The sequence below is a fragment of the Zingiber officinale genome, chromosome 9A, assembly GCF_018446385.1.
Source record: "Zingiber officinale cultivar Zhangliang chromosome 9A, Zo_v1.1, whole genome shotgun sequence".
In the NCBI taxonomy this organism is placed as follows: Eukaryota; Viridiplantae; Streptophyta; class Magnoliopsida; order Zingiberales; family Zingiberaceae; genus Zingiber; species Zingiber officinale.
The window spans coordinates 74,915,064-75,059,242 of record NC_056002.1 but is presented as its reverse complement, the minus strand read 5'-3'; the positions used below and the strand labels follow the sequence as shown (position 1 = coordinate 75,059,242).

The window sequence follows — 144,179 nt, the reverse complement described above, 5'->3', positions numbered from 1 at the left end:
ATAGCCACATGAGAAAGTATATGACACTCATATAACGATCCATGATAATTTCTCATGGCGGGGCATTCAGTATACATTCTCTATTGCATACCCATGTGTCAACTTGATATCTCTATATCCATGACTTGTGAGATCAAGTCATCGAGTTGACCTACATGCTAGTCTTATTGCATTAACATTGTCCCTAAATGTTAATACTCGACTAGGAATGATTAAGAGTAGTGTTCCCTATATCATCTCACTATCGATTCAACCAATCAATTGATATAGGTAAGAACATTCTACTCAAAGACGTTATTATACTTAGTTTATTTGGCACCAATACAAGTAAGTATAATAACCAAAAACTAAATGTCTTTATTTATATAGAATATGATACAACAAGTCCAAAATACAATCATCAAATTATTGGCTCTAGGGCTCTAGCTAACAGTATTCACATATCTAGTTTGTGAAGTTTGAAAACTATTTTCATAAGTAGATAAAAATACTAAACATGCTGCTGATGGGTCCGACAACTATACTTGCTATGCACGCATCCCTGTCTACACCCGAGGTTGCAAGTCCCGAATCTAGTAGGGTTACTAGGTTATCTAAACCAAAGGACGACTATGAGAGCCCAACCTAAGCACAACTGAAGTCCAGTATAGTGCCACTGATAAAGTAAAATACTGATTCATATCTAAGATATCTTAACTTGCTCTTACTAGGTTATCTGAACCTAGAGGCAACTGTGGGAGCCCACCCATTGGACCGTAGTCCTATATAAATGAAGCAAGACTAGCTATGTTATTAAAATACATCTATGGCATTTAACTGTACTATTAAAAATGCCAATTGTGGTATATGAATATACTAGTCATTTTATCGAGCACCTAGTGTGCTCTAATTCTGCATATGGCTACGCTAAGATCATAAAAGTGAACTAGGACCATAAAAGCATGCGAATAGCTACTTATACTGCAGGTGAGGAGTTACTTACTTCCTGCGCTAGATTTCTTACAATTCCGATCGCTAGGTTTCCAGAGTAGAAGATCTTTTCAACAATCTTCTTACGTCTATACTTTCTTCTCGTCGAGGGGAGCATCCTCGTATCGGATTTGTCGCCGGAAGGTGCTCCTACGACCCTAGGGATGGAACCCTAGGTCTCCTTGGGGTTTGTGTGCCGAGAGGTGAGGAAGAGAGGGTTGTCGTTTAGAAAAGAGAGAGTTGTCGTTTAGAAAATAATAACTCCTCCCTTAATTCCCTATTTATATTAAGTGGTACATATGACCCAACTCAATCATAAATATAATTGTTCCCCTCTTCTTTCAGCACACCCCTGCTGGGGCCCCTTGGTTACTAAAGTCATCTATAAATCGTAGGGTTCGGTAGGTCTTGGGTTCAATTCCCGCTTAGACCGTTTCATGTTTTTATTTAATTTTTGCTACTTCTGGTACTCCAAAAATTTTATAAAAATATTCTAAAATTTTAGAAAAATAATAGAATATTTCTAAAATCAATTTGAGAATTTTTCGGGCGTTACAATCCCCCATACCTTATAAAAAGTTTATCCTCGAACTTAGAATAACTCTGGGTACTTCTATCTCATACTAGCTTCTGTCCCCCAAGTTGTCTCTTCTATTGTTTGATTTTGCCAAAAAACTTTTACTAATGGTACCTCCTTATTCCGTAATTTCTTAACTGCTCGGTCTATTATCTGAATAGGCCGACTGTCGTAGCTGAGGTCTTCGCGGACTTGTACCGTCTGAGGCTCAATCACCTGGGTGGCATCTGGGATATGCTTCTTCAGCATAGAGACATGGAATATATTATGGATAGCTGACATCTCCTGGGGTAGCTCTAGCTCATATGCTACCTTGCCAACTCTTCTGGTGATAAGGTATGGTCCCACATATCTGGGACTTAGCTTGCCCTTCTTCCCAAAACGCATTACTCCCTTCATGGGAGCCACTCGGAGAAATACTGTATCCCCAACTGAAAACTCTAAAGGTCGACGCCGTGTATCAGCATAGCTTTTCTAGCGGCTCTGAGCTGTCTCTATCCTCGGGTGGATCTGCTGTATAGCTGCTGTGGTATTTTCTACTAGATCTGTCTGAAGTTCTAGTTGTTTCTGTTCACTACTTTCATACCAACAGATTGGAGATCTACACCTCCACTCGTAGAGAGCCTCGTAGGGTGCCATACCGATAGTGGCCTGATAGCTATTGTTGTATGCAAATTTTGCTAAACACAGATATTTACACCAACTTACCTTGAAGTCTAGGGCACATGCTCGAAGCATATCTTCGAGTACCTGATTTACCCACTCCATCTGACCATCTGTCTGAGGATGGAAAGTTGTGCTAAACTTTAACCTGGTGCCCAATGCTGACTGTACACACTCCCAGAAGTGTGATGTGAATCTACTGTCTCTGTCTAAAATGATGGTCTGTGAGACTCCATGCAGTCTGACAATCTCCTTGAGGTACAACTGAGCTAGCCGCTCCTTGGAGTAGATATCTTGATGGCTAAGAAGTGGGCAGATATAGTCAATCTGTCAACTATTATCCAGATGACGTCAAAACCATTCGTGGTTCTCGGTAGTCCCACTATGAAATCCATAGAAATATCCTCAAACTTCCATTCTGGGATTTGAATGGGCTGCAGAACTCCCCTGGTCTCTAATGTTCTGCCTTGACCCTCTGGCAGGTCAGACAGATACTAACATATCTAGCGATGTCACTTTTCATCCCTGGCCACCAAAAACGTTTCTTTAGGTCTTGATACATCTTGGTGGAGCCAAGATGCATCGCATAAGGAGTCCTGTGAGCCTCATCTAGGATCTTCCTCCGTAGTTCCTCCTAATCTGGAACGCATAGTCTGTCACCACAATACAATACCCCACTATCAGATACTCTAAACTCTTCACCTTCTGATTCTGCTAGCCCTTGCTTGATCTTCTGAATTTCAGGGTCCTGCTCCTGAGCTGTCTGGATGTCACCAAGCAGGGTAGATGCTAATGTCATAATAGACAGTTGCCCAACTATTAGTTCGAGACCGAAATCTATAATCTCCTTTTGTAGGGGTGGTGACATGGCTGCTAGGGATAGTAAGGTAGCACTGGACTTCCTGCTAAGTGCGTATGCCATCTTATTAGCTTTTCCTGGGTGGTAGAGGATATCTATGTCATAGTCTTTGACCAGCTCGAGCCATCTACGCTGTTGCATATTCAGATCCTTCTGAGTGAAGAAGTACTTCAGACTCTGATGATCTGTATACACTCTGCACTGATCTCCATACAAGTAATGTCTTTAAATTTTGAGGGTGAACACAACTGCTGCAAGCTCAAGGTCATGAGTAGGGTAGTTCCTCTCATAATCCTTGAGTTGTCTATAGGCATAGGCGATCACCTTGCCATTTTGCATCAGTACTGCTCCTAGTCCCAATTTAGAGGCATCTCTATAAATATCAAAGCTGTCTGTGTTTTCTGGCAGAGTCAGAATGGGAGCATTGGTCAATCTTCTTTTTAGCTCGATGAAGCTGCTCTCACAGTCCTCTGTCCACTGATATTTCCTGCTCTTCCTGGTGAGAGCTGTCAGTGGGGAGGCTATTCTGGAGAAATCCTCTACAAATTTTCTGTAATAGCTTGCTAGTCCCAAAAAGCTTCTGATTTCACTGGCGTTTTAGGTCTTTCCCAGTTACTCACAGCCTCTATCTTACTGGGGTCTACCATGATACCATCCTTGGAGATGATGTGACCCAGAAAGGATACTTGATCGAGCCAGAATTCACATTTCGTGAACTTAGCGTATAGCTTATTCTGTTGAAGGGTCTACAGTACTATCTTCAGGTGCTCTGCATGTGCTTCTTGAGTTTTGGAAAAAATAAGAATGTCGTCGATAAACACGATAACAAACTTATCTAAGTATTCTCTGAATACTCTGTTCATAAGGTCCATGAAAGTTGCTGGAGCATTTATCACACCAAAGGGCATGACTACAAACTCATAATGTCCGTATCTGTTCCTGAAAGTTGTCTTGGGTTTATCACCTTCTTTAACTTTTACCTGGTGATATCCCAATCTGAGGTCTATTTTAGAGAACATTGCTGCTCCCTTTAGCTGATCGAACAGGTCATCTATCCTGGGAAGAGGATACCGGTTCTTAATTGTAACTTGGTTTAGTGCCGGGTAGTCTATACACAGGCGCATGCTCCCGTCCTTCTTCTTCACGAACAATACAGGTGCTCCCCATGGTGAGTGACTAGAGCGTATGAAGCCATTGTCAAGTAGCTCCTGTAGTTGCTCCTGAAGTTCTTTCAGTTCTGCTGGAGCCATGCGGTAGGGTGCTTTGGAGATGGGATTTGTACCGAGAATCTCAAATTCAATCTCCCTGTCTGGTGTTAGGCCTGGTAACTCCTCAGGGAAGACTATTGGGTAGTCACATATGACTCGGACCTCTTCTAGCTTTTGGTCCTTTTCCTGACTGGTATTGACTACATGTGCTAAGAATCCCGTACATCCTGAATCAAGTAGTTTCTGTGCTTTCAGAGTTGAGAGAAACTTCTTGGCTTTTCTCTTTGGTTCTCCGATGTACCCAAACTGCACTCCTGCTTCAGCTTGGAATACAACTCTCTGTTTATGGCACTCTATGGAGGCACCGTATTTGATCAGAAAGTCCATTCCCAAAATGACATCGTAGTCAGCCATATCTAGCACTATCAGATCACCAAAAAGCTCTCTGTCTGCTATCAGGACTGGCACTGCTCGGAGCCAGTGCGTATGCCATGATTTCTCCTGAAGGTAGTGTTGTCAGAAATTGACCACTGAGTACATTTGGAGATATTACTAACTTTTCGGCGAATGTCCTGGATATATAAGAATGGGTTGCCCCAGTATCGAACAAGACAGTTGCACTTTGCTGTAAAATCCTAATCTGACCTGTAATAACTGTCAAGGCATTCGCTATGTCCTCTCTAGTGAGTGAGTAGATCCTCGCGTTAATTGTGGCTGATGGGGCTTCTAGTCTGCCCTGACTGATATGTGGACCATCTATAGCAGCCTGCATCTGATCTAATAGTGCTGGGTTAGCTCCGTACTGAATCGGCTGTGGTGGATGGAAATTAGTCTTGTTCGGGCATTGCTTAGCCATATGCCCTCTCTGGCCATATTCGAAGCATCCCCGTGTGCCCATGCGACAAACTCCTGGGTGGAATTTCCCACAAGTAGAGCACTTGGGATAACTAGGCTGTTTACTTACTGGTCCTCCTTTTTGGTAACTCTCTGGTTTACGTTTATTGCCGGAGTGCCCTTTCCAGTTAGAGCTGTGGCCCTAGTGTTTTTGAGTACCTGAGCCTCCTTGGCCTTTGGACTCTGAGAAGGCTTGCTTCTGCTGCTTGATGTTGTTTTGGTAATGCTCGGTGGTCAAAGCACTACTTACTAGTTCTTCCGTAGTTTGCGGCCTATGACTGCCGCTGGCCACATTCATTGCTATTTCCGGCCTTAGCATATTGAGCATCAACCGGACTTAATCTCTTTCAGTGTTGACTAGTTCGGGACATAGACGAGCCAGTCTGTTGAATTTCTTCACGGCTTCCTCAACTGAAAGGTTGCCCAGACGAAATTCAGTGAACTTGTCATAGTGGTGGTTTGTGACCCTCATGTGAAAGAACACCTAAAAGAATTCTCTCTCGAAGTCAGCCCATGTCATCTGGTTCACTGGGCGCTTCGCTTTAATCCTCTCCCAACCACATACATGCGTCTCCTGTCAGGCACAATGAGGCGCATTTCACCTTTTCATACTCTGGCCAGTCCAGAAGCTCCATCGTACTTTCCAGTGTTTTGAACTAGGCTTGGGCATCCTATGGTTCACTGGTGCCTGAGAAGTTCTCTGGCTTGATCTTCTGCCACTAGATCAGATAGGCTTCTCTCCTTGCCCCTGCTGCAGGGGCTGCTAGTGCTGTAGGCTGGACTGGTGGAACCTCTATCACTACTGGGGTTGCTAAGTCAGGTTCTGGAGTGATAGTGGAAGTGTTCTGCTGATTAGCCCTTAGGGTGGCTATCTCCTGTCGCTGTTCATCTAGTTGTTTCGGTAACTGAGCCACTATTGCTGTAAGGTCTGGGGGAGGCACTGAGCTGCCTACCTCATGCTGGGGCTCAGTAGCTGGTGTCTTTCTAGCTGAGCATCCTCGTACCATTTTCTAGAGAAATAGAGGACATACATAACTAATACAATCATATGTATCTAACTACTATTATCATGTTAGATGTTATCATATATAACAAGCTTTAGTTATCTTTGAACATGAAAGAAAAAACATAAATAAAGTGAGAGGTATTCTTACTTGGAAGCTGCAGGTTCAATGTTGATGTGTGTGTGGAGGAAGTATGGAACTTGCTCTGATACCACTCTGTAACGACCCGCCTTCTACTAACTAAGCTGTGAGGCCGGGGGTTACATTATGCTAACTATTCTTGTGCAGAAACTGGACTAATTAAAGTTTCATCACCATTTGCTATAAAATCTGAAATTTATATTCAGAGTACACTTCTGAAGTTATACATAAGCTATGAAGGAAACCTAACTCTCAATTCGGTCAAGAAACTGAAAGCAGACACTTCTTAGCTGAAATCAGACTCTCCAATCGATCGGCTGATCGATTGGAGTTGTTTGATCGATCCACTGATTGATTCAACGTGCTACTGTGCACGGAAGTCCCGTCTGGATCGATCGGCTGATCGACCCAGTCTGGCCAATCTATCCAGAGATCGATTCAGAAGGTCTCTGTTTGCAGGAGCAATTTCCCGATCGATCGGCTGATCGATCCATGGCCGATCGATCAGCTGATCAATTCATCAACTTTCTGTAGGCGGCAGATCGCTTCCCAATCGATCGGCTGATCAATTGAGGGCTCCTCAATCGATCAGCTGATCGATCCCATAGTGTTCTGTACGTGGGGACTTCTTCCAATCGATCAGCTGATCGATTGAGGACTGCTCAATCGATCGGCTGATCGATTGGGTTTCTGATTTCTGCAAAAATCAGACTCGACCTGCACAGAACCTTCAGAAATTCAACTTCACCCATAACACTAATACTAGGCATGTCATTACTCATGGTTAGCTATCTAATATCCAGACAACGAGTAATCTAAACATAACTTCCATAATTCAAGACACCCAAATAACTAAAAGTGCGGAAAAGTAACACCATAAAAATAGTAAGTTCTTAAGTTTGCTAGTTCCCCCAAATATCTTCATTCCACGTTCCTTCTCACACAATCTTGTCGCATTGCCCTCTAGCCTCCGCTAATCGATTTTCCCTTTACCTTTATCTGTAGTATAAGGAAAATAAACTATAAGCTTGGGAGCTTAGTAAGAAACCATCTACCTCACAAAACATGCATTCGAAGAAATCATGCTTTCAAAAGATGCTTTTCGAAATACATGCTAATGATCATGCTGAAAAGGCTAAAAACATGGCATATCGACAAATGAATCATGCTAAACAAATACTGAGCAAAAACTTTTCATTGTATCGACAAGCTAACTAAATCAAAGCTAGGTTGTATTCACATATCTAGTTTGTGAAGTTTGAAAACTATTTTCATAAGTAGATAAAAATATTAAACATGCTGCTAATGGGCCCGACAATTGTACTTGCTATGTGCGCATCCCTGACTTGACCCGAGGTTGCAAGTCCTGAATCTAGTAGGGTTACTAGGTTATCTAAACCTAGGGACGAATATGAGAGCCTAACCCAAGGACAACTGAAGTCCAGTACATTGCTACTGATAAAGTAAAATAATGATTCATATCTAAGATATCTTAACTTGCTCTTACTAGGTTATCTGAACCTAGTACTAGGTTATCTGAACCTAGAGGCGACTGTGGGAGCCCACCCATTGGACTGTAGTCCCATATAACTGAAGCTAGACCAGGTATGTTATTAAAATACATCTATGGCATTTAACAGTACTATTAAAAATGCCTACTGTGGTATATGAATATACTAGTCATTTTATCGAGCACCTAGTGTGCTCTAATTCTACATATCGCTACGCTAAGATCATAAAAGCGAACTAGGATCATAAAAGCATGCGAATAGCTACTTATACTGCAGGTGAGGGGTTACTTACTTCCTGCGCTACATTTCTTACAATTCCGATCGCTAGGTTTCCGGAGGAGAAGATCTTTTCAACAATCTTCTTACATCTATACTTTCTTCTCGTGGAGGGGAGCGTCCTCATATCGGAGATGTCGCCGGAAGGTGCTCCTACGACCCTAGGGATGGAACCCTAGATTTCCGCTGTGCTATGTTTCAGCCATGTGGGATGACTATTAATTGCATTGGTTGTGATTATTTCAAGTCGTGTGGGCTACTTATAAACTGTTGGTGCGTTTATATCCAGCCGTGTGGGCTCAAGTATATAGCTGATGAGTATTCTTGTGGATGTATGTATATATACTTCAGATTGTCATTGTTACAGGGGTTGTGCTGTCCGATTTTCGTCGGACTACATTACTCTCGAGGCGTGACAGTTGTATCACATAAGTATTATGCAACTAACTCTACACTTTTCCATATCATTGGGGGTCATCTACCTGAATATATCTACTAAGTTATCCAAACCATGTATATACAGTCCATTGTAAAAGTCCTCATGGAATAAGATACCTCGATCCTCTATTGACTAGTCAAGCTAATGTTGGGTTTTTCGGGCCGCGAAAACCGCTTTTCGCGTCGCGGAAACCCCGAAAGCCCCAGCCACCGGATCTCGTGCAAAGAAAAAATCCATACGAAAATTCGAGTACGTGTTTAAAACTCCGATCTACAGTAGATCTATAAAAAAAAACTTTTTATACCTTCGATGCATGCCCTTTTCGTAATCCCGCAAGTCCAAGGTATGCCGGATCTCGAAGTTGTTAATGTAGACAACTCTCTAATGATATCCACACGAACAAGAAGTGGTCTCTAACACTCAAAGATGGAGAAGAGAGTACCCCAAGTGTGCTAGCACTTTCTAGGGCTCTCGGGTAGGATTTAAAACAGAGAAAAAGAGAAAACAACAAGGAATCTCATACACTCACTAGTAGTATCCTCCTTTGTGACCTTCACTTTCCCTTATTCTCTTGGATGACAACTCACACACCTTCTCCCTCCATGAAACCTCACGGCAACAGCAAGAGAAGGAGAGGAAGAAGCTAGGAAGAAGATGAAGCATTAACACACATCAATTGCCACAAAAACAAAACCTCCTTTTGCCTTAGTGTGGCCGGCCACACCATTGTAACCTCCCCATTTAATGTGGCCGGCCACATTAAATGGAATGGGAGGTGTAACCTCCATGAGGTGGAGATGATGTGGCTGCCATGTAGGATGAGTCATCCTCCATGAAGTGGCAATACATCAAGTCAAACTTGATGCTTCAACTTCCCATTTGGTCAAGTCAAAATTGACCAATTTTTCTTCCTTGTTGAGTTGAATCCAACCTTTGACTCAAGTCAATTTCAATCTAATGAATCTCAGTTCATTAATATAAATTGACTCAATGAATCAAATTTAAATTAAACTCATTCAACAATTGAATCTAATTGAGTCTAACTCAATAAGTCTAATTTAAATCAATCTGAATCCAATTGGTTCATCATATGAACCTAATCTCCATCCACTTGTTCTTTGTGTGTGACCCAATTGTTAGCTAGAGCCCTAGAGCCAATCATTAGATGAATGTATTTTGGACTTATTGTATCATATTCTATATAAATAAAGGCATTTGGATTTTGGTTATTATACTTACTTGTATTTGTGCCAAATAAACTAAGTATAATAATGTCCTTGAGTAGATGGTTCTCACCTATATCAATCGGTTAGTTGAACCGATAGTGTGATGATATAGGGAACACTACTCTTAATCATTCCTAGTCGAGTATTAACATTCAGGGACAATGTTAATGCAATAAGACTAGCATGTAGGTCAACTCGATGACTTGATCTCACAAGTCATGGATATAGAGATATCAAGTTGACACATGGGTATACATTAGGGAATGTATACTGAATGACCCACCATGAGAAAGTATCATGGATCGTTATATGAGTGTCATATACTTTCTCATGTGGCTATTAGTATGACTACTAGTCCTTAGACCTGAAGTCACCATAGATCCCTACATAAGGAGTTATGTACTTTGGTTTCGTCAAACGTCACCCGTAACTGGTGGACTATAAAGGCGATTACTAGATATATAACAAATTATGCAGAGGGATGTGAGTGATGTAGATGGGATCTATCCCTCCTATATGACGGGAGAGACATCGGTATTCTTGATAGAGTGAGACCACGAAGTGCATGGCCATGCCCAAATGAGTCAATATAAGATATTGAGCTCATTTGATTTAGTGAGTCTACTTGGTGTTCAAGATTTAGATTGGTCAGAGGATGACACGGTCTATGCCTCACATTGGCCAATCTAGATGTCTAGGATAGAAGGACACTTGTCATATTTTGTGAGGAGTCACAATTAGTAGTCACAAGGTGATGTTGGATCTCGACATTCTTGTAACTTGGGTAGTAATGATGTGTTGCTAGATACCGCTCATTACTTATGCTCCTAAATGGGTTTAGGGCATTGCTAACGTTACAAGAACCTATAGGGTCACACACTTAGGACAATTAGATGGAGATTAGGTTCATATGATGAACCAAGAGGACTTGATTCATTTGATGGATCCAATTGGATAAAGAGTAATCCAAATTGGGCTAATTGAGTTAGACTCAAGTTGATTCATGTATACAATGAGTCTAATTTAGATTATGACTCATTAGATCAATATAATTTAATGAATTAGATTCATTATATTAAGTTGGCTTGAATCAAATGGTTAGATTAGATCAACCATGGAAGAGATTTGGTCAAGTTTGACTTGATTTGAGAGGAAGATGAAAAGTCAAGTTAGACTTGACTTTATGCCACCTCATTGGTGAGTTGGCATTGAAGTGGACCAATGATGTTACTCCACATCATCATGGGTGCCACCTCATGGAAGTTACAAAGCCATTTTCTTAATAACTTCACATTAATTGCATTTAATGGGGGGGTTACACTATGGGAAGTGGCCGGCCACTTTTGATTTTGAATGGGAATTCAATTTTTCATTCAAGTGTGCATTTTCTTCCTTCTTCCTCTTGGAGCTCTCTTCCTCTCCTTCTCCTCCTCATCTTGGCCGAACCACAAATAGGTGCTAGCACACCTCTTTGTGTGTTTTTCTCCACCTACGTGTTCGTGTGGATACTTCTAGAGGGGTATCTATCTTGATACTCTCGAGATCCGGCGTTTTGGACGAGCGGGATACGTGAAAGGCACGCTTCAAAGGTATAATTCTTCTTCATGTAGATCTAGGAGTAGATCTAAGTTGTAAACTCGTACTCGTATCGTTTTTGAAAAGTCTTCTTCGCACGAGATCTGTTGGCTAAGGTGATTCGGGGTTTCCGCGATGCGAAAAAGCGGTTTTCGCGGCCCGAAAAACCCAACACCAATAGGTTCTTGTAACGTTGGCAAAGTTTCTAAACTCCTTTAATAACATAAGCAATGAGCGGCATCTAGCAATACATCATTGCTACCCAAGTTACAAGAAATGTTGAGATCCAACATCACCTTGTGACTACTAATTGTGACTCCTTACAATATATGACAAGTGTCCTTCTATCCTAGACATCTAGATTGATCAATGTGAGGCATACACCGTGTCATCCTCTGGCCAATCTAAATCTTGAACTCCAAGTAGACTCACTAAATCAAATGAGCTCAATATCCTATATTGACTCATTTGGGCATGATCATGCACTTCGTGGTCTCACTCTATCAAGAATACCGATGTCTCTCCCGTCATATAGGAGGGATAGATCCCATCTACATCACTCACATCCCTCTGCATAATTCGTTACATACCCAGTGATCGCCTTTATAGTCCACCCAGTTACGGGTGACGTTTGACGAAACCAAAGTACATAACTCCTTATGTAGGGAACCATGGTGACTTCAGGTCTAAGGACTAGTAGTCATACTAATAGCCACATGAGAAAGTATATGACACTCATATAATGATCCATTATACTTTCTCATGGCGGGTCATTCAGTATACATTCTCCAATGCATACCCATGTGTCAACTTGATATCTTCATATCCATGACTTGTGAGATCAAGTCATCGAGTTGACCTACATACTAGTCTTATTGCATTAACATTGTCCCTGAATGTTAATACTCGACTAGGAATGATTAAGAGTAGTGTTCCTTATATCATCTCACTATCGATTCAACCAATCGATTGATATAGGTAAGAACCTTCTACTCAAGGACGTTATTATACTTAGTTTATTTGGCACCAATACAAGTAAGTATAATAACCAAACAAATGCCTTTATTAATATAAAAATATGATACAATAAGTCCATAATACAATCATCAAATGATTGACTCTAGGGCTCTAGCTAACAGCTAACAATGGTATATATATAATTCAGTCCTTTCTACGCCTGTACAAGTTATGTTCTCAAGTTTTCCTTCTAGGTTATCTAACTAGTCACAAGCTACTCAAAGGTCAGAAACTCCATGAAATAGGATAAATTGGTCCTCTATTGATCGAGACAACATGAATCAATTGATCCTTTACTAACCAAGCCAATAATTGTATACAACTCTATCTTTCACCTAGATGGTAGTAGCAAGAGTTGGTACCACCGGTAGTAGGGTAGGATTAATTCTCTGAGACTATAATCTCTAATCTCCACTAGGTTGTTGATAGATTCGACCCTCACTTTCCAACTCGATATCAGTCAGTGCTACTAGAGAATCAACATTCTCTTCATCAAGGTAGAGTTTTCAATGTGTCAACTAGTCACTTCCATAGTCAACAATGACCACAATTGAAAATAGAGCTGATTGACTAAGTATCATCATGCTACACCAAATTAATGAATACCTACTAGACAGGTATAGAAATAGATACACAATCCAACTAAATTGGAGAGTTTCTATCCATGACGTATAAAAGGTAGTCAACACAAAAGATAAGATAATCACTAGAAATATAACCTCATTTCCAATATCTTGGAGATGTCCTACAGTTGCCTAGTCCTAGAACTCAAAAGTCACATCGAAAAAAACAAACCATAAAACTAGAAACATGTATAATAGACCTCGTAAACCTATGGCTCTGAAACCACTATCAAGCAATCAAAAATTGGGATCAAGGACTAGAAATCCATGCGGAACATGATCTTGAGAGATAAAGAGTAATTTCTAAAAAAATGGATTCTTTACAAGGAATCTAAGAATCAAAATTCCTATCTTGGAGTATTTAATAGAAGCCATGAAATAAAAGTTTATTTTTAGGTTATGGGTGCGTATGGAGTAAATGGTGAATCTATTCAGGTCAAATTTAAATTTCCCCCCCAAATAATTAACTCTTCTATATAGTATTTTAGAAAAGCAGGCCATGTTGAATTTCAACCAATATCTTTATATTATGGTTGTTGCTTTGCTTTGCAAGGTTATATTTGCATCATCACATAACAAAGTTTTGATACATTATTTATGTCTCACACAAAAAACAGGGCTGAACTTAATATTTGTATTGAGACTCTTAAATTTCAAGTGAGATGGTAATCTAATAAACTAGAATTTATAATTTTTTTATTGAATCAAAAGTATCAAAATAGTAATCATTGATTAGCTCAGGAGAAGTTCAATGTATTGATAGGTTATATTTATATCAAATATCAAAATTTAAAATTTTCTTTTCGTTTGTATTTAAAATTAAAGTTTTTTCTTGTATTGATTCAAAATTAAGGCATTTAATGTTGAATTTAATGAAACTTATAGTCATCTTTCAACTTTGTATCATTTTTGAAAATTTTGATGATGTTCATGTAACTTTGTGATTTTTCAAGAAAACCTTTCTTTGAAACTTTACAATTTTTAGTGATTTGTAAATTTTTTTTCAAGCAACATAGGGTTAAACTTGTGTTTTCTTTTAAATATATATGGATAATAATAAAAATATTTTTTTGATCAATTGTAATTTTGTAAAAAAACTTATATTTTCATTTAAATATTTCGTAGTATTGATAATTTTTTATTTATTATCATCAATATATTTTTTTCATTATATCTAATTATTTAAATTATCAACTAAATTTTAGGATTTTTATAGTCAAAAAGTTGAATAATTACAATTTAAAGCATATTTTATATTAAAATTAATAATTTTAGTAAAAAAAAATTGTGATGCTATTTTTACACTAAATTATATGTAACAAATATTTTTATTATAAAAGGTGATTATGCTCACCCTATGAGCCCCTTACAACCGGTCCCTAAGTTATATAAAGCGAGGTAAATCACGGGTTTAATTTATAGCCTACCGCCAGGTGGTTAGGGGGTGGAAGGGGGTTTTTTTTCAAAAGGATATGCACCCTCGGAGAATTGGTCCTTTGCCCCGTACCTAATCTGCCCCCTTTAGCCAAATGGGAACCTCGTGGGGACTATAGTTACCAAATCTTGACACTTATAAGCATTGCTATAATTTGTTAATTGAATAGTTTCATATTTACTTGTTCATTCCATCTTTTATTATTGCTTTATTTTAGTTAATATTAATATAAACTATAATATAGTTTAGTATATTCTTAAGATTACTTATAAAAATTTCAATAATTTTTTCAAATGATATATTTATTTTTAATTGAAATGCTTTTATAGAATGTATATTCATTTTTGATAGGCTCAATATTTCTATTAATTTTTTAAAAAATAATTTAAAGTAGATATTTTTAAATATGATTCATGCACATACCTCAATTAAATATTTTTAAAATAGTTTATTTAAGATATATTTATTTCTTATAGATATGACTAATCATACTGTCTAGGGGGATCCAAGCAAAGCCAACATTGCATGTTACGATTTCCAATTAATTGATTCCTTGGGAAAAATATGCCTTGTCCTTTTTCTGCAATTTCAGCAAGTTGGTTAACTGCATATTAGTAAAGAGAATGAGTACTCTTAGTATTTGTAATTTGATAATCATACACACAAAAATAAATATTTTGTATAAAAACTTTGAGATTTAAATTTAGGAACAATAAAGATAAGGTGATTATCTAAATATGTAATGTCACTTAGTTTCATAGCATATTTCACTCCGATGCCTTGAGATTTATGCTTTCAAACAATGTATGAAAATAATATTAATAACTTACATAGTAATTCAAAAAAATCAATTCCTGTCGAAGATGGTGTAGGAGCAAGCTCTCTAGATGTTGTCGGAATAATAAAAATGGATAACATAAAGAGGATAGCTAAGTTAATTTTCCTTGTGTCCATTATCATGTCTCTAATATTATGATGGATGTGAAACACAAACTTGATTAGCTTTTAAATTTAATTGAATAATATGTCCATTTGGATCTACTATTTATATGGTTAGAAACATATGTTACTTTTATGTGATAAGAATAACTTAAGATTTTATACTTACAACATAGGAAGTTATTTAAAGTATGTAAAGAAATATTTATTTTGTATTAAGATAAATTGATAATTATAATATTTTTAAGTTACCTAAATGGTCTTAAAAATTATTATGCCAACAAAAAAACATGTAAGAAAATTTCACATTATCATTTAATTTTTTTAAAAATTATCATAACCATATTAGTGATCCATTTCTATCATGAGCGGAAAAATACAAGATCCTCTTATCCAGTGGATCCATGCGAAGGGAAGAAACAATTTTCATGGCAATAATCTATGCTAAGCTACATGATAGGATTATACCTTTGTTGCATGCCCTTCGTAATTCCGACAGCACCCTCGGAGAATTGGTCCTTTTCCCCGTACCTAGTCTGCCCCCCTTTAGCCAAATGGGAACCTCGTGGGGACTATAGTTACCAAATCTTGACACTTATAAGCATTGCTATAATTTGTTAATTGAATAGTTTCATTGTCACACGTTCATTGCAGCTTTAATTACAGCTTCCTTTTAGGTAATAATGAACGAACCATTTCTACACTATATACCTCAAAGGCCTATATACAACACACAACCAGTTTATATACAACATACTCAGCTGATACAATAAAAACTTAACCACGCAGTTATATGTAAATCTAACAGCCCACTCAGTTGTACCAAAACCAAACACAACGGAAAATACAATGGGCAACACATACAATCTAAAAACGAAGACTGCTAGCCGGCTAGGCTTACACAACACAACAAAACAGCACTCCAGAAACAAAACCGGAACACAAAGGTAAATACACAAATTTCATATACCAAAATAAAAGTAAACAAAAGCAGAGACAGGTCTTCTGATGAGACGTGGGGACCGACAGGCAGGATACTACAAGCGACTCCATAAACAACCTGGTACCTGAAAAAGATAGTGTCCACGGGAGGGAGTTCAACAACTCAGTAGGTACCTAGTTGACATGTATAGTAAATTATAACAAATAGTAATAACTATGGGGTACAGTCTCTTGGACAAAAGCTAGAAATGCACAATAGAAAAAGGCTGAAGAGAACTGTACTCACCAAGGCCTCCTATCAGAATAGTCAGGTCCTCTGTGAACTCATGGCTGGAGGAGTTTCGTGTTAGTAATTAGCCCTAAGAGCCAATCATGAGATGATTAGGCCTTTTGATTACTAATTGAGTTAGACTCAAATGAACCCACTCATTGGATTGAGTCCAATCCGAATTAGACAATTTGGATTAATGGGTTAGACTTATTGGGTTATTCGATTAATGGTTAATCCAATATAATAAATCCAACCCATTAAGAGGAATACAAAGAGACAAAAAACCCTTGGTATTCATTAGATGAATATAAATAGGTTTTTGGATTTTATTTTTCATTAGATGAAAAAAAGGTGACTCTTGAGATTCCATCTTTTTCCTCCTCCTTCCATGGTCGATTCTTGATGTTTGACCGAACCATGCTTCTTGCTATCACAAGAAGATGGTTCTTCTCTGAAGGCTTCGTTCGTGCGACGAATGAAGGATATGTTCGTGTGGATACCATAGAGGCATGGACGCTTGAACGCGTTGAGATCTAGATCCAAAGAAAAGGTTGCTGTCAGGATTGTGAAGGGCATGCAACAAAGGTATAATCCTATCATGTAGCTTAGCATAGATTATTGCCATGAAAATTGTTTCTTCCCTTCGCATGGATCCGCTTGATAAGAGGATCTAGTATTTTTCCACTCATGATAGAAATGGATCACTGATGCCAAAAATGTCATAGCAGAAGGAAAAGATGGATTGAAGTAAAAGGATAAGAACTTAGATAAGAACTTTAAAGCACTTACTAAATTACAGACGCTTCTTACTTCAGATAGCTTTGCCTGAGTAAAGCTCAAGTTAAGCTTGAATGCTTTGCAAAGGCTCCTCTCTTCATCTTATATAGACAGGGAAGAAAGCCTCGGGTGCTCAGTGGGGGCCCCATCGACAGGCTATCATCCTTATCTGATAAGAGCGAATAACATGAGGTGTCATGACCTGACTGACCTGACTAAAGAAGGAATATATTCCTTCATACTACACGACACACTTTATAAACATGACACGACATAAAGATGGAATATATTCCCTCTTTTACAGCACATAAAGTTGACATGACTAAAAGAAGGAATATATTTCCTCTGTTACAGCACATAAAGTTGACACGACTTAAAGTTATTCTAAACTTTGAAGTTGGGCATGCGTCGTGTTGCATCACTAAGCAAATACGTCGTTTGCTCCAGTTGTTTATCAATTTGTTTTGTAACAGGTAACCAATCATGCCACCAATTGTCTTTTGTGCTGAGAGCTGGCATTCATGTACTTTAAGCATATGTATTATACGTAATTGCTGCAGTGCATTTTGTGCTTGTACCGCAATTTGTTGCTGTATTTGATGTAATTCTTCTCATTTTCTGTTATCTTCCTCAAGACTGATAGGGTATGTTTTTATCTCGAGTTTTTGCTGGTATTGCTCAACCAGTGAGAGAGGCTGTTGATTACCTCCAAAAGACTCATTTCTGCTTTCGGTGTTGATGCTTGTTGGACTTCTTGGAGAGCCTGGGGGATTAATTCCAGACCATTGAGAATTACTTCTGACCATTCTGAAACAGTAAGGCAAGTAATTAGTCTAGATAAAGAATCTGCGAGTAAATTATCCTTTCCTTCAATGTGTTCAAATTTAATGGGAATGTCGGTGCCCGTTATATAATCCATAAATTCAAGCCATCGGATCCTTGAAGGTTTATTTGTTGTTGCTTTTCCGAAGAAGCTAATGATTGCCTGACAATTTGTTCAGATTACTAGCTCTTTTTTATCAAGATAATAAATCTTTAATGCCTCAAGGGAGTTCATTATGTTGGAACCCCAAGGTTGTTTTGGTGTGATCAACAAGTTAAGTTAGGTCCTGTGTGTTTCTAACCTTGTGTCTAAGTGTGCAGGAGCTTAGTAGCACAGGTAGTCGAGCGGAAGACGCAGCTAGCGAGAAGGACGGTAGTCCGAGGGACGAAGTGCTGTGGAAGAGTACACCGGCGGACGAGAAGGAAGCATGCGGTGGTTTCGAGGGATGAAAGCCGGAGCGGAAGATTGCTTGGGGAGCAAGAGACACAGCTAGCGAGAAGGACGGCACGGGGTGCGTCCGAGGGACGAAGACTGCGGATGAGTACGTCGGCGGACGAGAAGGAAACACGCAATGATTCTGAGGGACGAGAAGCCGGAGGGAAGCCCACTCGAGAAGACCGGAACTTGGGTTCAGGTGAGTTGTATTCCGGATAGCAGAAATCACCCAAGCAAGCGGATCCAGAGTAGAAGACCCGGACCGAGCCAAACCAAACCGGAGCAGTGGTCCCCGGATGAAAAAGTCAACGTTGGTTGACTTTGGGCTCCGAGGCGCCCGGAACAGTCTGGGGCGCCCGGAATAGTCCGGGCGCCCGGAGCAGCCCGGGGTGCCCGGAACCCTTCCGGGCGCCCGGACCTAGTATTTTGTCCAGATCGAGTCAAAACTCGATCTGAACATTGGGGGATAAAATTTATCCCCGCCAGGGCGCCCGGAACCCTTCCAGGCGCCCCGACCAAGGCTATAAATATAACCTTGGTCCAGAAGCTTGAAATCAATTGAGAACTCACACATTTATTTCAAACACTTGTACGCTTTCTATAGTTAGCTTCTGTTGTGCGCTTCAACGGTGTAAGAGGCTTCTCCGCCCGAAGGAGCTTTTATTGCGATCACTTTCCTTCGATTAACAACCTCCCCGGTTGTAACCAAGTCAAACACAGTGCCTCATTTCTTTCTTGTATTTCTTCTTAGCTAATTTTATACATGTGTTAGTTTAAGAGTTCGAGAAGGGTTGTTTTTATTTTTTTTTACAGGGCTATTCAACCCCCCTTCTAGCCGGCCCAACGGTCCTACAAGTGGTATCAGAGCCGAGACGCTTCTGGAGGACTAACCGTCGAACGAAGCAACGAGATGGCCGGATCTAACATCCACCCACCAAAATTTGAGGGGGACTTTGCAAGCTAGAAGAAGCACATGGAGGTATTTTTCGATACCGATTTTGATTTAATACTAACAATGGAACTCGGTTTTGAAGCTCCCGAGGGCAAAGGGAAAAATCAATGGACAAAGAAAGAGCAGGCCGAGTACGTGGCAAACAAGAAAGTAGAATTACATCTGCAAACCGTACTTCCGCCACAAGAAGTCAACCGTGTCGGCACCTACAACTCCGCAAAGGAGCTTTGGGAGAAGTTCCTTGAATTACACGAAGGAACATCCAAAGCCAAGCTTGCGAGACGGGACTTACTTCGCAACTAGCTCACCAACCTCCGTCTTGAAGAAGGTGAAACAATTGCACATCTACACTCGAGGATACAGGAGCTCATCACCGGACTTTCGAATCTCAGAGAAGAGGTAAGTAACCGAGATTCGCTCAGATACGCTTTAAATTCCTTCCCTAGAAATTTAAAATGGGCATCACTAGTAGATGTTTTTTATATTTCGAAGGACTTAGAAAAAATTTCATTAGAAGAATTTTTTTCAACATTTGAAGTGCATGAGTCAAGATGTGTAGGAATGAGGGAGCCAAAGAACAACGTCGCCCTCAATTCTTCGAGAGATGAACCTGAATCGGAATCTTCTCTCGACGACGAGGAAATGGTAATGATGGTAAGACGATTTAAGAAGCTATACAATTCTAGAAAAACTAACCATCCACAGGGTAGAAAGAAAAGAACGATCTGCTGCTACCATTGCGACGAAGAACGGCATGTCAAGGACAACTGCCCCAAGCTGAAGAACAAAGACAAGGAAAAGGGTAAGAAGCCTATCCAAAAACGAAAGGCCTTGAAGGCGACGTGGGACGATACGTCGTCCGAATCGGAAGTTGAAGCATTCTCCGGACTCGCACTGATGGCGAGTCATCAAGACGATGACTGTGATTCAAGCTCTTCCGAAATGAGCATCGAGAGCATTGATGAAGGGGGAGACACGTCGGAAGAAAGCAGCAGCTCAGGGGGAGAAACAGACAACGAGATCGACAAGGTAAGTCTGGTACGATCTCTTCCTCCTGATAAAATGTTTAAGTTTGTTAAATTTTTAACAAAAGATTGCTGCAAATTAGAAAGTGAAAATAAAAATTTAAAAGTAATTCTAGCTAAGTCTTGTCCCTTAGAAGAATTAGATAAATTAAAAATAGCAAATGAAAAATTGAAACTTGAAAATGATGATTTGAAAATTCAAGTAGATAACTTGAAAAACTATGCATGTTCGTCTAAAACCAATTTTAGAAGATTTAATAATTTAAATTGATATTTTAAATATCATCCGGGACAAATTAGGAACATTTCAAGAAAATATGTCCCTAAAAGCTTTTTAATTAATCCAGTAGGGTGGAACCTATATTGGGTTCCTAAATCATGCCTAAACTATATTGTAAAATTAAAATTAGCGCTTTAAGTGAGAAAATTAAACAAAGAATTTCCTTATGAAGCTTTGTCAAGGAAGTGGTTGTTGCTCCAATAACCAAGAAGGCCTAGTGCCTCGCCACGACCTAGAAGCCAAAATATTGAAATAAATGTTTAATTAACTTACTAATAAAGCATTAATACAAGAATTAATTAGTGCTTTAAAAAGGTTATTCAAAACATTTTATTTCAATTTAGAAATTTACTTACTTAGAATGATTTTTTTTAAGTCATTTTTTTTTGGCTTAAAAACTTTCAAAAATTTAAGTTAGGATTTTTTAATTTATTTCAAAAATTTGTTACTTAGGATTTTTCTTACTTAGAAAAATTCTCAAAAATTCCTAAGTTTTTCTCAAAAATTTTCCTTCATTAGGATTTTTAACCCATAGATTGTTTTTTCTTGGAACCCCATTTTTTTGTGATCAAAGGGGGAGAAGGGAAAGTATAAGTCTAGGGGGAGGTAGATAGATTTATTTTTTTTCTATCTTTTTGTACTTAAATTGCAAATTAAGTTAATTTACTCAATTTTATTTAATGTCAATTTTAACTCTAGCTTAACTTGGGTTGATCACACCAAAAAGGGGGAGATTGTTGGAACCCCAAGATTGTTTTGGTGTTATCAACAAGTTAAGTTAGGTCCTGTGTGTTTCTAACCTTGTGTCTAAGTGTGCAGGAGCTTAGGAGCACAGGTAGTCGAGCAGAAGATGCAGCTAGCGAGAAGGACGGCAGTCTGAGGGACGAAGTGCTGCGGAAGAGTACACCGGCAGACGAGAAGGAAGCATGCGGTGGTTCCGAGGGACGAAAGCCGGAGCGGAAGATTGCTCGAGGAGCAAGAGACGCAGCTAGCAAGAAGGACTGCACGCGGTGCGTCCGAGGGATGAAGACTGCGGATGAGTACGCCGGCGGACGAGAAGGAAACACGCAGCGATTCCGAGGGACGAGAAGCCAGAGGGAAGCGCACTCGAGAAGATCGGAACTTGGGTTCGGGTGAGCCCTATTCCGGATAGCAGAAATCACCCAAGCAAGCGAATCCGGAGTAGAAGACCCGGACCGAGCCGAACCAAACCGGAGCAGTGGTTTCCAGATGAAAAAGTCAATGTTGGTTGACTTTGGGCTCCGGGGCGCCCGGAGCAGCCCGGGGCGCCCGGAACCCTTCTGGGCGTCCAGACCCAGTATTTTGACCAGATCGAGTCAAAACTCAATCTGAACGTTGGGGGATAAAATTTATCCCCCCCGGGCCCCCGGAAACCTTCCAAGCGCCCCGACCAAGGCTATAAATATAGCCTTAGTCCAGAAGCTTGAAATCAATTGAGAACTCACGCATTTCTTTCAAACACTTGTACGCTTTCTATAGTTAGCTTCTGTTGTATGCTTCAACGGTGTAAGAAGCTTCTCCGCCCGAAGCAGTTTTTAGTGCGATCACTTTCCTTGGATTAACAACCTCCTAGGTTGTAACCAAGTCAAACACGGTGCGTCGTTTCTTTCTTGTATTTCTACTTAGCTAATTTTATACAAGTGTTAGTTTAAGAGTTCGAGAAGGGTTGCTTTTGTTTTTTTTACAGAGCTATTCAACCCCCCCTTCTAGTTGGCCCAACGGTCCTACACATAACAGCATAGATTTCTGCGTCTATGGTTGATTTTGGAGGTGAAAATTTGCCACTTGCATAAGCACATATCTTTTCAGAGGATTGAGGATCATACTTACAGTGTTTCCATTTACAAACAGCTCCCCAACCATCAGAGCAGCCATTAGTTTCAAGAATAATAAAGCTTTCTTCTGGGGGAATTTCCAGATCAAGAAGATTTTTGACTATATTTTTGATCTGCTGTACTAATAACCAATCATGGGAATTCATGCGTTTATCCCCAGTGGGACTTATTGTAGCATAAAGGGGGCTGAGTAACTTGCTCAGATTGGGAACATAATTTCTTGCGTAATTAAGAATCCCGAGCCATGATCGCATCCCCTTCTTGTTCATCAAGTCCACTTCTTGGAATTTCGTGATTTTTGTAATAATATGAGGCTGAAGTTTTATACGCCGATTTCCTAGTATGACACCTAGGAATTCAATCTCAGGAACTACTATTTTTAATTAGGTAGGACTAAGAATTAGCCTGTTATCTTGGCATATAGAGAGCATAATCTTCAGGTGTTTTGCATGCTCTTGTTCTGATTTTGAGAAATCCAATATGTCTTCAATATAAACCGCAATAAAATCTTCAGTATCTTTAAAACAATCATCCATTTTTCTTTGAAAAACTGCAGGAGCATTTTTCAGGCCAAAAGGCATTACGAGCCACTCAAAAAGCCCATTTGGTACCCAAAAGGTCGTCCATTCTATAGAGTCTGGGTGCATTGCTACCTGATGAAAACTGCTTTTCAAATCAAATTTTGAATAAATTGAACTTATACCAACCTTTTGGAGAATAGTGTTGATTCCTGGTAAACTATATTGGTCTTTGTTGGTTAAATCATTAAGACGCTTATACTTAAAGACCAGTCGTTCCTTGCCTTTCTTTTCCTTTCCAGTAACTGGGTCAATGGTTGTGCCAGAATTGACAATAATTGCTGTGGTTCGATGCCGACTTTTGCTTGGTCATATAACTCCAAGTTTTAATAATGCATCTACATGCTTGGTGAAAGCAGATTTCTGTGTCGGCGTTACATGCTTAATAGGTTGGTCTTCAATAATGAAATCTGGGTTTTTGATGTCTAATCTACACAGAATCTTATTTTTGGCCCAGTGTTGTAATGGATTTTATCCAATATAGCCTTGTTGTTTTAACTCCTGTAATAGAGGTCTGAACTGTTCTGAAAAGGCTTGTGACGATTGACCAAGAGAATAAAAAACCACTTCCTTTATTTGTTAATATTCTTCTTCATCAATATTTAGTTCCTGAATAGCTGTTGCTTGCATATCTACTTCTGGAAGAGTATTGACAATAGTGAGATTTTTATAAAAAGTAACATTGTTACCTTCTATTCTAACTCCCCCATTCATTGCTCGAATAAAGTTGCAGCCAATAATCATTTGGATCTTGTCTCCTATTACCATAGGAAAACAATGTGTATGGTATTCGGAAATTGTTATCACCGATCATCATCCTCCCTTGCTTTAGCTTCAATCTTGCTATTTGTTGAGAATTAATTCCAGAAAAATGTACCAAAAAGGAATTTTCTTCAAGAGCATTTCTTGGTACTGAATGCTTATCAACACAACAAGTTGTAGCACCAGTGTCTAGGATTGCTTTTAGGGTGAACTTAGGAATTCCTGGAATATCAATTTCTACTTGCAGATTATACAGTAGATTTTTAACTAATCGAGGATTTTTACCTCCTTGCACTACCGAGATCTTTTCCGTTGCTTCAGTAAAGAGAACATGTGCAAGCTGTATATTATCTTCATCATCTTCCTCAATATGAGTGCTTGCAAGATTATTAAAGTCTTGCTACAGATCATGTTCTAGAACCAGCTCCTTGTAACACCCATAGGGTACTTAGCAAAATTTTAGATATTTTTATCATGAATAAAAATAGGCCTTATGTGGAAATTTGCAAAAATAATAAAAATAGAGCCAAAAAGAGATGACCAAGGTTTGAACCTTGGATCTCTTACTAGATACATGTATGTGTTAACCAATAGACCAAGAGAAGATATTGTTAAAGAGAGAAGTGACAATATAGTTAAGAGTAATAAAAGAGCTTCTTTCATTTAGAAGGAGAAATTAGAGTTGCCTTCTTCCTCTCAAAAGAAAAGAGGATTCTTGCTTCCTCTTTTCATTAAAGGAGAAATAAAGGAAAAGAGAAGGAAAAAAAAACCCATTTTTCCTTCCTCCTCTCATGTAGAATAAAAGGAGAAATTAAAGAAGAGATTTCATTTTTCTCTCTTCCTCCTCCCTCCTTCTCTTCACCGTGACCAAGCCTTCTCCCCACCTCCATTGCCGAAACCCAAACAAAGGAGGACTCCTCTTTAGGAAGGCTCCACAATGAAGATTACTTCCCTAAGGAAATCAAACACAAGGAGGTAAGTATCCCCTCACCTGTGGTACAAGTCGTTTACGAAATTTCTGTAAGGTTAGAATGCTTAAAAAATAAAAATAAAAGAAAAGAAACTCATGCTCATGGATGTCATTATGTTATGATATGAACTTAGTTAAATATTTATGTTGGATGTTGTTTAAAGCTTGATCTTCTTCTTTATATGTTTCGGCCATGAATATTCTAGGGCTTTAAGAAGCGAAAAAAAATCTAATCTAACATGCTTATAGACTCCCTTATGATATGATAAGAACTTGGCTAGGTATTCATGTTTGTATGTTGCTTGGAATTTAATTTCCTTTCCTTGAAGTTTCGGCCATGATGGATCTAGGGTTTCAAGAAGCTCAAAACCTAATTTAACTTGCTTATAGACTCCTTTATGATAAGATAAACTTGACTAAGTATTCATGTGGAACCGCCACATCAGCGGCCCCCCTAGAGCCGGTCCCACGGATATGGAGGGAGGTAAATGCAGGTACACAGGTGGAAAGTGCATGGCGGAGACGTTAACCCCAGGCAATAACACCCCGGGGATCGACCCCTGGACCTTTCAGCCACGGAACCATGCACTCCCCATCTGTGCTACGCCTTGGGGACAACTTGACTAAGTATTCATGTTTGTATGTTGCTTGGAAATTTTATTTCCTTTAGTGTAAAGGTTCGGCCATGATGGATCTAGGGTTTCAAGAAGCTCAAAACGTAATTTAACTTGCTTATAGATTCCTTTATGATATGATAAGAACTTGGCTAGGTATTCATGTTTGTATGTTGCTTGGAATTTAATTTCCTTTCCTTGAAGTATCGGCCATGATAGGGTATAGGGTTTCAAGAAACTCAAAACCTAATCTAACATGCTTATAGACTCCCTTATGATATGATAAGAACTTGGCTAGGTATTCATGTTTGTATGTTCCTTGGAAATTTTTTTCCTTTATTGTAAAGGTTCGGCCATGATGGATCTAGGGTTTCAAGAAGCTCAAAACCTAATTTAACTTGCTTATAGATTCCTTTATGATATGATAAGAACTTGGCTAGGTATTCATGTTTGTATGTTGCTTGGAATTTAATTTCCTTTCCTTGAAGTTTCGGCCATGATAGGGTATAGGGTTTCAAGAAGCTCAAAACCTAATCTAACATGCTTATAGACTCCCTTATGATATGATAAGAACTTGGCTAGGTATTCATAAATGTGGAACCGCCACATCAGCGACCCCCCTAGAGCAGGTCCCACAGATATGGAGGGAGGTAAATGCAGGTACACAGGTGGAAAGTGCATGGCGGAGACGTTAACCCCAGGCAGTGACACCCCGGGGATCGACCCCTGGATCTTTCAGCCACAGAACCATGCACTCTCCAGATTGGCTAGGAATTCATGTTTGTATATTGCTTGGAAATTTTATTTCCTTTATTGTAAAGGTTCGGTCATGATGGATCTAGGTTTTCAAGAAGCTCAAAACCTAACCTAACATGCTTATAGACTCCCTTATGATATGATAAGAACTTGGCTAGGTATTCATGTTGGTATGTGCTTGGAATTTACTTTCCTTTCCTTGAAGTTTCGGCCATGACAGATTTTAGGGTTTCAAGAATCTTAAAACCTAATGTAACATGCTCATAGACTTCTTTATGATATGATATGCACTTGGCTAGGTATTCATGTTTGTATGTTGCTTAGAAGTTTATTTCTTTTTTCTTGAAGTTTCAGCCATGATGGATTTTAGGGTTCCAAGAAGTTTAAATTTAAAGCCTAGCATGCACATGAATCTTCTCATGATATGATATGAATGCAATTCAATATTCATGCTTGTATGTTGTTAGAGCTTACTTTTCCTTTTCATGAACTTTCGGCCATGACTATATTCTAGGGTTCAAGAAAGTTTAAATTTAAACTTAGAAAGCTCAAGGATCCCCTTATGATATGATATGGAGTTAGTTTGGTATTCTTATGCTTGTATAGAACTTAGTTCATGCTCTTAAAAGATTCGGCCACAACTAAGTTAAAAGGCCTAGGAAGCTTAGAACATAAACTTCTTATGCTCATGATATTTTGTAGTTTATGATCTGAAATTTATCTAAGGTTCACAAGCTTATATGATGTTGTAACCTAAAACCAAGCATGGTGACTTTCGGCCACTATATGGGATTAGGGTTAGAGACCCAATTATGATTTTGGCTAGGTGTCTCACATACTAGGATATGAATTAGGAGATGCTAGTAAATGTTTTCATGTATGATTATGTTTTCCTATGATGCATTATATGCTCATTTAAGTATGCTTATGAACTATGCATGATGATGACTCTTATGATGTGTTTTATGTTTAAGTATGCATGCTTTATGATAAGACATGTGACATGCCATTTATGTATGCTTATGAACCATGCATGAAATGATTCTTATGATGGCTATGTACCCAAGTATGTATGATTCAAATATGTTGCATGCTCATTTAAGAAAGCTTATGAACCAGGCATGAAAATGATGTTTATGATGACTATGTGCCCAAGTATGCATGCCTTATGATATGATAAGAAAATGGCTAAGAGTTTCTTCCCTTAAGTTGGGATTAAGAGCACTCTTCATGTTAAGACAAGAGCATGACATTTATGTTGATATGATATGACAGTTATGATGATATGATATGCACGACATGTATTTTACTTTGTATGGCTTGTACCAAGGGTGGGCTCCATAAGCGCCGCTAGGCCGACGGACTATGAACGAGTCTAGTAAAAAGGGATGGGCTCCTTAGTACGCCCCTAGGCCGACGGACTATGAACGGGTCTAGATCCCTAGTAGGTTCGGGGCTAGCTACACTCTCCTAGGGATTGCGCGCATTTATGTATGTATGTGGTACAAGCCGGGCCCTCATGATGATGATATTATGTTTAAGTATCAAAAGATATGTTTAAAGACATCTTGCACTTGACATGGCATATGTTTTAAAAAGACATTCTGCATGATGCACCCATTCATGATATGATATGTTTCTTTTATGAATTATATGACATGATGTTATGCCATACTCTTATGACTTATAGGACATGTTGTTATGAGATGTTTTGTTTACGATTCATATGACCTGCTGATATGTTATGCTTCTATGATTCACATTACATGATGCCTTTATTATGATTTGTTAAGAGTATGATGTTCCCTTAATGATATGATATGATAGTAGGCTATGTTCACATGATATTATGTTAGATGATTATATCTCCATTGTTATATGCTTATAAGACTATTGCTATGAAATACGGTTTTTTTTATGAGTAGGAAAGGATCTTACTGAGCCTGTGTGCTCATAGCTTACTTTCCTTGTACCACAGATAAAGGCAAGGAATGGATGACCTAAGGGAGCTGCAGGAGAGGCAAGGAGATGTGTGTGGCAGTGGCTCGGCTAAAACAAATAAAGACCTGCTTATGTTATTTTTGTTATGACTGACATGAACCAAGTGTATTATGTTACATTCCAGTATAACTTCATGATATTTCCGCTGCTCTATGTTACTAGAAAGAAATTTTAAATATGTATGTGTATCCTGGATTAGTTAAGTAAGTAGCCCCGTCCCTTTAGTAGTAGGGAGGGCGGGGCGTTACACTCCTCATAATGCTTTCTATAGTAGGTTACCTCTTGCTGTAGCCTTTCCATCTCAGTTTCACACCATAAAATGTATTTTTGTTGTTCCTGTAACAATTTGTTAGGGAAGAAAGGCATAGAGGAGGGAGGTAATATAGGTACCTTTTGTCCAAAATAATATGGACCGCATAGATTGCATGAGGTAATCAATCAATTTGGGCAATGAATTCGTGCCCTCTTTTGTGTTTCCCGTTGGCATCACGTGCATTTTGCTGGTTGTGGGGGATAAGTGTCCTCGTTGGCTGTCCATTGATGAACACATTCATACTGTTGATTTGTTACTTTGATTTGTGGCCTGTAACCTCCATCTATTTGCCCCAGGATAAAAATATTTTTAGAGAGTACTAATGTCTGTATTGATTTTTGTAGATCATTTGTTTCTTCCCCTTCTGAAATACTATAAATGGCATCACTTAAGTTTTCACCTTCTTGTACTGACAGTATTTCACAGTCATCCGGGATATCAAGTTGCTCAAACATGGCAACTCTTTTACTGCTTCTTTTATCATTTGGGCAATCCCTTGCAAAATGACCTTCCTGTCTACAAAGATAACATTTGCATTTCTTATTTTTTTAATAAATGCTTACGTTTTTCTACCCGCGCATGGGTATCGTGTGGTTTTCCTTAATAAGTCCTGCTCCTTCTGTAACGCCCGCCCCTCCTGCTAATAGGGCGGGGTTACTTACACATGCATATTAAAATTTCTTTTTCTTAAAATAAAACAGCGGAAGAACTTATTTATAAGTATCATGAAATCATGCGGAACATTAACATAAATAAACTTAGTTCATGTCAACATAAAATAACATAAGCAGGTCTTTTTCTTTTGCTTAGCCGAGCCACCACCACACACATCTCTTGCCTCTCCTGCAGCTCCCCTAGTTTATCCATTCTTTGCCTTTATCTGCGGTACAAGGAAAGTAAGCTATAAGCACACAGGCTTAGTAAGATCCTTTCCTACTCACAAAAACGTATTTCATGTCATAAACACATAAGCATATAACAATGGAGACATAATCATCTAAACATCATATCATGTAAACATAGCATCCTAACATATCATCTCATAAAGATCATCATGCTATATTATATCATAAATCATAAGAGCATCATGTCATATAAATCATAAGAGCATAACATGTCATAAAGAAATATCATGATGTATCATATCATAAATAAAAGAGCATCATGTCATATAAATCATAAGAGAATATCATGTCATAAAGAAATATCATGCAAGATGCCTTTTAAAACATATGTCATGTCATGTGCAAGATGTCTTAAAACATATCATATAATACTTGAATATAATATCATCATGAGGGCCCGGCTTGTACCACATACATACATAAATGCGCCCAATCCCTAGGACAGGGTAGCTAGCCCCGAACCTACTAGGGAACTAGGTCTGTACTACGACCGTCGACCTAGGGGCGTACTAAGGAGCCCATCCCTTTTTACTAGACCCGTTCATAGTCCGTCGGCCTAGGGCGCTTATGGAGCCCACCCTTGGTACAAGCCATACAAAGTAAAATAGCATATCATGGTTCATGTCATAACATAGCATATCATATCTTGTCATATCATGAAGAGTGCTCTTAGTCCCAACAAAAAGGGAAGCAACTCTTAGGCCTTTACTTGTCATATCATAAAGAGTGCTCTTAGTCCCAACTATTAGGGAAGCAACTCTTAGGCCTTTGCTTGTCATATCATAATGCATGCATACTTGAGCACATAGCACATCATAAGAGACATTATCATGCATGGAGCATAAGCATACATAAATGAGCATATTACTTGTCATATCATAAAGCATGCATACTTGAGCACATAGCCCATCTTAAGAGACATTATCATGCATGATTCATAAGCATACATAAATGAACACATCACCTATCATAGAGAAACATAATCATGCATGGGATCATTAACTAACATCTCTTAATTCATAACGTAGCATGTGAGGCACATAATGATTCATAAATCGGATCTCAATCACCAAATCCTATAGGGAGGCTGAAACATTCAAAGTATTGCCCTAGGGTACAAGCAACATAAAAGCATATGAACCCTAAATCAATTTCATAGCATTTATCATAAAGAACATCATGAGCATATTTAGTTAGGTTCCAAGCTCCCTAGGTCTTTTAACGTAGTTATGGCCGAAACATTGTAAAGCATGAACCTAGGTTACAAGTGGCACAAAAGCATATGAACCCTAAACCAATTTCATATTATATACTTTAAGGAACATCATGAGCATGTTTTGTTTAGGTTCTAAGCTTCCTAGGTATTTAAATCTTGTTCTGGCCGAATATTAAGGAGCATGAAACTAAGTTCTAACCAACATATAAGCATGAGAATATCATATTAACTTCATATCATATCATAAGGAAAGTCATGGACATGTTAAATTAAATTTTAAGCTTTCCTAGGTCTTAATTCTCATCATGGCCGAACCCTAAAGTGCAACATATCAAGGTTCCAAACAACCTACAAGCATGAAACTGATGTATGCTCAAGGGTTGAAGATTGGAGAGATCAGTTATCACTTCCGAAAGGCCCAATTACAAGACTACGGGCAAAGTATTTCAAGGAAGCACTAAATGGGCTAATCAAAAAACATTGGGAGGACTATGAGCAAGGAGAAACCAAGATAATCGCAACTGCTAGTCGTGGCCTAATCCACGTAATCCGACACAACCATCCATGACTGGTCGTGCTTAATGGAAGAACGCAAATAAGCATGCAAAGCATGGGAATTCGTTCATGCATGAAGACTTAAGTATTTTAGATTGTTTAATGAAGCATGCAACTTGGGACTCTAATTGTGCATGCATTTATTTTGTTTTGGGTTTCTAGATAGCTTACATGAGGCATGCAACATTAGGACTCTAATTGTGCATGTACTTATCTTGTATTTTCCTTATTCACTCCCATTATATAAGGGAGGGACATCTTAGTATGAAGCAACTTAGTTTTTGCTGAGATTTTGGGCTCTCTTAGTTCTTGAAAGAACTTGCTGAACTTATCGAGTCTACTCTCGTGGTGTTCAACCCATCTGATGGAATAAATGAAAGAGAACAAGTTGCGCAACAAGCTAGTGATATGGGTCATGCTCAATCCACTCCAGATATTAATGATGATCCATTATGCACAATGGAGGACCAATTACAAGGGCTAGGGTTAAAAAGATGAAGGAAGCACTTAATGTGCTAATTGAAGATGTGAAGGCCAAAGCTACTATTGAAGAAGGTTTGACCAAGAGCAAGTCATCCGGCTTAGTCAACCTAATTCGAGCCTTAGATGAGCTAAATTAGTATTTAAGTCTCATATCTATGTAGTATGGATATGTTGGCTCAATTTGGACTCATTTTTACCTTTATTTGGGTTGTAATAATGCCATATGCTTAAAATGGCTAAGTAGTCTATATGGGCCTTTACTAAATGGGATTTCTTTTGGCCTTTTAGGGTTTTTTGGTCACCTTATAGCTATAAATAAAGAGGGTGACGACCACACATGTATCTTTGATATATTTTTCAATCTAAATCACGGTGAGGCTCTCGCTTGTTGGTTCTTCATTGAACTTGAACTTATCAAGGCATCTCCTTGTGGCGTTCGAAGACTTATCAACCTCAATCCCAAGGTTGTGGCGTCTTCCATCTTCTATACCAAGGTTCGTGCTTTTCTAAGCATTGGGTCGAGGTTTCTTTTCATCCATCTTATCGACTTAGACCTTCCTTCTTTCTGTTTTCAATTCGTTGTGGGTTCTTGAGATATCTCTCTCGTTGGGTTCACATCACCATCGAAACTTATCACCCCTAGGTGTGGCGTTTATTTCCTTCGTAGGCTTGGTTCGTGCCAATTCTTGGTTACGGGTCAAGGCTCACACTCTTGTCGTTTAGTTCTTGGGGTTCTATCCACCTTTGTTTCGGGTTCCATCACATTTGTTGGTGGGGTTCGTATCATCTGGTATCAGAGCTTCGGTTCAAAGGCAAGTGCAAATCTATCTTTACTTGTTGTTCAGCTAAAAGTAAAAAAAAATCGTGGAAAAAAAAAGAAAAAAAAAGAGCGCAATGAAAAGACAAAAAGAAGAAGAAGAAGAAGAAGAAAGTGCAAAAAAAAAAAAAAAAACTGCTTGTGTGAATCGAAGTAAATTGTCTTCAACAATTCTTTTGTTGTTTTCCTTATTCTCAAACTTCTACTCTTTCATTTTCTCTTAAAATTCTGCCATCATAAGTTTCGGTGGTATATTTTGAATTTCTACGTGATATTTTGATTTGTTCTAGAGTTTGATCAAGAACTGAGAGATATCATCAATTGAGAGCTACCACCCAAACGTGAGTTGAGTGCTTGTGAGGTTTTCTTTCATTTTACAGCCATGTCCAACAACCAGGATGATGGAGCAAATGAGGGGGCTAGGCCACTTCTGAACTTGCAATTACAAGCATTGATGGGGGAGATGCAGCGGATGATGAGGGCAGAATTAGAATCTATCCATGAGAGGTTGGATCGAGTGGAGGATGGGACTCCAAGAAGACATCAACAAGACCGTATTACTAGACCACAACGAAGACATGCCCAAGGGATTGATGTCGAAGAAGATGAAGAGATTATTGTGGAAGACTTTGATGAGCAAAACTACAATCGGGGCAGGATTGGACATCGAGGAGATAGAAACGGAACTAGAAGAAATAATTATTTAGGAGGGATTAAGATGAAAATTCCAACCTTCCAAGGAAGAAATGACCCAGAAGCTTATTTGGAATGGGAAACTAAGATGGAAATGGTGTTTGACTGTCATGAATTCTCAGAGTTTACAAAGGTGAAGTTAGCTGCCATTGAATTCACTAATTATGCTATTGTTTGGTGGGATCAAGTGGTGATGACTCGGAGAAGGAATAGAGAGCAACCTGTGTCCACTTGGGAGGAAATGAAAGTGCTCATGAGAAGGAGGTTTGTACCCAGCCATTATTATAGAAACTTATATCAGGGGCTTCAAAGGTTATCTCAAGGCTCCAAAAGTGTGGATGAATATTTCAAGGAGATGGAGTTGTCCATGATCCGAGCTAATATCGATGAAGATCAGGAAGCCACCATGGCCAAGTTTTTACATGGTTTAAACCTAGAAATTACTGATATTGTTGAATTGCAGCATTATGTTGAGCTGTCAGACATGGTCCACCAAGCACGAAAAGTGGAAGAACAACTCAAGAGGAGAGGATTGGCTAGGAGGGGGCAACCAATGACTACTCATAGCACATGGCGGACAGCTCCAAGAAAGGAGGAACAACCTCAAAATAAGCCAAAGCTTGAACCCTTCAAGAAGCCCAAACCTACACCATCTACTACTCAAGGTAATCGCGAGCCATTTACTCCAAAACTCATGATATCAAGTGTTTTAAATGTCAAGGGCATGGTCATATAGCTAGTCAATGTGCGAACAAAAGGGTGATGGTAATAAACGCTCAAGGTGAACTTGAGTCGGAAGATAAGGATGAAATAATTGAAGAAGTGCCACAAAAAGAGGACAGTGATGATGAACAACATGCTGTTATCGGAGACTTATTGGTGGCCCGACGAGTTCTAAATCTACAAGCTAAGGAGGAAGAAGGTAATCAAAGGGAGAATTTGTTTCATACCCGTTGCTTTGTCAATAACAAGGTTTGCAGTGTTATTATTGATGGGGGGAGTTGCACCAATGTGGCAAGTACTGATTTGGTGGAGAAATTATCACTACCAACTCGAAAACATTCACGACCTTATCGACTGCAGTGGCTAAACTATTGCGGAGAAATCAAGGTAACAAAACAAGTCTAGGTAGCAATCTCCATTGGCAAATATGAAGATGAGCTGTTGTGTGACGTGGTTCCCATGCATGCATGCCATCTATTGTTGGGAAGACCTTGGCAATTCGATCGAAAGGTAACACATGATGGCCTTACAAATAAGTATAGTTTTACTTTGAAAGGGTAACCTATTATTCTTGTACCGTTGACTCCAAGACAAGTTATGGAGGACCAGTTGAGACTATAAAAAGCAAATGAAAAGAAGAAAGAAAAAGAAATTGAGAGAAAAAAAATTGAGAAAAAAGAAGAAGAGGGAAAGAAAAATGAGAGGAAAGAAGATGAGAGGAAAGAAACAAAAGGAGTGGGCAAGGAAAAAAAAGGAGAGAGAAAGAAAAATATTTTTTATGCAAAAAAAAAAGTGAGATTAAGTGAGCTTTGTTTTCAAATCAGCTGCCCCTTATCCTTTTGTATAAGGAGGCACTCTTGAGCGCTAACGACCTTAACAATTCTTTGCCTAGTATTATTGTTTCTCTCTTACAGGAATTCAAGGAGGTCTTTCCTGAAGAGGTTCCGCATGGTTTACCTCCCATTAGAGGAATTGAGCACCAAATTGACTTCATACCTGGTGCCTCCATTCTGAATCGACCTGCCTATAGAAGCAATCCGGAGGAAGCAAAGGAACTTCAGAGGCAAGTTAATGAATTATTAGAAAAGGGGTATGTTCGAGAAAGCATGAGTCCTTGCACCGTGCCTGTGTTACTAGTTCCCAAGAAGGACGGAACATTGAGGATGTGTGTGGATTGTCGAGCCATCAACAACATCACTGTAAAGTATCGCCATCCAATTCCTAGAATTGATGATATACTTGATGAATTGAATGGTTCTTGTGTGTTCAGAAAAATTGATCTTAGGAGTGGATATCATCAGATTAGGATGAAGGAAGGCGATGAATGGAAAACTAGTTTTAAAACTAAGCATGACTTATATGAATGGTTAGTAATGCCCTTTGGCTTAACTAATGCTCCTAGCACTTTTATGCGTTTGATGAACCATGTTTTGCGTGCTTTGTTAGGGAAATTTGTAGTTGTGTATTTTGATGATATTTTGATTTTTAGCATAAGCTTAGAAGAGCATGTTACACATTTAAGGTTAGTTTTGAGTGTGCTAAAAGAAGAAAAGCTTTATGCTAACCTCGATAAATGCACCTTTTGTACAAAGAAAATTGTGTTTGAACCAAGAGAATGGGTTTGGTTACACCTCCGAAAGGAGCGATTTCTGGACAAACATCATTCTAAACTTCTACCTCGAGGGGATGGCCCATTTCAAGTATTAGAGCGCATCAATGATAATGCCTACAAACTTGAACTACCAGGTGAGAATGGCGTACATTCTACTTTTAATGTTGCTGACTTATCCCTGTTTGATGCAGGTGATGATTTGAGGACAATCCCTTTCAAGAAGGGGAGAATGATGTATGCTCAAGGGTTGAAGATAGGAGAGATCAGTTATCACTTCCGGAAGGCCCAATTACAAGACTACGAGCAAAGCGTTTCAAGGAAGCACTAAATGGGCTAATCAAAAAACATTGGGAGGACTATGAGCAAGGAGAAACCAAGATAATCGCAACTGCTAGTCGTGACCTAATCCACGTAATCGGACACAACCATCCATGACTGGCCGCGCTTAATGGAAGAACGCTAATAAGCATGCAAAGCATGGGAATTCGTTCATGCATGAAGACTTAAGTATTTTAGATTATTTAATGAAGCATGCAACTTGGGACTCTAATTGTGCATGCATTTATTTTGTTTTGGGTTTCTAGATAGCTTGCATGAGGCATGCAACATTGGGATTCTAATTGTGCATGTACTTATCTTGTATTTTCCTTGTTCACTCCCATTATATAAGGGAGGGACATCTTAGTATGAAGCAACTTAGTTTTTGGTGAGATTGTGTGCTCTCTTAGTTCTTGAAAGAACTTGCTGAACTTATCGAGTCTACTCTCGTGGCGTTCAACCCATCGAAACTTATCACCCCTAGGTGTGGCGTTTCTTTCCTTCGTAGGCTTGGTTCGTGCCAATTCTTGGTTACGGGTCAAGGCTCACACTCTTGTCGTTTAGTTCTTGGGGTTCTATCCACCTTTGTTTCGGGTTCCATCACATTTGTTGGTGGGGTTAGTATCAGAAACCCTAAGAAATCTTCCAACCTTTTCATAAGGAAAGTCATGAGCATCATAGTTTAAATTTTTAAACACTTCTAGGTCTTCATTTCTATCATGGCCGAAACCCTAATTCCCTTAGGTGGCTTGAATTTGGGTTCCAATCAACATACAAGTGTGAAAACACTAAGTACTCTTCATAACATATTAATAAACAAGTCATGATCATGGTAAACTAGATTTTTAACTTCTCCTAGTCAATTTCTCTATCATGACCGAGCACTTCATAAGCATGAATTTAGGTTTAAAGCAACATACAAGCATAAAAAGAAACACCATACTAATCTCTTATCATAGGGTACATATCATGAGGACATAGTGAGCATGTTTAGTTTGGTCTTAAGCCTTCCTAATATTTTATTCACACTTTGGCTGAAAGTTCAAGAGCATGGATCTATGTTTTAGGTAAGCATACAAGCATAAGAAACATCTATACTTGGGTACATATCATAAGAACATATTAAGCATTCTTAGTTAGGTCTTAAACTTCTCTAAATCCTTTATTCAAGTTTTGGTCGAAAGTTTTAAGAAGTGTCCCTAGGTTTTTCATGTTGGGTTCTTCGGGCCGCGAAAATCGCTTTTCGCGTCGCGGAAACCCCGAATCACCCAAGGCCAACCGATCCGTGCAAGGAAAACCGAATGAAAATTACGAGTACGAGTTTGAAAAACCTTTTAGATCTACTCCTAGATCTACATGTTAAGAACTTTACCCTTGTTGCGTGCCTTTCGCTTATCCCGCTCGTCCAAGGTGTTGCCGGATCTCTAGACCATCAAGTGTCGGTCTTCTAGAAGTATCCACACGGACACGTAGGTGGAGAAAAACCTCACACAAAGGTGTGCTAGCACCTTAGTGAGATTCGGCTAAGCAAAGAGGAGAGGGAGAGGGAGAGCTTGAGGAAGAAGGAAGAAAAATACACTTGAATGAATGACTGGAAAAATTCAATTCACCTTCAAAAGTGGCCGGCCACTTCTCCTTTGTATAACTCCCCATTAAATGCAATTAATGTGAAGTTATTAAGAAAATGGCTTTGTAACTTCCATGAGGTGGCACCCATGATGATGTGGAGTAACATCATTGGTCCACTTCAATGCCAACTCACCAATGAGGTGGCATAAAGTCAAGTCAAACTTGACTTTTAATCTTCCTCTCAAGTCAAGTCAAAATTGACCAAATCTCTTCCATGGTTGATCGAATCCAACCATTTGATTCAAGCCAACTTAATATAATGAATCTAATTCATTTAATTAAATTGATTCAATGAGCCAAAAACTAAATTAGACTCATTGAACACATGAATCAACTTGAGTCAAACTCAAGTTAGCCCAATTAGGATTACTCTTAATCCAATTTGATTCATCAAATGAATCTAATCCTCTTGGTTCATCATATGAACCTAATCTCCATTTAATTGTCCTAAGTGTGTGACCCTATAGGTTCTTGTAATGTTGGCAATGCCCTAAACCCATTTAGGAGCATAAGTAATGAGCGGTATCTAGCAACACATCATTACTACCCAAGTTACAAGAATGTCGAGATCCGACATCACCTTGTGACTACTAATTGTGACTCCTCACAATATGTGACATTGTCCTTCTATCCTAGACATCTAGATTGATCAATATGAGGCATAGACTGTGTCATCCTCTAATCATTCTAAATCTTGAACTCCAAGTAGACTCACTCGATCAAATGAGCTCAACATCTAATGTTGACTCATTTGGGCATGGCCATGCACTTAGTGGTCTCACTCTATCAAGAATACCGATGTCGCTCCCGTCATATGGGAGGGATAGATCCCATCTACATCACTCACATCCCTCTACATAATTCGTTATATACCCGATAATCGCCTTTATAGTCCACCCTGTTACGGGTGACGTTTGACGAAACCAAAGTACATAACTCCTTATGTAGGGATCCATGGTGACATCAGGTCTAAGGACTAATAGTCATACTAATAGCCACATGAGAAAGTATATGACACTCATATAACGATCCATGATACTTTCTTATGGTGGGTCATTCAGTATACATTCTCCAATGCATACCCATGTGCCAACTTGATATCTCTATATCCATGACTTGTGAGATCAAGTCATCGAGTTGACCTACTTGCTTGTCTTATTGCATTAACATTGTCCCTCAATGTTAATACTCGACTAGGAATGATTAAGAGTAGTGTTCCCTATATCATCTGACTATCGGTTCAACTAACCGATTGATATAGGTGAGAACCTTCTACTCAAGGACGCTATTATACTTAGTTTATTTGGTAGCAATACAAGTAAGTATAATAACCAAAAATAAATGCCTTTATTTATATAAGAATATGATACAACAAGTCCATAATACAATCATCAAATGATTGGATCTAGGCCTCTAACTAACAATCTCCCACTAGCACTAGTGCCAATCAGTGTAGGCTCTAAGCCCCAATGACCTAGAGTGACCATCATACTTCCTCTGTGGCAAAGCCTTGGTCAAGGGATCTGCGATGTTAGTCTCTGTAGGTACTCTGCATATCTTCACATCTCCTCTCTCGATAATATCTCGAATGAGATGGAAGCGCCGTAGTATGTTTTTGGTCCGCTTGTGTGAGCGAGGTTCCTTCGTCTGTGCTATAGCTCTATTGTTATCACAATAGAGCTCAACTGGGTCAGCGATGCTAGGAACCACCCCAAGTTCAGTGATGAACTTGTGGATCCAAACTACCTCCTTTGCTGCCTCTGATGCAGTAATATACTCGGCCTCTGTTGTAGAATCAGCTATGTGTCCTGCTTCAAACTCTTCCAGCTGACAGCACCACCATTAATGCAAAATACGAACCCCGACTGCGATCTATAGTCATCCTGGTCGGTCTGGAAGCTAGCATCACTGTAACCCTTTACAGCTAGCTCATCATTGCCTCCATATATCAAGAAATATTCTTTAGTCCTTCTTAAGTACTTAAGAATATTCTCGACCGCTATCCAGTGACTTTCACCTGGATCTGACTGGTATCTGCATACGAGACATCTGGTCGAGTACATAGCATGGCGTACTTGATCGATCCTATGGCTGAGGCATAAGGGATCTGATCCATGTGGTCTCTCTCCTCTCTAGAAGAGGGACTTTGAGTCTTCGAAAGACTCACGCCATGTGACATCGGCAGAAATCCCTTCTTGGAGTTCTGCATGGCAAACCGAAGGAGTACCTTGTTAATGTATGTACTCTGACATAGGCCAAGCAATCTCTTAGATCTATCTCTATAGATCTGAATCCCTAGAATGCGGGATGCCTTACCTAAGTCCTTCATTGAGAAGCAACTCCGTAGCCAGGTCTTGACAGACTGAAGCATAGGGATGTCCTTCCCAATGAGTAGTATGTCATCCACATACAATATGAGGAAGACAACTATATCCCCTACAACCTTCTTGTAGACACAAGGCTCATCTTCATTCTTGATGAAACCAAACTGTTTGATTGCATCATCGAAACGAAGATTCCAGCTCCGAGAAGCTTGCTTTAGTCCATAAATGGACCTATGCAGCTTGCATACTCTGCTAGTATGCTGTGGATCTACAAAACCCTCAGGTTGTGTCATGTACACATCCTCGAGTAGGTTTCCATTCAGAAACGCGGTTTTGACATCCATCTGCCATATCTCATAGTCATGGTAGGCTGCAATAGCAAGCATGATTCGAATGGACTTAAACATAGCTACTGGAGAAAAAGTTTCGTCATAGTCAATACCATGAATCTGCTTGAAACCTTTAGCTACCAAGCGAACCTTATAAATAAGTCCATCCATGTCAGTCTTTCTCTTAAAGACCCACTTACACCCAATGGGTTTTACCCCTTCAGGTGGATCAACTAAAGTCCATACTTGGTTGGTGTACATGGATTCCATTACAGATCTCATGGCTTCTAGCCATTTCTCAGAATCTGGTCACATCACAGCTTCCTGATAGGTGGTAGGCTCATCCTCTACGAGCACACTGTCATCATGGTCAGACAAGAGAAATGAGTATCTCTCAGGCTGACGACGTACCCTATCAGACCTGCGAAGAGGTATGTCTACTTGAACTGGTTGTTGTTCCTCAACTCTTTGTGGAACATCATCCACAACACTTTGTGGTTCCAGTTCAATTTCCATCGAGGCATCTGTGCTATTGTTCACATCTTGAACTTCTTCAAGATCAAACGCGCTCCCACTAGTCTTTCTAGAAACAAAGTCCCTTTCTAGAAAGACCCCAGTCTTTGCCACAACTACCTTGTGCTGACTGGGAATGTAGAAGTAATATCCCTTAGTTTCCTTGGGATATCCAATGAAATAGCACTTGTCGGATTTGGATCCTAATTTGTCTGAGACTTGACGTCTAACGTAAGCCTCACAACCCCAAATCCTTATGAAAGACACCTGGGCATCTCTCCCAGTCCATATCCTATATGGTGTCTTTATCACGACCTTGGATGGAACTCGGTTGAGTATAAAAGCTGCCGTGTCTAGAGCATAACCCCAAAGGTATGTCGGAAGATCTGTGTGACTCATCATAGATCGTACCATATCTAATAGAGTACGATTCCTCCTTTCGGATACACCATTCCACTGTGGTGTTCCAGGAGGCGTGAGTTGGGATAGAATCCCACACTCAGCTAAGTAGCCACGAAACTCATGGCTTAAGTATTCACCACCTTGATCTGATCGAAGTATCTTAATACTCTTGCCAAGCTGGTTCTGTACTTCATTCTTGAATTCTTTGAACTTTTCAAAGGATTCGGACTTATGTGTCATCAAGTACACATAACCATATCTACTGAAGTCATTAGTAAACGTGATGAAGTACCTATAACCGCCTCTAGCAGCGACATTGAAAGGGCCACATACATCACTATGTATGAGTCCTAACAAATCAGTCGCTCTCTCGCTGTGCCCACTAAAGGGAGTCATGGTCATCTTGCCTCGTAGGCATGACTCGCATATCTCATATGATTCAAAATCAAATGAGTCCAGCAAACCATCCTTATGGAGCTGGGATAAGTGCTTGTCATTTATATGACCTAAGCGACAGTGCTAGAGGTAGGTTTGGTTCATGTCATTTGACTTGAACCTCTTGGTACTAATGTTATAGATAGGGCTCTCAAGGTCTAGAATATAGAGTCCGTTTATTAGTGGTGCACTACAATAGAACATATCTTTTAAATAAACAGAACAACATTTGTCTTTTATTATAAAAGAGTATCCTTTCTTGTCTAAACAAGAAACTGAAACTATGTTCTTAGTAAGAGCAGGCACATAACAACAATCATCTAAATCTAGTACAAGCCCAGAGGGCAGAGATAGCTGATAAGTTCCTACAGCAACAGCAGCAACCCGTGCTCCATTGCCTACTCGTAGGTCCACCTCGCCCTTTGCTAATGCTCTGCTATTTCTCAGCATCTACACATCAGTACAAATGTGAGAAGCACATCCAGTATCTAATACCCATGATGTAGAAATAGATAGATTGACTTCTATAACATATATACCTGAAGTGGAAGTCTCACTTCGCTTCTTCTTAAGATCGTCCAAGTATACCTTGCAGTTCCTCTTCCAGTGTAAAGCCCGAAAAATTCCCAAATTTATTTTAGAATTATTCTATGATTTTTCTGGAATTATTAGATATTTTTCCGGAATTTTCCGAGTAGCGGGAGTAGCAAAAACAAATAGGTCGCAAAATAGCTTAGGCGGGAATCGAACCCGAGACCTATGGTGTAAGGGATAATGTTAGTAACCAGTTGAACCCAGCAGGGCCGTGCTGAAAGGAAGGAGAACCAAATATATTTATATTAGAGTTGGGTTCATTAAACCACTTAATATAAATAATAAACTTAAGTGGGGTTTGGTTTATTTTGGTTCGGCACCTCTTCACCTCACGACACTTTCTCTTCCAAAACCTCACCGCCGCCTCTCCCTTCTTCTCCTCTTCCTCACGCACGGCACACCAAGGCAAGGGTCCATAGGATCATCTTCCGGCGACGACTCCAACACGAAAGGGGTTCTTCTCCGCGAGAGGAACGCGAAGACGTAAGCGGTTCGTCGAGCGGACAGTTTTCCGGAAACACCTAGCGAATAGAATCGTAAGAAAACCTTACGATTGAGGTAAGAAACCCTCACCTGCAGTATAATTGCTCTCGCTTGTTAGTTTTGGCGTTAGTTCAGTAATTTTATAGTTTTCAGTTTTAGGGCATGCTTTTAGTGCACGCCAAGCATTCGGTAGAATGCCCAGTTCAGAAGGATGTACCAATAGGCGTCCTAACAGCATATAAAATGTAATAGAAACATTTTATTCAGTTTATTATTAGTTATTACAGCTATATGGATCAGATATCCATTGGGTGGGCTCCCACAGTAGCCTCTAGGTTCAGATAACCTAGCTCTAGGTTCAGATAACCTAGAACAGCAAAGTAAAATTAAACAGTATTCAGTATTTTACTTTTATTCAGTTGGCATCGTGCTTGGATCAGATATCCATGGGCTGGACTCCCACAGTCGTCCCTAGGTTCAGATAACCTAGTAACCCTGCTGGATTCGGAACTTGCAATCCCGGGTCTCGTAGGGATGCGCGCACAGTAAGTACAGTTACCAGGGCCCCAGCAGCATGTTTAGTATTTTCATCTATTATATGTATAGTTTTCAAATTTGAAACCAGTGATGAAAACACTAATTTAGCTTTCAGTTCAGTTCAGGTTCAATTTACATGATTTGAGTTCATGTACAGATTTAGACATATGCATGACTAGTTCAGTTTCATGCTCAGTTTATATGTTATGCCATGTTTCAGTTCCAGTTTATGCTTTGTTTGATATGCCATGCCATGCTTGCATGTTCAGTATGTTTTTCAAACAACATGATTTAAAATCATATTTGCATCGTATGCATGATTTAGTGAGGTAGATGGTTTCTTACTAAGTTTTAAGCTTACAGGTACTACTTTTCTTATACTGCAGATACAGGTAAAAGAAAAGTGGACTAGTGGAGGCTGGAGGGCGATGCTACGATGATGTGTGTGTGCAAGGGGTCTGGAATAAAGATCCTTGGGATCTACACGCTTTTAATTCAGTTTTAGTACTTAACATGTCTGGTTTTATGAATTAGTCTTGTTACAGTTTAGTGAACTATATCTTGTTTAGTCATCATGTTTAGAATATTGGTATTCACATTCGTGAGTGTTTTTCATGTATCTAGAACTGGCCTCTGTGAGTTGTGGCACGTTCCAGTGCCGGAAGTTCCTGAAATCAGAAACTCTGATTTCATATCAGAGTTGGATCGGTCTGCCGACCGATCCGTTACAGTATCAGGATCCTGGATCGGTCAGCCGACCGATCCAGAGGCATACAGTATGTTACTGTATGCTATCTGATCGGTCGTCCGATCGATCCAGCACCGAACAGAGAGTTCGGGACGATATCTGCAGTCACTGATCGGTCGACTGACCGATCAGTGACTATCTGGATCGGTCGACAGACCGATCCAGAGGCGAACAGAAACATAAGAAGTGCACTGATCGGTCTACCGACCGATCAGGGTGCTTCTGGATCGGTCGGTAGACCGATCCAGTTGCGAACAGAACGCAGCAGAAGCACGGAGGCTCACTGATCGGTCTCCCGACCGATCCAGAGGGTGCATCCGTGCCAGTATCAGCTGGAACGATCTGTGAATCGTTCCGAAGGCTCAATCGACTTACGGATCGGTTGAAATGTCTGACTGCAGCTAGCAGGACATCCAAGAGGCATAGATTGTCTCTCCTAGCATGTGTACAACACTCAGGTACTCCTAGAATGTCAGGTTAAGACTTTACAGTAATTAGTTTAGCAAATTTCAAATTTGCTCAGTTTTCCGCACAGTATTTTCAGTAGTTAATGTAGCGATCCGGCTCACAGCCTGGTACCCAGGAGTTGGGTTGTTACATCCAGTGTCCAGTCTGACCGCAGTGGAAGCAGGTAGCATCCTTGGCGACCCCTCCTTTAGGCTTCAGTGCCATGCCTTTGCCCTTGGTTTGGGACTTTCCCTTACCTTTGGGCTTGCCCTTGCCCTTGTGCTTCTGGACCATCAGAATGGGTTTAACTTTCTTAAGGTTAATCTCAGCAGTTCGTAACATACTAATTAGCTCGGGCAGTGGCTTGTCAATCTCGTTCATGTTATAGTTGAAAATGAATTGACTATAGCTATCCAGCAAGGACTGCAAGATCAAGTCAGTGGCCAGCTCTTGGCCAAGTGGGAACCCCAGTCTTTGTAGGTTCTCTATGTACCGATTCATCTTGAGTACATAAGGACCTACAGGAGCCCTGTCTGACATCTTGCACTGAAACAGTGCCTTAGAGATCTCAAATCTCTCATGCCTCACTTGTCCCTGATATAGTTGGCGAAGATGCTCAACCATATCGTAAGCGCCCATCAACTCGTGTTGCTTCTGAAGCTCAGAGTTCATGGTCGCGAGCATTAGACAGGACACATCTAATGTGTCGTCTTGATGCTTCTTGTAAGCATCTTTGTCTGCTCGTGGGGCATTGGCTGGAGGAGCCTCCGGAATGGGCTGCTCCAGAACGTACAGTTTACGTTCCTGGGTGAGAACTATTCTCAAGTTCCTGTACCAGTCCAGGAAATTTGCTCCGTTGAGCTTGTCCTTCTCAAGGACAGATCGCAGGGAGAAGGAATTCGTGTTCGACGTCATGGTTATCTACAACAGAAAATTTGCAGAAATAAATATCATATTCTTTTTAAAAATCATTTAATTAGGCCTTTAACTAAATGATGCTCCCACTGAATACTATAATTCATGTGGGACAAGATCCACATCATACTAACCCTTGAGTTAGCTTTGGCTAATACGCCCAAGGCTTAGTATGATCGGTAGGTAACGATTACCAATTACATCTCTATGCAACTCTTGTTTATTGGATCAAGATCCATATTTATATTAAAACTCGAGTTATCTTTGGTTAATACGCCCGAGTGTTAATATAAACGTGATTTTGTCCTACCTTTCCAACTATTGGAAGAATGCCTATAGTTGACTCGATCCAACCGAGTAACTAGGAATACTCAATCTAATTGAGTTTGTATTCACCCATGCGTTGATAGGCGGGACCAAGATTGTCCCTCCGTACCCTACCAAGATAATATGTATTGCTCTGCTTTGGCAGATTCAACAATACATGTGATCGAGGTAGTGATAGGTATCACGGCACGGATAGGCATTTAGAGTTGGTTTGATCGAGATCTAATCTAATCGAAAAGGATGCATCTTGTGCACGACTTAGATCTAATCTAATCGCAAGGGTGCATCATGTGCACGACTTAGATCTAATCTAATCGTAAGGCACTAATTAATTAACTACTTATTAAATATGCATCACATACACAAGCAATTAATTAATCTATTTGTGATTTGGTCATGGCCCTACTATGATCTTCTCAAGCCAATGAGAAGATCGATTGGTCAACCTAGGGTCAACAGCTTCTCCAAGCTCCCCCCTTTGACCACCTTGTGTTGCTCGTGCCCGCCACGGAACTCCGTCTCGTGTGGACCCTCCACCGCTCCAATTTATACATTACAATTTGAAACTCGAGTTACATTCGAGTCTAAATCTAATTTACAACAAGAATATAAGAGAAGGCATGACGCGCAGGTCGCGAATATAATATAACACTCGCAAATACATAACGACACGCAGGCCGTATTATGAATTACAACACAATCCAATCATATTGGGTTTTTGGGCCATGACTATCACAAAATTAATATATAATTCAAAATTATATATTTTCATAATTTTCTATAATTTTAAAAATAATTTTATAATTTTTTACGAGTAAAATTTCCCGGCGGTCCCGTTTAGCGGTTTCGGGCGCAATCGCGGAACGGATCCCCTTGCGGGGCCAGGAGCAGCGCCCCTACCCGTGATCTAACCATCGCGAGGGTTCCTTTGCGATCCAACAGCGCCTAAAACCCGCTGTCCCAAAACAATTTGGGCCGAGACATTGCCATTTCGGAAAAATCTTCCCGGCGGGTTCGTTTTTAGCGATTTCGGGTGCGATCGCCGAGCAAATCCCCTTGCGGGGTTAGGGACAGTACCCCTACCCACGATCTAACCATCGTGAGTTGCTCCTTTGCGATCTAATGGCACCCAAGCCCACTGTACCAAATGGATTTGGGGCAAAATGAAGCCGTTTTGGGAAAATCTTTCCGGTAGCCGAAGCCTACAAGTGCCGAGACACTTGTGCTTCGCTTCTACGGAAAAATTACCCATAAAAACTATAAAATCATAATTTTATAGAAAATTACAGAAACTTTAGTTTTCATAAAATCAAAAATCAAACTCGTACAACCCTTGCACGTGGCTCTGATACCACTGTTGGGTTCTTCGGGCCGCGAAAACCGCTTTTCGCGTCGCGAAAACCCCGAATCACCCAAGGCCAACGGATCCGTGCAAGGAAAACCGAATGAAAATTACGAGTACGAGTTTGAAAAACCTTTTAGATCTACTCCTAGATCTACATGTTAAGAACTTTACCCTTGTTGCGTGCCTTTTGCTTATCCCGCTCGTCCAAGGTGTTGCCGGATCTCTAGACCGTCAAGTGTCGGTCCTCTAGAAGTATCCACACGGACACGTAGGTGGAGAAAAAACTCACACAAAGGTGTGCTAGCACATTAGTGAGATTCGGCCAAGCAAAGAGGAGAGGGAGAGGGAGAGCTTGAGGAAGAATGAAGAAAAATACACTTGAATGAATGAATGGAAAAATTCAATTCACCTTCAAAAGTGGCCGACCACTTCTCCTTTGTGTAACTCCCCATTAAATGCAATTAATGTGAAGTTATTAAGAAAATGGCTTTGTAACTTCCATGAGGTGGCACCCATGATGATGTGGAGTAACATCATTGGTCCACTTCAATGCCAACTCACCAATGAGGTGGCATAAAGTTAAGTCAAACTTGACTTTTAATCTTCCTCTCAAGTCAAGTCAAAATTGACCAAATCTCTTCCATGGTTGATCTAATCCAACCATTTGATTCAAGCCAACTTAATATAATGAATCTAATTCATTTAATTAAATTGATTCAATGAGCCAAAAACTAAATTAGACTCATTGAACACATGAATCAACTTGAGTCAAACTCAAGTTAGCCCAATTAGGATTACTCTTAATCCAATTTGATTCATCAAATGAATCTAATCCTCTTGGTTCATCATATGAACCTAATCTCCATTTAATTGTCCTAAGTGTGTGACCCTATAGGTTCTTGTAACGTTGGCAATGCCCTAAACCCATTTAGGAGCATAAGTAATGAGCGGTATCTAGCAACACATCATTACTACCCAAGTTACAAGAATGTCGAGATCCGACATCACCTTGTGACTACTAATTGTGACTCCTCACAATATGTGACATTGTCCTTCTATCCTAGACATCTAGATTGATCAATATGAGGCATAAACCGTGTCATCCTCTAATCAATCTAAATCTTGAACTCCAAGTAGACTCACTCGATCAAATGAGCTCAACATCTAATGTTGACTCATTTGGGCATGGCCATGCACTTAGTAGTCTCACTCTATCAAGAATACCGATGTCGCTCCCGTCATATGGGAGGGATAGATCCCATCTACAACACTCACATCCCTCTACATAATTCGTTATATACCCAGTAATCGCCTTTATAGTCCACCCTGTTACGGGTGACGTTTGACGAAACCAAAGTACATAACTCCTTATCTAGGGATCCATGGTGACTTCAGGTCTAAGGACTAATTGTCATACTAATAGCCACATGAGAAAGTATATGACACTCATATAATGATCCATGATACTTTCTTATGGCGGGTCATTCAGTATACATTCTCCAATGTATACCCTTGTGTCAGCTTGATATCTCTATATCCATGACTTGTGAGATCAAGTCATCGAACTGACCTACATGCTAGTCTTATTGTATTAACATTGTCCCTGAATGTTAATACTCGACTAGGAATGATTTAGAGTAGTGTTCCCTATATCATCTCACTATCGATTCAACTAATCGATTGATATAGGTATGAACCTTCTACTCAAGGACGCTATTATACTTAGTCTATTTGGCACTAAAGCAAATAAGTATAATAACCAAACAAATGCCTTTATTAATATACAAGAATATGATACAATGAGTCCATACAATCATCAAATGATTGGCTCTAGGGCTCTAACTAACATTTCAAGCATTCTAACCTCATGGAAAACACATAAACAACTTGTACCACAGGTGAGGGGATACTTACATCCTCTTGCTTGTTTTTCCTAAGGAAGATGGTACCCTTGTGAAGAGGAAGAAGAAACCTCTCTTCCTAGTTCTCTCATTTCTTCTCTTGCTTGTAAGGAGTAGATCTTGAGGACTCCTTCTTGTGAATTAGTTTTTCTTAGCAAGAAAAACCTTTGCTTGGATTTTCGGAAATGAGAGAGGGAGAGGTTTAGGTTTCGGTGGAGAAGAAAGAAGGAGAAAGAAGGAGGAGGAAGAAGGAGGAAGAATTAACCAACTTTCTTTCCCTCATTCCTCTTTATTCCAATGAGGATGAAAAGTGTCCCAATTCATCCCCTTGCCTTCTCTATCTTCTCACTCTCTTAATTCCCACGAAAATAGAGACAAGAAGGAAGAAAGGTAACTTGTCTTTTGCTTGATTCTTTTCTTAACCAAGAGGAAGAGGAGGAAAGCTACTTGCTTTTCTCTTGTTCTCTTACTTAATTATACTCTCACTTTTAACTACAATTTCCATTCTTTTCTATTCATATATTATTCATTACTCTAGTGGTTACCATATACCAATTTAACTTCATCATTTGTGGGAGGTTCAAGGTTCAAACCTTAACCTTTCTTTTTATTTCTTTTTTGTTCTATTTCCATTTCCCTTTTATTCTAAAAATAAAAATACTGTTAGTTAGAGCCCTAGAGCCAATCATTTGATGATTGTATGGACTCATGTATATCATATTCTTGTATATTAATAAAGGCATTTGTTTGGTTATTATACTTATTTATATTAGTGCCAAATAGACTAAGTATAATAGCGTCCTTGAGTAGAAGGTTCTTACCTATATCAATAGATTGGTTGAATCGATAGTGAGATGATATAGGGAACACTACTCTAAATCATTCCTAGTCGAGTATTAACATTCAGGGACAATGTTAATACAATAAGACTAGCATGTAGGTTATCTCGATGACTTGATCTCACAAGTCATGGATATAGAGATATCAAGCTGACACATGGGTATGCATTAGAGAATGTATACTGAATGACCCGCCATGAGAAAGTATCATGGATCGTTATATGAGTGTCATATACTTTCTCATGTGGCTATTAGTATGACTATTAGTCCTTAGACCTGAAGTCACCATAGATCCCTACATAAGAAGTTATGTACTTTGGTTTCGTCAAACGTCACCCGTAACTATAGATTACTGGGTATATAACGAATTATGTAGAGGGATGTGAGTGATGTAGATGGGATCTATCCCTCCCATATGACGGGAGCGACATCGGTATTCTTGATAGAGTGAGACCACTAAGTGCATGACCATGCCCAAATGAGTCAACATTAGATGTTGAGCTCATTTGATCGATTGAGTCTACTTGGAGTTCAAGATTTAGATTGATTAGAGGATGACACGGTCTATGCCTCACATTGATCAATCTAGATGTCTAGGATAGAAGGACAATGTCACATATTGTGAGGAGTCACAATTAGTAGTCACAAGGTGATGTCGGATCTCGACATTCTTGTAACTTGGGTAGTAATGATGTGTTGCTAGATACCGCTCATTACTTATGCTCCTAAATGGGTTTAGGGCATTGCCAACGTTACAAGAACCTATAGGGTCACACACTTAGGACAATTAGATGGAGATTAGGTTCATATGATGAACCAAGAGGATTAGATTCATTTGTTGAATCAAATTGGATTAAGAGTAATCCTAATTGGGCTAACTTGAGTTCGACTCAAGTTGATTCATGTATTTAATGAGTCTAATTTAGATTATGACTTATTAAATCTATTTAATTTAATGAATTAGATTCATTATATTAAGTTGGCTCGAATCAAATGGTTGGATTAGATCAACCATGGTAGAGATTGAGTCAAGTTTGACTTGACTAGAGAAGGAAGACCAAAGGTCAATTTTGACTTGACTTTTTGCCACCTCATTGGTGAGTTGGCATTAGGTGGACCAATGATGATGTTCCACATCATCATGGTGTGCCACCTCATGGAAGTTACAAAGCCATTCCCTTAATAACTTCACATTAATTGCATTTAATGGGGAGTTACACAAATGTGAAGTGGCCGGCCACTTTTGAATGAAATTGATTTTCATTCAATTCATTCAAGTGTGGATCTTCTTCCTTCTTCCTCTCAAGCTCTCCCTCTCCCTCTCCTCCTTGCTTGGCCGAATCTCATCAAGGTGCTAGCACGCCTTTGTGTGAGGTTTTCTCCACCTACGTGTCAGTGTGGATACTTCTAGAGGACCGGCGCTTGACGGTCTAGAGAACCGGCAACTCCTTGGACGAGCGGGATAAGCGAAAGGCACGCTTCGAAGGTATAACCGTTATCTAGTGTAGATCTAAAGGTTTTACAAATTCGTACAAGAAAAGGTTTTTCGAAAAGTTTTTGTTTACGAATCTTTGCACGGATCTACGGCTTTGGGTGACTCGGGGTTTCCGCGACGCGAAAAAGCAGTTTTCGCGGCCCGAAGAACCTAACAAATACCCATAGGTATAGCTTATCATTTAGGGTTCGTATGTTCACCTGATCTCATAATCCTCAATCATAATCTTTAACAAATATACTGACGATTATAAGATCTTTTATGATCGAGTAAAAATCTTTGCATTCTTGTTCCAAAAATTTATATGCAAATAATACCCTAGGAATAACACCAACTGTTAGTCCCTTATATTTTTCGTCAAAGGCTTCCTTAATTCGTTTACCAAGATCTCCGGGCATTTTGAACAAGAATTTTTCTGATAATTCTGGCCCTGTATATAAGCGACCTGTCTTTGATGCAAGATGCATATAGTCGTTCATGTATTGAAGAATATTCTTCATATTGTCGCATGAGAGTTTTTCTAAATCTCGGTAGGCTTCATCCTGAATCACAATTGACCCTTATGTAGGTCTTCTGATGAAAAGACTCTTCTTATTTGGGATAGTATATTTTGAGTTCCTCGCCTTCCATCTGCTGCTTGAATAAGGGCATCATATTTATTAGGATATGTCATTCGCCATTGTACCTAGACTAATTTTTCCATTTCTCCTAGCAGGTTCTCCATATATTCAATCTTTTCTGCTGGATCAGTAAAGCCTTGAGCAGCAACATGATTTAAAGTTATTGATTCCCATCTTGAGAAAACATCTTGAAATAAGCCCAGCTGCTCTAGTATAACAAATATTGCCCCTCCTTGTTGTTGTGCAGAAGGAAGAGTCCACATCTCAGTATTTTGATTTCTCTGGAATTTTGGGTTTCGAAGTATGGGTTGTGTGGCTAGCTGCTGTGTAGCTGGGCCTGCATCTTGTACTGCTGGAGGATATCCAGGTAACCCCATAGCTGTATCAGCAGGTGGTTGATAGGGTGAAACTACTGTACTTGTTGAGTATATTTGTTGGTTTGCTTCTTCCCTTGGTATGGAATTTATTAAGTCCCGTATTATCGGATATTCCATTTCATAGCCTATTGCTAGAAGTTGAGAAGATTCAGAGGCAAAAGGATTACTAAATTCTCCAATGTCTTCATAAGAATCCCATATTACGTCCTTTGGTTGAGATAATTGTGCCAAATATTGGATATATGAAAAATCACTATCTTCCTCTAGAAAATCATCGAAAGGGTCCTTGGACTGGGGTACAGAGGTCCATGGGCTTGTAGTCCCTACAAGGTCTTTAGATGCTTCCTTTGGTGATAGAGCTTCTTCTTCCAAGAATGTAGATAACGCATGTTTCTCTTTTGGTAGTAGCACATTCCAATCTGGTTTAGATTCCTCAACCACTTCGTCATCCCATGAAGGTGGGGGTAGTTCCAAATCTGGAAAAGCCTTGGGAATATCATAATTAACATAATAGTCAAATTTCCCACTTGGTTGACCCAAGGTATCCCATCGTCCTATAGCATATTTGGACTTTGATTTTGATTTTAATTTTTTAGAATTACTTTCTGCGGATGATTGAGCATCTGTAGATCCAAACCCACCAGTTCCTCTATTAGTGGTTGACAGCTGAGTAACTTCATAGATATTTGGGTGAATGATTTGTTGTTCAAAGATTATTTGTGCTATTGCCAAACCCTGTGGGATAAAAACCCTTTCATCAGAATGATTAAAAAGTAAAACAAATATTTCACCTCGGTAATCAGAGTCTATTACTCCAGCTCCAATGTCGATCCCGAGTTTCAAAGCTATGCTGGATCGAGCTGCAATTCTTCCATATGTTCCCCATGGAATTTCCAGGCTAAGCCCTGTTGGAATTAGGGCTCGTACTCTGGGTTCTATAATAATGCTTTGGTCAGCGGCAAGGTCAAAACCTGCTGCTCCAGATGTAACACCCACTAAACTTTTAAGATAAATAAGAGAATGATGAATTTTTCCTTAGAAAAATAATCAGAAGTGAGTTGAAGCAAAAAGAAATAAAATGAAATAAAAAGAAGAGGAGGTCAAGGATTGAACCTTGAACCTCTTATACTATAATTTATAGAATTAATTAGTAGAAACCAATTGGGATAGAGAGAAGATATTGATAGCAAGGAAAGGGAATGCATGATAAAGATAGGAGTAAAGATCTAAGAAGAGAAAGCAAGAAAAGAGCAAGAGAAAGGCAACTTGCCTTCCTCCCTTCCTCTCTCTTTTCCCTCTCTTGCCGTGACCTTAAATGGAGAATTAAGGGGATTCATTCCCCCTTGTTTCATCATGAATGATGAAAATAAATTAGAAAATAAAATAAATAAAAGAAAATAGAAAAAAAAGGCTAAGGGAGAAGGAAAGCAAAAACCGATTTTGCTACCTCTTCCCCCTTAACATAAAAGAGAATATGTAAAGGGAAAATTCTATTTTCTCTCATTTTTCTCATTCTCTCCTCTCCCTCACCGAACCCTCAGTCCCCTCTCCTTCATCTTCGGCCCCAAGCCAAGGTTTTCTCCTAAGAAAGCCTAAGATACAAGGAGGACTTAGCAAGGGAATCAAGGAAAGGGAACTAGAAGAAGAGGCTACTTCTTCCATCACCACACCTTAGATCCACAAGCGAAAAGGATGTAAGCTTCCCCTCACCTGTGGTACAAGGCGTTTTATGTGCTTTTTGGATTTTATGAGGATTAGAAAACCTAGAATAGAATTTAATAAAATTCGGCCAAAGAAGAGTTTTCAAATCTAGGAAGGTTTAAACAAGTCCTCATTTCATGATATTTTTCTCTGCTATGTAGGAAGGTTTTTCCTTCATGTTTTCATACCTATATGATGCTTGGTCAGAGGAGTACCTAACCCTAGAATTTCAGCCAAAAATATTTTAAAGAGGTTAGGGAAATCATTGTTTAACTAAACTAGTACAAGTTTCCCTCCATGAATCACTAAGAGTCTCTTATTGGTTTTTCTTGCTTGAAAGATTACTTGGAACCAAAAGAAATCCACTCATATGTTTCGGCCAAGAAAAGAGCTTAGGGATAGGAAGACCTTTAAATTTAAGTAACCATGTTTATATGATAGAATATAGAGTTCTCTTAAAGAATTGCATGTTGAATATCGCTAGAAATTCATGAACTCTTCATTAAGATTTTCGGCCATGATAAGATGGATAGCTTAGAAAAGCTTAAACGAAATTTTAACATGCTCAAGACCTCTGGGATATTAAGATATGAAAGTTGTTTAATGCTCTCATGCTTAATTAGGGTATAGAGAATTTAGTTACATGATATATGACATGTAAGATCACAAGGGTCCTAGCTTGTTTATGAACCAAATTTGTATATGATGTTCTTAGTAATTTTTGCCATGAAACTTACTTAGGTTTTCCATGCTTTAGGCCACTTAAAACCTAGTTTAGAGATTGGTAGGTTTCGGCCATGAGGAAAAATAAAAGAAAAAGGAAAGAAACCTAGGAAGCCTAAGACACAATTCACATGTATGTTTATTATGCTTGTCTTTATATATGCTATGAAACTTGTATGACTTCCTATGCTTTTAGGCTCTTTGAAGCAAATTTAACCACTAATGAGTCTCGGCCAAGTAGGGTTTAAATGACCTAGAGGCCTTAGAATTGAAACCAATTGTGTTAAAAATGCTTCTTATGCAAATATGATAATATGTTGATTGAGTAACATGCTTGTATAATTTTTCCATGACCTAAATGGACCATTGTATGTTTCGGCCATGAAGGGATAGATGCCCTAGAAACCCTAGAACAAAAATTAAATATGCTCATGTCACTCTACATGAAATATGATAAGTAGAAAGCCAAAGTTCTCATGTTATATGTTGTTTAATGACCTAAAATGAGGCTAGGGTAAGTTTCGGCCATACCCATTGTATGATGCCTTATTATGAATTTATAAATGATGTTAGTTCAAGTTCACATGCTTGTATGCTTGCTTTTAGCCCTAATGAATACTTGTTAAATTTCGGCCATGACATATGTTAAGGGCTTGAAGAACTTAGGAACTAGCTCAAATAGGCTTACTATGTTACTTGGAAAAAAATGCTATAAATATGGTTTAAGGTTTCCATGCTTTCATGACATTTGGGACCTTGTTTCACACCTGATAGGGTTCAGCCACATGATGTTTAGGGACTTGGAGAACTTAGAAACCAAGTTAATCATGCTTATAATACTTCCTATGAAATTGATGTGATGATAATTTAGGTTCCACATGCTTGGAGGTTGTTTTTACCTAAATTGAGATCTAAGGGGGGGGTTCGGCCATGATAAGAACCCAAGGGATTAGGAAGCTTATAACCCAAGCTAACTATGTTACCATGTTTCTTATGATAGTATAATCACATGATACACCCTTATGCTTAAACATGTATGCCTGTGATTTATACTTTCCATGATATGACATGTGGATAGAAATATGCATGCTTTGATGACATGCTATGTGCTTAAAATATGCATGCTTTCACGATATGCTATGTGGATACAAAATATGCATGCTTTGATGATATGCTATGTGCTTAAAATATGCATGCTTTCATGATATGCTATGTGGATAGAAATATGCATACTTTGATGATATGCTATGTGCTTAAAATATGCATGCTTTCATGATATGCTATGTGGATAGAAATATGCATGCTTTGATGATATGCTATGTGCTAAAAATATGCATGATTTCATGATATGCTATGTGGATAGAAATATGCATGTTTTGATGATATGCTATGTGCCTAAAATATGCATGCTCTCATGATATGATATGTGGTGAAAATATGCATGCTTTTATGACATGATGTATGCCTAAGTGATGCATACTTTTTATGACATGATGTATGCCTAAGTGATGCATACTTTTTATGATATGATGTATGCCTAAGTGATGCATACTTTTATGACATAATGTATGCCTAAGTGATGTATACTTCTATGATATGCTAAGTGATTAAATGATGCATTTTTATACATGCTACTTTACTTTCTAAGGCTTGTACCAAGGGTGGGCTCCTAATCAGCCCCTAGGCCTTTGGCTGTGTGATCCAGGCTAGTAAAAATAAAGGGATGGGCTCCTTAGTACACCCCTAGGTCTATGGCTGTGTTATCCTGACCTAGTTCCTAGTATGATTCAAGACTTGCTACCTTGGATATACCTAGGAAGCGCGCTTATCTACGTGATTTATCTATGTGTGGTACGAGCTGGGGCCCTGATTATGTTGATAATATGTTCAAGTATATATGTAAGAAGAAATGGTTTTAAAAATCATGAGACATACACATGTTTATCGGATACATGTTTTAAAAATCATATTGCATATACCTTATGATCATGTTGTGATGATGCTATGATTTATGATATGCCATGATTAGATACGATTATGTTATGTTTCATGCTATGCTTTAAGAGCTTGATATGCTATGCCACCTTATGATGATACTATGATATGCCATGATTAGATATGATCATGTTATGTTTCATGCTATGCTTTAAGAGATGATATGCCATGACTAGTTATGATTTTGTTATGTTGCATGATATGCTTAAAGAGTATGATGTGTTATGCCATGACTAGTTGAGATCATGTTATGTTGAGACACTCTTTGATTATGTGATGATTTTCGGTTTTAGTGAGTAGGAAAGGAACTTACTGAGCCATGAGTGCTTATAGCTTACTTTCCTTGTACCACAGATAAAGGAAAAAGCTGGATGAGCTAAAGGAGCAGCAGGAGAGGCAAGGAGATGTGTGTGGCAGTGGCTAGGTAACCAAATAAGAACCTGCTTTAAAAACTTTTAAAGAACTATGCTTTGGTATCATGAATTGTAGTACCGTATGTGTGACTTGATGTTATGTTTCTACTTATTTTGATATCATGTTATTGATGCCATGATAGTGTAGTTCAGATTTGATGAAAAGAAAAACAAAAGAAAAGTTTTATTAAACTAAGAAAATTATTTTAAGTCTTCCGCTGTTTTAAAAAGAAAAACTTTATACATGGAGTATCGTAGCCCCGTCCCTTAGGGTTAGCAGGGAGGGCGGGCGTTACACCAGATGTTTTATTTTTCATCATCACTGCTGTACTAGTTAACTTATGAACTAGTATATAAGGAAAACTTTCTTGATTTGAAGCTTTAGGATATTGTGTTGGAACATCCTCATAATCAATATTAACTTTGATAGCTTTTTCTTTCAGTGCTGCCAGAAGCTCATGCTCAATTTCATCATTTTATGCTCGAGCTGCAGTATAGTTAGTAAAACTAACAGATATTCTGCCATCCACTAAATTTCGACTGTTTACCTCCATTGGTTGCATGGGAATACATATTTGCGTTGGTCATATTACCTAGTCCAACCCCAGTAATGGGGTTGTAGAATAGCGTCTTCCAGGTAATGTCCTGACACCATGGCTAGTGAGATAATCAACCACCCCTTGGATTTCATAAGCGAAACCTGTATTGGGGTATTAGAGAGGCGGCCCACCATTCCTCTTGTGATAAGAAGATTTGCCTCTCCTCCTTGCCATTGATCATAACCTCTTGTAAGGATGGATAGTTGTATATTCCTGTAGAAATCATTAATTGTCATCATAATGTCAGGAATAATATATACCATTTGGCTTCCTCTGGTTAAGTCCACCTCCATAGTAGCCAATATGGATTGGTCTCCCATCCATCGGTTGTCTCAAAAAATAATTAGTGCTAGTACTCCTTCTTCCTGTCGATGGAGTGTTTGAATATGTACCTGAAGGATTCCTAAGTGTATGTACTGCATATGACTTCTTTGAAGTTGTCGGAAACTGATGTGAACCCAAATAAAGGTAAAAATGAGTCCAAATTGAGCCAACATATCCATACTACATAGATATGAGACTTAAATACTAATTTAGCTCATCTAAGGCTCGAATTAGGTTGACTAAGCCGGATGACTTGCTCTTGGTCAAACCTTCTTCAATAGTAGCTTTGGCCTTCACATCTTCAATTAGCACATTAAGTGCTTCCTTCATCTTTTTAGCCCTAGCCCTTGTAATTGGTCCTCCATTGATGCATAATGGATCATCATTAATATCCGGAGTGGATTGAGCATGACCCATATCACTAGCTTGTTGCGCAACTTGTTCTCTTTCATTTATTCCATCATTCCCCCTCTCCTCAAAAGGATTCGTCCTCGAATCTTGATCACCTACATCAAAAGGAGAAAGATCAGAAACATTAAATGTAGCACTCACATTATACTCACCTGGTAAGTCAAGCTTGTATGCATTATCATTGATTCAAGCAATGACTTGAAATGGACCATCTCCTCGTGGATGCAACTTAGTACGACATTCAGCTGGAAATCTTTCCTTCCTCATATGAACCCAAACCCAATCTCCGAGTTCAAAGATCACTTTCTTTCGTCCCTTGTTGGCTTGCGCAGCATATTGTTCAGTCCTCTTTTCAATTTGCAATCGAACTTTCTCATGCAGTTGCCTCACAAACTCAGCTTTTCTGGTACCATCTAAACTGCCACGCTCAGAGATAGGCAAAGGCGATAAATCTAAAGGAATTAAAGGTTTGAACCCATATACCACTTCAAAAGGAGAAAAATTAGTAGTAGAATGCATAGATCTATTATAAGCAAATTCAACATGTGGTAAACAATCTTCCCAACCTTTTAAATTCTTTTGAATGATAGCTCTCAACAAAGTAGATAATGTTCGATTTACTACCTCAGTTTGTCCATCTGTTTGTGGATGACAAGTTGTGTAAAACAAAAGCTTTGTTCCTAACTTTCCCCACAATGTCTTCCAAAAGTAGCTTAGAAACTTTGCATCACGATCTGAAACTATGCTCCTCGGTACTCCATGAAGTCGCACGATCTCCCTAAAAAATAGATCAGCAATATGGTTAGCATCATCTGTTTTCTTACAAGGAATAAAATGAGTCATTTTAGAAAATCTGTCCACAACCACAAAAATAGAATCCATACCTCGTTTAGACCTTGGTCGTCCTAAAACAAAGTCCATGGAAATATCAACCCAAGGTTCACTAGGAATTGGTAAAGCTGTATACAGTCCATGAGGTAAAGATCTAGATTTCGCTTGCCTACATATAATACACTTCTCACAAAATTTAACTACATCCCGTTTCATTTGTGGCCAAAAGAAATGCTCTACCAACACTTCTAGAGTTTTTTTAACTCCAAAATGTCCCATTAGTCCCCCACCATGAGATTCTTGGATTAATAATTCCCTTAATGAACAATTAGGCACACACAACATATTCACTCTAAACAGAAACCCCCCATGTCTATAAAACTTCCCAAATGCAGTATGTTCACAAACTTCAAACACATTTCCAAAGTCAGTATCATTAGAATATAAATCTTTAATGTATTCAAAGCCTAACAATTTAGTGTTTAAAGTAGAGATCAAAGTATACCTTCGAGACAAAGCATCAGCAACAATGTTTTCCATACCTTGTTTATACTTGATCACATAAGGGAATGATTCAATGAATTCTACCCATTTTGCATGACGTCTATTCAACTTACTTTGGCTCTTCAAATGCTTCAACGATTCATGATCAGTGTGAATAACAAACTCTTTGGACCACAAGTAATGCTGCCAAGTCTCTAAAGCCCTCACCAATGCATACATCTCCTTGTCATAAGTTGGATAGTTCAAAGCTGCTCCGCTGAGTTTCTCACTAAAATAAGCAAGGGGTTGACCTTCTTGTATTAGCACAGCTCCAATACCTATCCCTGATGCATCACACTCAATTTCAAAAGTTTTAGCAAAGTTAGGTAATGCATGTAATGGTGCTGAACTTAGCTTCTCCTTAAGTAAGTTGAAAGCTGAAACTTGTTCACTATCCCAACGAAACCCAACATTCTTTTTAACAACTTCAGTCAAGGGTGCAGCTATAGAACTAAAATTTTTAACAAACCTTCTGTAGAAACTTGCCAACCCATGAAAGCTACGTACCTCAGTTATCGTTTTTGGTGTTGGCTATTCACGTATTGCCTTAACCTTTTCTTCATCAACCGCTATTCCTTTAGCACTAACAATATAACCAAGAAACTCTATCTGATTAGTGCAAAAAGAATATTTTTGAAGGTTAGCATACAATTTTTTATTTCTCAAAACAAGTAGAACTTTTTGTAAATAATTAAGATGTCCATCTAAATTTTTACTATAAATCAAGATGTCATCAAAATATACTACAACAAAGTTCCCAATATAAGCACGTAAAATATGGTTCATTAATCTTATGAAAGTACTAGGTGCGTTAGTTAGGCCAAATGGCATGACTAACCATTCATACAAACCGTACCTAGTCTTAAAAGCAGTTTTCCATTCATCTCCCTCACGCATGCGAATTTGATGATAGCCAGACTTCAAATCAATTTTAGAGAAAATGCAAGAACCATGTAGTTCATCTAGCATATCATCTAATCTAGGAATAGGATGACGATACTTTACCGTAATCTTGTTGATAGCCCTACAATCAACGCAGATTCTCCAAGTTCCATCCTTCTTAGGCACAAGCAAAACAGGAACTGAACAAGGACTCAAACTTTCTCGGACGTACCCTTTTCTCATCAATTCTTCAACTTGCTTTTCAAGCTCCTTCATCTCCATAGGATTGCTCCTATAGGCTGGTCGATTAGGGATAGCTGCTCCTGGGATGAAGTCAATTTGGTGCTCTATTCCCCTAAGTGGTGGAAATCCATCAGGAACTTCTTCAGGAAAGACATCATCAAATTCCTGCAAAAGAGATTTAACAACACTAGGCAAAGAAGGGTTAAGATTGTTAGTGTTGAAATAAGCCTCCTTATACAAAAGTATAATCATCGGCTGTTGAGAATAAAAAGCTCTATTAACCTCTCTTTCTTTTGCATAAAAGATCCCTTTTTTACTCTATAGATTTTTTGTTTATTTTTCATTCCTCTCATCCTCACTTTTTCTTTTCTCACACTCCTTTTCTTTTCCATTTTTTTTCTCTCACAATCTTTTCTTTTTTCACTCTCATTTTTTATCCTCAATTGATCTTCATATACTTGCTTAGGAGTTAATGGTACAAGAGTTACAAGTTTACCATGCATCTTAAAAGAATATTTATTTGTGAACCCATCGTGTATGACCCTCCTATCAAATTGCCATGGTCTACCTAAAAGCAAATGACTTGCATGCATTGGTACTACATCACAAAGAACATCATCATGATACCTACCAATGGATAATGAAACCAATACTTGCTTAGTGACCTTAACCTCCCCGCAATCATTCAACCATTGTAGTTTATAAGTTCTAGGATGTTTAGTGGTGGGTGAGCATAATTTCTCAACCAAGATAGTACTAGCAACATTAGTGCAACTTCCTCCATCTATAATTATATTGCATACTGTAACACCCCTAGAAAGCCTAGATAAGAAAGTAAGGATAATGAGAGTTTGAAGGTAGTGAAAAGAAGGTGTAAATATTCTAAGTTGAATATTAAGATGGGAAGGATTTAGATGATTAAAACTTTATGAAAGAAAATAAAGTTGAGAATATAAATCATCTATATTTATAATACATGGAATTAATGTAAACAAAAGGAAGGAATATGAGATATTATATATGCATGTATGAAATATTTATGCATAATGCATATACATGAATTATTTTGTACAAAAATATGTTAGGAGAAGGATTTGATCCTTGGTTCTCTTGTGGATGCATGCATGTGTTAACCAAGTGTGATAGGAGTGAATATTGTAAAAGGAGAGATGGGAATTATAATTAAAGGAAAGAAAGGAGAGAAATTAAGAGAAAGAAAAGAGAGAAACTCAAGAAGCATTTCTCTAGCATATTCTTTCTCATTAAGAGGAGAAGTAAATGAGGAGGATGAATCAAGTCAAGTTTTCCTCCCCTCACTTTAGTATAAATAGGCATGGAGGGGTGGCTTCATCCTCAACTCACTCTCCTCCTCTCCTCCATTTGTGCCGAGCACTCTCCCTCCCTCTTTCCTCTTGTTGCCGAGAGCAACAACTCTCCCCCTTCTTTCTTTCTTTTTGTTGCCGAGCAACACAAGAGGAAGAAGCCTCCTCTTCTTCCTCCTCCTCTCCACCAAAAGACCTAGCCACTTCTTCCTCCATTGGTGCCGAGCAAAGCAAGCAAGGAAGAAAGGTCCACAAGCAAGTTCTCAACTCTAGGAAACTTAAGCAAAGAAGGTAAGCTTCCCCTCACCTGTGGTATAAGGCTTTTATGTGATTTTTGGATTTATAAGGATTAGAAAACCTAGGAAAGAATTTAAGAAAATTCGGCTAAAGAAAAGGTTTTCAAATCTAAGATGATTTAAACAAGACCTCATTTCATGATAAGATTTTCTATGCTATGAAGATGGATTCTTTTCCATGATTTTATACTGATATGATGTATGATCAGAGGAGTATCTAACCCTAGGATTTAACCAAAAATATTTTAAAGAGGCTAGGAAGATTATAGTCTAACCAAACTAGTGCAAGGTTCCTTCTATGAAATGCTAAGGACCTTTCTATGGTTTTCTTGCTTGGAAATTAATTGGAACCAAAAGAAAACTCACTTGTATGCTTCGGACCAGAAAGGTTAAGGGTTAGAAAGACTAAACATGATCCTATGATAGGATATAAAGTTTCTTAAAGGGTGTTCACATTGCTAGAAACTCATGAACTCTTTTTAGGATTTTTCGGCCATGATAAAAGGGATAGCTTAGATTAGCCTAAACAAAAATATTAATATGCTCAAAACCTCTGTGATATTATGATATGAAATTTGATTAATGCTCTCATGTTTAATTGGAATGTAGAAAATTAGTTACATGATATAAGACATGTAAGATCACAAGAGTCCTAGCTTGTTTATGATCCAATTTTGTGTATGATGTTCTTAGTAACTTTTGCCATGATATTTACTTAGGCTTTCCATGCTTTAGGCCACTTAAGAAACCTAGCTTAAGGACTGGTAGGTTTCGGCCATGAAGGAAAATAAAAGAAAAAGGGAAAGAAACCTAGGAAATGCTATACATAATGAGAAGAAATGAAATTATGTTATGTAATATGCCATGATATGTTATAGCATAGGAAATGCTATACATAATGAGAAGAAATGAAATTATGTAATATGCCATGATATGTTATAGCATAGGAAATGCTATACATAATGAGAAGAAATGAAATTATGTTATGTAATATGCTATGATATGTTATAGCATAGGAAATGCTATACATAATGAGAAAAAATGAAATTATGTTATGTAATATGCCATGATATGTTATAGCATAGGAAATGCTATACATAATGAGAAGAAATGAAATTAAATTACGTAACATGCCATGATATGTTATAGCATAGGAAATGCTATACATAATGAGAAGAAATGAAATTATATTATGTAATATGCCATGATATGTTATAGCATAGGAAATGCTATACATAATGAAAAGAAATGAAAAAGGAAATGCATGAAAGATTGTTAGGGACATAATATGATAGTTATGCATGATAAGTTATTTTTGTATGGTTTGTACCAAGGGTGGGCTCCGTAAACGCCCCAGGGTCGATGGAGTAAGACTCGGGCCTCGTCAGTAATGGGCCTCTGAATGCCCTAGGTCGATGGAGTAAGACTCGGGCCTAGTATGTATGCATGCTAGGGTTCAAGACTTGCTACCTTGTACCTACCTACGAAGCGCGCGCATTATGTATGTGGTACAAACCGGGATCCCCTCTAATGATGATATTAATTTCAAGTACTTATAAGTATAAGTTTTCAAATTCATGATGCATTGCCTACATATGTGCTTGAATTATCTGATGATTAGATATAATGTCATGTGATATTATATGAATATGAATATGATACCCTTGTATGTCGTATGCTTATGATACCTCGCATGATATTGATATGCAATGATATGAATTCGGTTTTAGTGAGTAGGAAAGGAACTTACTGAGCCATGAGTGCTCATAGCTTACTTTCCTTGTACCGCAGATATGGGGGACGGATATTCGGAACGACGGAGCAGCAGGAGGAGCAGATAGTGATGTGTGTGGTGGTGGCTCGGCAAGAACGATTCGGACAAATCAATATTTTTAGTTATATGATCAATATATGCACATTCGAACTAATCAGAATATGTGATATCATGCTTATTTAAATAAAAGGAATGATTTAAAATTTTCCGCTGTTATAGTATAACTAAAGCATGTACGTAAGTAGTATAAGATCGTAGCGCCGCCCTTGGGTAAGAAGGGTGGGCGTTACACATACCTTGTCTTTGATGTGCCAACGGGTATGAAATATGTTGTCTCGTTGTTCTTCATCTTCTTCCTTCACTTGCACATTTAGAGCATGCCTAGTGACAAGGGCTTCACCTTCAACGGCATACTCTTCTACATCACTTTCCATCAATGGTGGCAAGGCATTATCATCTTCAGACTCACTCTTAGTTTCAATATCACCATTTTCTTTCAAAAGCATACTTCTTTTGTTTGGACATTGTGAAGCGATATGTCCTCTTCCCAAACACTTAAAGCATTTAATATCTCTATTTCTTGAAGATTGGATAGGTTCTTTACCTTTAACCAATGGAGAATTTGCATCTTTATTCTTCAAAAACTCGGTCTTACTCTTTGATGCAACTTTATCATCTCTTTTGTTCCGACTAGATTTCCAAGTGGATGAATTAGAACTTTGACCATGTTTGATTGAACCCTTCCTTTTGAGTTGCCTTTCAACTTTCATGGACATATGCACCATATCTTCAAGCTCCACATAATATTGCAACTCTACTATATTTGCAATTTCTGAATTCAAACCTTGTAAAAATCTTGCCATGGTTGCTTCTCGGTCCTCCTCCACATTGGCTCGAATCATGGCAATCTCCATCTCTTTGTGGTATTCCTCCACGGTTTTGGATCCTTGGGTTAGACTTTGTAGCCGTTGGTACAAATCTCGATAGTAATGTGATGGAATGAACCTCTTCCTCATAATTGATTTCATCTCTTCCCAAGTGCCAACGAGTCTCTCGTTGTTTCTTCTCCTGCTTAGAATAACTTGAACCCACCAAATAATAGCATAATCAATAAATTCGACAGCAGCAAGTTTTACCTTCTTCTCTTCAGAGTAGTTGTGACAATCAAATACTAATTCCACTTTCTTTTCCCACTCCAAATATGCGTCTGGATCACTTTTGCCTTGAAAAGAAGGAATCTTCAATTTGATATTTCCTTAGTTTCTATTAACATAATCAGTCATCCTTCCTCTTCTACCACCAATTCTGATGCCACCAGATCTGCCACTAGAAACTCTATCATCAATGTCCTCAGAAATGCCATCATCATCATCGTTGTTGTCTTCACGGTTATATTGCCATGAAATTCGTGTGGGAACTCTACCAGCTTGGCTATTTTGCAATTCAGTAATTACAGCATCTTGTCTCTCCAATCTGTCGAGGATTTGATTGAATCTGATTTCCTTGCGTTCCAAGTGTTGTCTCAAGGCACGTTGTTCAAGTGTTTCTCTAGGTCTCGCTTCTTCTCCACTTGTCGCCATTAATGCAATCTGTTGTCACTCAATCACTCAACTCGCTAATGTTAGCTCTTTAAGGAACTTAGAATTGTGGCAATTCCTTATAAACGATCGTTGACTGATTGAAAATCCCAAAGGTATAGGATAAAAGAAAGGAAATGATAGAAGAATGCAAATTGCAGAGTTGAAAAATTAAATTAAGTTCAGAAAGGAAATTCGCTAGAATTGAATCTAGTCAAAACTTATGCGAATGCGGGACTAAGAGATAAAGATATTTGAAATAAGAACTGAAAAGGATCTTGCCAGAACTTAATTTAGGCAGGTGTAGAATTAAATCTAGGCAAAACTTTAAAAGAAATGCGGAATAGGAAAGTGCAAGTATATTAGGCAAAACTTTAAAGGAAATGCAAAATAGGAAAGTGCAAGTGTAACGCCCGCCCTCCCTGCTACTCAAAGGGACGGGGCTACTTACTTACTTCACCATTCCAGGATACATACATATTCACAAATTCTTTCTTATAACTTAAAGAAGTGGAAATGTCATAGAGTTATACTAGAATGTAACATAAATACAATGGTTCATGTCAAACATAACAAAGCATTATAGCAGGTCTTATTCGTCCCAACCGAGCCACTGCCACACACACCTCCTTGCCTCTCCTGCAGCTCCCCTAGGTCATCCATCCCTTGCCTTTATCTTTGGTACAAGGAAGTAAGCTATGAGCACACGGGCTCAGTAAGATTCTTTCCTACTCACAAAAATCCGTATCTCAAACATAATCATACAAGCATATCATCAATGAACAAATAACATAATCATCACTATGTGAGCATGGTTTCTTATCACAACATATTATTATGAATCATGTTTCTAACATGTCATAAACAAAGTAATCATATGAGGTAAACCATGAGAAGCATAACATATCATGAACATGGAAAGAAACATATCATATGAGAATGTGTGCATTATGCAAAATGCCTTTTTAAAACATATGCCATGTTGAGTGCAAAATGTCTTTATACATATCTTTTAATACTTGAACATAATATCATCATCATGAGGGCCCAGCTTGTACCACATACATACATAAATGCACGCAATCCCTTGGACAGGGTAGCTAGCCCCGAACATACTAGGGATCTAGACCCGTTCATAGTCCGTCGGTCTAGGGGCGTACTAAGGAGCCCATCCCTTTTTACTAGACCCGTTCATAGTCCATCGGTCTAGGGGCACTTATGGAGCCCACCCTTGGTACAAGCCATACAAAGTAAATTACATGTCATGCATATCATATCATCATAATTGCCATATCATATCATCATAAGGTCATGCTCTTGTCTTAACATGAAGAGTGCTCTTAATCCCAACTTAAGGGAAGCAACTCTTTGTTATTTTCTTATCATATCATAAGGCATGCATTCTTGGCACATGGCCATCATATAAAACCATTATCATGCTTGGTTCATAAGCTTACATAGATGAGCATGCAACATGTTGAAATCATACATGCTTGAGTACATAATCATCATAAGGATCATATCATGCATAATTCATAACATACATAATCAACATGTTACTAATCTTATCATAAAGCATGCACACTTAACATAAAACATATCATAAACAAATTCATGGCTTGCTAAGTTTAAGTTAAAAACTTTCTTGAATTCTAAGTTATAGTCATGGCCGAAAGTTCATAACAAAAGAATACTCCAAAGCCACATACAACATGAATACTTAGCAAATCATATAACATATCATAAGGAGTCTATGAACATACTAAATTAGGTTTTGAGTTTCATGAACCCTAACATCTTATCATAGCCGAAACATCATAACAAGAAGTAAACTTCTAAGCAACACATGAACATAAATACTTAGCCAAATTGGTAACATATCATAAGGAAGTCTACAAGCATGCTGGATTAGGTTTTGAGCTTTGTGAAACCCTAAATTATTATCATGGCCGAAACTTCATAAGCCAAGGATGTACACTTCTAAACCACATGTAGCATGAACACCTAGATAATTCCATCATATATCATAAAGAAGTCCATAAGTACACTAAATTAGGGTTTGGAGCTTCATGAACCCTAAGGATTCATCATGGCCAAAACTCCATCATGTAGAAAATGAACTCCTAAGCAACATATAAGTACAAGTTTATATCCCATTTTATAACATATCATCAAGAAACCTATGAGCATACTAGCTTAGGTTTTTGGGGTTCATGAACCCTAAAATTATCATAGCCAAAACATCATGCACAAGAAGTGGACTTCTAATAAATCTCTTAACATGAATACTTATCCAATTTGATAACATATCACAAGGAAACTTATAAACATGCTAAATTAGGTTTAGAGCTTTATGAAACCCTAAATCATTATCTTGGCCGAAACTTTACAACTAGGAAATAAACTTATGAACAACATGTAGACATAAATCTTTTTAGTTAATTTCATAACATATCACATGGAGGTCTATGATCATACTAAATTAGGTTTTGAGTTTCATAACCCCTAATGTTTCCATCATGGCCGAAACTTCCTCAAGCAAAAACATAGTTTCTAAACAACATATGAACATGAATCTCTAACAAATTTCATAACATATCATAAATAAATTTATGAGCAAGTTAGATTAGGTTTTAAGCCTCATGAACCCTATATTTCTATCATGGCCGAACCTTTCTTCAAGCAAGAATAAAATCTCTAGATAACATATGAACATGAATCTCTAGCAACTTTCATAACACATCATAAATGAAATCTAAGAGCAAATTAGATTAGATTTTAAGCCTCATGAACCCTATATTTCTATCATGGCCGAACCTTTCTTCAAGAAAGAATAAAATCTCTTGACAACATATGAACATGAATCTCTAGCAACTTTCTTAGTACATCATAAATAAATCTAGGAGCAAGTTAGATTAGGTTTTAAGCCTCATGAACCCTATATTTCTATCATGGTCGAACCCTTCTTCAAGCAAGAATAAAATCTCTAGTTAACATATGAACATGAATCTCTAGCAACTTTCTTAATACATCATAAATAAATCTAGGAGCAAGTTAGATTAGGTTTTAAGCCTCATGAACCCTATATTTTTTATCATGGCCGAAACTTATAAAAAGGAGAAAAAGTTAATAAACATCTCAATAAAAAGATTAAGCTTAACATCACACACATAATTTCCTTTCTAACTAAAATCATATCATAACATATCAAGTTCATAAGCATGGTTTCTTCTCTTCTTTTATTTCAAATTCTAAGAGTTCGAGTCTTTCGAGAAAACCGTAAGCAACTTGTACCACAGGTGAGGGAATACTTACATCCTTATTCGCTTAAGGAAAGAGGGATCTTGCTTGTGGAGCCTTCCTAGAGAGGGGTCTTCCTTGTTTTTGGGTTTCGGCAAGGAGAGGTAGGGGAGGCTCCTTTGTCACGGTGAGGAAGAGGAGGGAGGAGGAAGAGAAGAAAAAATGAAGTTTCTTCTTAATTTCCCGTTTTATTCATCATGAGAGGAGGAAGGGAAAATGTATTTTTCCTTCTCCTTTCTTTTACTTCTCCTTAATGAAAAGAGGAAGTAAAAATCCTCTTTTCTTTTGAAAGGGAGAGGCAACTCTAACTTCTCCTTCTCAATGAAAAAAAAATCTCTTTTCTTACCCTTAACTATATTGTCACTTCCTTCTTTAACAATAATTTCTCTTGGTCTATTGGTTAACACATATATATATCTAGTAGGAGATCCAAGGTTCAAGCCTTGGTCATCTCTATTTTTGGTTCTATTTCTATTTTTATTATTTTTGTAAATTCCACATAAGGCCTATTTTTATTCATGATAAAAATATTTAAAATCTTGCTAAGTACTCCATGGGTGTTACAGCAAGTATATTAGGCAAAACTTTAAAGAAATTGCGGAATTGAAAGGTGCAAATATACTAGGCAAATTATTAAAGAAAAATGCGGAATTGGAAAGTGTAAATATAATAGGTAAAACATTAAAAGAAATGCAGAATTAGAAAGTACTAGTATAGAAATAACAATTCCCTACACTCAACTTTTTTTTTATTTTTTTTCAATTTTTTTTTTGAATTTTGACCCTTTTTTTTTGTCGAAAAAAAATAATTTTTTTTTTAATTTCGGCATTTTTTTTGACAATTTTTTTTTTTTGCCGATTTTTTTTTAAATGTCAACTCTTTTTTTTTTTACCAAAAATAATTTGCTAGCACCAAGACAAATAAAACTCACTAGGATTGAGATAATAATGATAAACAGATAATTTTGAACAAATTGACAAAGTTTCGAGCACAAAGAGAAAATGATAACCAAATCGATTTAGAAAAACTTGGCTCTAATACCAAATGATGTGAACCTAAATAAAGGTAAAAATGAGTCCAAATTGAGCCAACATATCCATACTACATAGATATGAGACTTAAATACTAATTTAGCTCATCTAAGGCTCGAATTAGGTTGACTAAGCCGGATGACTTGCTCTTGGTCAAACCTTCTTCAATAGTAGCTTTGGCCTTCACATCTTCAATTAGCACATTAAGTGCTTCCTTCATCTTTTTAGCCCTAGCCCTTGTAATTGGTCCTCCATTGATGCATAATGGATCATCATTAATATCTGGAGTGGATTGAGCATGACCCATATCACTAGCTTGTTGCACAACTTGTTCTCTTTCATTTATTCCATTAGAAACTATCTTCCTGTATAAAATTCCGGTCAACTTGATTTTTGTTGGTTACTAAAAGGGGTTCTTCAGATCTGTCCATATACACACGATGATGCTCATCGTCCCTTCTTGAATGATATAATACTTCTACTAGAACTATGAAAGCCCGCTCCGTCATTGATGATTGCAATTCTGCTTGTGGATCTAACTGTTGTTCAATTGTATAAACAGGGGAAGGTCTCCCTGTAATCCTTCGTCCCATGCGTTGTACGACTCTCTTGGTGTTGTGTAACCTTCGTTGAGTTTGTCTTTATTCCCTGATTTGATCTTCAAATAAAGGAGCTTGTATTATAGAGCCACTCTTAGAAGTACTAACTCCTATTTGTTGTTGAGCCATTATTTCTTGAGTTTAGCCTGCTCCTGCTTTAATATAGAATAATGGTCTTTAAAAACCCTTAGTTTTGCCACCGTTTCTTTTGGCTTACTCGAACTTCCTAAAGAAAGGTTTTGAAGTTTTGTGATAATGTCTTAAGGTAAAGGTTGTTGACATTTTTTTTTGGTATCAGAGCAAGGTTGTTTAGGCTTTATTAAGAAGTTGGCATTATGCAAACCAAATTAGCAAAAGAATAAGTCTTACCCTCAGAGATCATAGCGAGAGGCTTGTGAAAATCAGGCAAACACTTATGTGAGCTAAGATGGTAAGGAACTGCCCTTCTTAATAATTGTTATGAACAATTTTGCTATAACCAGAAACACGACCCCCTATCGATAAGGTTTCCAAGCAAGAGATCCAATAGAATCACCAGTTGTAGGGTTTGCAAAACCGAGTAACTATCAGGGAGCCAATTCCTCGTTAACCACTATTATCAAGCAAAATAATACCCAAATACAATTGCTAGCCCAAATCTCTGAAAAATTAGAAGAAATTCAAACTAGCATCTCTACTCTTGAGCAATCAAAACAAAAATCTCAACAACCTTTACCTGAAGACATTATCACAAAACTTCAAAACCTTTCTTTAGGAAGTTCGAGTAAGCCAAAAGAAACGGTGGGAAAACTAAGGGTTTTTAAAGACCCTTATTATATATTAAAGCAGGAACAGGCTAAACTCAAGAAATAATGGCTCAACAACAAACAGGAGTTAGTACTTCTCAGAGTGGCTCTATAATACAAGCACCTTTATTTGAAGATCAAATCAGGGAATATAGACAAACCCAACGAAGGTTACACAACACCAAGAGAGTCGTACAACGCATGGGACGAAGGATTACAGGGTGACCTTCTGCTGTTTATACAATTGAACAACAGTTAGATCCACATATGGTTATGATAATTTTTAAAAAAATTAAATGATAATGTGAAATTTTCTTACGTGTTTTTTTGTTGGCATAATAATTTTCAAGACCATTTAGGTAACTTAAAAATATTATAATTATCAATTTATCTTTATACCAAATAAACATTTCTTTACATACTTTAAATAACTTCCTACGTTGAAAATATAAAATCTTAAGTTATCCTTATCACATAAAAGTAACATATGTTTCTAACCATATAAATACTAGATCCAAATGGACATATTATTCAATTAAATTTAAAAGTTAAACAAGTTTATGTTTCACATCCATCTTAATATTAGAGACATAATAATGGACATAAGGAAAATTAGCTTAGCTATCCTCTTTATGTTATCCATTTTTAATATTCCGACAACATCTAGAGAGCTTGCTCCTACACCATCTTCGACAGGAATTGATTTTTTTTCATTACTATGTAAGTTATTAATATTATTTTCATACATTGTTTGAAAGCATAAATCTCAAGGCATCGGAGTGAAATATGCTATGAAACTAAGTGACATTACATATTTAGATAATCACCTTATCTTTATTGTTCCTAAATTTAAATCTCAAAGTTTTTATATAAACTATTTATTTTTGTGTGTATGATTATCAAATTACAATTACTAAGACTACTCATTTCTATTTACAAATATGCAGTTAACCAACTTGCTGAAATTGCAGAAAAAGGACAAGGCATATTTTTCCCAAGGAATCAATTAATTGGAAATCGTAACATGCAATGTTGGCTTTGCTTGGATCCTCCTAGACAGTATGATTAGTCATATCTATATGAAATAAATATATCTTAAATAAACTACTTTTAAAAATATCTAATTGGGGTATGTGCATGAATCATATTTAAGTGATCTAAGATAATATACTTCAAATTATTTTTAAAAAAATTAATAGAAATATTTAGCCTATCAAAAATGAATATACATTCTATAAAAGAATTTAAATTAAAAATAAATTTATCATTTGAAAAAATTATTGAAAATTTTATTAGTAATCTTAAGAATATACTAAACTATATTATAGTTTATATTAATATTAACTAAAATAAAGCTATAATAAAAGATGCAATGAACAAGTAAATATGAAACTATTCAATTAACAAATTATAGCAATGCTTATAAGATTTGGAAACTATAGTCCCCACGAGGTTCCCATTTGGCTAAAGAGGGGCTGACTAGGTACGGGGCAAAGGACCAATTCTCCGACGGTGCATATCCTTTTGAAAAAAAAAACCCCTTCCACCCCCTAACCACTTGGCGGTAGGCTATAAATTAAACCCGTGATTTACCTTCCTTTATATAACTTAGGGACCGGTTGTAAGGGGCTCATAGGGTGAGCGTATTCACCTTTTATAATAAAAATATTTGTTACATATAATTTAGTGTAAAAATAGCATCACTTTTTTTTACTAAAATAATTAATTTTAATATAAAATATGCTTTAAATTGTAATTATTCAACTTTTTGACTATAAAATCCTAAAATTTAGTTGATAATTCAAATAATTAGATATAATGAAAAAAATATATTAATGATAATAAATAAAAAAATTATCAATACTATGAAATATTTAAATGAAAACATTAGTTTTTTTCAAAATTACAATTGATCAAAAAAATGTTTTTATTATTATCCATATATATTTAAATGAAAACATAAGTTTAACCCTATGTTGCTTGAAAAAAATATACAAATCACTAAAAATTTTAAAGTTTCAAAGAAAGGTTTTCTTGAAAAATCACAAAGTTACATGAACATCATCAAAATTTTCAAAAATGATACAAAGTTGAAAGATGACTCTAAGTTTCATTAAATTCAACATTAAATGCCTTAGTTTTGAATCAAGACAAGAAAAAACTTTACTTTTAAATACAAACTAAAAGAAAATTTTAAATTTTGATATTTGATATAAATATAACCTATCAATACATTGAACTTCTCCTGAGCTAATCATTGATTACTATTTTGATACTTTTGATTCAATAAAAAAATTATAAATTCTAGTTTATTAGCTTATCATCTCACTTGAAATTTAAGAGTCTCAATACAAATATTAAGTTCAGCCCTGTATTTTGAGTGAGACATAAATAATGTATCAAAACTTTGTTATGTGATGATGCAAATCTAACCTTGCAAAGCAAAGCAACAACCATAATATAAAGATATTGGTTGAAATTCAACATGGTCTGCTTTTCTAAAATACTATATGGAAGAGTAAATTATTTGGGAATAAAAAATTAAATTTGACCTGAATAGATTCACCATTTACTCTATACGAACTCATAGCCTAAAAATAAACTTTTATTTCATAGCTTCTATTAAATACTCCAAGATAGGAATTTTGTTTCTTAGATTCCTTGTCACGCCCCCAAAGGAGTCTCTGCCAGACAAAAATCCGACAGCATCTCCCCTGTATCGGTGACAATCTGAAGCATCAATAAAAGCAAAATACATCAGCCACATGCGGCTGGAATATTTATATACACAACCACGCAGTTATAATAACAGCCCACTCGGCTGGAATGAAACAATCACAACCACGCAGTTATATATAAAACAGCCCACACAGCTGTACTAAAACACAGCGGAAAATGAAGGAAAGCCCACACGACACAATCAACACACTGCTAGCCGGCTAGGCTTTATACAACAACCACAACAACAAATACAACAACACACCAAATACAACAATCAGCAAATACAAATAAAAGATATACAAAACCCGAAACGATCATCGAATGTGACGTAGGACCCGGCAGACAGGATACTCCGAGCGACACTCCAACCATCTACCTGAAAACATAAAGATATACATGCAGTGGTGAGTATAGGTAACTCAGCGGGTAATAGAAAAGATAGTGATGGTCTATACGTAAACATAGAGATCAAAGGTATACAGTCTCAGTAGAGAATCAAAGAACATGATCCTACTATCATAATCAATGCATCTGAACATATCAGACCTACTAACCTGACATACATACTGTACAAACCACAACCGACATAATGATAGATACATACCCAATCTGGAATCAACACCTGGTACAATTGTAATTAAACTCACCATATCTGCAACAGACCTACTCGTGACACCTGTGCAATATAAATACGACTGCAAATACATGTAAAATAAATGACATGTATGCAGCATGACAACCATATGCAACAATCATATCGCAAACAAATGCAACATACCAAAAACACATGCAACTAGTATCTACTAGGCATGTATGCAAATATATCTCCAACGATGCACCGTGCATCAAATGCAAATGTGCATGCATGCTCCATGGTCACCCCCGCCACCTCTCTAGACACCACTGTTAGCTAGAGCCCTAAAGCCAATCATTTGATGATTGTATTGTTGGTTGCTACTCGGAAAACCTAGAGGTTCCACTGTACAAAAATTTTGTACAAAGGTCTGAACCTTTTCCTAGCTACCATGTGTTCTTTTAAATTAAATTTTGGATCGCCTGCGGAACTTAACACGTTTGATCCAAAACTTAATCTATTTGTTCTTTTAGGTTTTGACTTGGATCTCCTGCGGAACTTAACACGTTCGACCCAAGTCTCCTTAAGTTATTAATTCCATTAAATATTAATTTCCATAAAAGGTTCCCAGTACTGACGTGGCGAGGCACATGGCCTTCTTGGATATGGGAGCAACCACCACCGACTAGACAAAACCTTTAATAGAAAGCTAATATTTAATTTCCTAAAATAACTTTAGGTTAACCAAAGAGAACAATCAAATCACAAGGAAAAGAAAGAAAACAAAAGAACACAACATCGAAAAACATATTCAAAATACTAGAACGTAAGCCTCTTGTATTTGGTATTATTTCCATAAATAACTAGCATGATGCGGAAATAAAAATTACTAGTTATACCTTGTAGAAAAACCTCTTGATCTTCTACCGTATTCCTCTTCTAACCTCGGACGTTGTGTGGGCAACGATCTTCCGAGACGAGAAACCACCAATCACCTTCTTCTCCTCCTAGCTAGGTTCGGCCAACAAAGAGGAAGCTTCACCAAGGAAGAAAAACAAAATACTAACCAAGCTCCAAGAGATGCTAGCTTTCTCTCCTTCTTCTTCTTCTTCTCTGAGTAGTATCCGGCCACCACAAGAGCTCCAATAGAAGGGTAGGGTTCGGCCACCACAAAGAGGAAGAGAGGGAGAAGTTGGCCGGCCACACCAAGGAACAAAAGAGGGAGAGGAATAATAGATGTTGTGTCTCATGAAGGCACCCTCACCCCTTCTTTTATATTCCTTGGCCTAGGCAAATTAGGAAATTTAATTATAATAAAATTTCCTTAATTTTCCTTGACATGAATTAATTGAGAAAAATAAAATAAAATTTCCCAATCAACTTGTAATGGCCGGCCACAATCAAAAGGAGCAAATTAGGAGAATTTCAATCAACAAATTAAAACTTCCTAATTTGTTTCCAGAAATTTTAAAAAATAAAATTTCTCTTTAAAAATCTCTTCATGGTTAATAAAAGGAAATTTCTATAACTTTAATTTTATTAACATGTGAATAATTTTAAAGAGAAAATAAAACATCTCTCCAATCTACAAATAAGGAAAGAGATCTAATCTCTTTCTTTAATCTTTTGTAGATCTTTTACAAGAGAGATATTTTAATTTTAATTCTCTTTAAATTATATCTTCCACATAATAATAAAAATTAAAATTAAATTTCTTTTTAATTTAATTTGGCCGACCCCACTAGATTGGGTTCAAGCTAGGGCCGGCCACCCAAAATCATACCTAGGCCGGCCCTAGCTTGGTTCCCAAGCTAGCTTGGTCGGCCCCTATTGGGTGGGTATAGAAGGTGGGTATAGGTGGGTATAGAACTCTATAAATAAGAGGCTACGATAGGGACCGAGAGGAGGAATTGGTTTTGGTCTCCCGATAAAATTAAGCATCCCGTGTTCGCCCCGAACACACAACTTAATTTTATCAATGATAATTCATTCCACTAGAGAACTATCATTGAACTACCGCACCAATCCCAAATTACATTTTTGGGCTCCTTCTTATTATGAGTGTGTTAGTCTCCCTGTGTTTAAGATATCGAATATCCACTAATTAAGTGAGTTACTGACAACTCATTTAATTAATATCTAAGTCAAAGAGTAGTACCACTCAACCTTATTGTCATGTCGGACTAAGTCCACCTGCAGGGTTTAACATGACAATCCTTATGAGCTCCTCTTGAGGACATTATCAACCTAGTATCTCTAGGACACAGTTTCCTTCTATAATCAACAACACACACTATAAGTGATATTATTTCCCAATTTATCGGGCTTATTGATTCATCGAACTAAACCTCACCCATTGATAAATTAAAGAAATAAATATCAAATATATGTGCTTGTTATTATATTAGGATTAAGAGCACATACTTCCATAATAACCGAGGTCTTTGTTTCTTTATAAAGTCGGTACAAAAGAAACGACCTCAAATGGTCCTACTCAATACACTCTGAGTGTACTAGTGTAATTATACAGTCAAGATAAACTGATACCTAATTACACTACGACCTACTAATGGTTTGTTCCTTTCCATTTTGATCGTGAGCTACTGTTTATAATTTATAAGGTACTGATAATATCATCTTCTGTATGTGACACCACATACTATATTATCTACAATATAAATTAATTGAACAACTACAACTAAATGTAGAAAATTTGACCAAATGTGATTCTTTATTTATAATGAATGTTTACAAAGCTTAGGCTTTCAGTATACACTCCAACAATCTCCCACTTATACTAATGACTAAGCTGTCATATCTTCTACCATACATCTTATTCCCATTCCCTCCACATGCCGATCGAAAGCTATCGCCGGAAGGGCCTTAGTGAAAGGATCTGCCAGGTTATCCGCTGATGCAATCTTGGCGATGACAACTTCTCCTCGCTTCACGATATCTCGTATCAGGTGGTACTTGCGCTCTATATGTTTACTTGCCTTATGAGCTCATGGTTCCTTCGAGTTTGCAACTGCACCGCTATTATCACAATAAATTGTGATGATTTTGGGCAAACCAGGAATCACATCTAAGTCCATTAGAAAGTTCCTGAGCCATACTGCTTCTTTAGCTGCCTCAGAGGCTGCTACATACTCAGCTTCCATGGTTGAGTCCGAAACGCATTTCTTCTTAACACTCCTCCATGAAATGGCTCCACCTCCTAAAGTAAACACATAGCCTGATGTAGACTTACTGTTATCCCTATCTGATTGGAAATCTGAATCCGTGTAACCCACAGGGAGCAGATCGTTTGCTTGGTAAACTAGCATATAATCTCTAGTCCTTCTCAGGTACTTCAATATATGCTTTACCGCAGTCCAATGTCCTTGTCCAGGGTTACTCTGATATCTGCTGACCATGCCCACGGCAAAACAGATATCAGGTCTCGTACATAGCATTGCATACATTAGGCTTCCTACAGCCGAAGCATAAGGAACTGCTTTCATGTCCTCTATCTCTTTTGACATCTTTGGAGACATCTCTTTAGATAGAGCTACCCCATGTCTAAAAGGTAAGAAACCTTTCTTGGAATCCTGCATGCTAAAACGAGCAAGGATTGTATCTATATATGAAGCTTGGGACAGACACAACATTCTTTTCTTACGATCCCTTATAACTTTGATCCCAAGAATGTGTGCACAATCTCCTAAGTCCTTCATATCAAATTGTTTGGACAACCATACCCTTACGTCTGATAATACCTTGACATTGTTGCCAATTAACAAAATATCATCTACGTATAGTACAAGAAATACCACCACGTTTCCGTTACACTTCTTATATACACAAGACTCATCCGGACTTTGAATAAATCCATATGACTAGATTACTTCATTAAACCGGATGTTCCAAGACCTTGAAGCTTGCTTCAGTCCATAAATGGACCGATTGAGCTTGCACACTAGATGCTCTTTGCCTTTTTCAATGAACCCTTCTGGTTGCTTCATATGGATGTTCTCTTCAAGACTTCCATTAAGGAAAGCTGTCTTGACATCCATTTGCCAAATCTCATAATCCATATGAGCAGCAATGGATAAGAGTATCCGGATAGACTTAAGCATGGCTACCGGTGAAAAGGTTTCCTCATAATCGATTCCCTCTTTCTAAGTGTACCCTTTCGCAACAAGCCTAGCTTTGAAGGTTTCTACCTTCCCGTCTGTCCCTCTTTTCCTTTTGTAGATTCACTTGCATCCAACGGCTTTTACACCATCGGGTGGTTCTACAAGCTCCCAGACTTTATTAGAGTACATAGACTCTATTTCAGAATTCATTGCCTTTTGCCAAGATGCTGCATCTATATCTTAGAGTGCTTCGTCGTATGTTCGTGGATCAGGTTCATGTTTACCCGGGATCAAGTCCGAAGACTCCCAAAAACATGAATCTTTCAGGCTGCCTTACAACTCTCCCACTACGACGAGGCACTGTCTGTGGTTGTGTATCATGTGTGACACGTGTTGCAGTCTCTTGTGGTACTTCATCTTGTATTGTTGGTACTGAAGTAGACATGTCCTCTCTAAGTTCTTCTAAAACGACTTTACTACTGGGCTTGTGATCCATTATATAGTCTTCTTCTAAAAACTGGGCATTGGTGCTAACAATGACCTTCTGGTCTTTAGGACTATAAAATAAACCACCTTTCGTTCCTTTGGGATATCCTACAAACACGCGAACTTCTATACGAGATTCTAACTTATCAGCATCTGGTTTCAGCACATGTGCTGGACTACCCCAAATCCGAATATGTCTTAGACTGGGTTTTCGCCCATTCCACAATTCTATGGGAGTAGAAGAAACTGATTTAGAAGGTACTAAGTTCAGAACGTATACTGCTGTTTCCAGAGCATATCCCCAAAACGAATTTGGTAATTCTGAATAACTCATCATCGATCTAACCATCTCCATAAGAGTCCTATTCCTTCGTTCTGCTACACCATTCTGTTGGGGTGTTCCAGGTGCAGACAATTGGGATTGAATCTCGACCTCTGATAAGTAATTCCTAAACTCTCCTAAGAGGTATTCGCCACCACGATCAGATCGTAGTGTCTTGATACTTTTACCTAATCGTTTCTCCACATCAGCCTTGTATTCTTTGAACTTATCAAAGCATTCGGACTTGCGGCGCATTAGGTAAATGTATCCATATCTTGAATAATCGTCTATGAAAGAGACAAAATACTCAAAATCTCCTCTTGCCTGGACAGACATAGGACCACACAAATCAGAGTGAACCAACTCTAACACTTCTTTGGCTCTATACCCCTTGGCCTTGAACGGCCTCTTGGTCATTTTACCTTCTAAGCAAGATTCACAAGTTGGAAAATTTTCCAATTCTAATGAACTCAAAAGTCCATCGGCTATAAGCCTCTGAATCCTACTTAAATTAATATGACCAAGTCTTAGATGCCAAAGATATGCTTGGTTCATTTCTGAAGGTTCTTTTCTCTTATTAGAATTAGAAGATGAGTTATAAATTTCCATGTTTTGCTTTGTGGAAGAAATTGGATTTAAAATATACAAATTGCCAACTAATGCACCAGAACAGATAATCACTTTATTTCTTTTAATAACTACATCGTTACTAAAAGAAACTGAATATCCATCTAAAAATAGTTTAGAAACTGAAATTAAATTCTTTCTAAAACTGGGTACATAAAGATAATTTCTTAAAACCAAATTTCTATTTCTACTAAAAGACAAGTAGACGTCTCACAGCTGCCACCTTAGTAGCATTGCCCATGTAGACGGTAATCTCCCCTTCAGATAGTCGTCGGGTTTCCTGGAACCCCTGCAAGGAATTGCAGACATGATCAGTGGCTCCCGTATCTACACACCAGGTGCTGGTAGATAACACCGCTAAACATGTTTCAACAACTAGAGTATGAGATATACCTTTGTTTTGGTTCTTACGAGGACAGTCCGCCTTCCAATGTCCTGCCTGCTTGCAGATGAAGCACTTGCCCTTCGGCTTCTTCATTCCAGCTTTAAATCCCGTACTCTGAGATTTATTCACTTTCTTTGCTGAACCAGCTTGTTTCTTCTTCTTCTTTCCTTTCGGTTTAGAAGTAGAACCATTTTCAGCATAGTGAATTTGAGCATTGTGACGAAATAATCCTTCTGCTGCTTGAAGTTCTGTCAGTAGTTCCCCTAATGAATAAATCCTTTTATTCATATTATAGTTCAGGCGGAACTGCTCAAAACTTCTAGGTAGCGTTTGGAGGATCATATCGATCTGGGTTTCCCCATCAATTTCTCCTCCAAGGATCTGTATTTCGTTCAGATAAGCCATCATCTTTAGGATATGATCCCTTACAGGAGTACCCTCTTGCATGGTGGCTGTCATTATCTTTCTCATGGCTTCTTGCCTAGAAGCCCTATCCTGATGACCAAAGAGTTCCTTGAGATTGTTCATGATATCATAGGCTGTTGGTAAATCTTGATGCTGATGTTGCAATACATTTGACATTGAAGCCAAAATGTAACACCGCGCCATCTCATCTGCTTTTACCCATTTCCTATGATATTCAATCTCCTCTTGGGTAGATTCACCAGTAGGTGCTTCAGGGCACTGCTCAGTCAGTATAAATTTATAGCTTTCAGCAGTAAGAACAATGTCCAGGTTTCTTTTCCAATCTATGTAGTTAGGTCCAGTAAGTCTATTTTGTTGAAGTATGATGGATAGTGGGTTGAAAGACATCCTAAGAATCACAAATAACTTTTGGTCAGAACTCTAAATTTAGAATAATATTGATTCCTCAAACAATACTATTTTAAATTAACCAACACCTTAAAACACCGTGAATTTTGTATGCCACGTTAGTGTGGACGTATACAAATTCATCATTTGTAAAAGGAGGGTTTTAACCCATTAATTTTATTATCTTGTCAACCTAACTTTTTGACAAATAAAATTAATAGTTGGTATTATTTGATCACACAAATAATAGCAGTGACTCCGTTAGGGAGGATACCATTAGATGTGTCTAAGTGTACACCATTACTTGACACTAAGTCCATTAATAAGATTATGCCCCTTCCGTTGGGGAAGATCACACGCTCTTAATTAACTTCCTATAGTCATCCAAAAATGGAAGTCTGTTCTAGTGATCCGCAAACAAGCTCATCCGTTATGGAGGAAGGCACTCAGAGCCAACGCGCAAGCTTGTTTGCATCACTTACAAACCAGTAATGGAGACCATGGGATTTACTTAAAAATCCCTCTCCCACTTAGTTATTTATAAATGAGGAATTTTAACTATGCTAGCCTACTAAACTTGTAAACTAATATGCACACACAGCACAATATAAAAGCAATAAATAGAAAATCTAATTTTCAACTATTATGGCTTTTATCTTTAATTGTCCTCCGTGTGTTGTCATCCGAAGCTGCTGCCATATTTGGCCACCGCCACCGGGTCTAACTGTCGCATCCATCTTGCTCCGAGTTCCGCTGCGCCACTGGTCCTTAGAAGGTTCCACGCTTTGCAAGATTCGATACGCGACATAAATAGAATTTTACATTTTTGATCCTATATTCCATAAAAGGAATGTACATGTATCTAGATCAAAAATAAAATCCTAATAAAACTAAATACAGCTCCTGCTGTATTTTAATACAATCATGCACACACATATAAATTGCCCTTGACATGTCCAAGGGTCCAATCACACACATAATTAACTAAAAGCCATAATAGTTGGATCCTGCATCCACAAAGTTAGCACATCCTACTATTATCCTGCCTAAATTATGTATGACATGTGCATAATTAAACTAAATACCAAATACACAGAGGCAAAACCCTAGCTCCGATACCAATTGTTGGTTGCTACTCGGAAAACCTAGAGGTTCCATCAAAAATTTTGTACAAAGGTCTGAACCTTTTCCTAGCTACCATGTGTTCTTTTAAATTAAATTTTGGATCGCCTGCGGAACTTAACACGTTTGATCCAAAACTTAATCTATTTGTTCTTTTAGGTTTTGACTTGGATCTCCTGCGGAACTTAACACGTTCGACCCAAGTCTCCTTAAGTTATTAATTCCATTAAATATTAATTTCCATAAAAGGTTCCCAGTACGGACGTGGCGAGGCACATGGCCTTCTTGGATATGGGAGCAACCACCACCGACTAGACAAAACCTTTAATAGAAAGCTAATATTTAATTTCCTAAAATAACTTTAGGTTAACCAAAGAGAACAATCAAATCACAAGGAAAAGAAAGAAAACAAAAGAACACAACATCGAAAAACATATTCGAAATACTAGAACGTAAGCCTCTTGTATTTGGTATTATTTCCATAAATAACTAGCATGATGCGGAAATAAAAATTACTAGTTATACCTTGTAGAAAAACCTCTTGATCTTCTACCGTATTCCTCTTCTAACCTCGGACGTTGTGTGGGCAACGATCTTCCGAGACGAGAAACCACCAATCACCTTCTTCTCCTCCTAGCTAGGTTCGGCCAACAAAGAGGAAGCTTCACCAAGGAAGAAAAACAAAATACTAACCAAGCTCCAAGAGATGCTAGCTTTCTCTCCTTCTTCTTCTTCTTCTCTGAGTAGTATCCGGCCACCACAAGAGCTCCAATAGAAGGGTAGGGTTCGGCCACCACAAGAGGAAGAGAGGGAGAAGTTGGCCGGCCACACCAAGGAACAAAAGAGGGAGAGGAATAATAGATGTTGTGTCTCATGAAGGCACCCTCACCCCTTCTTTTATATTCCTTGGCCTAGGCAAATTAGGAAATTTAATTATAATAAAATTTCCTTAATTTTCCTTGACATGAATTAATTGAGAAAAATAAAATAAAATTTCCCAATCAACTTGTAATGGCCGGCCACAATCAAAAGGAGCAAATTAGGAGAATTTCAATCAACAAATTAAAACTTCCTAATTTATTTCCAGAAATTTTAAAAAATAAAATTTCTCTTTAAAAATCTCTTCATGGTTAATAAAAGGAAATTTCTATAACTTTAATTTTATTAACATGTGAATAATTTTAAAGAGAAAATAAAACATCTCTCCAATCTACAAATAAGGAAAGAGATCTAATCTCTTTCTTTAATCTTTTGTAGATCTTTTACAAGAGAGATATTTTAATTTTAATTCTCTTTAAATTATATCTTCCACATAATAATAAAAATTAAAATTAAATTTCTTTTTTAATTTAATTTGGCCGGCCCCCACTAGCTTGGGTTCAAGCGAGGGCCGGCCACCCAAAATCATACCTAGGCCGGCCCTAGCTTGGTTGCCAAGCTAGCTTGGCCGGCCCCTATTGGGTGGGTATAGAAGGTGGGTATAGGTGGGTATAGAACTCTATAAATAAGAGGCTACGATAGGGACCGAGAGGAGGAATTGGTTTTGGTCTCCCGATAAAATTAAGCATCCCGTGTTCGCCCCGAACACACAACTTAATTTTATCAATGATAATTCATTCCACTAGAGAACTATCATTGAACTACCGCACCAATCCCAAATTACATTTTTGGGCTCCTTCTTATTATGAGTGTGTTAGTCTCCCTGTGTTTAAGATATCGAATGTCCACTAATTAAGTGAGTTACTGACAACTCATTTAATTAATATCTAAGTCAAAGAGTAGTACCACTCAACCTTATTGTCATGTCAGACTAAGTCCACCTGCAGGGTTTAACATGACAATCCTTATGAGCTCCTCTTGAGGACATTATCAACCTAGTATCTCTAGGACACAGTTTCCTTCTATAATCAACAACACACACTATAAGTGATATCATTTCCCAATTTATCGGGCTTATTGATTCATCGAACTAAACCTCACCCATTGATAAATTAAAGAAATAAATATCAAATATATGTGCTTGTTATTATATTAGGATTAAGAGCACATACTTCCATAATAACCGAGGTCTTTGTTTCTTTATAAAGTCGGTACAAAAGAAACGACCTCAAATGGTCCTACTCAATACACTCTGAGTGTACTAGTGTAATTATACAGTCAAGATAAACTGATACCTAATTACACTACGACCTACTAATGGTTTGTTCCTTTCCATTTTGGTCGTGAGCTACTGTTTATAATTTATAAGGTACTGATAATATCATCTTCTGTATGTGACACCACATACTATATTATCTACAATATAAATTAATTGAATAACTACAACTAAATGTAGAAAATTTGACCAAATGTGATTCTTTATTTATCACTACAAGAATTTTTGCATTCAACAACACCCAATAGACAACGCTTTTTAATAAAAACGTTGTCGTTCTTTGTTTTACAACGCTTTTAGTGAAAAGCGTTGTCTATGGTATTTACTTTTTACTAAAGACAACGGTTTTTAATGAAGTGTTGTCTTTAGTGTTGTTGTTTATGGTCAAAGACAACATTTTTTTAAAAAACGTTTTTTAAAGTGTTGTGTATGTTTCCCCTAAACTAACTTAAAATAAATTCGCAGCCCTAGCTTTGCTAAACTCTAAACCCTCAACGCGCGCGCGCCTTCTCCTCACCACTCCTCTCCACGAGTTCTCCTCTCCACTCCTCTCCACGAGTGCCTTCTCCTCTCCTTCTCCTCTCCACGAGTGCCTTCTCCTCTCCACAAGCGCCTTCTCCTCTCCACTCCTCTCCACGAGCGCCTTCTCCTCTCCACGAGCGCCTTCTCCTCTCCTTGCCGCGTGATCTCCTCTGAACCCTAATCTAGACCCAAACTCCTCACGCAAAACTCCTCACGCCGGCCCAACTCCTCCAAGTCGAGATCCCTAATCTCGCATTTCCCCATCTCCTCAATCAAAGTCAGCTTACCCTTCCTAATCTTCTCACGGCTCCTCAACTCCTCTGAACCCTTCGATCTTAGTTCCTTCCTCGCAGAGCAGATTCGAGAGTAGGAGGAACGGAAGAAAGAAAGGTAAAATTTCTTCCATCCCTCTAGAATAAGATTTTGTTTATTTTTGATTATTTTCCGAACTAGCCATTTTGCCGGATTCATACTGCATCAATTTTCCCCCTCCCCTGATTGTATTTTCTCATGATTTAATCTGGAATTTTTAAACGTTTAGCTATAGACTTTGGCAGTAGGTATTAATCCTTAAAAATAGCATGAAGCATATAACATGCTATCCTTTTTTCTCAAATTCAGTGTGAAGCTGTTGGCCAAGTTGCAGATATTATTCACATTCCAGCCTTTCTTTGTCGTCAGGTATAATGTGCAGCTTGAAATTAATCAATCTCTAGTGTTATTCTACTATTATTTTTATTGTGTACCCTTAATGCGCAGAGAATATCTCTCATTTTTATTGTATCTAAAACTTGTGTTCTGCATTATCTCATCTTAATTCTGGGCAGTGACTTGTGCCTACTCAGTTTGTTGAATTTATATCAACTACTATTGTTATATTTATGTCACTTGCCTTCTAAGAGCTTAATGGCTTAAGTATGATTTAATACATCATGCACTATTGCATTGAGTTGCTTATGTTGATGTCCCTTTGAGGAAGTTGCAGATTCTCAAGTGCTAAAGAAACAAAGTTGCTTATTATAAGTTATAATTCAAGCATTTTCCTGGAATGGTTTCATTTTTCAACTAAAGGTTAACATGTTTCAATAGAGAATATGTTTTGGTGAATGCTCCAATATTATATGACTCTACAATTTATACCAAGGCAAAAGTACCTAACTACCTATACGTAGACTCTAACAAACATGTACATATGGATAATATAGATAACTAGGTTATCTCCCCAAGTGAGAAATTTGCTATTGGGATTGCATTTTGATGAGAAACCTGTATGGTCAAAAATTTTCAGGTAGAAATACAATTTTGATTAATTGTTTAAATATTTTGTTATAGTTTCACACTATTGTTTGTGTTAATATTTTTAGGTATTAGCTCATTGTTGATTGATTAGTTATAAAGAATGGACAAAGATTGGATGTCAAAGGATAGACTATCACGTGAATATGAGAATGGAGTTGAGTCTTTCTTGCAATTTGCAATGGAAAACACTAATGATCCGAATATGGGAATATCTTGCCCATGTGCAAAATGTGGCAATCTAAAGAAGAAAAATATACAAACTATCAGGGCACATCTGTATTGTAACGGTATAGATATGACATATCATACATGGATATGGCACGGCGAAAGATCTACGATAGGGATTTCACAAAATGAAAGTGACCAAGTAGGGCCAAATGAATATGTTCGTGAGGAACCAATAAATATGGTTCATGATGCATATGATAGTTATGCTGAGAATCCAACCCAATTCAATAAGCTTCTTGAAGATGCCGAGACACCTTTATATCCGGGATGCACTAAATTTACAAGGTTATCTGCAATTGTGAAATTATTCAACTTGAAGGCCAAATATAGTTGGAGTGATAAAAGTTTCACTGACCTACTCAGTTTGTTAGGAGAAATACTTCCAGATGACAATAAATTGCCTTTATCTCTGTATGATGCAAAGAAAAGCTTATCTGCATTAGGGATGGATTATGTAAAAATTCACGCTTGTCCTAATGATTGTATCTTATACCGAAGGAGTATGAGGATTTAACTAATTGCCCTACTTGCGGGATGTCAAGGTGGAAGTTGGGAAAAAAAAATATGATAAATGAAGGAATTCCTGCCAAGGTTTTGTGGTACTTCCCCCCTATTCCAAGATTTCAAAGAATGTTTCGGAATAAAGAGATATCTAAGGAGTTGACTTGGCATGCCGAAAAAAGACTTTGTGATGGATATTTACGCCATCCAGCTGATACACCTTCTTGGAAAATAGTTGATCGCAAATGGCCAGATTTTGGTATTGAGGCAAGAAATCTCAGATTGGCTATATCAGCTGATGGGATGAATCCTCATGGTTTAATGAGTTCTGCATATAGTTGTTGGCCAGTTTTAATGATTACTTATAATCTTCCTCCATGGTTGTGTATGAAGAGAAAATTTATGATGCTCACATTGTTAATTTCTGGTCCCAAACAGCCGGGAAATGATATTGATGTTTACTTAGCACCTCTAATTGATGACTTAAAATGCTTATGGGATATAGGTGTCGAAGCATATGATGCATATCGCCAAGAAACTTTTATGCTTAGGGCTATCTTATTATGGACGATCAATGATTTTCCTGCATATGGGAACATGTCAGGATGCATTGTGAAAGGATATCATGCATGTCCTATTTGTGGTGAAGATACCTATTCAACAAGGTTGAAGCATAGTAGGAAAATGTCTTATACAGGTCATAGAAGGTTTCTACCTGCAACTCATCCTTATCGAAGGCAACGGAAGGCATTTAATGGGAACCAAGAATTTAACCCTGCTCCAAAACCATTAAGTGGCGATGAAGTTTTTGAAAGAGTTGAAAGAATTAATTGTCATTGGGGAAAAATGAGTAGAAAGTCTCAGTCGAATGATGATGTAAAATCATGCTGGAAAAAAAAATCAATTTTCTTTGAACTTCAGTATTGGAAACATCTATACATTCGACATGTTCTTGATGTGATGCACATTGAAAAGAATATTTGTGAAAGTCTTATCGGAACGTTACTTGATATTCCAGGAAAAACAAAGGATGGAGTAGCAGCGAGATTAGACCTTTTGGAAATGAATGTCAGGACAGATTTGGCACCAAGGATGGGGGAGAAGAAAACATTTTTGCCAGCAGCCTGTTATACACTTAGTAAGGATGAGAAAAGGAAAATTTTGAATTCTTTGTTTGGAATACAACTTCCATCATGTTACTCATCTAATGTTAAAAACCTCGTGTCGTTGAAGGACTTAAAACTTATTGGCCTTAAGTCACACGACTACCACGCTTTAATGCAACAATTGCTTCCTGTGGCGATACGTGGTGTTTTGCCCAAACATGTTAGAGACACTATCACTCGCTTGTGTTTCTTCTTCAATGTGTTATGTAATAAAGTGATAGATGTTTCAAGGATGGATGATATGCAAAGAGAGATTGTGACAATATTGTGTTTACTTGAAAAGTATTTCCCCCCTTCATTTTTTGATATAATGATTCATTTAAGTGTTCATCTTGTGCGGGAGGTGAAACTGTGTGGACCGGTTTGGTATAGGTATATGTATCCATTTGAAAGATACATGAAGATTTTGAAAGGTTATGTGCGAAATCGCAATCGACCTGAAGGGTGTATGGCTGAATCTTATATTGCTGAAGAGGCTGTTGAATTTTGCTCAGACTATCTGTCTAGTGTGCACACAATTGGGATCCCATCAAGTCATCGACAAATAGAACTTACTAAGCCTTTATCAGGTGCAGTAGTCTACTCCACTACTCACGATGAGTTGACGCAAGCACATCGTTATGTATTGGCAAATGATGCTGAGATTGATCTCTATATCGAGTAATGTATCTAACTTATTAATATTTTAATGTGGTTTGCTTACATTCTGTTGGTTTATTTATACCAAATAATTTGATTAGGGAACACATGACGTATTTGAATGCAAGATTTCCTCGTAAGGCTAAGTCCAAGAAGTGGTTACAAGATGAGCATAATCGAACGTTTATTACTTGGTTGCGTGATCGTGTAAGTTTCTTTAGTATTACATATTGGCATACATTCATTTTCATATTTATGCATAATTAAAAATTTATTGCATAAAAAATTTAGGTTGCTGATGTAGTTGACCATTCCACTCATCAAGTTTCAGAAAGATTGATGTGGATAGCTCGCGGGCCTAACAAGCAAGTACTAAAATACTCTAGCTATTTGATTGATGGGGTTACTTATGCTACAAAAGAGCGTGATGCTATACGAGTTGTTCAAAACTCCGGAGTCAGCTTAGTTGCAAAGACAATGCAAGTTGCAAGTGCAAAGGATAAAAATCCTATTGTGTCAGATATGGTTTTTTATGGAGTTATAGAAGAAATATGGGTAGTTGATTACCATAAATTTCAACTTCCAATGTTTAAATGTAATTGGGTGGAGCATAATAACGGCATTAAAGTAGATGATCTTGGTTTCACATTGGTAAACCTCAATAGACTTGGATTCAAATCTGACGCTTTTATCCTGGCAAGCCAAGCAAAGCAAGTATTTTACATTGAAGATCCTGAAGATCCTTTATGGAGTGTTGTACTTGCAACACCAAACAGAGACTACTTTGAATACCTAAAGGGCGAAGAGTTAGAGGACACTGCTATCCACTATCAATGTTTTAGTAGGGGGTTACCATCAATGGATATTGACGGAGAAGATGATAATGAACCACCATGTATTCGTGAAGACTGTGATGGAAGTTGGATTGACAATATTTAATTGCTGAATTTTTGCTTTTGAATATAAGTGTGTAAACAATTTACCTATGAGGATGAATTTGTGGACAATATTAATATGTTATATTCCTCACTTTAATTCGAATCAGATATGTTGTGATGTTATTGCAAGTTTCTGCTTTTATCTTTTATTTTTTTTCATACTGTTGTGAATTTGTTGGTGTAAATATATCATCTTGCTGTGAGTTTATGCATGTTTCTAACTAAACTTATGTTGATCAGTCTAAGTTGTTACAGATCAATGGATTCTACTAGAAAGAGTAAGAGAATAGGGCAACTTGCAAAGTTGGACAAGGGTAAAGAAGTCATTACAGCTGCCCGTGAAGAGAGTTGCGAGGGTGATAAAGTGTTGGATTCCAAAGACACTATCTCCTCAAGAACTTCTAGAGGTCGCACACAGTTGGATAAGATTACAAAGCAAAGAATGCAAGGTATTAGAAATGAGGTGTCATTCAATAATTTTGGACAACCGATAGGACCAGCTGCTGTAGCCATGCAAAGTTACATTGGTGTCTTGGCTCGGCAAAAGGTTAATATTAAATACAAGACATGGAAGCAAGTCCCAATTGCTGTCAAAGAATTAATATGGGAATCAGTCAATGTAAGCAAGTTAGCATGTTTTAACAATTATAATATTTCACTACTAATGATAGATATATTTTATGTTTGTCTTAATTAATCTTATTAATGTTTTCCACTTATTTGATGTACAGTTGATTTATAATGTTGACTCAAAGTGGAAAAAGGGATGTTTGAGGTCTGCAAACAGTAAGTGGAGGCAATACAAGACCCATCTCACCCAAAAATTTATTTTAAGCAGGCGTGACAAACCTGAGGAGTTGAATGAGCCACCTGTTGGCTTTGAAATTACAAGAGAAGATTGGCGTGCGTTTGTCATTAGTCGCATTTCTGAAGATTTCATTGTAAGATTCTAAATTTTTTCTTTTGAAACTATTCGATCATAATTCATTATGTATTATTCAAATTTGATATGTCGCCTGTTTGAAATAACTAGAAACTCAGTGATCAACAAAAAGAGCGAAGGAAAAAAAATAGATATCCTCATCGACTCTCACGCAAAGGGTATGCACGCTTTGCTGAAGAAATTGTAAGTATTTTTAAAATATATTTCCTCTAAGAACCCTCTAATTGATTCACATTAAATTATTTCACATTTGTTATTTGATTTTTCTTTGTTGTAGGGGACTGAATTATGTGATGATAATGACATCAATAGAGCTATTATGTGGAAGAAAGGACGCGCCAACAAAGGAGGAGAGTTTGAAGGTGAAGATTTGGTGAACACAGTACACAAGATTGTAAGTAAATTTTCATGTTCTTCTGATAATGACTTCAATATATCTTCTAGTTTTCGAGAGTAAAGTTGCATGCATGCATACCCTTTGCGTGAGGAAGCCAAGGCAAGCAGTGCAATGAGGAGTTTAACAGCCATTCCTTGCATAGCTTGAATTCTCAGTACTAGAGCATGTATTGAGGAAGTAAATGGTGAATGAATGCATTGAGAGCTTAGAGGTGACGGGTTTATATAGAACATATGTGGATTTACTAGGTATCTAGGTTTGAAATGTTCTTACTTGGAGAAGAGATCAAGTCGAAAAGTCTATTACATGCAGTGGTTTCCTTTTGCTGCAATCAATTAATGGTGAATGCATTGAGAACTTAGAGGTGATAGCTAGAGTTTCTATAGAACAGATGCAGATAAATCAACCAGGTTTGAAACGTTCTTGGCAGTAAGCAATTTGTAAGCTTCAGTAACCCAAGGGCCAGTAAAGTTGTTCCCCAGACCACTGCTCTGAAGCTTCTATTATGTTTTCCCACTTAATTGGTGACAAATAAAGCTCCTTGTCTCCTTGAGCATTCTCTTTGTGCTGTTTTAGTTTGAATTAAAGCATAAGATTCATGAATCGGAACTTGAGAGGTTGGGAACAACTTTACTTTTGATTATTCTTTCCTGCAACTCCAGACAATTAGCTTCAATTATGTGGTGGTCCTCTCTTTATGGGTTTGTGTAGTGAAAATTTATTAAAATTTTGTCATTTTATTAAACTTGTAGTCAATTGCTCAATCAAATATGTGCCTTTTTTAGAACTGTGCAGAAGTAAATATATGATTGAATGCCAAAAAAGGAAAAAATATTTCAAAGTCAACTTCATATTTGTTCAATATGACTTACTAAGCACTTGACTTGAGCTATCACGGGAAGAACCGGCCTGGACATCAGTATTTTTTAAACCAATATTGCATATCCTTGGTAATTATCCTTGGTAAAGTACTGATAATTCTTTTTAATGTTGCATTACAGGATGAATATATACAGCAAAAGAGGGAGGGTAAGCTGCAATGCGAAGGAGCAAAAGAGGATATTCTTACCAAGGCACTTGAAACTCAGGAATATTCTGGGCGTGTCCGGGGTATCGGAGGTCATATCAACCCAACAATCTATTTCAATGTTGGTAGAACAAGGAAGAAATATGATGTTACCCTAGATATAATCGCTGAGCATAAAAGGGAGCTGAAGGAGGCGAAGATGCAAATTTTAGAACAAGATGTACGCATCCAAAAACTTGAAGCATTAATGCATAAAAGGGGTGCATGGGACAATTCAATTGATGACAAAGGCAGTTGCTCGGTGAAGTTTCATCAGAAGAATATTGAAGAAGATGACGTACAGATTGTAGGTAAAGACGAAGTTTTACAGGTAAAATACAAGTTATAGTGATATTCATTATTATTATAGCATTATAAACTAAATATAATCAACATGTTTTTTTTTAATATTTTAGGGTCAATCAGTTGCATTGACATTGGAATCTTGCTCAAATATTGCTGCATATGGTACAATTGTTTGTTTCAATGGCATGGAAAAAATGCTTCATGGTATTCCATTTCCCAAGAATTGCATTCGAGTCTCCATTGATCAAGCAGTGGACAAATCCGCTCCTTTGCCATATCCAATTCCAAGTGAATGTGAAGTAATTGGTGATGCCATAGGAACTGTTGTGGCTTGGCCTGAACAGCAGATTGTGAAGCAAGATGAGGTATATGAGATATTATATTTCTAATTATATTGTCACTTTATTATTATATTTCTAATTATATTGCCACTTTATTATTATTCAACCTAGCTATCTAACTTGTTTATATTTGAAATTATTAGAAGCCTAGAAGGAAGAAGTTTGAACGAAAAAAATCAAAACCTACTTTGTCAACAAGTGTCCCAAGAGCATTACATATGTTATATTGTTACAGTAAGCATGCTCTAGATGGAGGAAAATGTATATCAATGTGCTTAGATAATGAAGTGTTTGATGAAGATTGTGAACTTTTTCTTGACCTTGAGGACATCAATTCTTTGTATCATTTGGAGTCAATTTCAGGAAATTTGATCGTTGCCTACATATGGTAAGTAAGTTTATTTAAGCAATTTCAGCAACTTTTTCATCACATGTTTGCTTCCCAATTTTAGCAACTTATTATGGTTTATTGTTACAATTTCACCAACTTATTATGAGTGATCATTATTTTTTAATCCACATGATTGTTTTGTATCTAAATTTTATTATTTAGTATCTAAATATTATTTTCTCAGTTGCAACTGCATTGCTTTACTTATGCTGGGAAATTACTGCATTGCTTTATGTTTGCTGGGAAATTCTAATATCTAGCAAGACAGAAAATCCCTGATTTGAACTGCAAGAAGTTTACTAATATTGTTGTGTGAACAAGTTTACTCTTGAAAAATTCAACTTCTAGTAATTTTCTCATACCATGTTATTCTCATTAAGTTAATAGTTCATCATTTCTATTGAGAGGTTTACTAATATCAATTGATGTGGTACACTTTACATAAATATAGCTCATTCATTTTCAACCGGCCCTTAATGTTTGCCTTCTGCCATTTGTTCTTCTAGACAGGAAGTACTTTGCTCATATCTTTTTTCTTGTATATTTTTAAGTATCTTAAATGTGCTTGTCCTCAAGAAATAAAAGAATTTGCATGTATACATTTCTGGTATGTTTAATATGCAAGACTGTTCATAGTAAGTTCTCATGTATGGATGTTACTATCATCAGCCATAACTTAGTGTTATGAGTGATCATTATTTTTTCCAACTTATTATGAGTGTTTTGTATCTAAATTTTATTATTTAGTATCTAAATATTTTTTTTCTTTGCAATGATAGGTGTCTGTATAAAAAGATGGTGAAAGATACCAAGACAAAGAAATTCAGATTTATGAATCCTCACAAACTCCCATATCTGGCAAAAACGGCACAAGACAAATCAGTTAAGCTTGAAACCCTGAATCAAAGGGCAACTCTTTTAGCAGATAAGCTGACAAGTGCATCAACAGATCAACTAGTGTTAGTGCCATGTAATGTCGGGTAAGCAAGAAGTAAAACATCACTTTCAATTGCTTCCTTTCGATAATTTATTCAATTTTATGATCTAATCCTATGTATTTGCCTAGTTTCCATTGGAATCTTAGTGTTATTGAACCTTACAAGGATGTTATTTACCTGCTGGATTCCCTAAGTTGCCGCATTCGCGATGATGATTCAAAATACGTAATGGAAATGTGAGTTCAGATTTCTTTTAGTAAATATTTATTATAATAAAAATCTTATTTAACAAATATTCTTAACGTATGAAGGGCCTTAAAATTGTTTAATTCAACCAAGGGAAGGAAAGGTAGGAAAAATGTTAAGTGGGAAGTAGTTAAGGTATGTGTACTTTTGTTTAACATATATTGTAATGTGTATAATTTTCATTAACAATTTGACTCTAATTACTATATATAGGCTCCTCAACAACCGGATGCGAAACAATGTGGTTTTTTTGTGATGCGATTTATGAGAGAAATTATTGAAGAAGTTGAGACTATTGAGAGAGATTCGCTGCAATCAATAGTAACATTATTTAGCTTATCTCAAATTATTTGACATAAACTATTTAAAATTGCAAAGTGATCAGTGTTGATTATTTTTTCCATTAACATAAATTGTGTATGCTCACAGTTCACAAAAATAGGGTACTCTCGTGAACAAATTGATGAGGTTCGGTCCGAGTTGGCGGAGTGCATACAAGATCATATTTATGAATAGGTATGGAATGATAGTTGCCATAATTCTATTTAGATTTAAGTTCATGGAATGGTGGTTTTTTTTGGTGGAATCATAGTTAATGCCAATTTTTTTGATGCAGTGCATAGTTACCAGATCGACCTTGAGCAGTTGACCCCAAAGAAAAGTTGTCACTGAAGTTTAAAAACTTGTGAAAATTTTTAGTGAATGATGATGTTTTGTGAATGATGATGTTTTGGAAAAATTGTCACTTAGGTGAAAGGATGTTTTCTGGATTAATATGCAAGTACAAAGCACTGTATTATATGTTATTCTGTAAAGTTCTGTCCGTGTAAATTATCTAGTTTCTTTATCTAGCTTTTGTTCCACTATTGGGTTTGTTTTTCTAATAATTACTCGTGCAGCAAAATACTGAGCAAGAAGCTGTAGATCTTATAATCAGGTAAAGTAGAAAAAGTTAACTACTTCATTATGCTTTCATCTTAGTATTTGTATATTTGATTTGTCTTCTTTGAACCAGCTTCAAGTCAAAAAGCCAGATCCTCTAGATAGCTGTTAAAAATAAGGTATTATTTGGTTTGTCAGTGATCTTAATATTTGGTAATATTTGGTCTTTGATGCTCACGACAGAGTTCCAACGCTGCATGATTACCTTGTTCAAGCAGATTGCTCATATTTCTTCGCCATTTCGTGTTCTGGTGTTTGGATTGCTATGGATGGAGAAGTTGTGCAATAATTCAGAGTGATGCCACCGTTGGGATTCGAGGTGATAAGTTGCAAATTTCTAGGCTAACCAAAACAATGTGGGTGCTTCTCATGTGGTGTGGTAGGATGTCTTAAAAAGAATAGGACAGTAAGATGAGTAATTTACTTTTTTTGATTGCTTGATCAGATGGCCTTTGGACAAATGCATAACCATAAAAGATGGATAATTCAGAATATTGGTTATTAGGGAGAAAGGTGATAGAGATCTCATTTACGATGAGCCACACAATCTTTTCAAGAAAATAAAGTTCTTATGTGCTTTATATTAACTTGGTTTTTCTCTAATGATTTCTATCTGTTTGTATTGCAGGTTCTAAAATATAGTAAGCATTGTAGAGTCTGTGACAAATGCGTTGATGGCTTTGATCATCATTGCAGGGTGAGGGTTTTCTCCATTCACAACCTTATATGTTTTGTTATCTTGTAGTAATATGCAGTATTCATCTTTCCTAGTAGTGGATCAATAACTGCATAGGAAGAAAAAATTACAAAAGGTTCTTCATCCTCATGGTGTTTGCTCTTCTCTTGGTAAGCACAAATATTTCCTACCATTCCAATAGTTGTATTCATTAATCATAGTGATTGACACTATTTTCTTAGTGTAGATTTATCATCTGTGTGCATCAACTTAGAAGATACTATTTTCTTAGTACGTGAAGGACCTGATACATAGAATGCATTTTATGTCAGGTCCTTTTCATTCTGATTGACTATTGATTGGTCTCCATGCTTTGTGCACCTTGGGCCAGCTTATTCTGCAGTGGGCTGTTGGGATGCTTGTGCTGATACTGTGTTTTGTTGAGAGAAGGAGATTTTCTGCTGAAATTGTTTCAAAGCTGGGTAGTAGCTTTTCCTTGGCACCCTTTATCATTGTGGTGGTGAGTACTCAGAAGAGAAAATGAATGAAAATCACACATCATAATGAGGATTTTTCAAGGTTCTGATACTAATTTGATAATGTCTCTATAATGCAGGCTGTGTGCACTTTATTAGCCATGGTTGCTACTCTTCCAGTTGCACAACTTTTCTTCTTCCATATTCTTTTAATAAAAAAGGTACACTACTTTCATATTTCTACTTGTGACACAGCAAACACTACCAGTTACACAGCTCCTACATTTATATAAAACAAACCTATGTATCCGGTCAAATATCTCTATTTCAAGGAATATATCTTTTATATTTTCAAATTCTTTGCATTCATCCATACACTGAGCATTACTGAAACTTATTATCCAACTGAACTATTACAGCTTGTTATTTAACTGATAGATTTTCCATAGTGGAAAACAAATAGTAGAATTTGAACGATATGGTGTTGTTTATTCATCAATTCTGGAGAAAATTGACACTTTAACTAGCTCATGCTACTCTACATGGATGCGCTTACAGGGAATCAGCACCTATGATTACATTATTGCTTTGAGGGAGCAAGATCAGGAGCAGGAGCAACTTGCTGTTGGTGGGCAGCAAAGTCCGCAAATGTCCCAAGTGAGCTCTTTTACTGGACTAAGCAGCACCAGTTCTTTCAATCAATTCCATCGGGGTGCATGGTGTACTCCGCCAAGATTATTCCTTGAGGATCAGGTATCATACTTTCATTATTTAGAAAGTTATTGTGAATGTAATTTACCATGGTTAAGATTATTTTTGAAAAACCTTTTAATAAGATTTTTTTTACTGTACGAGGCAAATCCATTTAATTAAAAGTTTTTTTTTGGTAAAAAAGCCTAGTTGTAAATCTTTATCAGCACTTCATTCATTTCTCCTTATTCATCATTATCGTATTTTTGAATAAAAATTGAAATAACAAATGTAATCCACTTGCTTATTGTACACTTGGTTCAATGGTTAGCGAACTTAGGTGTGTGCTGTTTGAATTTTGTTTTCATGCATTGACCTCTTTAGATGATTTGTTTCTTGTGAACCTATTTTGAAAGATGCAATATATCTTTTAATATGGGTAGTTAATGTTGTTATAATTAACCCGTTTTTATGGAATTTCGTGAACTAAGAATCTTGTAAACTGCATGCGATTTCTTATTCAAGCTCTCGCTGGAAAGCTAACCAAAATCAACTTAGTTGATCATTAGCTATTCATAAATTGAACTGCATTCACATTTCCATTGCCAACTTCTGACTTCTGAGAATTTGATAGTAGGATAATGTCTACAGTTTGTTAATATATATATTTCCATGACGCATGGGTGTTGGAAGGGAATAGAATGTCGTCCTCGATTTTGGGACTGTGAATGTGTCATGTCAAGTTGAACTTTTACCTTGCTTCAGCTCAATTGTGTAAATAATTGTCAATCTCATGGTATAACTTAAGTTAGATTCTATTACAGAAATTCTAGTTCAAAATTAATTCTAGTTCAAAATTAATGTCAATAGCACTCGTTGCTTTTTCACGTTCGTTTAAAAACAATTGAGTAAAATGCAGCAGAATATAAGTTAAGTAAAAACAATTGCTAACACAGTTTATTTTTACTTGGTTCGGAGTCTACAGCACTCCCGCTTGGTTAATATATATGCTTAGAACTTGTAAAGACAGGTCAAACATTAATATGCTTGGTTAATATATCCATCTACAGCACTCCCGCTTTTTCCTCTAAATATGATTTTCATTTAGCACAGAACTAATGCCAATTTTTTTATTTTGATGCAGTGTTTAAAGAGCTTGAGTAGAAGTTGGCCCTAAAGAAAACTTGTCAGTTACGATATAAACACACTTACGGTATGAATTACATGTATATATAACATTGACATATTATTTAGTACGAGATTTACATGTATGAAAGTTTTCATACAAAATTTCTTGATTGCCTACAACCCCAGGTGTGCTGATGACAAGTTGAAGAAGATGGCTCTAAGAGTGATAGCTGAAAGCCTTTCAGAAGAAGAGATTGCTGGACTTAAAGAAGCAATTCCATGCGATGGACACCAACAACAGCGGTTAGTCAATGATGAGGTTTTGTAAAACTTGTGTGTTTGAAAAATTATTGTCATGAAGTTAAGGATAACTTGTATGATACAAATTTAATTTGTGGATCAATATGTATACATTTTGTTTGTATAATATAAAGTTTTATTTATTTGTTAAATAGTCTTATTATAAAAATGATTGTGGTTGTGGATATTCAATTATATGTAAATTTTGAGTATTTTTTATAATTTTTGCTATTTAATTAAGAAAAACACTATATTTTATAAATTTTAAAAGATAATGTTTTTAAGTAATAAAAGACAACGCTTAAAAAACAATGTCTTTGAGACCAACCACAACACTTTTAAAGCGTTGTCTTTGATATGTGCATTTTTACAACAGCATCTTTAACAACGCTTTTTAAGAACGAATAGACAACGCTTAAAAAGCGTTGTCTGTGTGACCAACCACAACGCTTTTAAAGCGTTGTCTTTGATATGTGCATTTTTACAACAGCATCTATAACAACGCTTTTTAAGAACGAAAAGACAACGCTTAAAAAGCGTTGTCTTTGTGACCAACCACAACGCTTTTAAAGCGTTGTCTTTGATATGACTTTCTACAACACCATCTACAACATCACTTTTTAAGTACATACGACAACGCCAAAAAAGCGTTGTTGTTTAGCTTTTTTCTTGTAGTGTATAATGAATGTTTACAAAGCTTAGGCTTTCAGTATACACTCCAACATGTATTATGGACTTAATGTATCATATTTTTATATTAATAAAGGCATTTGTTTGGTTATTATACTTAGTTGTATTGGTGCCAAATAAACTAAGTATAATAACGTCCTTGAGTAGAAGGTTCTTACCCATATCAATCGATTGGTTGAATCGATAGTGAGATGATATAGGGAATACTACTCTTAATCATTCCTAGTCGATTATTAACATTCAGGGACAATGTTAATGCAATAAGACTAGCATGTAGGTCAACTCGATGACTTGATCTCACAAGTCATGGATATGAAGATATCAAGTTGACACATGGGTATGCATTGGAGAATGTATACTGAATGACCCGCCATGAGAAAGTATCATGGATCGTTATATGAGTGTCATATACTTTCTCATGTAGCTATTAGTATGACTACTAGTCCTTAGACCTGAAGTCACCATGGTTCCCTACATAAGGAGTTATGTACTTTGGTTTCGTCAAACGTCACCCGTAACTGGATGGACTATAAAGGCGATTACTGGGTATGTAATGAATTATGCAGAGGGATGTGAGTGATGTAGATGGGATCTAACCCTCCTATATGACGGGAGAGACATCGGTATTCTTGATAGAGTGAGACCACGAAGTGCATGGCCATCCCCAAATGAGTCAATATAGGATATTGAGCTCATTTGATTTAGTGAGTCTACTTGGAGTTCAAGATTTAGATTGGTCAGAGGATGACACGGTCTATGCCTCACATTGATCAATCTAGATGTCTAGGATAGAAGGACACATGTCATATATTATGAGGAGTCACAATTTGTAGTCACAAGGTGATGTTGGATCTCAACATTTCTTGTAACTTGGGTAGCAATGATGTATTGCTAGATGCCGCTCATTGCTTATGTTTTTAAAGGAGTTTAGAAACATTGCCAACGTTACAAGAACCTATTGGGTCACACACAAAGAACAAGTGGATGGAGATTAGGTTCATATGATGAACCAATTGGATTCGGATTGATTTAAATTAGACTTATTGAGTTAGACTCAATTAGATTCAATTGTTGAATGAGTTTAATTTAAATTTGATTCATTGAGTCAATTTATATTAATGAATTGAGATTCATTAGATTGAAATTGACTTGAGTCAAAGGTTGGATTCAACTCAACAAGGAAGAAAAATTGGTCAATTTTGACTTGACCAAATGGGAAGTTGAAACATCAAGTTTGACTTGATGTATTGCCACTTCATGGAGGATGACTCATCCTACATGGCAGCCACATCATCTCCACCTCATGAGGTGTGCCACCTCATGGAGGTTACACCTCCCATTCCATTTAATGTGGCCGGCCACATTAAATGGGGAGGTTACAATGGTGTGGCCGGCCACACTAATGCAAAAGGAGGTTTTGTTTTTGTGGCAATTGATGTGTGTTAATGCTTCATCTTCTTCCCAGCTTCTTCCTCTCCTTCTCTTGCTGTTGCCATGAGGTTTCATGGAGGGAGAAGGTGTGTGAGTTGTCATCCAAGAGAATAAGGGAAAGTGAAGGTCACAAAGGAGGATACTACTAGTGAGTGTATGAGATTCCTTGTTGTTTTCTCTTTTTCTCTCTTTTAAATCCTACCCGAGAGCCCTAGAAAGTGCTAGCACACTTGGGGTACTCTCTTCTCCATCTTTGAGTGTTAGAGAGCACTTCTTGTTCGTGTGGATATCATTAGAGAGTTGTCTACGTTGACAACTTCGAGATCCGGCATACCTTGGACTTGCGGGATTACGAAAAGGGCACGCATCGAAGGTATAAAAGTTTTCTTTTATAGATCTACTGTAGATCGGAGTTTTAAACACATACTCGATTTTTCGTATGGTTTTCATTTGTACGAGATCCGGTGGCTGGGGCTTTCGGGGTTTCCGCGACGCGAAAAGCGGTTTTCGCAGCCTGAAAAACCCAACAGTGGTATCAGAGACAGGTGCAAAGATGAGTACGAGTTTATTTTGTGTTTTATGAAAACTTTTCAGTTCTGTAATATTCTGTAAATTTAGGATTTTTATAGTTTTTATGGGTATTTTTCTCGTAGAAGCGAAGCACAAGTGTTTCGACACTTGTAGGCTTCGATTACCGAGAAGAATTTTCCAAAACGGCCAAGTTTCGCCCCAAAAACTTTTTGGGACAGCGGGATAAGGCGCTGTTAGATCGCAATGGAACCCTCGCGATGGTTAGATCGTGGGTAGGGGCGCTGCCCCTGGCCCCGCAAAGGGATTCATTCCGCGATTGCGCCCGAAAACCGTAAAACGGAACCGTCGGGAAATTGTACTTGTAAAAATTCTAAAAATTATAGAAAAAATTACAGAAAATTATAGAAATATATAATTTTGAATTATATATTATTGTTGTGATAGTCATGGCCCAAAGACCCAATTTGATTGGATTATTCGTGTTGTAATTCATAATACGGCCTGCGTGCCGTGATGTGATGTGCGTGTTGTATTTTTATTATTCGCGACCTGCGCGTCGTGCCTTTCTTTTTATTCTTGTTGTAAATTAGATTTAGACTCGAATGTAACTCGAGTTTCAAAATTGTAATGTACAAAATTGGAGCTGTGGAAGGTCCACTCGAGACGGAGTTACGAGGAGGGCGCGAGCAACACGAGGTGGTCAAAGGAAGGAGCTTGAGAAGCTGTTGACCTTAGGTTGACCATCCGATCTTCTCATTGGCTTGAGAAGATCGTAGTAGGGCCATGACATAATCACAAAATTATTTGATTAATTATTTAATTAATTGTTTTATGTGTATGTGATGCATGCTAGTTAATTAAGTAATTAATTAGTGCCTTACGATTAGATTAGAGCTAAGTCGTGCACATGATGCACCCTTCGATTAGATTAGATCTATCGAATATATGATACGCATCATCGTTTAGATTAGATCTAAATCACGTCAACTCGTAATGCCTACCATGCCGCCATACCTACCACTACCTCGATCGTATGTTGTTGTTGAATCTGCCAAAGCAGAGCAACACATACTATCTTGGTAGGGTACGGAGGGACAATCTTGGTCCCGCCTATCAACGCATGGGTGAGTACAACTCAATTAGATTGAGTATTCCTAGTTAACTCGTTTGGATCGAGTATAACTATAGGCATTCTTCCAACGGTTGGAAAGATAGGTCAAAATCACATATATATTAACTCTCGGGCGTATTAGCCAAAGCTAACTCGAGTTTTAATATAAATGCGGATATTGAACCTATAAACAAGAGTTGCATAGAGATGTAATTGGTAATCGTTACCTACCGATCATACTAAGTCATGGGCGTATTAGCCAAAGCTAACTCAAGGGTTAGTATGATGTGGATCTTGTCCCACATGAATTATGGAATTCAGTGGGAGCATCATTTAATTAAAGGCCTAATTAAATGATTAAGAATATGATACTTATTTCTGCATTTATTTCTGTTGTAGAATTGCCATGACGTCAAACACGAACATCTTCTCCCTGCGATCTGTCCTTAAGAAGGACAAGCTCAACGGAGCAAATTTTCTGGACTGGTATAGGAACCTGAGAAAAGTTCTCACCCAAGAACATAAACTGTACGTTCTGGAGCAGCCCATTCCGGAGGCTCCTCCTGCCATTGCCATGCGAGCAGACCGAGATGCTTACAAGAAGCATCAAGATGACGCATTAGATGTGTCCTGTCTTATGCTCGCGACCATGAATTCTGAGCTTCAGAAGCAACATGAGTTGATGGGTGCTTACGATATGGTTGAACATCTTTGTCACCTATATCAAGGACTAGCAAGGCACTGGAAGAGGAACTTCAAAGAATACCTGGAAGATCTTAAGAAGAAGAGAAATAAGATTTCTACTTCAGGTATACATGTTATAGAAGTCAACTTCTCTATTTCTTCATCGTGGGTATTAGATACCGGATGTGCTTCGCACATTTGTACTAATGTACAAGCGCTGAGGAATAGCAGGGCATTGACGAAGGGATGGACCTACGAGTAGGCAATGGAGCACGAGTTGCTGCTATTGCTGTAGGAACTTATCATCTATCTCTTCCCTCTGGGCTTGTACTAGAATTAGATGATTGTTGTTATGTGCCTGCCTTGACTAAGAACATAATTTCAGTTTCTTGTTTGGACAAGAAAGGATTTTCGTTTATAATAAAGAACAAATGTTGCTCTGTCTATTTAAACGATATGTTCTATTGTAGTGCACCTCTAATAAACAGACTCTATATTCTAGACCTTGAGAGCCCTATCTATAACATAAATACCAAGCGGTTCAAGTCAAATGACATGAACCAAACTTACCTCTGGCACTGTCGCTTAGGTCATATAAATGACAAGCGCTTATCCCAGCTCCATAAGGATGGTTTACTGGACTCATTTGATTTAGAATCATATGAGATATGCGAGTCATGCCTACGAGGCAAGATGACCAAGACTCCCTTTAGTGGGCACAGCGAAAGAGCGACTGATTTGTTAGGACTCATACATAGTGATGTATGTGGCCCTTTCAATGTCGCTGCTAGAGGCGGTTATAGGTACTTCATCACATTTACTGATGACTTCAGTAGATACGGTTATGTGTACTTGATGACACATAAGTCTGAATCCTTTGAAAAGTTCAAAGGATTCAAGAATGAAGTATAGAACCAGCTTGGCAAGAGTATTAAGATACTTCGATCCGATCGAGGTGGAGAATACCTTAGCTATGAGTTCCGTGACTATCTAGCAGAGTGTCAGATCCTATCCCAACTCACTCCTCCTGGAACACCACAGTGGAATGGTGTATCTGAAAGGAGGAATCGTACCCTATTAGATATGGTGCGATCGATGATGAGTCACACAGATCTTCTGACATACCTTTGGGGTTATGCTCTAGACATGGCAGCTTTTATACTCAACCGAGTTCCATCAAAGGTCGTGATAAAGACACCATATAGGATATGGACTGGGAGAGATGCCCAGGTGTCTTTCATGAAGATTTAGGGTTGTGAGGCTTACGTTAGACGCAAGTCTCAGACAAGTTAGGACCCAAATTCGACAAGTGCTACTTTATTCGATATCCTAAGGAAACTAAGGGATATTACTTCTACATTCCCAGTCAGCACAAAGTAGTTGTGGCAAAGACTGGGGTCTTTCTAGAAAGGGACTTTGTTTCTAGAAACACTAGTGGGAGCGCGTTCAATCTTGAAGAAGTTCAAGATGCGAACAATAGCACTAATGCCTCGATGGAAATTGAACTGGAACCACAAAGTGTTGTGGATGATGTTGTTCCACAAAGAGTTGAGGAACAACAACCAGTTCAAGTAGACATACCTCTTCGCAGGTTTGATAGGGTACGTCGTCAGCCTGAGAGATACTCATTTCTCTTATCTGACCATGATAACGTTATGCTCATAGAGGATGAGCCTACCACCTATCAGGAAGCTGTGATGAGACTAGATTCCGAGAAATAGCTAGAGGCCATGAGATCCAAAATAGAATACATGTACACCAACCAAGTATGGACTTTGGTTGATCCACCTGAAGGGGTAAAACCCATTGGGTGTAAGAGGGTCTTTAAGAGAAAGACTGACATGGATGGACTTATTTATAAGGGTCGCTTGGTAGCTAAAGGTTTCAAGCAGATTCATGGTATTGACTATGATGAAACATTCTCTCCAGTAGCGATGTTTAAGTCCATTCGGATCATGCTTGCTATTGTAGCTTACCACGATTACGAGATCTGGCAGATGGACGTCAAAACCGTGTTTCTGAATGGAAACCTACTCGAGGATGTGTACATGACACAACCTGAGGGTTTTGTAGATCCACAACATACTAGCAGAGTATGCAAGCTGCATAGGTCCATTTATGGACTAAAGCAAGCTTCTCGAAGCTGGAATCTTCGATTCGATGATGCAATCAAATAGTTTGGTTTCATCAAGAATGAAGATGAACCTCGTGTCTACAAGAAGGTTGTAGAGAACACAGTTGTCTTTCTCATATTGTATGTGGATGACATACTGCTCATTGGGAAGGACATCCCTATGCTTCAGTCTGTCAAGACATGGCTAGGGAGTTGCTTCTCAATGAAGGACTTAGGTGAGGCATCCCGCATTCTAGGGATACAGATCTATAGAGATAGATCTAAGAGATTGCTTGGCCTAAGTCAGAGTACATACATTGACAAGGTACTCCTACGGTTTGACATGCAGAACTCCAAGAAGGGATTTCTGCCGATGTCACATGGCGTGAGTCTTTCGAAGACTCAAGGTCCCTCATCTAGAGAGCAGAAAGACCGCATGGATCATATCCCTTATACCTCAGCCATAGGATCGATCATGTACGCCATGCTATGTACTCGACCTGATGTCTCGTATGCTTTGAGCATGACGAGCAGATACCAGTCAGATCCAGGTGAAAGTCACTAGATAGCGGTCAAGAATATTCTTAAGTACTTAAGAAGGACTAAAGAATATTTCTTGATATATGGAGGCGATGATGAGCTAGCTGTAAAGGGTTACAGTGATGCTATCTTCCAGACCGACCAGGATGACTATAGATCGCAGTCGGGGTTCGTATTTTGCATTAATGGTGGTTCTGTTAGCTGGAAGAGTTCGAAGCAGGATACAGTAGCTGATTCTACAACAGAAGCCGAGTAAATTGCAGCATCAGAGGCAGCAAAGAAGGCAGTTTGGATCCGCAAGTTTATCACTGAACTTGGGGTGGTTCCTACCATTGCTGACCCCATTGAGCTCTATTGTGACAACAATGGAGCAATAACACAGGCGAAGGAACCTCGCTCACACCAGCGGACCAAACACATATTACGGCGCTTCCATCTCAATCGAGAGATCATCGAGAGAGGAGATGTGAAGATTTGCAGAGTACCTACAGAGGCTAACATCGCAGATCCCTTGACCAAGGCTTTGGCACAGAGGAAGCATGATGGTCACACTAGGTCATTTGGGCTTAGAGCCTACACTGATTGGCACTAGTGCAAGTGGGAGATTGTTAGCTAGAGCCCTAGAGCCAATCATTTGATGATTGTATTATGGACTTATTGTATCATATTTTTATATTAATAAAGGCATTTGTTTGGTTATTATACTTACTTGTATTTGTGCCAAATAAACTAAGTATAATAATGTCCTTGAGTAGAAGGTTCTTACCTATATCAATCGATTAGTTGAATCGATAGTGAGATGATATAGGGAACACTACTCTTAATCATTCCTAATCGAGTATTAACATTCAGGGACAATGTTAATGCAATAAGACTAGCATGTAGGTCAACTCGATGACTTGATCTCACAAGTCAAGGATATGAAGATATCAAGTTGACACGTGGGTATGCATTGGAGAATGTATACAGAATGACCCGCCATTAGAAAGTATCATGGATCGTTATATGATTGTCATATACTTTCTCATGTGGCTATTAGTATGACTACTAGTCCTTAGACCAGAAGTCACCATGATTCCCTACATAAGGAGTTATGTACTTTGGTTTCGTCAAACGTCACCCGTAACTGGTAGACTATAAAGGCGATTACTGGGTATGTAACGAATTATGCAGAGGGATGTGAGTGATGTAGATGGGATCTATCCCTCCAATATGACGGGAGAGACATCGGTATTCTTGATAGAGTGAGACCACGAAGTGCATGACCATGCCCAAATGAGTCAATATAGGATATTGAGCTCATTTGATTTAGTGAGTCTACTTGGAGTTCAAGATTTAGATTGGTCAGAGGATGACACGGTCTATGCCTCACATTGATCAATCTAGATGTCTAGGAGAGAAGGACACTTGTCATATATTGTGAGGAGTCACAATTAGTAGTCACAAGGTGATGTTGGATCTCAACATTTCTTGTAACTTGGGTAGCAATGATGTATTGCTAGATGCCGCTCATTGCTTATGTTTTTAAAGTTGTTTAGAAACATTGGCAATGTTACAAGAACCTATTGGGTCACACACAAAGAACAAGTGGATGGAGATTAGGTTCATATGATGAACCAATTGGATTCGGATTGATTTAAATTAGACTTATTGAGTTAGACTCAATTAGATTCAATTGTTGAATGAGTTTAATTTAAATTTGATTCATTGAGTCAATTTATATTAACGAATTGAGATTCATTAGATTGAAATTGACTTGAGTCAAAGTTAGATTCAACTCAACAAGGAAGAAAAATTGGTCAATTTTGACTTGACCAAATGGGAAGTTGAAACATCAAGTTTGACTTGATGTATTGCCACTTCATGGAGGATGACTCATCCTACCTGGCAGCCACATCATCTCCACCTCATGAGGTGTGCCACCTCATGGAGGTTACACCTCCCATTCCATTTAATGTGGTCGCCACATTAAATGGGGAGGTTACAATGGTGTGGCCGGCCACACTAATGCAAAAGGAGGTTTTGTTTTTGTGGCAATTGATGTGTGTTAATGCTTCATCTTCTTCCTAGCTTCTTCCTCTCCTTCTCTTGCTGTTGCCGTGAGGTTTCATGGAGGGAGAAGGTGTGTGAGTTGTCATCCAAGAGAATAAGGGAAAGTGAAGGTCACAAAGGAGGATACTACTAGTGAGTGTATGAGATTCCTTGTTGTTTTCTCTTTTTCTCTCTTTTAAATCCTACCCGAGAGCCCTAGAAAGTGCTAGCACACTTGGGGTACTCTCTTCTCCATCTTTGAGTGTTAGAGAGCACTTCTTGTTCGTGTGGATATCATTAGAGAGTTGTCTACGTTGACAACTTCGAGATCCGGCATACCTTGGACTTGCGGGATTACGAAAAGGGCACGCATCGAAGGTATAAAAGTTTTCTTTTATAGATCTACTGTAGATCGGAGTTTTAAACACATACTCGATTTTTCGTATGGTTTTCATTTGTACGAGATCCGGTGGCTGGGGCTTTCGGGGTTTCCGCGACGCGAAAAGCGGTTTTCGCGGCCTGAAAAACCCAACTTCCACGACCCCTGTATGGCCGAGAGGCTTGGGTCCGTGACAAACCGTACTAGCCTCCAGTACATGCACCACTATAGGCGGCCGAAGCGGACGGTCAGCTAAGTAGTTATTTAACTACATAGCTAAGGGTCCCTGACCACTCATAACTCAAACCCTCTGACTACTGTACCCTCAAGACCCACTACTCCAGAGTGGTCGAGGCTGACAGAACACTGAGCGGCTGAATGAGCGCGGCAGGACTAGCTCCACTCCTAACTACGACTCCCCAACAGTGGTCGAAAGGACGGCTATAAACAACTGACGACTCTCTTAACCACAAAGAAGACGATAATCGTCAGATGCAATGAATGATGAACATGATATATATACATATATAATAATGATACCGACACTGTCATCATCAATGCAACCTCCGAGCCACATGAGTACCCCACAATATGAGTGTAATCATCATGATACCTCCACCATATATACCACCAACCACATGCACACAACTACGCATGTATAATCGACCAAAGATCTCCAATAACCCCACAAGACACATGTACACAGAACATAAGTACAATCAACATGTATTCTCCGGTAAACACATCAGACACGTATATATACAACAAACCTACAACCAACACAACTCCTCCAAAAGTACATAACAAATACGTGTGTACATATGACATGCAAATGTATAAGCAACATGATGACTCCTATCATGCGTACCAACCTACATACAGTCTACATCATATACCCAAATCAGCATGGTAATACTAACAGCCCGACAATCCCTACAAGACCTACTCTACACGTTTAATCACAATAGAGTAGATATCAAGAGTTGAGACTATATATGAATTAAATAGATCATCTCTAAGCTCAACCAAAAGTAACAAGCAAGAAAAATAGCAACTGAATACGATATAAGGTAAAGTAACCTAATCCGTCAAATAACAACCATGCACTAAGCTCAAAGAAAATCTACATAGAGGCAAAGGAATAAATACCCGCCTTGATATGTAGATCACGTCCTGAAATCCCACGCCGAGACGCTCATCTCGAATCCAAGTCCTGCGATCACATAATATATTTAGCTAATTGCATACGATGTAAATAACTAAGCAACTTCCCCCACCTAATTAGAATAATCCTAATCAAACATGATTAAGGATTAATCCTCCAACTAACCTTAATCATAATACAACCTAATTAAATTAGGTTATACATGTTACATCTCCAAAACTCCTCCAAATCAATAATCCAATTTTATCCAACATCGTATCAATATCTCCCAATTCGATAATCATCCAATCAACCTATCACAAAATCGAATCTCTACCATAAATCCACAACAACCTAACATCATCATCAATAACTAACCCAACCACCACATCTAATAACCCAACCATCAATCAATCCAATAATCCAAAGAATGATCACATAACAATCTATATTAACCAATCACCATATCCACATATTCCAACCCAATACAAAACTCAATCAATCCAACACATACCAATAACCATCATGTTTAACTCTACCTAATGATCCAAATCCAATACTATAATAAATCCATCCTTAATCCAACTCCTACAACTAAACATAATCCGCAACCATCAATTTCAACAATTCATCTCTACTAATCCAAACATCAAACCCTACATAAATCTAACCCACAACAAATCCAATGATTCTAAGAATAATCATGCAACAAACCATTAAAACACCTCATCTAGCATATACTAATGAAAATAGTAGAAATACCTCACTAGAAATCACCTACCGTGAGGTTTTGACAAAAACTCAAGAGCCCTAACCAACAAAACCTTAGTTAGTCCTCAAATGGACCTTCACCACTTCACCGAGACTCCAACAGCTACAAGAAGAGTCAAGAATCAAATCTCTACATCCCAAGTCAGAAATGGAGATTAGATCACTAGAAAAACTAATACGAGCCTTACCTTACCCCAATTTCGGCATCGGGACTCCGTCCACAACAAGGATCAGCAACTGATCAACGTCGGTGAGAAAGGGGAACCAGAATCCAGTGAAGTGGACCTCCCTGACCCAAGCTCCGACAACGAGGAGGCGCTGGACATCCACAAGAGGCAACTAGGGCTCGAATCTCCCCTCCCTTACTAGGCCCTAGCCTTGCCGTGCCCTAGCCGCTGAGCAACAGCCAATCGCGAGCAGGAAACCACCGAGAAGACGACTTCTCAGTCGGAGATGGCCGGTACCGTCGAGATTCGGAGACGCCTTCCCTCTAACAACTCGTGATGATGAGATCGCGGTGGAAGGAGCCTCTCCGTCGCCGTCGAGTCGTCAGCTCGTGAGAGAGAAATGGGAGAAGTTGGGTCATGTGTGTGCGAGAGAGAAGAAAGCCCCCATGCCACGAAAGGAAAAAGGGAGGAGGAAGGTTCAGCCGACGGTCGACGTTGATGCCAGGCGACTGGTGAAGAAACGAGACCGCGAGGGAGAAGAGTCTGGGAAGGAAAGGATTGGGCGAAAGGGAAGTTCGGGAGAGAGAATGCAGAAGGAATTATAAACCTAGGTTATTTAAAAACTTAAGTTAGTTTAATTAAATGCTAAGTTAATTCCTCAATCAACTCCCATCTTATTTTGGGTATCCCAAACATGCTCTCTCTGTACCCCAAATCCATCCCCTCAGAACGGGTCTTACGGGCCCCGTTTAATTCTCGAAAAATTTCTAAAAATTCCTGAAAAATCCAATAAGATTTTTCGTACAATAACAGTTAGTATTATTATTTATGCGATATCTTACATTCCTTGTAAATAATCCATTTTTTATAGAAATTAACCCTTTATCTCTCAAGATCATGTTCCACATGGATTTCAAGTCCTGGATCCCAATTTTTGATTGCTTGATAGTGGTTTCAGAGCCACAAGTTTACAAGGTCTATTATACATGTTTCTGATTTATGGTTTGTTTTTTTGATGCGACTTTTGAGTTCTAGGACTAGGCAACTGTAGGGCATCTCCAAGATATAGGAAATGAAGTTATATTTCTGGTGATTATCTTATCTTTTGTGTTGACTACCTTTTATACGTCATGGATAGACACTCTCCAATTTAGTTGGATTGTGTATCTATTTCTATACCTGTCTAGTAGATATTCATTAACTTGGTGTAGCATGATGATACTTAGTCAATCAGCTCTATTTTCAATTGTGGTCATTGTTGACTATGGAAGTGACTAGTTGACACATTGAAGACTCTACCTTGATGAAGAGAATGTTGATTCTCTAGTAGCACTGACTGATATCGAGTTGGAAAGTGAGGGTCGAATCTATCAACAACCTAGTGGAGACTAGAGATTATAGTCTCAGAGAATTAATCCTACCCTACCACCAGTGGTACCAGCTCCTGCTACTACCAACTAGGTGAAAGATAGAGTTGTATACAATTATTGGCTTGGTTAGTAAAGGATCAATTGATTCATGTTGTCTCGATCAATAGAGGACCAATTTAGCCTATTTCATGGAGTTTTTGACCTTTTAGTAGCTTGTGACTAGTTAGATAACCTAGAAGGAACATTTGAGTACATAATTTGTACAGATGTAGAAAGGATTGAATTATATATATACCATTGTTAGCTTGACTAGTCAATAGAGGATCGAGGTATCTTATTCCATGAGGACTTTTACAATGGACTGTATATACATGCTTTGGATAACTTAGAAGATATATTCAGGTAGATGGCCCCCAATGATATGGAAAAGTGTAGAGGTAGTTGCTTAATACTTATGCGATACAACTGTCACACCTCGAGAGTAAGGTAATCCGAAGAAAATCTGACAGCACTTCCCCTGTAACAATGACAATCTGAAGTATATATACATACATCCACAAGCATACTCATCAGCTATATACTTTAGCCCACACGGCTGGATATAAACACACCAGCAGTTTATAAGTAGCCCACACGGCTTGAAATAATCACAACCAATGCAGTTAATAGTCAGCCCACATGGCTGAAACATAGCACAGCAGAAATCACAAAATAACGAACATGCACTACAAGAAAAGCCCTCATAGACATCGATGGAACAACAGCGGTTCTAAGCAAAAACTGATGTGTTTGAGTATTTTACACCGGGTTTTCCAAAAACTGGTGTCTATAAGCACAGATTTTCGCTCAAAGACATCTGTTTTTTAAGCTGATGTCTATGAGCGCCTTTTTTTGTTAATAGACACCGATTTTAACAGCGGTTTTTAAAACTCGGTGTCTATGATAAAATAAATTAATTTAATTTTCCCTCCAATACTTAGCCGAAATTTGTAACACTTCACTCTTCCTTCCAAATCTAAACCTATATCGCGTCGTCCACCGTATACCGTCGCGACGCCACCACCACTTTCCTCCTCCCCGCTGGCCGTCCAACCATCTCTCTCAGCCTCATCTCCCTCTTCTCCATCCTTGATCGATGTCACTTCCTCTCCCAATCAGGATCTACACACGACGCTCTTGCTTCTCCGTCCAACCACATCGCATCAACACACGGGCTGCTTGGATCACGCTGCTCTCATTCGCCACTCATCCAGTCCGCCATTGGATCGGCTTCGTCAACCCTTTATTATCCAACTTTCCCCTCTCCTCCAGTCCTCCCGTTCATCCTCTAAACCCTAGCCTCCTCAGATCTATCCCATTTAGGATATTTTCTCAAAACCCTGTCGTCCTACTTTCTATTTTTCTTCTAATTTGTTTCTCTTGCTGACTTTATATAGCCCCATTTTCCAGTTTTCATCTGCCAAGGTGATTCTTTTCATTTTATTTTTAGTTTTTTGGTGTGATTGATGCATTTTTGTTGTATATTTTGATATATCTTGTCCTGATCTTTTTTCTCTTGATTCGATATAGTATGGTGGAAGCCAAGGATAACGATGTTTATGAGGAGGAGCTCCTGGACTATGAAGAGGAGGAAGAGAAAGCTCCAGATTCGGTCGCTGCCAAGGTTTCCGGTGAAGCAGTGAAAAGCTACTATAGAAAGCTCCCCGGCGTCCTCATCGTCGTCGCAATCTTCATCTAAACCACCAAGCGGAATAGGAGGAGGATGAAGTAGGATTCATCTCCTCATCGCGATTGCTATAAGTATTTTTTTTTTTCTAGAGAGTTCCAGTTTCATTTCTTCGATTGCTTTACACACACTCCATTTTGGGGTTTCTGAGACAGTGAGTATGAAACTTGCAAATAAATATAATGCTTTATGTTTAAAGGTTAGGTAACAATTTTTTCCAGGCAACTTCTTGATTCTGTACAGAAAGGAAAACTTGAACCAGAAGTAGCACTTTTAAATGCATTACTAGTATGCTCGTTTTCCGCTTCTCCTTTTTAATTGAGCATCTTTTGTTAAAAAAAAACTTTCTGCTAAAATATTAATCATGTATATGAAGTTTTCATCTTGGTAGTATTCTTTACACTTCTCCATCCAACCACACCGCATATCCTCCAACTCCCCCCTTTGGGTGAGAAGAGGAGCCCTTCATTTTATAGAAATGCTCGCTGTTAAAAGGACAACATGGCGACAGCAGCGGAGCATCGGCAAAGGGTTCATTTTCTCACTCTTCGGGACACTCGATGCTTTGTTGCGGTGCTCTCTAACACATATTTCTCGTTTCCTGAGGAGGAACAATGGCTAGAAAAGGGCTTGATCATCTTGCATTTGTTCTTCATCGGCGATCACCCTCAAACTAAAGAGGAGAGAGCCACCACTTCGCAACGGCTACTCACTTTGTAACGCCCGCCCTCCCTGCTAACCCTAAGGGACGGGGCTACGATACTCTATGTACAAATTTTTCTTTTTAAAACAACGGAAGACTTAAAAATAATTCTCTTAGTTTAATAAAAACTTTTCTTTTGTTTTCCCTTTCATCAAATCCGAACTACACTATCATGGCCTCAATAACATGATATCAAAATTAGTAGAAACATAACATCAAGTCACACATACGGTACTACAATTCATGATACCAAAGCATAGTTCTTTAAAAGTTTTTAAAGCAGGTTCTTATTTGGTTGCCTAGCCACTGCCACACACATCTCCTTGCCTCTCCTGCTGCTCCTCTAGCTCATCCAGCTTTTTCCTTTATCTGTGGTACAAGGACAGTAAGCTGTGAGCACTCATGGCTCAGTAAGTTTCTTTCCTACTCACTAAAATCGAAAATCATAGTATAATCAAAGAATGTCTCAACATGGCATCATTTCAACTAGTCATGACATAATGTAACATACTCTTTTAAGCATATCATGCAACATGAAGAAATCATAACTAGTCATGGCATATCATAGCGTAAAGCATAGCATGAAGCATAACTTAATCGTATCTAATCATGGCATATTGTCATAAGGAGTCATGGCATATCCTACACATGGACATATCATGGAACATAACATAATCATATCTAACCATGGCATATAAATCATCATAAGGTATATGCAATATGATTTTGAAAAACATGTATCCGAAAAACATGTGTATGTCTCATGATCTTTAAAACCATTTCTTCTTACATATATACTTGAACATAATCTCAACTTAAAGGGGATCCCGGCTATGTACCACTTACATATTGCGCGCAACCTATGTAGGTCCAAGGTAGCAAGTCTTGAACCCTACAAGGCAAACATACTAGGCCCGAGTCTAACTCCATCGACCTAGGGGCACTTAGGAGCCCATCCCTAACGAGGCCCGAGTCTTATTCCATCGACCCCGGGGCGCTTATGGAGCCCACCCTTGGTACAAGCCATATAAAGTAAAGTACATGTCATACTTATAAATATCATACATCATAAAAGCATGCATCACTTAGGCACACATCATATCATAAAAGTATGCATCACTTAGGCATACATCATATAATAAAAGTATGCATCAATTAGGCATACATCATGTCATAAAGGTATGCATCACTTAGGCATACATCATACCATAAAAGTATGCATCACTTAGGCATACATCATATCATAACAATATGCATCACCAAGGCATAGATCATAAAAACATGCATATCTTAAGCATAAAGCATATCATCAAGCATGCATAATTTAACCACATAGCATATCATGAAAGCTTGCATATTTTAAGCACTAAACATAGCATCAAAGCATGCATAATTTAACCACATATCATAACATAAGCATGCATCACTTAGGCATACATCATACCATAAAAGTATGCATCACTTAGGCATACATCATATCATAACAATATGCATCACTTAGGCATAGATCATAAAAACATGCATATCTTAAGCATAAAGCATATCATCAAGCATGCATAATTTAACCACATAGCATATCATGAAAGCTTGCATATTTTAAGCACTAAACATAGCATCAAAGCATGCATAATTTAACCACATATCATAACATAAGCATGCATCACTTTCAGCTCATATCATATCATCAAAGCATGTAAAATTTACCCACATATCATAACATAAAACATGCATATTTTGAACCCATAACATATCGTAGAATTTCTCATCTTGTATAGTTCACAAGCATACATGTCTAAGCATAAAAGTGTATCATGTGTTCATCCAATCATAAGGAACAATGTAACATGATTAATTTGGGTACTAAGCTTCCTAATCCCTTGGGTTCTTATCTTGGCCAAAACCCTCTTAGGTGCCAATTTAGGTTTTAAACAACATCCAAGCATGTAGAACCTAATTCATCCACATATCATTCTCATAGGAAGTATTATAAACAAGATTTACTTGGACTCTAAGTTCTCCAAGTCCTTAAACCTCATTTGGCCGAACCTTAACAAGTGTGAAACAAGGTTCTAAATGACATAAAGCATGGAAACCTTAACCATATTTATAGCATTTGTTTCAAGGAATATGGTAAGCACAATTGAGTTAGTTCCTAAATCCTTTAAGCCCTTAAAATTATGTCAGGGCCGAAACTTACAAGTACTCATTTAGGTTTTCAAGCAAGCATACAAGCATATGAACTTACTCTAACATCATGTATAAATTTATAAATGGCATCATACAAGTGGTCATGGCCGAAACTTCCCTTAGCATCAGTTTAGGTCACTAACAACATATAGCATGTGAACTTTTAGCTTTCTTCATTTCATATTTCATGGAGAGTGACATGAGCATGTTCAATGCAAGTTCTAGGGTTTCTAAGGCATGTATCCCTTCATGGCCGAGACTTTAAGGTGTCCATTTGAATCATAGTTAAATATATAAGCATGTGAACACAATCAACATGTTATCTCAATTTCATAAGAAGCATCTTTAACACATGAGGTCTAAATTTTAAGGTTTCTAGGTCTTTAAACCCTACATGGCCGAACCTCATCAAGCATGGAATTTGTTCAAATGGCATAAAAGCATAGAAAGTCATAACACATTTCATAACATGTATAAAAATCAAGCACTATAAGCATACATTTAAATTGTGTCTTAGGTTTCCTAGGTTTTTTCCTTTATTTATCTCATAGCATATGTTTGGCCGAAACCTTCCGAGTCTTTAAACTAGGTTTTAGGTGGCTTAAAGTATGAAAAAAAAACCTAAACAAGTTTTATGGCAAAAATATCAAAGAAACTATACATATAAGTTTGGTTCACAAACAAGCTAGGACCCTTGTAGTCATAATTATCATATATCATGCAACCAATTTTCCTATACTCTAATTAAGCATGGGAGCATCAAAAAACTTTCATATCTTATTGTCATGGAGGTTTTGAGCATGTTAAAAATCTGTTTAAGCTATTCTAAAGCATCCACCTTACCATGGCCGAAACATTAAAAGTGATGTTCATGAGTTTCTATCAACATACAAGCATGCAACTCTTTAAGAAACTCTATATTCTATCATATAAACATGGTGAGTTTAAATTCGAGTCTTCCTAACCCTAAACCCTTCCTTGGCCGAAACTTGTGAGTGGGGTAATTTTGGTTCCAAGTAACCTTCAAGTATGAAAACAATAATGGATCCTTAACCATTTATTTAGAGGGTTTTGTGCAAGTTAGGTAAACAAATAAATTCCCTAGCCCTTATAAAATCTTTTTGGCTGAAACTCTAGGGTTAGGTACATCTCTAATCCAGCATCACATATATATAAAAATATGAGAGAAAACCTTCTTACAAAGCATAGAAAAATTATCATGAATCAAGGCTTATATTAAACATTCCTAGGATCAACAAGTCCTTTCTTTGGCCGAATTTTCACAACTTTGTTTCTAGGTTTTAAAATCCTCATAAAATCCAAAAACACATTAAAACCACTTGTACCACAGGTGAGGGGATACTTACATCCTTTTCGCTTGTGGTTCTAAAGTGTGGTGATGGAAGAAAGGGTCTCTTCTTCTTGTTCTCCTCCTTTGATTTCCCTTGGTAGCCTTCCTTGTATCCTAGGAAGAACCTTGTTTTGGGGGCCGAAAATGGAGGAGAGGGGGCTGAGGCTCTCGGTGATGGAGAGGAGAGAATGAGAGAAATGAGAGAAAAAATAAAAATCTTCTCTTTACATGCTCCCTTTTATGTTAAGGGGAAAGAGGTAGCAAAATTGGGTTTTTGCTTTCCTTCTCCCTTAGCCCTTTTTTTTCCATTTTCTTTTTATTTTATTTATTTATTTGTTCTCATCATTCATGATGAAACAAGGGGGAATGAATCCCCTTAATTTTCCTCTTTAAGTCACGGCAAAGGGAGAGGAAGAGGGAGAGAAAAGAAGGAAGGCAAGTTGCCTTTCTCTTGCTCTTTTCTTGCTTTCTTTTGGCTAGCTTTTACTCTCATCCTTATCATGAGTTTCCCTCCTTTGCTATCAATATATCATTCCTATCCCAACTGGTTATTACCCATTAATCCTATCATTTACATCATGAGAGGTTCAAGGTTCAATCCTTGACCACTCCCTATTTTTATTTCTTTTTATTTCTTTTTGGTTCAACATTCTACTAATATTTTTCTAAGGCAAATTCATCATTCTCATATTTATCTTAAAAGCTTAGTGGGTGTTACACACTTCCCCTTTCTTCCTCCTCCTTCGCTCCTGGTTACGATCTACTTTCCCGTATATTCTTGTACAAATGTTGCTCTCCGTAAGGGAAAAAATAAGGGTTTTGTGGAAGTGATTTATGATTTCTGCACAATGTTTCTTGTAGGTAGGAAAATAAGAGGGGATTTCTCCCCCTCAAAATGAGTTGCTTTTGCTTTAATTTTTTGTTTTTCTGTCGTTGTTTTGTTTTCAGAGAAAAGGGATTACTTTCCTAAAATCTACCCTTTGATTGTGTTGATGATTAGAAATCTCTTTTCTTCCCTAAAATCTGCCATTTCCGTTTGCATTTTCGTTCCTTTAATACTAAGCAGCTAAAGTTTACTAACTTATCAACAGTTTGATTAAACAAGCTCACATTGGCTATTTGTGATCCAATCTCATGGAGCTTTTACTTTGTAGTGATACTTATTGGCTGTTTCTTGGTAGATCATTGAAACTATCTGAATGGAGGGTATTTTCCTGCAAGTAGATTCTTGTTCTCACCCCAAAGGGAGGAGTTGGAGGAGGTCGTCCTCACCAAGGCCAATTTTGAGAAGGAGGTCGGCAAGGATCGTGCCATCCTTGTCGAGTTCTACGCTCCATGGTATTCCTTTTTTTTTCTTTTTTAATTGGATGATTTGCCGAAGTTTTTGGCAACCTTCACCCGGAAGAATCTTTCTGTCAGATCCTTGACGATCTAAATAGTCTGGTTTGCGGTTGTTGATTTTCAGTGGTTCTTGTAGTTTTCCTGATGGATTTGGGGATGCCGAGTTCGCGTTTGATGGAAAAATTCGCATGGAGAAAGATAGAACATGAAATTGTCTCCTATTTATCTTAGCTTATAGTTCGGAAATCGAAACCTACTTCTGTGCCTTTGATGTTCAAATTCTTATTTGCTCTTCACCATTATTTCTTCTTGTGTGGAAATTGAAACCACGACTTGTATTTATCTTTAGAAGATACACTTGAAATGCACTATATATGGTCGATTCTCATAACTGATTGTTTTCCAAGACTATAGAAGATGAATGTAGACTCCATTAAGTATCCAGTTTAAAGTAAACGATCTCCTTGTGTCTGTATTTTAATTGTATAATTTTAGCCATTCTAATACCATTTTGTCGCAGGTGTGGACACTGCAAGAAGCTTGCCCCTGAATATGAAAAGCTTGGATCGAGCTTTAAAAAGGCTAAATCTGTTTTGATTGGGAAGGTTAGCATCGTTCTAAATCAGGCCAAGAAGCATCATCTCTTTTACTGAATAGGACATGCTCAAATTCCTTTTTTGGTTTTATATTTTCTGATCATTTTGAGTCTAAATATAGCACACTACAAGTGTGCTATACTGCCATGTAGTGATTGGAACCAAAAAAAGGTCCATGGAACCAAAAAAGTGAGTATGATCCTGTCCTAGAATTAGATACATCATTTTGGTTTTATATTTTTCTTTAATCTTTCGCAGAACAGTCTTCTTTACATATAATGCATAATAAATATGAACAATCTTGCAGATATGGTCCACAAACTGCAGAAGCACTTACTAAGTTTGTGAATACTGAAGGGGGTACATTGCAAATTATATTTACTAAAAATTCTTGAAATGACAATTTTAGATATGGTCAAATATTATTCTTTAACCTGAATTAATTTTTTACCTTTTATTTGTGGGCTTATTGTTGTAGGAACAAATGTGAAACTAGCAACTATCCCTTCTAATGTAGTAGTATTGACTCCAGACATTTGATCAGATTGTTCTTGATGTAAATAAAGATGTTCTTGTTGAATTCTATGCACCATGGTTAGTGTATTTGTTGAGGTTCCTTTTTTCTCTCCATTTGTAGCATTAGATACTTTTCCTTATCCACTATAGATGACTATGTTTTTATCTTCAAATAGGTGTGGCCACTGCAAGCATCTTGCTCCTGTGACTATTTTTGTTGAGACATGGCTTAAGACCTAGATTAGCCTAAGGTTATATTTGCCATGTTTTTAATTATGAGATTACTAGATCTAACCTGATTTTTTTTTTTGGTGCAGATATATGAGAAGTTAGCCAATGCATACAAATTGGAAGATGATGTTGTCATTGCTAACTTGGATGCTGATAAATACAAGGATTTAGCATAAAAGTAAGTCTTGAATATGCAATTTTCATATGGTGTGCACTATTAAGTTTCATGCATGATCACAATCTAGAATCTGGTTATTTATGCTATTAGCTAACAAATTGAGGTTGAAAGTTGATATGTTCATTGATGTGGATTCAGTCAATTGTGTACCTTGAATGCTTCATTAGTTCTGCTACCTATTTAGATTTTGGAGAAATATTATATGATGTTAATTTAGAGTAAGTTGAAAGTAGGTATCAGTTATTGAATTATATGTATTTTGAAACTTACATATTGATAAATAGTTGTCAAACTGAGAGTTATGTATTTCTAATCACCTATGTACTAGATTTAGATTTGGGGAATTGCGGTATTATGATGTCAGGTGATACCTTAAATGCAAAATCAACATCTGATTGAGAGGAGGATCATATTCACTCACGATTCTTGTTTTCTACAAATTTAATAATTGAATTCATTGATGTTTGAGAACAAGTGTAATGCTAAAATGCTTCCAACCTTATCCAACATTCATCTGACATGAAAATTGTGTGAAAATGTGCATTATGACCTACTATATTTTGTGCTTAATCATTGTAACACCCACAAGATCTCTAATAATTTCATATGGATATTATCATGATTAGAATGGACCTTATGTGAATTTTTCCAAAAATAAGAGGAAATAGAACTAAAAAGAGGCATGACCAAGGTTTGAACCTTAGACCTCTTGTTGGATGCATGTATGTGTTAACCAGTAGCCCCAGTAGGGGTGTGCTGTTAGAAAGAGGAGGGAAATGATAGTTAAAGGTAGGAAAGGTGAAGACTCCCTTCACTTAGGAAGAAAAGTTAGAGTTTTCTTCTCCTTCCACCAATGAAAATTTCATTTGTCTTCTTCTTTTCATGAATAGGAATAAGAGAGCTAAGGGAAGAAAAGATCATTTTCTCTTCTTCTCCTCCTTAGGAATAAATAGGAAAATGGGAAAGAAAATTTCATTTTGCTTCCCTCTTCCTCCTTCCTCCTCCTCTCCACCGAAATCAAGCACTCACCATCACCCTTGCCGAAATCAAGCCAAAGGAGTTCTCCTAGGGAAACTTCACAAAAGCAAGGTTACCTTCATTAGTAAAACAAGCGAAAGGAAGTAAGTAATCCCCCTCACCTGCAGTACAAGTAGCTTTCGCATGTTTTTATGTTTAAAAGTTTTTGAAAACCTAGGATCTTGCCTTGTAAATTCAGCCAAGGTAAGGTTAAGAGGCTATCTATTGTTACTAAAAGTTTTCATGCTTCATGTGGTTTAAAAATTTAGAATCACACCTCCTATAAGTTTCGGCCATGAAGTGACAAAGGGTTTAGAGGAAAATTTTGAAACCTAGCCATGCTTGAATATAACCCCTCATGATGCATGATATTCTATGTGATGTTAGTTTAGGTATTTCATGCCTTATGTTACTCAAAAGTTAGAACCATGTCTATAGGTTTCGGACAAGTAAAGATAAAAGGTCTAGAAGAAGTTTAAAAACCTAACATTACTTGATTTTGAGTCCTCATAATATGTAGGTCATTATATGATGATAGTATATATTTTTCATGCTTCATGTTGCTTAGAAATTCATGCCATGTTCTTTAGGTTTCTGCCAAGGAAAGATTAGGGGATTAGAGACACTTTAAGACCTCAATTATGTTTGATTATTAGTCCTCATGATATGTAGACCATTATATGATGATAGTATATATTTTTCATGCTTCATGTAGCTTAGAAATTCATGCCATGCTCTTTAGGTTTTGGCCAAGGAAAGATTAGGGGATTAGAGACACTTTAAGACCTCAACTATGTTTGATTATTAGTCCTCATGATATGTAGACCACCATTATATGATGATAGTATATATTCTTCATGCTTCATGTTGCTTAGAAATTCATGCCATGTTCTTAAGGTTTCGGCCAAGGAAAGATTAGGGGATTAGAGACACTTTAAGACCTCAACTATGGTTGTTTATTAGTCCTCATGATATGTAGACCATTACTTGATGTTGGTATAAAAATTTTCATGCTTCATGTTGCTTAGAAATTCATATCATCCTCTTAGGGTTTCGGCCATGGTTGGAACTTGAGGGTTAGGACCTTATTTATGCTCCCTAAGGGTCTCACATGTTATGTTAAGTAGTAGGAGAATTTAAGTTATGGATTTCATGTTTAAGTTGCTTGAAAAACCTATGTTTCATGATTATGAGGTTCGGCCAAGACAAGAAAATGGGGTTAAGAAGTTACCAAGGATTCCTAAGGGACTCACATGTTATGTTAAGTATTATGAGAACTTAGGTTAATGATTTCATGTTTTTATGTTGCTTGAAAATCTATGCTTCATACTTAAATGTTTCCGCCAAGTTGTGATTAGGGTTTGCATAAAGTTTAAAAACCCAACTATGCATGATAATGACTCTTTATGATATAATATGAATTTTATGTCACCATGTTGATTGATATGTGCACTTATGCCATTATGCCATACTATATGTTATGTGTATATATGTTATCATGTTATGTGTTCTCTATGACATGCCATATGATATGGGCACTTTGTGCCATCATGTTATGTTTTATGCAAGGCTTATGTATGAGGAAAAGCCTAAGAGATGCTTCCCTTAAGATGGGATTAAGAGCATTCTTCATGATAGCTTAAGAGATGCTTCCCTTAAGTTGGGATTAAGAGCACTCTTCATGTTAAGACAAGGAATATGATATGCTATGATATGATAAGAACATGTATGCTATTTTACTTTGTATGGCTTGTACCAAGGGTGGGCTCCATAAGCGCCCCTAGGTCGATGGTCTATCAAACGGGCCTAGTAAAAGGGATGAGCTCCTAAGTTGCCCCTAGGTCGATGGTCTATAAAACGAGCCTAGTTCCTAGTAGGTTCAAGATTTGCTACCTTGGATCTACTTAGGATGTGCACATTCATGTATGTATGTGGTACAAAGCCGGGCACTCATGATGATATTATGTTTAAGTATTTATGTAAGATATGTTTTCAAAAGGTCATCTTGCATATATTCATTTCATGATACATGTTTTCAAAAGAACATCTTGCATCTATTTAACTATTTATGTTTAAGTATTTATGTAAGATAAGTTCATGTTATATGGTTTCCTTTATGTTTATTTAAAATGCTCTTGAAAATATGTCTATGGTATTTATTTGATATGATTTTATGTTTCTGCTCTCACATGCTACGTTATGATTTTATGTTTATGTTCTTACATGCTATGTTATGATTTATGTTTATGCTCTCATATGCTATGATGTGACTCTATGATTATGCTCTCACATGGTAGGTTATGACTTGCCAAGTGAACATGTTAATATTTTATGTTATGTATGATTTATGTTTTTGTGAGTAGGAAAGGAACTTACTAAGCCTATGTGCTTATAGATTTATGTTTCCTTGTATTGCAGAAAAAGGAAAGGAGTGGCTAAACTAAGAGGAGCAGCAGGAAGGGCAAGAATGTGTGTGGAAGTGGCATGGTGGAAAGAAGATCTATCTTATGTTTTAAGACTTATTTACTCTCTAAGATTTTCTTATGAACTATTTTCCTACTTGATGATTTTGGATGATTATTGTTTGTTGAGAACTTATGTTTCATGCTTTATGTTTTAGCAAGATGATAATGTTGCAAGTAGTGAATATTGCATCAAGTTATATGCACTAGCATGTTGACACGTTTATTATGTTACATGACTTTATAGCTCACATGCCATGTTCTATTAGTAGTTAGTATATTTTATGATAGCATGATTAGTAGTTAGTTCTTACCCACACTTCCGTTGCCATGATGTTTATATTTATGAATGTATAGTATGAATGTTTTAAGTAACCCCGTCCTTCCTAAGGCAGTAGTGGAGGGGCGGGCGTTACAATCTGTTGGTTGCAACTCGGAAAGCCTAGAGGTTCCACTGTACAAAAATTTTGTATAAAGGTCTGAACCTTTTCCTAGCTACCATGTGTTCTTTTAAATTAAATTTTGGATCGCCTGCGGAACTTAACACGTTTGATCCAAAACTTAATCTATTTGTTCTTTTAGGTTTTGACTTGGATCTCCTGCGGAACTTAACACGTTCGACCCAAATCACCTTGAGTTATTAATTCCATTAAATATTAATTTCCATAATCGGTTCCCAGTACTGACGTGGCGAGGCACATGGCCTTCTTGGATATGGGAGCAACCACCACCGACTAGACAAAACCTTTTATAGAAAGCTAATATTTAATTTCCTAAAATAACTTTAGGTTAACCGAAAAGAACAATCAAATCACAAGGAAAAGAAAAAACAAAAGAACACAACATCGAAAAACATATTCGAAATTCTAGAATCGTAAGCCTCTTGTATTTGGTATTATTTCCAAAAATAACTAGTATGATGCGGAAAGAAAAATTACTAGTTATACCTTTTAGAAAGACCTCTTGATCTTCTACCGTATTCCTCTTCTAACCTCGGACATTGTGTTGGCAACGATCTTTCGAGATGAGAAACCACCAACCACCTTCTTCTCCTCCTAGCTAGGTTCGGCCACAAAAAGCTTAACCAAGGATGAAGAACAAAACACCAACCAAGCTCCAAGAGATGCTAGCTTTCTCTCCTTCTTCTTCTTCTTCTTCTCCAAGTAGTATCCGGCCGCCACAAGAGCTCCAAGCCTTTGAGAGTTTCGGCCACCACAAAGAGGGAGAGAGGAAGAGGATGGCCGACCACTCCAAGGAATAAAAGAGGGAGAGAAAAAATAGAGGTTGTCACATAAGGCACCCTCACCCCTTCTTTTATATTCCTTGGCCTAGGAAAATTAGGAAATTTAATTACAATAAAATTTTCTTAATTCCCTTTACATGATTTAATTGAGAAAAATAAAATAAAATTTCTCCAAATAATCTCTAATGGCCGGACACATTAAAAGAGATAAATTAGACAAGTTTTAATCAACAATTAAAACTTTCTAATTTGTTTCCGGAAATTTTAAAATTAGAATTTCTCTTTAAAAATCTCTTCATGGTTGATAAAAAGAAATTTCTATAATTTTAATTTTATCAACATGTGGATAATTTTAAAGAGAAAATAAAATATCTCACCAATCTACAAATAAGGAAAGAGATCTAATCTCTTTCTTTAATCTTTTATATATCTTTTACAAGAGAGATATTTTAATTTTAATTCTCTTTAATAAATTAATTCTTCCGCATAATAAAAATTAAAATTAAAATTCTTTTTTAATTTAATTTGGCCGGCCCCCACTAGCTTGGGTTCAAGCTAGGGCCGGCCACCCTAATTTATACCTAGGCCGGCTCTAGCTTGGTTCCCAAGCTAGCTTGGCCGGCTCCCTATTTGTGGGTATAGAAGGTGGGTATAGGTGAGTATAGTACTATATAAATAAGAGGCTACGATAGGGACCGAGAGAAGGAATTGGTTTTGGTCTCCCGATAAAATTAAGCATCCCGTGTTCGCCCCAAACACACAACTTAATTTTATCAATAATAATTCATTCCACTAGAGAACTATTATTGAACTACCGCACCAATCCCAAATTATATTTTTGGGCTCCTTCTTATTATGAGTGTGTTAGTCTCCCCGTCTTTAAGATATCGAATGTCCACTAATTAAGTGAGTTACTGACAACTCATTTAATTAATATCTTATTCCAAGAGTAGTACCACTCAACCTTATCATCATGTCGGACTAAGTCCACCTACAGGGTTTAACATGACAATCCTTATGAGCTCCTATTGAGGACATTATCAACCTAGTATCTCTAGGATACACTTTCCTTCTATAATTAACAACACAAACTATAAGTGATACCATTTCCCAACTTATCGGGCTTATTGATTCATCGAACTAAATCTCACCCATTGATAAATTAAAGAAATAAATATCAAATATATGTGCTTGTTATTATATTAGGATTAAGAGCACACACTTTCATAATAACTGAAGTCTTTGTTCCTTTATAAAGTCAGTATAAAAGAAACGACCTCAAATGGTCCTACTCAATACATTCTGAGTGTACTAGTGTAATTATATAGTCAAGATAAACTAATACCTAATTACACTACGACCATCTAATGGTTTATTCCTTTTCATTTTGGTCGTGAGCTACTGTTTATAATTTATAAGGTACTGATAATATTATCTTCTGCATGTGACACCACATACTATGTTATCTACAATATAAATTAATTGAACAACTATACCTAAATGTAGACAATTTGACCAAATGTGATTCTTTATTCATAATGAATGTTTACAAAGCTTAGGCTTTCAGTATACACGCCAACAATCTCCCACTTATACTAATGACTAAGTTGTCATATCTTCTACCATACATCTGATTCCCATTCCTTCACATGCCGATCAAAAGCTTTCGCCGGAAGGGCCTTAGTGAAAGGATCTGCCAGGTTATCTGCTGATGCAATCTTAGCGATGACAACTTCTCCTCGCTTCACGATATCTCGTATCAGGTGGTACTTGCGCTCTATATGTTTACTTGCCTTATGAGCTCGTGGTTCCTTCGAGTTTGCAACTGCACCGCTATTATCACAATAAATTGTGATAATTTTGGGCAAACCAGGAATCACATCTAAGTCCATTAGAAAGTTCTTGAGCCATACTGCTTCTTTAGCTGCCTCAGAGCGGCTACATACTCAGCTTCCATGGTTGAGTCCGATACACATTTCTGCTTAACACTCCTCCATGAAATGGCTCCACCTCCTAAAGTAAACACATAGCCCGATGTAGACTTACTATTGTCCCTATCTGATTGGAAATCTGAATCCGTGTAACCCACAGGGAGCAAATCGTCTGCTTGGTAAATTAGCATATAATCTCTAGTCCTTCTCAGGTACTTTAATATATGCTTTACCGCAGTCCAATGTCCTTGTCCATGGTTACTCTGATATCTGCTGACCATGCCCATGGCTAAACAAATATCAGGTCTCGTACATAGCATTGCATACATAAGGCTTCCTACAGCCGAAGCATAAGGAACTGCTTTCATGTCTTCTATCTCCTTTGATGTCTTCGGAGACATCTCTTTAGATAGAGCTATTCCATGCCTAAAAGGTAAGAAACCTTTCTTGGAATCCTGCATACTAAAACGAGCAAGGATTGTATCTATATATGAAGCTTGGGACAGACACAACATTCTTTCCTTGCGATCCCTTATCACTTTGATCCCAAGAATGTGTGCACACTCTCCTAAGTCCTTCATATCAAATTGTTTGGACAACCATACCCTTACGTCTGATAATACCTTGACATTGTTGCCAATTAACAAAATATCATCTACGTATAGTACAAGAAATACCACCACGTTTCCGTTACACTTCTTGTATACACAAGACTCATCCGGACACTGAATAAATCCGTACGACTGGATTACTTCATTAAACCGGATGTTCCAAGACCTTGAAGCTTGCTTCAGTCTATAAATGGACCGATTGAGCTTGCACACTAGATGCTCTTTGCCTTTTTCAATGAACCCTTCTGGTTGCTTCATATTGATGTTCTCTTCAAGACTTCCATTAAGGAAAGTTGTCTTGACATCCATTTGCCAAATCTCATAATCTATATGAGCAGCAATGGATAAAAGTATCCGGATAGACTTAAGCATGGCTACCGGTGAAAAGGTTTCCTCATAATCGATTCCCTCTTTCTGAGTGTACCCTTTCGCAACAAGCCTAGCTTTGAAGGTTTCTACCTTCCTGTCTGTCCCTCTTTTCCTTTTGTAGGTCCACTTGCATCGAACGACTTTTACACCATCAGGTGGTTCTACAAGCTCCCAGACCTTATTAGAGTACATAGACTCTATTTCAGAATTCATTGCCTTTTGCCTAGATGCTGCATCTATATCTTGGAGTGCTTCGTCATATGTTCGTGGATCAGGTTCATGTTTACCAGGGATCAAGTCCGAAGACTCTCCCAAAAACATGAATCTTTCAGGCTGCCTTACAACTCTCCCACTACGACGAGACACTGTCTGTGGTTGTGTATCATGTGTGACACGTGTTGCAGTCTCTTGTGGTACTTCATCTTGTACTGTTGGTACTGAAGTAGACGTGTCATCTCTAAGTTCTTCTAAAACAACTTTACTACTAGGCTTATGATCCATTATATAGTCTTCTTCTAAAAACTGGGCATTGGTGTTAACAATGACCTTCTGGTCTTTAGGACTATAAAATAAACCACCTTTCATTCCTTTGGGATATCCTACAAACACGCGAACTTCTGTACGGGATTCTAACTTATCAGCATCTGGTTTCAGCACATGTGCTGGACTACCCCAAATCCGAATATGTCTTAGACTGAGTTTTCGCCCATTCCACAATTCTATGGGAGTAGAAGAAATTGATTTAGAAGGTACTAAGTTCATAACGTATACTGCTGTTTCCAGAGCATATCCCCAAAACGAATTTGGTAATTCTGAATAACTCATCATCGATCTAACCATCTCCATAAGAATCCTGTTCCTTCGTTCTGCTACACCATTCTGTTGGGGTGTTCCAGGTGCAGACAATTGGGATTGAATCCCGGCCTCTGATAAGTAATTCCTAAACTCTCCTAAGAGGTATTCGCCACCACGATCAGATCGTAGTGTCTTGATACTTTTACTAGTCGTTTCTCCACATCAGCCTTGTATTCTTTGAACTTATCAAAGCACTCGGACTTGCGGCGCATTAGGTAAATGTATCTGTATCTTGAATAATCGACTATAAAATAGACAAAATATTCAAAACCACCTCTTGCCTGGACAGACATAGGACCACACAAATCAAAATGAACCATTTTTAACACTTCTTTGGCTCTATACCCCTTGGCCTTGAACGGTCTCTTGGTCATTTTACCTTCTAAGCAAGATTCACAAGTTGGAAAATTTTCCAACTCTAATGAACTCAAAAGTCCATCGGCTATAAGCCTCTGAATCCTACTTAAGTTAATATGACCAAGCCTTAGATGCCAAAGATATGCTTGGTTCATTTCCGAAGGTTCTTTTCTCTTATTAGAGTTAGAAGATGAGTTATAAAATTCTATGTTTTGCTTTGTGGAAGAAATTGGATTTAAAGTATACAAATTACCAACTAATGCACCAGAACAGATAATCACTTTATTTCTTTTAATAACTACATCGTTACTGAAAGAAACTGAATATCCATCTAAGAACAGTTTAGAAACTGAAATTAAATTCTTTCTAAAACTGGGTACATAAAGACAATTTCTTAAAACCAAATTTCTATTTATACTAAAAGATAAGTAGACGTCTCCCACTGCAACAGCCGCCACCTGAGTAGCATTGCCCATGTAGATGGTAATCTCTCCTTCAGTTAGTCGTCGGGTTTCCTGGAACCCCTGCAGGGAATTGCAGACATGATCAGTGGCTCCCGTATCTACACACCAGGTGCTGGTAGATAACACCGCTAAACATGTTTCAACAACTAGACCATGAGATATATCTTTGTTGTTCTGATTCCTACGAGGATAGTCCGCCTTCCAATGCCCTGACTGCTTGCAAATGAAGCACTTGCCCTTCGACTTCTTCACTCTAGCTTTAAATCCTGTACTCTGAGATTTATTCACTTTCTTTGCTGAGCCAGCTTGTTTCTTCTTCTTCTTTCCTCTCGTTTTAGAAGTAGAACCATTTTCAGCATAGTGAATTTGAGAATTGTGATGAAATAATCCTTCTGGCGCTTGAAGTTCTGTCAGTAGTTCCCCTAATGAATAAATCCTCTTATTCATATTATAGTTCAGGCCGAACTGCTCAAAACTTCTAGGTAGCGTTTGGAGGATCATATCGATCTGGGTTTCCCCATCAATTTCTCCTCCAAGGATCTGTATCTCGTTCAGATAAGCCATCATCTTTAGGATATGATCCCTTACAGGAGTACCCTCTTGCCCCGAACACACAACTTAATTTTATCAATAATAATTCATTCCACTAGAGAACTATTATTGAATTACCGCACCAATCCCAAATTACATTTTTGAGCTCCTTCTTATTATGAGTGTGTTAGTCTCCCCGTGTTTAAGATATCGAATGTCCACTAATTAAGTGAGTTACTGACAACTCATTTAATTAATATCTTAGTCCAAGAGTAGTACCACTCAACCTTATCATCATGTCGGACTAAGTCCACCTGCAGGGTTTAACATGACAATCCTTATGAGCTCCTCTTGAGGACATTATCAACCTAGTATCTCTAGGACACAGTTTCCTTCTATAATCAATAACACACACTATAAGTGATACCATTTCCCAACTTATCGGGTTTATTGCTTCATCGAACTAAATCTCACCCATTGATAAATTAAAGAAATAAATATCAAATATATGTGCTTGTTATTATATTAGGATTAAGAGCACACACTTCCATAATAACTGAGGTCTTTGTTCCTTTATAAAGTCAGTATAAAAGAAACGACCTCAAATGGTCCTACTCAATACACTCTGAGTGTACTAGTGTAATTATATAGTCAAGATAAACTAATACCTAATTACACTACGACCTTCTAATGGTTTGTTCCTTTCCATTTTGGTCGTGAGCTACTGTTTATAATTTATAAGGTACTGATAACATTATCTTCTGCATGTGACACCACATACTATGTTATCTACAATATAAATTAATTGAACAACTATAACTAAATGTAGACAATTTGACCAAATGTGATTCTTTATTCATAATGAATGTTTACAAAGCTTAGGCTTTCAGTATACACTCCAACACAATCATTATTATTTCTCAAATTATCATGATGAAGTCCTCTTCAGTCATTTTTTTTGGTATATCATTCTTACTATGATAGGGTGTTAGCAATAATTTGGTTTGATATGAATGATTCCATCTAAAAATTCACTATACTAAAGACTATTTTGTCATTTCCTATGTGGGAGGACCAGAATTTTCAACTTTGTCATTCTGAAATTAGTTTACTAAGCGGGATGCCTTCTGCATTTCATGTATGGAGTTAGGGGTTATCCTACCTTGAAGTTTTTTCCCAAGGAAAACAAAGATGGTGAAGATTATGAGGCTGAACGAGAGTTGGATGATTTTGTTAAATTTATTAATAAGAAATGTGGCACTAGCCATGATGCGAATGGTCAACTTACTTTCCAGGTGAGTGATAGATTGTGAAGGATCATATTGACAAACTTTGTTCTTCAGCCGTATTTGAAGATTGGTTTGACTAATGCAGGCTGGTATTGTGGCAAGCTTAGATGCTTTAGTGAAGGAGTTCGTGAGTGCTTTCAATGAAGAGCAAAAGGCAATTCTCTGTAGGATGGAAGAGGAAGTTGCAAAGCTAACCGGTTCATCTGCAAGGTAGGGCATTTTTCAAGTCTTTAGCTATTGCACTCACTACTACCGAATATGTATATGAATGTGTTGTCAGCTGGTTTTCTTCAATGCATTTCTTTGATAACAACATGTTACTTTGTTTTGGTATTCTCTCTCATATTTAAGAATCTCTCCCCTTAGATGATATATATAACATAATGCATTGTACATTTGTACTTGATAAGGTCGAACAATGATTAGGACTGATCTTGGGATGTTATAGTTGATATTTTTTAGTTTATGTTGTGTATTTTTTTTTTAAAAAAAAACTACTCCAGCTAGACACTATTTTACTGTGTAGTTTTTGACCTTTGATGCTCCTTTTTAGCCCTCAAACCTCCATTTTTTCCTTGGAGCATCCAGAACTTGGGTAAAACATGAACAAGTAGATAGATCCCTTTTAGATATTCGTTGCTCCAGTTATTGCGCTTGGGGTTTATGATCTGATCTTTCATTTGATTTCCTCTAGTTCTACAAATTTTCTGTCTAGTTGAAAGAACAGTCTTGAATTTGTCGATTTTGTTCTTAGAAATGATTACATAAGCCTAGCTCGAAGAGGATTAGATTTGAAATTCATGTTGACTAGTTAGCATTTTAGCTATTATCTCCTTGAAATAAAAACTTGTTTTGATGTTATTGTATCATTGGAAATCATATAAATGAATTGAAATGTTACTCATCTTTATTGCTACTGAGAACTGGGGGCGAGCGTATTCGCCTTTTGACACAATTTATTGTTGCTAAGGAATTTATTTATTTTCCATGTACTCTTAGCGATAAAAGTGAATTTATTATTTGCAAACTAAAAGTGAATTTATTTACTTTCCATATACTCTTAGTGATAAACAGTTATGTCATTTGGATCGACTACTAATGAATTGAATTTGAAAGATTAAAATTGTTGTTTATGTAGTTAGATTAAAATTTTTAGTTTGGATTATATTAAGTTCCCAGGAATGATAGATCTATCACTATATGATGTGGTTGAGATAATTGATATGTTTCTCTTTTTAAGCATTCCAATTAGTCATCTTGTTACCTAGTGCTCTTACTGCTTTTTTCAACTATGATTTTTGGTCTTTGTTGACTAATATATTATTTATGTGTTTTATAGTTTACAAATCTCAAGTACTCCAGAGTTGAAATTGATGAAGTGTTGTTCAAGTGGGCTGAATGCATAGGATATCCTACAAATAGACAAACTTCTGTACATGATTTCAACTTGTCAGTATCTCCCTTCAGAACATATGCTGGACTACCCCATATCCGAATATTATTCAGACTAGGCTTACACCCATTCCATAATTTCATGGGAGTAAAAGGAACTCTTTTATAAGGTACCATATTTAGAATGTACACTGCTGTTTCCAGAGCATATCCCAAAAACGAATTTGGTAATTCTGAATAACTCTTCATTGATCTAACCATTTCCTTAAGAGCCATATTCCTTCGTTCTGCCACACCATTCTGTTGGGGTGTTCCAGGTGCCGACAATTGGGATTGAATCCCGACTTCTGATAAGTAATTCCTAAACTCTCCAAAGAGTTATTCACCACCACGGTCAGACCGTAGTGTCTTGATACTTTTTCCAAGACGTTTTTCCACATCAGCCTTATATTCTTTGAACTTATCAAAGCATTCAGACTTGCGACGCATCAAGTAAATGTATCCATATCTTGAATAATCGTCTATAAAGGAGATGAAGTATTCATAACCACCTCTTGCCTGGATTGACATAGGGCCACACAAATCAGAATGAACCAATTCTAACGCATCTTTGGCTCTATATCCCTTGGCATTAAAAGGTCTCCTGGTCATCTTACCTTCTAAGCAAGATTCGCACGTTGGAAAGTTTTCCAACTCTAATGAACCCAAGAGTCCATCAGCTATGAGCTTTTGAATCCTACTTAAGTTAATATGACCAACCCTTAGATGCCAAAAATACGTTTGGTTCATTTCCGAAGGTTCTTTTCTCTTATTAAAGTTAGAAGATGTGTTATTAATTTCCATATTTTTCATTGTGGGAGAAATTGGATTTAAAGTATAAAAATTGCCAACCAATGCACCAGAACAAATGATCATCTTATTTCTCTTTATAACCACATTGTTACTAAAGGAAACAGAATATCCATCCAAATACAGTTTAGAAACTGAAATTAAATTCTTTCTAAAACTGGGTACATAAAGACAATTTCTTAAAATCAAACTTCTATTCCTATCAAAAATATAAATAGACGTCTCCTACTGCAACAACCGCCACCTTAGTAGCATTGCCTAAGTAGACGGTTATCTCTCCTTCAAATAGTCGTCGGGTTTCCTGGAACCCCTGCAAAGAATTGTAGACATGATCAGTGGCTCCCGTATCTACACACCAGGTGCTGGTAGATAACACCGCTAAACATGTTTCAACTACTAGAGAATGAGATATACCTTTATTGTTCTGATTCCTATGAGGACAGTCCGCCTTCCAATGTCCTGACTGCTTGCAGATGAAGCACTTGCCCTTCGGCTTCTTTATTCCAGCTTTTTATCCTGTACCCTGAGGTTTATTCACTCTCTTTGCTGAAAAGACCTATTTCTTCTTCTTCTTGCCTTTCGACTTAGAAGTAGAACCATTTTCAACATAGTGAATCTGAGAATTGTGATGAAATATGCCTTCTATTGCCTGTAGTTTTGTCAGAAGTTCCACCAACGTATACTCTCTTTTGTTCATGTTATAGTTCAGGCGGAGCTGCTCAAAACTTTTGGATAGCGTTTGGAGAATTATATCGACTTGTGTTTCCCCATCGATTTCTCCTCCAATGACTTGTATTTCATTCAAATAAGCCATCATTTTGAGGATATGATCCCTTACGGATGTCCCCTCAGACATGGTGGTTGTCATTAACTTTCTCATTACCTCTTTCCTAGCAATCCGACTCTGGTGCCCAAAGAGTTCTTTGAGATTGTTCATTATATCATAAACCGTTGGTAAATCTTGATGCTGATGTTGCAATACACTTGACATTGAAGTCAAAATGTAACACCGCACCATCTCATCTTCTTTTACCCATTTCTTATAATACTCAATCTCCTCTGGGGTAGAGTCACCATTAGGTGTATCTGGGCACACCTCTGACAGTACAAACTTATAACTTTCAGCAGTTAAGACAATATCCAAGTTTCTTTTCCAATCTATATAATTGGGACCAATAAGTCTATTCTCTTTCAGAATAATGGCCAGTGGGTTGAAAGTCATCCTAAATATCACAAAATAAATTTTGGTCAAGACTCTAAATTTAGAATAACCTTGATTCCTCAAAAATTACTATTTAAATTTACCGACACCTCAAAACACCGTGAATATTGCATGCCACGTTAGTATGGACGTATACAAATTCAACATTTGTAAGAGGAGGGTGTAACCCATTAATTTTATTATCTTGTCATCCTAACTTTATGACAAATAAAATTAATAGTTGATTTTCCTTTGGTCACACAAAACAATAGCAGTGACTCTGTTGGGGAGGATACTATTGAATGCGTCTAAGTGTATACCATTACTTGATACTTAGTCCATTAAATAAGATTGTGCCCCTTCAGTTGGAGAAGATCACATGCTCATAAATAATTTCCTATAACCATCCATAATGGAAGTTTGATCTAGTGATCCACAAAAAACCCATCCGTTATGGAGGGAAGCACTCAAAGCCAACACGCAAGCATGTTGCATTACTTACAAACCAGTAATGGAGACCGTGGAATTTATTAAAATTCCTCTCTCACTTAGTTATTTAAAAATGAGGATTTTAACCTATGTTAGCATATATCACATGCACATAAACATCACAGTAAATAAAAGCAATAAATTTAGAAATTAATTTCCCAACTATTATGGCCTTTTCCATCACTGTCTTTAGTATGCTCCAACCCTAGCTGTAGCCATCTTTAGCCACTGCTATTGGGTCAAGTTGTCGCATCTATCTTGCTTCTTATTCCGCTGCGTCTCTGGTCCTCCAAATGCACCACGCCTCGCAAAGATACGATCTGCGACAAATATAGAATTTTACATATTTCGATCCTATATTCCATAAAGGAATGTACATGTATTCTAGATTGAACAAAAAATAAAATTCTAAAAATAATACACCTCCTGCTGTATTTGATACATACAATCATGCACAAAAAATAATGCCCTTGACATGTCCAAGGGTCCAATCACACACAATATCTAAATTCCATAATAGTTGGAGCCTGCAACCACAAAGTTAGCACATCCTACTATTATTCTGTCTAAATTATGTATGACATGTGCATAATTAATTTGAAAACCAAAACACACAAAGGCAAAGCTTTGATACCAATTGTTGGTTAGTCCAAGGAAAATCGTACCGGTTCCACTGTACAAAAATTTTGTACAAGTGTCGAACCTTTCCTTAAATAACCTATTTGTGTTTTTTAGAAGTTAAATTAGGAATCACAGACGGAACTTAACATCATTGATTCAAAATTTAACTTATCTGTTCTTAATGGTTTAGATTTGAATCCCAAGCGAAACTTAACACTATTGATTCAAATCCACTACGTTAATTCCATTAAATATTAATTTCCAAAATTGGCTTCCAGGTTAAACATGGCAAGACACAAGGCCTTCTTGGATATGGGAGCAACCACCACTTCCTAGACAAAGCCTTTTAAGGAAAACTAATATTTAATTTCCTTATATAACTCTAGTTTAACCAAAAAGAACAATCAAATCACAAATTTGAAAAATAAATAAAAGCACAAACACGAATTATTAATTCGAAAACTAGATATAATGCCTCTTCTTTTTGGAATTCATACAAAGAAAAATAACTAGCATAATGCGGAAAACAATTGCTAATTATACATTTTCTTTGCAAGCTAATGACCTCGAGATCTTCTGCCGTATTCGTCACCTCGCCTTGGACGTCGTGTGGGCGACGATCTTCCAACATGAACACCACCTAAAGCTTTCTTCTCCTTCTAATATTCAGCCACCACCAACAAATAGCAATAGAGTGCAAAGGGAAAGGGAGAAGGGAGAAGGGAGAAGGCCGGCCACACCAAGAGGATCATCAAGCAAGAGAATAAGAATTGTGTCTCATGAGGCCTCCTCACCCCTTCTTTTATATTACTTGCCCAAGGCAAATATGGGAAAATTTTTTACAAAAATTAAAATCTTCCTTTTGTTTTTCCTTTTCTTTCCTCTTGATTGAATCAATCACCAAATCATTGGATGATGATTTTATTTTAATTTTTATTTGGCCGGCCCCCTTGCATGGGCACCAAGCAAAGGTGGCCGGCCCCCTAAAGAGGAAGAAAATATATTTTTTTATAAAATTTTACAAGAAGAAATCCTCTTATAAAATTTTAGAAGCTCTCTTTCCTAAAGTGGATGTTAAAAAGGAAAGCTTTTAAAAATTAAAACCATGTTTTAAAATTTAAAATTTCTCTTAAAAAATTTCATTTTTTAACATGAATAGAAAATTTTAATTTTAAAAAATTCTCTTCCTTTTTTCTAAAACCATGAGAATGGGTAAAAAAGGAAAGTTTTAAAACTTTTAAAACTCTCTATTAAACCATGTGACCTAATTCAAATAAGGAAAGTTTTTAAAATTAAAATCTCTATTTTAAAACTTATAGTTTCCTACAAAGCGAAGATTTTAAAAATTTAAAACACCCCTCCTATTTGAATTTATTTTGGCCGACCCCTACTTGCTTGGTCACCTAGCAAGAAGGCCGACCCTCTTAAGGAGATGGTGGCCGACCATTGCTTGGTCACCAAGCAATGGGTCGGCCTCCTTTCTTGGACACCAAGAAGGGCTTTTAATGAGTGGTTTATAAGGCACTAATGAGGCAACGACAGGGACCTAGAGGAGAAATTGGTTTTGGCCTTCCGATGAGCTTGAGTATCCCGTGTTCACCCCGAACACACAACTCAAGTTCATCAACAATAATTCATTCCACTAGAGTGTTATTGTTGCACTACCGCACCAATTTCAAATTACATTATGGGCTCCTTCTTATCATGAGTGTGTTAGTCTCCCTGTGTTTAAGATAACGAATGCCCACTAATTAAGTAAGTTACTGACAACTCACTTAATTAATATCTAGCTCCAACAGTAGTACCACTCAACTTCATTGTCATGTCGGAGTAAGTCCACTTGCAGGGTTTAACATGACAACACTATAAGAAATATCATTTCCCAACTTATCGGGCCTATTGATTTATCAAGCTAAATCTCACCCTTTGATAAGTTAAAGAAATAGATACTAAATATATATGCTTGTTATTATATTAGGATTAAGAGTACACACTTCCATAATAACTAAGGTCTAGTTCTTTTATTAAGTCAGTATAAAAAGAACTTACCTAAAATGGTCCTACTCAATAGACTTAGAGTGTACTAGTTTTATTTTTTAGTCAAGATAAACTAATACCTAATTACACTACGACTATACCAATGGTTTGTTCCTTTCCATTTTAGTCGTAAGCAATTGTTTATAATTTATAAAGAGTTGATAACATGATCTTCTGTGTGTGACACTACACACCATGTTATTTACTTTATAAATTAATTGAACAACTATATTTAACAAATAAATATAACATTTGACCAATGTGATTCTTTTATTTCAAAAATAAATGTTTACAAAAGCTAGGTTTTTAGTATACATTCCAACAAGAGGGATAAATCCCATCAACATCACTCACATCCCTCTGCATAATTTGTTACATACCCAGTAATCACATTTATAGTCAAGGGTGATGTTTGACGAAGCCAAAGTATGCAACTCCTTATGTAGGGAATCATGGTGACTTCAGGTCCAAGGACTGATAGTCATACTAATAGTCACATGAGAAAGTATATTACACTCATATAACGATTCATGATACTTTCTCATGGCGAGTCATTTAGTATACATTCTCCAATGCATACTCATGTGTCAACTTGATATCTAATATCGATGACTTGTGAGATCAAGTCATCGAGTTGGCCTACATGCTAGTTTCATCGCATTAACATTGTCCCTGAATGTTAATACTTGACTAGGAATGATTAAGAGTAGTATTCTCTATATCATCTCATTATTAATTCAATCAATCGATTGATATAGATAAGAACCTTCTACTCAAGGACGCTATTATTATACTTAGTTATTTGACACCAATACAAGTATAATAACCATAAACAAATGCCTTATAGATATATATAGGAATATGATACATCGAGTCCATACCACAATCATCACATGATCGGCTCTAGGGATCTCACTAACATTGTTATGATCTAACAAGTTAACTAAATGTGCAGGATGTTTACTCGATCGAGAAAGTCTTAGCAGATTATACAAGACAAGCAGAAAGCTTAAGTAGGTCGAGAGGACCTGACACTTAGCAGAAAAGCTCGATAGTGTTGGTGTAGGGAGCATCAGACGATCGAACCTATATTTTGATAATGGTAAAGAAGTTCAAAGTTAAGCTATCTTGTTGTCTAAGAAGTTGAACTAAATGTGCAGGAAATTCCTAAGTGATCTTAGGAAAAGATAAGTCCTAGCTGCAATTAGGCAATGAAGGTATGGTCTTGGGGACTGGGCGAAGTCTTAGCTGGTTGAGGATGTCAAACAAAATCCTAGGGTTGCAGATTCTAGATGGAAGTCCTGGGGGTCTTGGACACCAGGTGGAAGACTGGACAGGTTGAGGATCGGACATCCAACAGAAAAGTCTTGAAGCCTCGGATGCTAAGCAGAAGTCCAAACGATTTGGAGGACCGAACTAGCAAAATGTAATTTCTCTTGAGTGGTGTAGGTCAGGATGCATTTCTCGAAGAGGAAACAGTAGGTGTTGGTCTGACCTAGAGTTTCAGTGAAACTCAAAGTCAGGACCAAATAGTTCAAAGGTTGTCAAATCATGTCATTGTTTACATATTATTTGCTTGGAGTAACCTTATTTTGTAGAAAATCAGCTTGTTAAAAATGGTGGTTCGGGCGCTCGGAGCTAGTTCGGGTGCCAGGACTGGGTTGAATAGCGAACAACCTAGGTGTGGCGCCTAGCAAGCTGCCTTGGCGGTCTAAGCATCCAGAGCTATTCCAGGCTCCTGGACGACCAAATGTGATATGTTCCCTGAGCTAGTGCACGAGGGTTGGACTGGCCTACGTCACGGTCCGGATGCCCATGGGTGGGCTAGGCCCTTGAAAGTGGATAACCTTTGTTGGATCGAGTTTCGATGAGAGCACGCCATATCAGCATATATAGGCACCCAGGAGGGGATCCAGGTGCCCATAACAGGATATAAAAGAAGCCTTCAACTAGAGTAGCTTCACAACAACATTCTGAACAACTTTCGCTTCTTCGTGCTGCTCAGAAAATAATTCCTCGATGCGGATGATTGTGCTGAACATCTAATTCTCCAAGTTGTTGGTATTATTTTTCCCAACGAAAGCATTCTCACGTGTGAGCCTTGGAGTAAGTCGTCATAGGCTCCAAACCGAGTAAATCTTGGCAGAGTTAGCATTATTCTTTTGTCTCTTTCGTTATTCCACTACCTTTACTCTCCTTGATTGTTTTAAAATGAACATGAAAGTCATGAGTATTATTCACCCTCCTCTAGCATTTTTCGATCCTACAAATAGGTCTAGAGGATCGAAGATCGATAGTAAATCTTGGTGAGTAGATCCAATGCTAAGCAGCAAAGTCCAAATAGGTCTAGACGACCGATGTTTAGCAGGTAGGTTGAGATAAGTAACTGGATAGGAGCGATAGTGAGGTCACATTCTGGAAAGGAACAAATTATACATCACATATCCAACTAAAGAAATTGGAAAGATTTTCAAGTTGAGATCAAAATAATTCTACTATCAATTACTACTCATGCATCATATATTACTGTCTTAACATATCTTTGTAGAAATACATTTTGTTTAACACTATTTTATAGGAACCAACCGGATTAGTCGACCGAACCCATGGATTAGTCAATCAAACCAATTTGATACAGAGGAGTTATCAGATCGTGCCAAAGCAAAAAATGGAAGTCAGGCTAATTGGTCAACTGAACTCAGGTATCGGTCGACCAAACAATAATATCATTAATGGCTAATTAATGAAGAATATCGGCAAATAGGAAAACTACATTAATCGATTGACTGATAAAGGAGATCAGTCGACCAAATCATAAATACTCATAAATACACAGATATCAAATCTCAGTGAAGAGGAAAGTTGTAACGCTCGCCCTCCCACTGCTCAAGGAGGGACGGGGTTACTTACTTACATACGTGCATATATATAAAATCATGGCAGCGGAAACAGTTAAAAAAAAAAATTTCTACACTAACTACACTAAACATCATGCTTATCATATTGAACATGTAGACATGCTAATGTTCATGCATATAACTTAATTATTATCAACTACTTGAAACATGATTCATGATATCATCAGCATACTAACATGAAATAAAGAGAACATAAGTGCATACTATCCATACCAGTGCAAGTACCATCAAAAAATAATGACAACACATGGTTCATATGCAAACTTAAAACATATAAACATAAAGCAGTTTTTTTTTCTTCCACCATGCCACACACACACTTGCCCTTCCTGCTGCTCCTCTTAATCTAGCCATTCCTTTCCTTTTTCTGCAGTACAAGGAAACATAAAAACGACTATAAGCCCATAGGCTTAGTAAGTTCCTTTCCTACTCACAAAAACCTTGAATCATGCATAAACATAGAGTGATAACATGTTCATTTGAAAAATCATAACATAACATGTGAGAGCACAATATAAAGTCATATCATATCATGTGAGAACATAAACATAAAGTCATGTCATATCATGTGAAATCACAAACATCAAATCATATCATATCATATGAGAACATAAGATCATATCATAGCATGTGAGAGCATAAGATCATATCATAGCATGTGAGAGCATAACATAAAGTCATAACATGATCATATAAGCATCATTGACATATTTTCAAGAGCATCTTAAATAAGCATAAAAGAAAACATATAACATGAACTTGTAGATGCAAGATGTTCTTTTGAAAACATGTGACATGAGATGAGTATATGCAAGATGTCCTTTTGAAAACATATATCATATACATACTTAAACATAATCTCAACATGAGGGCTCGGCTTGTACCACATACATACATGAACGCACGCATCCTAAATAGATCCAAGGTAGCTAATCTTGAACCTACTAGGAACTAGGCCCGTTTCATAGACCTTCGACCTAGGGGCAACTTAGGAGCCCATCCCTTTTACTAGGCCCGTTTCATAGACCATCGACCTAGGGGCGCTTATGGAGCCCACCCTTGGTACAAGCCGTACAAAGTAAAATAGCATGTCATATCATGTCATATCATAACATATCATGTTCTTGTCATATCATAACATTTCATGTTCTTGTCATATCATGAAGAGAGCTCTTGATCCCAACTTAAGGGAAGCATCTCTTTGTCATATCATGAAGAGTGCTCTTGATCCCATCTCAAGGGAAGCATCTCTTAGGCTTTTCATCTTACATAAGCCTTTCATAACATATCATAATAGCATGAGGTGCACATAACATAAAGCATATCATAAGGAATCATAACATAATGTCATAAGTGCACATGCATAAAGCATATCATAAGGAATCATAACATGATGTCATAAGTGCACATACATAAAGCATATCATAAGGAATCATAACATGATGTCATAAGTGCATATAACCTAAAGCATAACATAAAGAGTCATTATCATGCATGGTTGGGGTTTTGATCTTCCTACAAACCCTAAATCATCCTTGGCCGAACCTTAAGGTGAGGTTCAAATTTTTTTCTTTAATACAATATGTAGCATGAAACTAACAACATGTAAGAATTCATATATCATAAGGAAGCATAAATAAGCATGGTTAGGTTTCAAAACTTTGCTCTAAGTCTCAATTTCAACCTTGGCCGAAACCTAAATGTGAGGTATTCAAACTTTTAAATACAACATGAAGCATGAAACTTAAACTAACCATATATTAAAGATCATACATCATAAGGAAGCATATACAAGCATGACTAGATTTCAAAACCTTGCCCTAGACCTTGTATCCCAACTTGGCCGAAACATCAAGGTAGGGTTTCTCAACCTTTAATACCACATGGAGCATAAAACTCTTAACTAACAACATATAAGAGATCATGTATCATGAACGAGCATAAACAAGAATGTTTTCATTTCAAAATTTTGCCCTAGACCTTGTCTCTTAACTTAGCCGAAACTTCAAGGTGGTATTTCTAGGTTTTTCATGCAACATAAGCCATGGATATTTAACCTAACATAGCATATGAAAGCATACATCATGAGGAAGCATAAAACAAGTATAGTTAGGTCAACAACTTTCTCTAAGCCTTTAATTCAACCTTGGCCGAAACTTCAAGGTGGTATTTCTAGGTTTTCATGCAACATAAACCATGGATATTTAACCTAACATAGCATAAGAAAGCATACATCATGAGGAAGCATAAAACAAGTATAGTTAGGTCTCAAATCTTGCCCTAGACCTTGTGTTTGTTAGTTAGAGCCCTAGAGCCAATCATTTGATGATTGTATTATGGACTTATTGTATCATATTCTTATATAAATAAAGGGCATGTGTTTTGGTTATTATACTTACTTGTATTGGTGCCAAATAAACTAAGTATAATAGTGTCCTTGAGTAGACGGTTGTCACCTATATCAATCGGTTAGTTGAACCGATAGTGAGATGATATAGGGAAGACTACTCTTAATCATTCCTAGTCAAGTATTAACATTTAGGGACAATGTTAATACAATTAGACTAGCATGTAGGTCAACTAGATGACTTGATCTCACAAGTCATGGATATAGAGATATCAAGTTGACACATGGGTATGCATTGGAGAATGTA

General features: G+C 37.5%; 1 protein-coding gene and 2 pseudogenes across 1 annotated transcript; 2 read left to right on the top strand and 1 right to left on the bottom strand.

Moving 5' to 3' along the window:
- Positions 1-51,981: 51,981 nt before the first annotated feature.
- On the bottom strand, positions 51,982-65,378 carry LOC122019276 (annotated as a pseudogene).
- A 31,217-nt stretch (positions 65,379-96,595) lies between these two features.
- Positions 96,596-113,798, top strand: LOC122019275 (probable protein S-acyltransferase 22). The gene is made up of 5 exons (XM_042576761.1): positions 96,596-96,674; positions 96,896-97,024; positions 97,121-97,201; positions 97,539-97,828; positions 113,630-113,798. The coding sequence occupies exons 1-5, from the start codon at positions 96,654-96,656 to the stop codon at positions 113,796-113,798; spliced, it is 690 nt and encodes a 229-aa protein (XP_042432695.1). The 5' UTR covers positions 96,596-96,653.
- A 489-nt stretch (positions 113,799-114,287) lies between these two features.
- Positions 114,288-132,232, top strand: LOC122019274 (annotated as a pseudogene).
- The last annotated feature ends 11,947 nt before the right edge of the window (positions 132,233-144,179 follow it).

Excerpts from the sequence above, each read along its gene's own strand:
- LOC122019275 (XM_042576761.1), top strand. The coding sequence starts at position 96,654 with ATGGTGTTTGCTCTTCTCTTG. Across the intron at positions 97,025-97,120 it reads CACCCTTTATCATTGTGGTG|GCTGTGTGCACTTTATTAGC; the intron begins GTGAGTACTCAG and ends TCTATAATGCAG. Across the intron at positions 97,202-97,538 it reads ATATTCTTTTAATAAAAAAG|GGAATCAGCACCTATGATTA; the intron begins GTACACTACTTT and ends ATGCGCTTACAG.